Source organism: Chiloscyllium plagiosum, unplaced genomic scaffold (genome assembly GCF_037043375.1).
Source record: "Chiloscyllium plagiosum isolate Xiang-an unplaced genomic scaffold, Cpla_swu_hap1 HiC_scaffold_10, whole genome shotgun sequence".
Lineage (NCBI taxonomy): Eukaryota > Metazoa > Chordata > Chondrichthyes > Orectolobiformes > Hemiscylliidae > Chiloscyllium > Chiloscyllium plagiosum.
This window is the reverse complement of record NW_028270148.1, coordinates 103,491,824-103,636,002: the sequence shown is the minus strand read 5'-3', so window position 1 is coordinate 103,636,002 and position 144,179 is coordinate 103,491,824. Positions and strand designations below refer to the sequence as shown.

The 144,179-nt window shown below is 39.5% G+C and overlaps 2 protein-coding genes across 2 annotated transcripts; one reads left to right on the top strand and one right to left on the bottom strand.

Moving 5' to 3' along the window:
• Positions 1–30,177: 30,177 nt before the first annotated feature.
• LOC122553062 (homeobox protein Nkx-2.4-like) lies at positions 30,178–31,759 on the top strand. The gene is made up of 2 exons (XM_043696540.2): positions 30,178–30,550; positions 31,095–31,759. Exons 1-2 carry the CDS (start codon positions 30,178–30,180, stop codon positions 31,757–31,759), a joined length of 1,038 nt encoding a protein of 345 aa, XP_043552475.1.
• A 26,794-nt stretch (positions 31,760–58,553) lies between these two features.
• On the bottom strand, positions 58,554–143,668 carry xrn2 (5'-3' exoribonuclease 2). The gene is made up of 30 exons (XM_043696538.2): positions 143,455–143,668; positions 133,507–133,634; positions 133,311–133,422; positions 131,022–131,133; positions 130,749–130,807; positions 130,553–130,642; positions 123,496–123,568; positions 123,351–123,401; positions 123,049–123,206; positions 121,063–121,140; positions 120,851–120,984; positions 119,161–119,218; positions 118,969–119,076; positions 118,328–118,372; positions 113,830–113,976; positions 107,863–107,972; positions 104,537–104,672; positions 101,884–101,991; positions 99,655–99,744; positions 97,483–97,555; positions 90,474–90,557; positions 88,038–88,132; positions 87,880–87,959; positions 87,241–87,297; positions 87,046–87,114; positions 85,185–85,316; positions 83,362–83,498; positions 71,650–71,713; positions 65,477–65,612; positions 58,554–58,989 (listed from the first exon to the last, which is right to left on the bottom strand). Exons 1-30 carry the CDS (start codon positions 143,527–143,529, stop codon positions 58,930–58,932), a joined length of 2,859 nt encoding a protein of 952 aa, XP_043552473.1. The 5' UTR covers positions 143,530–143,668; the 3' UTR covers positions 58,554–58,929.
• Positions 143,669–144,179: the final 511 nt, after the last annotated feature.

Genomic DNA, 144,179 nt, shown 5'->3' with positions numbered 1-144,179 from the left:
ACCCCCTGTGTTCTCTGTCTGTGCCATGATGTTTAGATTGATTCTAATCTAAAAAATTAGATAACAGAGCTTTACATGAATTCACGCAGTTTTTAAGCTCAGAGCTTTACATGAATTCACGCAGTTTTTGAGCAAAGTACAATGTAACTCTACAAGTACAAATTCACCCCACAAAATATATGTGTGCATGTGGGTCTTTGTGTCTGTCTGTGTGTGTGTCTGTCTGGGTTGGGGGCTGTGAGTGTGAGAGAAAGTGTACATGTGTGTGTAGTTAGTGTAGAGTGTCGTAAGCCTGTGACATATAACAAGACTAACTTATCACTGAAGACCTTTCATGCCACTACAGAGCTAAATATAACAGGCATCTGTGCCTTCTTTTCAAAATCCAACACTAATGTGTTAATGCCATTGATGAAAAGTACTGACAGAAGTACCTGTACAGTTGGATGTAATATCTCCATGTAACGCTACAAAATTTGGCTGAGAGATTCACCAAAGGAAGACTATTCAATTGTTCCCCATCCATTAGCTTGGGCAACTTTAACCTAAAACATTTTAAAACTAGTTTCACACTGCCATCTACTTCTGGCCCCAGTAAATTGTGTGCAGTAAGAGCTGATGCAATATTCACATAGGTCCTGGGCCAGCCTTTGAAACATTTAAAGAATTTGAATTTAATTACTATTCAATAATGACATTTATTATTCTTGTAATGTAGCTGCCACCGAATAACATACCAATAGCCGGCTCATGACTAATGCCAGCTCCACTTTTAAACTGGCTGTTGTGAGGTGACACAGGAACAATCCTAGCTGAGATACATTGTTTTCTGCCAGTTTGCTGGCATTGGTAAACGAGCAAGTTGCGAGTCAAAGTCTTAGCAGATTATGAAGTAATACACAGTACATTGATATGTGCTGCACTGCACTTTGTAAAATCTTCCATCATCAAATCAGTCTCTAAGTCAAAAGCAAAAAAGAAGGTGCAAATATCCTCATTTTGAGGAGGTCAGATTCACTAGCAAATCAATTTTTAAGAAATAGATCCACTGTAAGCACAGAATTCACAAAGTATTTGCCTTTAGGGGTTAACTTAGAAACATGAATTCACCATTAAACCATCAGTTCAAGCAACAGTCTATGAATGTTGTTCCTATCTCAATAAATTCTGCCTGGCCTTCTTTCCAGCATTTTCTGTTTTTCTTTCAGGTTTTCAGCATTCATAATATTTCACCTTTGATTCGGTAATTATTATCAAATAAATTTATCCCTCTAATTGAACGACTGAAAGAAAAGCAGCAAAAATGATGTGTATATATAGTGCAAAATATTCCATCCCAATCGGGGAAAAAAGAATGGTGATGCAGTTATACTTACTTCATGCATAGTTAATTTTCAATTTGCACAATTACTGTAACAGATTACCAGATATAAAGATCACTTTCAGGACATTCGTTAATTTAATTCAAAAGCCTGGTAAGATTTTAAAGTACTTTGCAGTGCTGGAACAATTAATGTTCTTTGCTTTGCCAAATGTAGCCTTGAAACTAATATAATTGGAGTCCAAATTCATATCTTAAAATACAACCATAGCACAATGTAGCACATTTAGCTGACCATAATGCTTTTAATAAGCCCTCCAGATAGTCATCTTTCTCTGCTTATTCCCTTTTACTCTGTGAAACTTCCCCTTCATAGTTTTGTGGCAGCATGGTGGCTCAGTGGTTAGCACTGTTGCCTCACAGTGCCATGGGCCCAGTTTGATCCCCACCTTGGGCAACTGTCTGTGTGGAGTTTGCATGTTCTCCCTGTGTCTGCATGGGTTTCATCCGGGTGCTCTGGATTCCTCCCATAATCTAAAATTGTGCAGATTAGGTGAATTGGTCATACTAAATTGCCCATAGTTTTCAGGGGTGTGTAGGTTAGATGTATTAGGCAGAGGTAAATGTAGAGTAGTAGGGGAATTGGTCTGGGTAGGTTAATCTTCAGCTGAAGGGCCTGTTTCCACATTGTAAGGATTCTATGATGCTTATCATTTTGAAAATGACAATTGAATCCATTTCAGCCAGTCTTTCAAGTGATGTGTCCTTGGTCTTTACAAGCTGCTTCATAAAAATTATTTTCCTTATGAGATCTTTGGTTCTCTCCCAGTTTTATTCAAATGTCTGTTTACTGAGCATAATTTCCTTTAACAACACTGTAACAAATCCTGGCACCAATTTTCAACGTCAGGACTCCGAAGTTGATTATCAATGTTTGTTTTGTTCTCATAGATAATGACATCCTCCAAACATCTTGATTAAATTATAAAGGCCTTGAAATTATATTATGCAATTATCACTGAAGTTTTAATGCACTTATTTGAAGTTCCTTTGCCCATTATTTTAATGAAGGACTCATTTGTTTATTTCTCATAGGTTAACAAATATCTATATCTGAGATAAAGGGGCAAAAGAGTTTCATTTGAACATGTTAAATGGACATTTATTCATTACTTTTCAGGAACTTTTTAAAATCTTTATAATAATCACACAATTCAGACCTTTATAAGCAAGATTTTATTGTGACAATTCCAAATTCTGAAAACAAATCACCAGTATTTGTAAACACTGTGATATTTTTCTGATGGTTTGCAACACAATTTTTTAAAATATGTTTTGTTTCTAATCAGCTTGTGTTTAATTTCCCGTAATGTTTGCTGTATGCAAAAATGGCTGCTGTGTTTCCAAGAAAATCACAATGATTATACTTCAACAAATACTTCAATGGCTAAAAAGCAAATGAGGATGTCCAGTGATTGTGGAAGGTGCAGTAAAAATATAAGTTGTTCTTTCTTTGCTGTTTTTGGAAATGTTTACAAAATTCACACTGTTTTGATGAAAATTCGAATTATTTGTTAAATAATACTGCTTTTGGATACCATGAAGGTATTCTACCTTATAAATATAATTCTTAGAAATGTAAATACAGAACCAGGTTGAATCTAACCTCTTTCAGTTCCGAAGAATTCATAATTAATTCCAAGTTCTAATGTTATGTTTCTGCAAAGATGCTTCCAGACCTACTGAGATCTTACAGCTCTTTTTGCTTTTTTGTATCAATTTCAGGCACGCCCATGATGTTTCTGAAGAAAGGTGAATGGAACTTATAGAAAATATTTGCCACATCTTGTCCAGTCAAACTGTCGTATTGGGTAATATTATTAAATATATAAGGGCCTTTTTAAGGGCCCTTGTAGCGTATTTGTAGTGACCCTACATCAGAGCCAGGAGGCTCATGGCCAAGTTCCACCTGTTCTAGAGATGTGTAATAGTACCTTTGAAAAATATTTCTAAGTAGAACTTGTCAAATCTCAATGCAAGTGGATTATCAAATGATGTTGTCCGGTCTTTTTCAGTCCCTTGCTTGCATCAGGTGTGGCAACATTGGTAACATACTTATTTCTGAATCATGCAGTCTGGGTTCAAGTTCCACTCTAGGGCGTGACCACACAAATCAAAGCTAACATTCAAATGCAGCATCCTGAGACTGCTGTTCGGTCAGAGGTGCTATCTGTTGGATGAAGCATTAAACTGTAGTTCCATCTGCCTGCTTGGGTTGATGCAATAGGTGCCATGTCACTGTGGTAAATACTTAACTATTATTCATGCCTTACCATATGCCTCTCTCTCTCTCTCTGTCCTTCAAAGGGGGGGGCAGTTAGTTTTATATAGCTTGAGAGAAGAGCAGGAGAGTTACTCGTATTTCTATGCGGCCGTTTTATAGAGCCTGGTTAGCCCACACTTAGAGTATTGTGGTCAGTTCTGGTTGCTTCATTTTGGAAAGATGAGGAAGCTTTAGAGAGGATGCTGCCTGGACTCGAGTGCATTTGTTATGAAGAAAGGTTGAAGGAGCTAGGGCTTTTTTCATTGGAGCGAAGAAGGATGAGACATGACTTGATAGAGGTGTACGAGATGATGAGAGACATAGATAGAGTGGATAGCCAAAGACTTTTCCCCAGGGCAGGAATGTCTATTCCAAGGGGCATAATTTTAAGGTAATTGGAAGAGATTTTAGGTGAGAAGTCAGAGGTAGGTTCTTTACACAGAATGGTGGGTGTGTGTAATGCACTGCCAGCAGTGGTAGTAGAGTCAGATACATAGGCACATGGAAGATTGTACAATGAAGGATATGTGGGTTAGTCTGATCTTAGAGTAGGAGAAGAAGCCAGCACAACATCGAGGGCTGAAGAGTCTGTACTGTGCTGTACTGTTCTATGTTCTATGTTTTAATATTTATTCTTCAATCGCCGTCACAAAACTGGTTATTTGATTATTTGGTCATAATTGCATTGCTGTTTGTGGAGGCTTGCTGAATGTAAATTAGCTACCTGTACTGTGTATCCTACATTCCAGCTATGATTGCACTTTGATGGCTGAGAAAAGCTTTGAGATGTCCCGTAGTCAAAGAGGTAAAATCACCACAGAACTGGTCTCTCATTAAAGAGAGACAACGGATGGTGGTGTAACTTGAGGGTCACCATGCCTCTACTGGGGGAAGAAGTTGAGAAGAATTCTTCATGGTAACATCAGCTGGTGCAGGAATTGAGCCACACTTTTAGCACTACTCCACAATAGTCAAGAAAAAAAAACTGATTATAAATGCTTTACCAAATCTCTGCTTGTTTTCTTTAGTTGCTATTTAAGTAATATTTCAGTGTTTCCACTTCAAACAATAGCAAACCAGAGGCATTGTATATTAGGGCTAACCGAATATTACAATGCCAGTAATAATAAGAACACTGACACGTGTGGAATAAATTCTGCCTTGCACAGACAACATTGAGTACCAACAGTATGTACAGCATTGCTTTCACCCCTATTCCTGTCAATAATAAAACTACATGGCAGATGTAAAATTAACAGGGCAAGGGGTAAAAATTTCCATTGTTATTATTGTCATTTTTAAAATTTCAAATATGGGGATCCAAGATGGCGGCGACCCAGTAAGACTGAGTCTATAGTGCTCCTCCCAAGACTTGGGCACAGTGGGTCACCTACCCCCTACCAAGCTCACCAAATCATTTATAAATCATTTATAATAGTTTAGTAACTGAATTAGTGGTGTAATATTATATTTAAGCAACTTTATCCTAAGTTAAAATGACTAAAGGGAAGGGAGCCCGCAGCTCTCAGCAAGCAGGAACCCCTCCCCCACACTCTCCAGCTGCAGCAGAGGCGTCCACAGCCGCCCCGGGGGACTTACCTACAGTAGCAAGCCTTACAGAAATGCTTTCCAAGCTTGACTCGAAGATTGATGCCTTCATCGTCGAATCCAGGAATCGTTGGGAGTCGCTCTCGGCCGCGCTGCAGAAGCACGACCGTGAAATTGAAGAAATTCAACGCCGAGTCGGAGGGGCGGAGCTAAAGGCCGCGACCTCGGAGACAACCGCTCAATCGGCCGTGGATCAGGTCCGGACTCTCGAGCAGCGAGTCCGGACCTTGGAAAATCATATTGACGACCTCGATAATCGAGGTCGTCGAAAAAATATTCGTTTGCTGGGCCTTCCCGAGCAGGAAGAGGAAGGCCAGCTTACAGCATTCCTGGAGCAGTGGCTGCCACAACTTTTAAATCTGCAAGCTGGATCAGGCCAGGTAAGGGTGGAATGGGCCTACCGGGTAGCAATACGCGGGCCCGGCTCGAACCAGCGCCCACGCCCGGTCCTGTTCCGGCTGCAGAGCTACAGGGAGAGGCAGATACTCCTAGAAGCCTCTAGAAATCTCGGAAAAGACCCCCAAGCTATGATCTACAAAGGATCCAAGATCATGCTATTTCAGGACTTTTCCCCGGCTCTGGTTCGAAAGAGGAAGGCATTCGACGAGGCGAAGAAGCGTTTAAGGGACTTAAATGTACAGTACTCCTTACGCTACCCAGCGATGTTACGCTTTAACCATGAAGGATCTATATATAACTTTGGATCACCAGAAAAGGCTAAGGAATTCTTGGACTCTCTTAGATAAACTGTAGGACATAATGGATGTTGGTCTGCCTTCCCCCCCCGTTTTGGTTTATATCCCCTCCCTTTTTTTTCTTTTCTTACCTTATTGCTTAATATTATTATGGGGGGTGGGGAGAGGGATTTGATTTTCTCCCCCCCCCCCCCCTTGGAGTTGTTTTCTGTTATTATTTTATGTATATATGAGGGGTGTATGTATATGTGTGTGTGTGTATGTATATATATATATATATATGTATGTGTATGTATATATATGTATATATAAGCTGGGGGACTTGGTTAATGTGGGTGGGGGGAGGTGGTTACCTTATTCGATTTTACCTCTGTCTTTAGGAGCGGGGTTGTTTTTCCCTTCGTTATTTTGTATTATCATATTTAATTATTATTTGTTGAACTGGTAATTTTATAGTTATATGTTTATATGTGGTATTAACATTACCAAATATACCCAGGTGTTGGTAGGGGTGGGGGTGGGGTGCTCACTGTTAACTCTAGCTTTGTATTATATTTGAATTTTCCTCACTTTATTGAGGAGTGCCTGGGTCAAGGGTGGGGCATTGGTTGGGAGAGGATATGAGGGATTTTTGGAGAGGAAGTGATGCCCCCTGGGAACAAGGGGGAAAGTCTCCACTTAGATACGTTTTATATTTTTTTTATTTAGAAATAGTTTTTTACTGTATTGTTGTGGGTGTATTAAAGAGGGTTTATTTTTGTAAATCTTACATGTTCCATGCCCGGGATGTTCTGGATGGGGTTCCCCCTCCCGAGGGGTCTCGGATTGGCCCAGAGGATTATGGTTGATCAATCGGTTAAGTGGTGCACCTGGAATGTCAAAGGGAGTAATTCGCCACTTAAAAGGAAGAAAATATTATCAAATCTTAAGAAGGAAAGAGTTGATATAGCTCTCCTACAGGAGACGCATCTGTCAGATAAAGAACACTTGAAATTACGACAGGGCGGATTTGATCAGGCCTTTTTTTCTTCTTTTAGCTCAAAAAGCAGGGGAGTTGTTATTCTTGTTCGGAAGAATTTCCCTTTCAAAATCCTAAAGCAGATAAAAGACGAATCTGGACGATATATCTTGATTAAAGCTCTCATAAATGGAGAGGAATATGGGATTTTAAATTTGTACTGCCCCCCGGCACACCCCTTTAAATTTATAACGGAAGCCTTCTCAAAATTGATGGCTTTTGATGCCCGTCATATAATTATAGGGGGAGACTTTAATTGTATTATGGATCCGGAAATAGACAGGATTCCCAAGAGTACTGCAGGAGTATCTCCCAGATCTAGACAATTGATGGATCTGAACAAAGAATTAGGATTAGTAGATGTATGGAGATGTCTTCATCCACAGGGTAGAGATTTTTCTTTCTACTCTAATCCACATAAATGTCAAACCAGAATTGATATGTTTTTTGCCCCCTCAATTTTTTTAAACTCCATATCATCCTGTAAAATAGGTAATATAGCAATTTCTGACCACGCTGCTGTATATATGGAAACTAAGGCGAAGAACAGTGGGACATCCCCTCGGCATTGGCGTATGGACCCCTTCTTAATGAAAGATAGTAAATTTGTAAAGTACTTCTCTCAAGAATTTAAAACTTTTTTAGAAATTAATTCAGGTACAGCTAGCAACCCGTCAATGATGTGGGAGACCATCAAAGCTTACACGCGAGGCTTGATCATCTCCTACTCAGCGACCCAGAAGAAATTAAAAGGAGAACAACAGCGTTTGCTTGAAACCCGCTTAAAAGCGGCTGAAACAGCATACATTGATAGACCCTCTATTATTAAATTGCAAAGGATTACAGCTCTTAGGACAGCTCTAAATACTACACTTACTCAAACGGCTAAGAGGGAAATATTATTTGCAAAGCAAAGATTATATGAATATGGCGACAAACCGGGTAGATACTTAGCATTTCTTGCAAAGAAAAAAAAGGCCCCTCAGACTATTATGTCTATCAAGGAAAGTACGGGTATTTTGACTCATGATCATAAAAAGATTAATGCGACCTTTAGAAAATTCTATTCTGAGTTATATAAATCACAGGATTGTGAAGATAGGGCGAAGAGGATGCAGTCATTTTTTAAAAATTTGACTTTTCCAGACCTAACTCCGGAACAAGTATCGGTCCTAAATGCTCCTCTTACACCCCAAGAAATAGTTGATGCAATTAGGCACCTTCAAAATGGTAAGACGCCGGGCCCAGATGGCTTTCAAGCTGAATTCTATAAAGAATTTACAGAAATACTGGTTGGTCCACTTATGGACATGTATAACTATGCATATAGTCAGGGCTGTCTCCCGCCTTCGCTGAAAGAGGCAAATATCTCTCTTATCCTCAAAAAAGGAAAGGACCCAGAAGATTGTACATCATACAGACCAATATCCTTGCTAAATGTAGATTTTAAAATCCTCTCTAAAACATTAGCACTGAGATTAGAAAGGATACTGCCACATATTATAAAGGAGGATCAGACGGGGTTTATTAAGGGCCGTAGATCATCCAATAATGTTAGAAGGGCTCTGAATATGATTCAAGCTTGTCATCAGGGAAAGATACCAGGAGTAGTGGTTTCATTAGACGCGGAAAAGGCATTTGATAGGGTCGAATGGTCATATTTGTTTTACACGTTGGAGAGGTTTGGTGTTGGACAGGTGTTTACCAAATGGATCTCAACATTGTATAGTGATCCCAAAGCAGTTGTGGTTACCAATGGATTAGGCTCGGATAGCTTCAGTGTGGGTAGGGGCTGCCGTCAGGGATGTCCCCTCTCACCATTGTTATTCACACTAATAATTGAACCACTAGCAGAAGCTATACGAGCTGATCCTAATATAGTGGCCCCAAGGATTGGTACAGGTAAACATAAAATTACCCTTTATGCAGATGATGTTCTTCTATTCCTCAGTAACCCTTTGATGTCCATACCCCGCTTAATTCAAGTTATTAATACATTTAGTGCATTCTCAGGCTATAAAATTAATTTTTCAAAATCGGAGGCTATGCCAATGGGTGGCCTTGCTGTGATACCCCGCTTAGCGGACGGTTCCCTTTTTCCCTTTCGCTGGTCCCTGGAGGGTTTCTTATATTTAGGCATTTTTATTACTCCAGTATTTGGTCAGTTGTATAAGACTAATTTTGTGAATTTATTGGAAAGGATAAGGCAGGACCTCCAGCGATGGGGAGACCTGCCAATTTCCTGGCTGGGTAGAATAGCATTAATCAAAATGAATATCCTGCCCCGTCTCCTATATCCTATGAGAATGCTTCCGGTGATGCTGCCGAGGACAGCTTTATGTAAATTATACGGCTGGCTGAGTTCCTTTATCTGGAACCATAGGCGGCCCCTCATTAAGCTGAAGAAGCTACAGCTTCCACAGGCAAGGGGTGGATTGGACTTCCCAGATTTTAGGAAATATCAATTAAGTTCCCTATTAAGTTATATAGCTGATTGGGTCTTGTCTGATCCACAATCAATCTGGTTGGACATCGAGGCTTCTCAAGTAAAATACCCACTTATTAACCTTTTATTCTCAGACAAGAGGAAAATCATTACAGATCACTGTAAAAACCCTATAATACTGAATACAATCAAGGCTTGGAATATAATGCGGCAAAATGAGGGTAATTCACATAAAACATCCCCCTATGCACCGATAGTGGGAGCATGGGGATTCCAACCGGGGTTAACAGATGCCACTTTTAAACTCTGGAGAGCCAGGGGTATCTCATGTCTCGGGGATTTATTTAAAGATGGGGTCCTGATGTCTTTCGGACAGCTGCGTCAGAAATTCGGATTACCCAATGGAGACCTCTTTCGATACTTCCAAATTCGAGATTTTATACAGAAGAAGACTACGTTATTAGATAGTCTTTATAAATCCGATAGAGAATGTAGTGTCCTACGACCAGTGGGGGTATCTTCCGTCAGTAATATTTATCATTTGCTACATGATGAAGTATCGGGAGATATGGATAATCTGCTTAAAACATGGGATCAGGATCTGGGACTAGAAATCTCCACAGAAACGTGGAATGATATCTGGGAAAATGCTAGAAGAATTACTATTTGTAACAGAACCCAGGCTATCCAGCTGAAGATACTTCATAGGGCCCATATAGCACCGGTTCGATTGGCAAAATTTAAGGCAGGAGCATCTCCAATGTGTCCTAAATGCAAAATAGAGGTGGGCACTCTTGTACATTGCTTATGGACCTGTCATAAGATCCGTGGATATTGGACTAAAGTAGCAAGTACCCTGACAGAAATTTTAGGAACGGAAATAAAAGTGGACCCCGTATCTCTCCTATTGGGTTTTTCGAACTTTCCCTCCCTGGACACGTACGGGAAGAGACTATTTTCTATTCTTTCTTTCTGTGCAAGGAAAAATATTTTGATGAACTGGGTGGCGGAGGGCCCCCCTGGACTTTCGAATTGGCACAGACTAATTATGGAATGTATTCCCCTTGACTTCCTTACAAACATGGTGCACCGAAAGACCGAATTATTTTATAAAATATGGCAGCCCTTTTTGAATTACATAAATACAGATATTTCGGCTATCCTAACAAGGGCTTTTATTTAATTGAGACTACAGACCTGGTTGGTCCGCGGCCCCTCGGGGGAGGAATCCCGCACGAATACGGGTTTTATCATATCTGATGTTAACACATCCCGAGCATGTAAGAGACTTAAATATACACCCTGGTTAGTTGTAGTTTAGATTAGTAGATAGTTGAGTTTTGTCTGTTTGTTCTTTTTTGTTGTTTTTTTTTTCGGGTTTTTTTTTGTTGTTTTGTTTTTTTTTGTCAAATTTTGGCTATTGTATATTTGAGCTAATTGTATATCAATGTTTATATCTGAGAGTTTTGTTTATTTTTGTAAACTTGTAAAAATGTTAAATTTCTAATAAAAATATCTATATAAAAAAATTTCAAATATATCTTTTATGGAAAGAATTTAGGATTGAGTTACATGGAAGGATTGTGTATTCAAGCGAAGTGAATCTTTATAGATATAAAGAGAAAGGCTTTGAGCTGCAGCTTGGTGAATGTGTATTACAGGACATCACTCACTCAATTCATTTCAAACTAAAGCGATGATGTTAAAAATCACACAACACCAGGTTATAGTCCAACAGGTTTAATTGGAAGCACACCAGCTTTCAGAGCGACGCTCCTTCCTATCACCTGATGAAGGAGCAGTGCTCCAAAAGCAAGTGTACTTCCAATTAAACCTGTTGGACTATAACCTGGTGTTGTGTGATTTTTAACTTTGTACACCCCAGTCCAACACCGGCATCTCCAAATCATAAAACAATGATGATCTACAGACTCACCCCAAACACTGTAGCGAGGATAACCAGGGATGTCATCTCATTACACTTAGGTGCCATTCACACCCATTGTAGTGAAGACAATTCTATTCATGGGAGCACAGCATGAGATGTGTGTGGAGAATACAACCCTTAGAGAGGTAGTAGTCAATTTATTTGATAGCCTACTGGTGAATTTCTGCACAGCAAGGTGTCAAGCTGCTATCCACTTGGGGTCAGAATTAAGAGAAAGGAAGGGAAAGCCCATGGTTATAAGGCAGTTGTAATAAAGGATAGTACCCCAGTCCAACACCCCGGTCCAACACCGGCATCTCCAAATCAAGAATAAAGGATGGTTCTTATGTTGAAGCCAAAAGGTGCAGGAAACCAAGTCTTGCGATTAATACAAGTTGTCTAAGGTCAAAGACATATCAACAACAGGAAAGACAGCCCAAGTCAAAAGCAAGCAAATCCAGGGTTCTTCTTTGTCCCATTATGTTGAGGAGAAAAGTAAGATTAATTTAACCAAGTGCTTAGGAATTGAAATTGACTATTTCTCTAAATCTCAACTTGCTGCCTGTGAAATATCTACCCCACCCTCAACGTTCACCCTCTTTACCACCAACACACAGTAGTGGTCGTGTGTATCTTCTACAAGTTGCACTGCCGTAACTCACCAAGGCTCCTTCGACAGCAACCACCAAAACACAACCACTACTATACAGAAGGGCAAAGGCAGCAGGTTCATGGGAACCACCCACAAAATCCCCTCTAATCCACACACACCATCCTGACTTGAAACTATAACACTATTCCTTCAGTGTCGCCATGTAAAATTCTTGTAACACTCTTCCTAACATCTCAGTGAGTGTCCATAAACCCCAAGGGTTTCAGCATTTCTAGAAGGCAGTTCATCAGTGCCTTCTCCAGGGCAATTAGAGATGTGTAATAAATACTGGCCTAACCAGCGATGCGAATAAAAAGCAGTCCATACCTTATTTCATTTCACCAAACATTTCTCACTCCATCTCCTAAATGATTGGTGAAATGAACACGAGAATATGTGCAAAATGTAGCATCCGAAACAGCTGGCAAGGAGCTCTGCAGTTACACACTTAGATTGTACTATCATGATGTCATACACTCAACAGCAAAGTCAATTACCTCAACAGTCTGACCAATTATGGAGCGACCAAAATGTCTGTACCCAAGTGAATATTTAATGCTGTTTATAACAAAAACAACTTGTATTTATTAGCATCTTTAACCTAATGAAACACCCAAAGACACTTCACAAGAACCTTATAAATCAAACACTGACTAACGTAGGATATTTCCAAGTCAATTGAGCAAAAACTTTGGGGTAAGGAATTCCAGAACTTAAGACCTAAGCAACTAAAGATTTAAGAATCAATGGTGAAATAATCACAGAGCATAGAATTACAGAATCATAGCTTTTTTGGTGGGTTTTGGGGTCAGAGGAGAATATAATGATAGAAAGAGGTAAGCCTGGAGGAAATCTGGAAGCAAGGATGAGAATTTTAAAATCAAGGTTTTGCTTGACTTGGAGTCAATGTAGGTCAGCTAGCATAGGGGGCATAGAGCTGCTGGACAGAAGAGTTTTGGTTGACCTCAAGTTTGTGGAGTATAGATTTTGGGTTACCAGTCACGAGGGCAATGCAATAATCAAGTCTAAGGAAAATAAAGGCACAGATGAAGATTTCAGCGGTAGATGAGCTGAGAAAGGAACGAACTCAAATTATATTACTGAGATGGAAATCAGCAGTCTGAATGATGGGGTAAATAATAGATTGGAAACTCATTTTAGGATTAAATGTTAAATCATGGTTGTAAGCAAACTGACTCAATGGCAGCTTGTTTCCAGGGATAGGGATGGAATCAATAGTTATAAATAAATTGTCAATGCATATATGAAGAGCATATATTTTGTTATCACTAACAGCAATGTTCCTTCAAGATAGATTAATACTGTTGTTTAAGCTTGCTTTAATTTATGTTCTTATTTTCCCTGCTCATTTAATAACACTATTCTCAAATGGCTTCATTGCCAGTGGAGTTAATATGATTGCAGCTGACAAAATGCAAGCACAAAAAGGAAGTATCATCACCAGTGCCCTTTTAAAGATAAAATACTTTGAAAAATGATGATTAATTCTCACCTTTCGCTTTTACTGTGTGCTTATACAGTGACAGCTGATGACACCATTAAGGAAATTGGCTAAGCAACACTAAAGGCCTAATTTAACATGAACAATTCAAATGGCAAAGTATCAATGATGCACGTTGACTAAGTGAATCTCGAAGATAATTTAGTTCTTCACATTGTTTGACTCAGTAACTTATCCAAACCACCATCCATGCTGATCTCACTGTTACCAAAAATATTTTTTTAAATTCTGTTGAAATTGACAGATGGGGAACTCAATCAGGATAGCTTACACCAACTCAAATGTGAGCTAGTTATATTTCCATCTGAAGTGCCACAGCAGAAATTAATCATCAACAATTAACTTTCCATTGAAGCAACTATCCATTTGGAGCTGATGTAAATTTACAATAATGTTGCAAAAAGGGAAAGTACTTGAGATGCTCGGTCTCTTATATGGGGAATAATGGATTTTTAATTGAATATTAAGCATCATGGATGGGATGGAAATATGAGCAGAAATTGATCATTGTGCTTCTAACTAAAGGATCTGATTGACATTTGATTACAGTGACCATGAGGGCATAAGTTATACTTATTCTTGGCGAAGAAATTTATTGAAGCATTGTATGTTAGTGGATAACCAATCCTTGTTTCAAGGAATTAAAAGGAGGAAATCCAGTAAGGTCATTCTTGTTTCACAAATTACACCCTCTACCAGAACAGTTGTATCTATGTCCATGTCGCCATCCTCTGACCAAAGTATTTCACCCTCCCGGCTAAGGAAACTGTGTTATAGCGGCAGACCTGAAAAGTACATGTAATTTAATGTACATAAAATAAATGCAAAGAAATGTTCTGAATTACCTTTTAGAGTGTATGATTTCAGTAAGGCATTCGACAAAGTTCCCCATGGGAAATTGGTTAGCAAGGTTAGATCGCAGGAATACAGGGAGAACTAGCCATTTGGATACAGAATTGGCTCAAAGGTAGAAGACAAAGGGTAATGGTGAAGAGTTGTTTTTCAGACTGGAGGCCACTGACCAGTGGAGTGCCACAAGGATCAGTGCTGGGTCCACGACTTTTCATTATTTATACAACTGATTTGGATGTGAGCATAAGAGGACTTAGTAAGTTTGCAAATGACACCAAAAAATTGTGGACAGCAAAGAAGGTTACAACTGGGATCTTGATCAGATGGGCCCAATGGGCTGAGGAGTGGCAGATGGCGTTTAATTTAGATAAATGTGAGGTGTTGCATTTTGGGAAAGCAAATCTTAGCAGGACTTATACACTTAATGGTAAGGTCCTAGGGCATGTTGCTGAACAAAGAGACCTTGGAGTGCAGGTTCATAGCTCCTTGAAAGTAGAGTCGCAGGTAGATAGGATAGTGAAGAAGTCATTTGGTATGCTTTTCTTTATTGGTCAAAAAGCTTAGTATCTCCTATCTGATCGTCTGTAAGGAAGGTGTAGTGCTGCAATTTGATTGGAATGAAAATGATTCCTCACCATTGGACATTCAAAGACCGCCACGCAAGGCTCACCACACAATATATCCTATTATTGAATGTAAATATACTTAAAACTACAAATTCACTTCAAGCAATGCATCACATTTTTAGAAGTTAATACAAAAGTAGAATAAAGTGAAGGTCGGAAATCTGAAATAAAGATACAAAATTCCAGAAATACTCAACAGGTCTGAAAGCATCTGTGGAAAGGGAAATAGTTAATATTTCAGCTCAACCATTTGTTGGAACTGCCACATTCCAACTCTGAATTCTGATCATTGGTAAGCTGTCAAGTAAAAGACTCTATAGAAAGGTAAAGACTGCACATGCAGTAGAGTAAAATATCCACCAATTAAAATACTATTCTGCTCTCTAGAGCATTGAAAATCTAGCCCAGAATGAGAATCAGAGCTAATTGTTTAAATTTTCCCTATCATCATATCCCATATCACTGGGGGCACAACTGAAGGCAAGTGGGGAATATCCTGTTGATTTGTCAGGAAATAAATGTAAGTACTTAAAAAGCCAGTTGAGTAATATTTCAGATTACATAGGATACCTATTACATGTCTTGTCAGCAAACTGCAAAGGTCACCAAGGCAAGTGTACAGCAGGACAGGCTTAGGGCAGTTGTGGTACTGAACCTACCTCGAGGCAAGGAGGCCTAGCTATAAGTCCCATTTGGTCCAGAAGTGCATCAAAACATCTCTGAACAATTTGATCAAAACTACCTATAATCATGAGGATTGCTAGTATTGTTGAACAGAGGCACCCAGGAGTGCAGGTATGTAGTTCTTTGAAAATGGCATCACAGGGAGACAGGGTGGTGAAGACGTTATTTGGCACACTTACCTTCATCAGTCAGAGCATGAGTACAGGAGTTGGGACATCATGTTATAGCTATAGAAGACATTAGTAAGGCCACATTTGGAGTACTGCATACAATTCTGGTCAACTGGCTATAGGAAGGACGTTATTAAACTGGAAAGGGTGCAATGAAGATTTACAAGGGTATAACCAAGACTTGAAGACTTCAGTTATAAGGAGAGGCTGGTTAGGTTGGGACTATTTTCTCTGACATGTAGGAGGCTGAGGGGTAACCTTATAAAGGTTTTTAAAATCATGAGGGGCATAGATAAGGTGAATAGCCAAGGTATTTTCCTCAGGGTAAGGGAGTCCAAAACTAGACTGCAAAGGTTTAACTGAAAGGGAAAAGATTTAAAAGGGACCTGAGGAGCAATTTTTTCACATAGTGGGTGGTGTGTGTATGGATCGAGTTGGCAGAAGAAGTGGTACAATTACAACATTTAAAAAAACATTTGGACATACATTTTGTCTAACCATGGGAAGGGTTTAGAGGCACATGGGCCAAACAGAGGCAAATGGAACTAGTTCAATTTAGGAGACCTGGTTGGCATGGACAAGCTGGGCCAAAGAGCCTGTTTCCGTGCTGCATGCTTCCATGACTCTGTAAGATTTTGCATTGCCCTACACAGTGTGATAACACCAGAGGATGCCTCTTCTTGGAATGTGTTATAATATCACGTAAGTAACATGTGAGGGGGAAGGGAGGATAGATGATAGGTGCTGCTTTACTTGAGAAAATGGACTCTTGTGGCACTGTGGTAATATCTGGGCCAGTAGGTCTGGGTTCAAGTCTCTTGTCTAATTACATATCCAAATAGGTTGATTCAGAATAAAGTGAAAGTGACAAACTGGATAGAGTCATAGAGATTTTACAGCATAGAATGAGACGGTTTAGTACATTATGTCCACACCAGTTGTCAAACAATCACTTATTCTAATCCCGTTTTCCAGCACTTGGTCCATAGTCTTGTATGCCATGGCATTTTCAGTACTTATCTAACTAGTTACTAACAGTCTTGAAGGCTCCCACCTCTTCCACTCTATCAGGCAATGGCCCATAACCTTCTGGGTGAAGAAAGTCTTTCTCAAATCCCGTCTAAATATTTTGCACCTTACCTTAAAACTGTACCCCTTGGCTATTGATCCTCGACAAAGGGGAAATGATGGTTCTCCCTATCTACCTGTTTGTGCCTCTCTTTGTATTCCTTAATCAGATCCACCACCACCCCCTCACCAGCCTTCTCTGCTCTACCCTATCCGATCTCTCTTCACAGCTGAATCGCTCCAGCCCAGGGAAGGTGTGGGTGAATGTCCTTTGCACACTCCCTACTGCAACCAGTGGCAGCATGTGGCTGTGAAATAGGATGGGGGCGAGGATAGATCCTTAGAGGACATCAGGTTAAATGTGCAAAAACAGGATGAGAGACCATCAATGGTAATTCTCAAGCTACAATTCGACAGATTCGAATGGGACCAGCTAAACATAATCTCTGAATAACAGCCAAGAGTCTTTGCTTGAACAAATGTACTGAAGACTATAGACACATCGACAAGGACAAGAAAGGAAAGTTTGCCTTTGTCAGATCTATGGAGCATGTTAACTTGTCTTTGAAACAGAAGCTGTTTCAGGACTGAGTCAAGAACAGCGATCAGACTGGAGGGCCAGAATTTGGGAGGCAATAATACATTCGAGAAATTTGGAGAAAAAAGTGAAAATGGAAATGAGATGATAATTCACCAGGGTCGTGGATTTATGGGTAGGGTTTTTGAGGGGAGTGGCAATGACGGCTGATTTAATAGATGGATAGAACCCCAGTTAACAGGAGAGTTAACAATGCCATTTAACACTTGATCAGGTATCTCCAGGTTGGAGAGACCATACTTCTGCTGAGTTCCTCAGTTACTTTCATCCACGCCGAATAGGTTAGAGAGATCAAGCCTTTCTCGGGTCCTTTGGAGAGCTAACCTCCCTGCGTCCTCTTTGATTCCCCAACACGACTTTCAGATAAGTGAGACCCTCATGAGAGTAGCTTTCCCAGGTATCCTCTCAATTCCTAAGGTTCCTGCAGCCTCAACAATCTAAGAGTGCTTTGCTGTTTCCTTTCATTAAAACTGGGGTGACATCCTACCCACAGCCCATGACCTGGGGGAGAAATGGTGACAGGTACAACTATTGTGGCTCAGGGGAGAGGACACTACAAAGCCCACTTTTTAGTCAGACAGGTTCCTGACCTGCAACTGGTTCCATACTTCAGTCATGGACAAAATCTAGAAATCTCCGTCCAATGTGGCCCATGTAGTAAAAGTAAATGGCAGCTTGCCTCCAAGCCGTGCAAATCAGGCTTTGCACTTTGTTTAGTTGGTTGATCAACAAGAATGAAAAAGTATACCAGAAATATATCAACGAGAAGGAACTTGTTCAATATTCGATGGAATCTCTGAGAGCACAGGACTTTGAGAGAGAGATTAAGTGGATATTTATTGGGGTACTTACAGATGCTTTGCTTTGCTGTTACTAAAGAGAAAGAAAGAAGAAAATGAGTGGGGTTATATCCTGAAGTAGCTGAATGCAAAATCAGAGACATTATAATAAATAAATCTGCTAAGGCAAGTCATATCAAACTAACCACATTTTTGGAGGTGGTCACTAATGTGGTAGGTATGGGGACATCTATGAATGCTACTTACAAGGAGTCATATTGAGCTCTCACTAAGGCCTCCTAGAAGCAATTATTGGCTAAAGCAAATGCACATGGAATTAAAGAACATAGGAATACAGGAATAAGAGTAGATCATTTAGCCTCTCAAGCTTGCTCTGCCATTCAATGAGATTATTGCTGATCTGCAGTCCATCTTCAAATACACACTTTTGCCTCATATTCTTCCATACATTTGATTTTTTAAAAATCTATCAATATCAGAATTAAAATTTACAAATGACAGAGAATTATTTTCCTTTTGTGGAAAAGAGTTTCAAACCTGGCCAGAAGTATTTCCTAATTTCATTCTTGAATGGTCAGTTTCTAATTTTTATTTGATGCTTCCAGTCTTAGACTCCCTGAAAGATGCACCTAATACAATTTGTACCTTCAAAGCCATAGTCCCAAAGCTCATAGGTCTACTCTTTCATTAGAGAGAAAGAGATGACAGAGGGTGGTTTCAACCTCAGTATCACCACACCTCAGGTAAAGGGAGAGGTTGAGAAGGAGAGCCCTTCATGGTAACCTCAACCAGAAAGGGAATTGAACTTTTGTTATTGGCAAACCAGTCATTTCAAGTTGGCTGGATTGGTGCTGTGCATTCCCTCACCAACTGAGGATACCATAAAGGATTGTCCTTTCAACCTCTCCTCTTGCCTGTGGCATGGTGATCCTCAGATTAACCATCAACAACCCCCCCCACCCCCCACCCAAGCCCCCAAGATACCTCTTTGTAATGAGGGAGCAGCCACATGCTCTGGTAAGACTATGGAGGGTTTACCTTCATTTCTTAAAGACACCAACGAATCACACCTTCAAATTTTAAATTGCAGGAAATACATATATAAATTTGTGCGGTCTCTCTTCATAATGTAACCTTTAGGGACCAAATCTACTCCATGCTTACTCCTAGACCAACATGGTCAACTTTTAATCAGCCTCATGAGTGTCTCAGCCAGTGATTGGAGAAATAACAGGGAAACCCATCCTCTCATAAGTTCCATGGGAACAATATTAAATGGCCACCATCTCACTTGCATGGGCAATTCCTCATCACCATCAATATCACAGGCTGCTGTCAGTATGGCACCCACCAGACACCCAGCATCAGTGAGGGACCCAAGCTGTGGGTGAGTGAGAGGGGAACACAGACAGCCTGGTGGGAGTCACGGTGGACAGGTGAGTCAGAGATAAGCATAAGGGGGTTGATTTATGTGCAACTCCCCAAGTTTTCCAGGTCCTTCAATAGAGAACAGAGGTCACTGGATGGACTTTGGGAGATTCAGGAAAGCCATGCAGCCCATTTAATCACTCAATCACCACGAAACTCGGGTGGACTCAGGCATAAGGGGTTTAAGTTAACTCATTCATTTTCCTAGCCACAGCCAGGCATTCCATGTCTGATTTAATTGGGGTGTAGTTTAACCTCACCAGGAGCCAGTCAAAGGTTCTTGCCCATGATTAAGTGGGTTGTACTGCAATGGTTCTTGCTCTGATGGACTACGTTAAATTGCACCTTATATCTTGACTAAGAGGTGGTGCCTAAAACTGCTCATAATGTTCCAGGTGTGATACACACAGGGCTTTTGAATAGCTGCAGCATAATATTGACCCCCTTGTAATCTAGTCCTCTAGATATAACGGTCAGCACTCTACTAGCCTTTTTAATAATGTACCTTAGATTGTTTAAATACCTTTGAACGTCTACTGTTTCTAATATTACACCATTTAAAAAATACCCTGTTCTTTCCATTTTATGTGTAAAGTGGAAGCCTAGGTTAAAATCCATCACTTAATCAATCAATATCCCTTATGCTTTCATCTACACAATTTACAATGGCACCTTATTTTTGCGTTATTGTCACAAGTAGGTAAATGTGCATCATCTAAGTTGTTAATAAATCTGATAAGTATTAATAAAAATCATTAATAAACATAAACCCTTATGTGACACTATTAGCCACATTCTGTCAATTCAAGTACCTGCCATAATGCTTACACTCGGTTTGCTGCCATTCAGGTCAGGTAGCATCCGAGGAGCAGGAAAATCGACGTTTTGGACAAAAGCCCTGATGAAGGGATTTTGCCCAAAACGTTGATTTTCCTGCTCCTCAGATACTACCTGACATACTGTGCTTTTCCAGCACCACACTCTTGACACTAATCATTCAGCCATATTCTAACCACGACTAACTTATCATTAATTTCAGGGCTTCATCTTCAGCCAACAAGTGCTTATGAGAGGTTAAATCAGATGTGTTCTGGAAGACCATATCAATAACATCCATAGACATTCCCCTGTTTTATCTTTAGTCATCGCTTCAGAAAATTCTGTCAGATTCATCAGGCACTACCCATTCCAATTTCATGTTGGTTCTCTCTAATCAGCTGAAAGTTTTCAGTGCATTAATTCCCTGACTACCACTAGTTCTAGAGTCCAATGACTTCCCAACAACAGGCTAACCATTGTAGCATTTCCTGGTTCCCTCTACCTTTTTTGAAAGCAGATCTTCACATACCTTTTTCGTCCTATTTAAGGAATAGTGGGGAAGCAATGGAAGCATTTCTGAGTTGATAATCAGCCTGTTGAACCACATAATTAATGCTCCTTCCACAGCTAACAGACTCTGCCATGAACCTGAACCCAGAGCTTCTAACCTCAGGGGCGACTGCATCACAAGACCACCCCATTCTCCATGCTTCATATAGACAGGGCGACATGCAATTTTCCAATCATTAGGTGTGGTTCCAGAATCAAGAACATTTTGCAAGATTGTGGTCAGGTCATCTTCAGTCACCATGATGCTGTGGTAAAAAGCAAGGAGGAAAGCCTTAGAATGCAGGACAATATAAATGGGCTGGTTAGATGAGCAGAACAGAGTGTGAGGTAATGCATTTTATGAGGATTAACAAGGCAATGGAGTACACATTGATTGGTAGAACCCTGGGAGTATCAAGGATTAGAGGGAACTTTGAAAGCATGCTCAGAGATCCTTAAAGGCAGCAGGACAGGCAGAGAAGTTAATTAAGAATAAGTATGTTATGCTTGCCTTTATTAGTCAAGGTATTGATTACAAAAGCAAGTTGGTTATAACAGAGCTAGATATAATGTTAGGTCATTGCTGGAATGCTGTATACATTCGTGGTCACCATACTATAGGGGGAATGTGTTGCACTTGAGAGGGTGCAAAGAAGATTCACCAGATTGTTGTTTGAAATGGAGTGATTCAGCTATGAAGAGAGACGAGATTGACTGGGGCTGATTTCCTAAGAGCAGAGAAAATTGAAGGGAATCTAATTGAGATATACAAAGTCATGGGGGACATAAAAAGGGATAGACAGGGAGAAATGTTTTCCCAGTCATTAACCAGGGGCACAGTTTTGAGATCGGGAGCAGAAAATTCAGATAAGTTTTGTGGAAAACGTATTTCACCCTTTGGGTAGTTGGTGTCTGGAACTCACTGCCTGAAAGAATGGTTGGGGCACCTAATCCTAACCATAACCCAATCCTAAGAACATTTAAAAATATTTAGGTGAAGACTTGAAATGTTACAACATACAAAGCTGTAAAATGGGATTATAATAGATAGACTCTTGATGACTGGTGAAGACGCAATAGACTGAAGGTTGTATACAGTGCTGTAAAAATGCAATGGCTCTGTATAATGTTTTCTCCTACTTCTTCTAAAGCTCTGGCAACAGTCTGATTCTGGGACTACATCGCTCGTTAGTAGCATTATTTTCTTCATTATTGCTATTATGCATGTTAGTTAATCACCATCTTTGATTAACTTTAGCTTCCAGGGGATTTCTAGTACTCTTACGTCTTTCTCTATTGTAAATGAATGAAACTGGAAGCAACTTTTTTGCTTAGTTGGTGAATGGGTTAGGACAGAAAAGATAGTGAACACGGATAAAGGGTATTATTCCAACTGGCAAAAGGTGGCTAAAGGCCCTCCCTGGGGATCTGCACCAGGACCTCAGTTTCTCACTATATTTGTAAATGGCACAATTGAAGTAAGAAAGAGTCATATGTCTAAGTTTGATGTTATGTTAGAGGCAGCACATTTAGATTAGCGCAATGAACTCAAAATAGTAATTGATAGATTAGATGCATAGTCAAAACTGTGACTGATGGACTTTTATGTGGGAGAGTGTGACACTTCCAGTTAGGACCCACCAAACCATTTTTATTTAATATAGAGTCATAGAGATGTACAGCATGGAAACAGACCTTTCGGTCAAACTTGTCCATGCCGAACAGATATCCCAACCCAATCTAGTCCCAACTGCTAGCACCCGGCCCATATCCCTCCAAACCATTCCTATTCATATAGCCATCCAAATGTCTCTTAAATGTTGCAATTGTACCAGCCTCCACCACTTCCTCTAGCAGCTCATTCCATACATGTACCACCTTCTGCATGAAAACGTTGCCCCGTAGGTCTCTTTTATATCTTTCCCCTCTCACTCTAAACCTATGCCCTCTAGTTCTGGACTCCCCGACCCCAGGGAAAGGCTTTGCATATTTACCTGATCCATGCCCCTCATAATTTTGTAAACCTCTATAAGGTCACCCCTCAGCCTCCGATGGCTCCAGTGAAAACAGCCCCAGCCTGTTTAGCCTCTCCCTATAGCTCAAATCCTCCAACCCTAGCAACATCCTTGTAAATGTTTTCTGAAGCTTTTCATTTTTAAAGCATTGAAATATCCCAAAGCACTTCATGGGTGCACAATGAAACAAAGTATGTCACAGAGACACACAAGAAGATAAAAGGTCAGGTGAAAAAAATTGGGTTACAAAGTGTCAGGTTTTAAGAATGCCTGACATGAGAAAAGTGAGATAAGGCAGCAACAAGATGTATGGAGAGATCCCCAGAGCTAAAGGCTGTGCAGCAATTGTGGGGCAATTATAATTGAGAATGCACAAAAGGCAAGAATTGGAAGAGTGCAGAATTCCCAGGGGGTAAAATATCTCAGTCCATTTTCTAGATTGTGAGAAATTAAGAAATGAAGAGAAGCAGAGAAATTAAGGGATACACTTACAGCTATCAAAAAAAACTAGTGCTCAAAGAGAAATAAAACTGCTAAAAAATGTTAATATAATATTGCAATTTATTTTATGGAAGCTGAAATAGACAGCATGAAAGCCACTTGCAGTATTGATCTGAACGGATGAGGAAGGATATATTTGTATTGGAAGGAGTACAGCAGAGATTCACCACAGTTAACACTGTGCCTAAAAGAGTTAACTTACGAGGACAGGTTTGTTTGGACATGTGTTGCATTGGCTTGAATAGAGAAGACTGGGAGATTAAGTATAAAGAAGATTAAAAACATGTAATGAAGGAGATCGAGAAAAGCTTGTTCCTCCACTCTGGGAGTTCATGACAATAGAGCATAAACTTAAAATTAGAGCTGCAATGTCAGGAAGCATTTAACCACGCAAATGCTGATAGAAACATAGAGCTCTCACTTCCAAAATGCTGTTGACACTGAGTCAATTGAAAGATAGCTCAGAAATTGAGCCAAATCCATTGTGTGTTTACCTGTTACAAATCCATGTTGGCACTCTGTACAGTCCATGTTCACCCAAATGCCTTGTCATACTGACCCCAATAACAGAATCTAGTATCTTTGACATAACTGACATTAAACTGGTGGTTACAAATTCCTAAGTTTATCTTTTTTTATTCTTCTTAAAAAAATGGAACAATACTGGAAAGTTCCCTGTCCAAAGAGTCAGCTTCTGAATGGAGATACCTTTTAGGAAACCATTATGGAGGCATCTGCAATTTCATCTCATTTATTTCAGTAAATGAGGATAGAAATGACCATGATTTTCTGGAGATTTATCTACCATTCAGGATATTGAGGCAATGGAAAGGATTCAGCACAGATTTTGCAGACTCCTGGCTGGAAAGCAGATATACAATCAGAAGAATGAGCTGAATAATCAGTAAAAAAAAAATCACACCACGCCAGGTTATAGTCCAACAGGTTTATATGAGGCACTAGCTTTTGGAGTGGTGCTTCTGATAAAAGAGCGACGCTCCGAAAGCTAGTGCTTCCAAATAAACCTGTTGGACTATACCTGATGTTATATGATTTTTAACTTTGTACACCCCAGTCCAACACCAGCACCTCCAAATCTTGAATAATTAGGGTTGCTTTTATTAATACGATCAGATTTTACTTCGTAAAAATAATAAATGATGAAGAGATTTTACATTGCACTAGTTACAAAGTTGCAATGTGGAACTTAGTCATTTGACCAAATTAGTATGCATTAAGATTCATATTCATTACATTTACACTAAGATAAACAACAACCCTCATCCCATGTCGAATCTGATTTTTTGTAACCCTTTAGTCCTCATTTGTTCAAGCACCCATCTAAGCTATTCTTCCAAGTTGACAAGGATCCACATAAATAGAAAAAGATTGTGCTGTGTGATGACTGGGGTCAACAGCAAGAGAACATGGGTAAAAACAATTACGGGAAAGCAATTTAAGACAGGGAGCAGTCGAAATTTACTTGTACAAAGGGTTCTGAGGCTGCAAAATTTATTATTAGAATTGGCAACTGAATAGGAGACGATGTCACTACTTAAGAGTAAATTGGGTGACTGGTTGGGAAGAATATGAGAACTGAAGCGATAGCTGTGATTAGGGCCACGGTTCATGTGGAGGATAAATGCCATCATAGTGTGAATGGACTCAAAGCCATGTAGCCACTAGTATTCCGCCATATAATTTCCAAGTATTTCAGGAAATGATGATGAGCTGGGAGGGACAAACCATTGGCCGAACAGTCTCAACTAGGAGACAGACCATCAGTCAGAATTCCCATTCTAAATCACTAGCCAGCGATTGAGATCAGGCTCCGAGCTGGAGCTCTTGTTGGTTGAACTAATGAATCTTTTGTGTTGTCGCTTCTTAAGCAGACAAACCACACTTCTCTGAAACCATTGTACAGGGCCTTATGATTTTGTCTTAAGATTCAATTGCAGAATCATTGTTGCCAATGAAGGACTGGCAAAAGTGCCAAAATTAAAACGGTTTGTTGTACTCACAGATTCGCAATCTTCAGGATTGATTTTGTTTTCTTTTAAAAAGACAGAATGGAACGGTCTCTGTCAAGTCAGATTGAGGCGCCAAAACCAACATAACTGCATGGTCACAATCTTCAAACCTTTGCCAAAACACACAATATCGAAATTGTTCCCTATCATCCCTCTCTCGTTACAGATAGAAAGACTGGGACAATTATTCCGCCTTTGTAACCATGGCTAATCTGTGGTCATTATTTGCGGATTTTGAAATACCCCCGTGCTCTAAAACGGAATATGAAAGTGCACAGCATTTGAAGTCGAGGTTTTAACCTTTATAATTGGTATCACCATCTTTACGAATGATATGTCTACCTATCGCTGTTGGGTTTTGTTGCCAGCGGATCCGGGTAGCATTAAATTGCTGTCAAAACGGCCAGATACAATGACGAGCAAAACAAGCTTCAAATGAGGTTCGAAAGCCAAATGTCAGTGTGGCTCTAAGCAATGTTAACTTGGATGGCGTTAAAATTCGCCTACATGTAAAACACGCGCTGTCTCAAATAACACAAAGTAAGGCTTTGTCAATAAAATAACAATAGTCCGGGACAATTGTCCCCAGTTCCAAGTTTACACCATGTCAGCCAAGAGCAGTCTTCTGTCCAGTCAGATCCATGTTTGCGGCGGTTTCTTTTCGCCTGAAGTCAATGAGCGCTGATTAAATATTGGTCATTGCTTGCACTTCTTTTTATAGGTCACTTATTTTAGCACGGAGTTAAAAGCCACACAACACCAGGTTGGACTATAACCTGGTGTAGTGTGATTTTTAACTTTGTCCACCCCAATCGAACACCTCCACATTTCGCACGCAAACGATTCCACTGCAGGGAAATTGTGTAAAGGGGTTTATCGCAGCCTTGCCTCGTGTGACTGTCAGAGAGAGATCTTCATGACTGGGCCGCTCGGTCAGTTTTCAACGCACTGACCCGAGGTTCCTACTTGTTCGTTCAATGCAGCAGAATCCTTTGGAACAGTGTCCAAAGCGCGCAGTTTAATGCACCCACTATGTGCGTTTGCTTAGATTTATACCAACCACCATTTTCTCCCAGAGCCAAACCAATTGAGGCAGCTTTAAAAACATATAAACCACAATATTCCAACTGGGACATGCCTATCCCAAAACGTTAAAACAAATTTCTCGGAGATCTCTTTATCTTGCGGAACGTGAATTAGGTGCGAAAAAAAAGCGAACTGTGAAAGAGAACAGTTTTTCTTTCCGATATTTAAAAATCAGCATTTGTTACGGGCGACCCGGGGCTGTGGTTGCCGTGTTTTTAATTTCCAGTAAGCCTGAACATTCATCTACGCTAGTTGGGCCACTGTAATAGGAATGTTCATTGCTGGTTTTGAGGGAGCGAATGGGACCAAGAGTAGACCGTTCAGCCCCTCCAACTTGTTCTGCCACCGAGGTCTTGGCTCATCGACCGCCACGCCATTTTCCCGCGCTATCCCCACATTCTCTTGATAATTTTGATACCCAGAAACGTGGGCCCTAATTTGACCCTGACTGGCTTTTCTCAAAATACCGATGCGAAATTGCAGGTATTTTTAAGCCCGATGTTCTCCTCTGGAGTAAAGTGAGACTTGAACCCGCGCTTTCTGATCCAGAAGTAGAGACACTATCCCCGCGGTACAATAGTCCGTCACTAAAGTTGTATGTTCACGAAATGCAAAATCTCCCCAAGTCCATGGCTAGGAGTCAGTGGATACCGTTACACCTGGTTGCTTGGGTCTTTCACTTCAAACCGTGCAATCCCAAATTAATATACAAAAAAATTCCAAAATTCTTTTCTGAAAGTTCATGCTGTTGGTTATTTCGGGTATAATAGCATCTCAATTCTCGCGCTTCTTTTACAAATTTCAACTTGCGGGCAGTGGTCAAGATTATTCTGTTTCTGTCGGGCTGTTCTGAACGATTAACAGCCAGCTCCCTGTACAGAGCATTTGGCTTGGGCAGGTTAACGCCATTAAGATGGATTCATGCGCGGCCTTTCCATGTACAAAACCAAACATGCTCTATTTGTCAGAACACACACCTGTTAGAGGCAAACCACAGGGTTTGACAGCAACAGAGTTTCTCTTATCCCAACCTGTACTTACCCTCGGGTACTAATCCTGACAACACACCGCCAAGTCCTGTTTGCAAACTCTTGTTTGAAAGCAGCCAGTTGGGATTATCATTCAGATGTCTGGTTCTCCCCCCACCCCCAACCCCTTCCCATAGAAACATGAGAAGGTGCCTACACTACAAGGTCCACTTACTAATAGCGAGGCCTGTTTCTGTCTCAGGCCGGAATAGCTGGCGCTATTTGGAGCGCAGTCCCGTGTGCTCTCGCCTGGTCGGCACCGCTTGCATTAAACTCGAGGTGCATAGTTCCAGGATTAGTGGTAACATTTATTGACAAAGCCTCCCTCTTCCTAACCTCTCGAGTGGCGGCAAAGTCATTGAGTCTGACTAGCCTCCTCATCTCCAGCCGCGGTCTGCGGGAATCGGCATTAAACAAGTACCAAGGCAAACAGAAACACTTCACCCTCCAACTAGGCTGATAAAGCGACCGCGTCTCTTCAACAGGGGAGGGGGACGTGTGGGATTTTTGAACATGTATCCAGTGAAGGAAAGTGGTTTAGCCGCGGCTATTTTACACACTTTGCTGGTAAATTTCGGTTCTGCACTGCGGCACGTAGACGCCCAGAGACTGCAGAACTTTTAAAACACGTCTCAAAACAAAGCTGATGCTGCCCCAGGTGTAACATCTTCGCCCGGTTATTCTTTCGAAAGGAACTGAAATAAAGCAAAGAACTGCGGATGCTGAACCATGTCTCCAGCATTTTCTTTTGAATGCAGAACCCGCCCAGCAAATGTTAGACTGAGGAGGAAGGCTGAGTTAATCTCCAATGAACTAACACAGTTGGAATTGATCAGAATAATGACTCAACAATCGGAAACATTTCTCAAAACTGCCCGCTTTTGTTCCGCTCCAACCTCTCAAACAAAACAAAAAAAACTTATCGTTGGAAAACGCGCGTTGATAAATCCACCGGCTTCATTTCTGCTGCAGAATGTACTGATTTTAGCTGTGTGGGTGATGCGCTTCAACTAAAATATTTTGCTTTATACAATCGGCTCCTTAAATGAAGGGCGGCTCTGTTGATAACGCCTTCGGGGCAGGTAACAGTGCGGGGCACTCGGCCTAACGTTGTATGCCGTTTCCTTTCTGAATTGCCAACGCTCCCTATCCCTCTTAAGATGTCCTTCAAACATCCACACCGAATTCTCCTGTTGTGCTGATTCCTAAGTGATATTCCTGTGACCGAAACCTTCCTATAGATTTGCTGGGGGTAACTTTAAATGTACAGGGAGAGAAAAAGATAAGTCCATATATATCACCTTAGGAATTCCTGTCTTAGAAAGTTGCATCCCTTAGAAGATATTTTGTGCGGCATTTGCTGCGGGAGTGATCTAGTAAGTAGTGTTAGACACTGTTGGATTACTTCCCTATTTCAGTCAGACCAAGAGCAGGGAGCATCTTCGTAAGACTTGATTTTCGATCTAGTCAGTTGGTGACTCGCAGAAATTTGGAAAAATGTCCCCTTTTCCTGTTCGGCTTCTTTTCCCCCCTTTAAGCATTTTGCAAACGCGCACTTACATAGAGAGAGCGATGTGCTATAAAATGAGCCGAGGGTTAAAATGAACGTGGCACTCGAAATTATATTGTAGAAAGAAAGCATAGCTTAGATGAGAGAAGGTGCAACAGGGTCTAAATATTCACCCCTTTCTTTCGATGCAAGTAACTGATTTGCAAGTGACCCTCAGCAGCAACAACCTGATGGTTTGAGATGCATGGATTAGGTGTTTCTACAGCAGGGAAGGCGGTGCATTCTGTCTATTTAACTGTGCGTCCTGATGCTGTTCCCTGCAGTGAATAGCACTTTTAGCTAATGCGATAGATATTCCAAGTCCCAGAGCAGGGCAAAAGACCAACTAATAGGAGCCAACAAACTCCCAGTTTTCAAGAAAATTGGATCCACGTTAATGAGAAAAGCTCAATTACTGTATGTGAAAGTTCGCCATTTCCCGTTACTCTGTGGAACACCGCGACGCGTGTTAATCAGATTTATATCAAAGGTGTTACATTAGAGTCTAGAAGCGCTCAAAAAGTATTTAATCAAGTTTTATCATGGCATCACGTTTATCTGAATATGGACCTACCTACATTTACCTCAATTATCCTGGTAAAGATGTCAAGCACAATTGTTTGCTCGTTTCGACCAATGCTCCTCCCCTCAGGGCTCTGTCGTAAAGCAGGCGCCTGGCTAAAATAAATCAAAGACAAGAGGATTCGGGGCTCGCCTCCTCCAAAGCCGATCAATCGGATCTCAGGCGGGCTCCAAAACATCCTCTTACGTCGACATTCACAAGAGGAGCGACAGAGGGAGAGCTGAGCGCAGCACACGGGTAGATCCTCTCAAACCGTTTTACCTGCTCTGTCGCTAAACCATGTCGTTGAGCCCAAAACACACAACGCCTTTTTCAGTGACAGACATCCTGAGCCCGATTGAGGAGACCTACAAGAAGTTTGGTGGCATGGACGGCGCAGGCAATCTCGGTCCTCCTCTGGGGGGTTACCGCCAAGCTCAGGTCTCCCAGTCCAGCATGCAGCAACACACCATGGCACACAACGCCACGGTAGCGACCACCTACCATATGCCCCACGGCGTCTCCCAGTTTTCACACGGGGCCATGGGAGGCTACTGCAACGGGAGCATTGGCAACATGGGGGAACTGCCTTCATACCAGGACACCATGAGGAACAGCGCTACAGGGAGCGGCTGGTACGGCGGAACGAACCCGGATCCCAGATATTCAACAAGTAAGACTCCCTCAAAAAGAAGTTCTCTCTCATTTCACTCAGATTTCGGCCTGGGCTTGGTGGCCGAGGTTTTGAAATAGATCCATTTAAAGAGCTGTCTGATTAACCTAATGTAGATGTTCATTGGGAGGTAATATCTCATTCGCTTACTCTGACTAATAAACGACCTATTTAGAAGAAACCTGAGCAGATAGCCGAGCATGTTTTCAAGGCAACTGTACAATGTTTAACTTCGCAAACGCCCTGAGCAGGTCAGGCCCCGTAGAGAATTATCATGCCAGCATAATCGGGTTTGTTTGTAATGTGACATATTTGTGCAGTTAGTACTTAGGAATGGAATGATCAAACCAATTAATGTTTACTTAACATCATTTATGTATAATTTTGTTCAGGGAATTTAAAAGAGATAGGATGTGGATGATTAATATTGTGTGAATGACAGAACACTGCTTTCTAATAACGTAACTGATGAGTCTGAGTAAAATTTCTACCTCCCAGCATTTTTAATCAGAATTTTTTTCCCCCCTTTGAAATGTTTGTTTAGTCTCCCGATTCATGGGGACATCTTCAGGGATGAACATGTCCGGAATGGGGACTTTAGCGGGAATGACAGATTCGGCCAAGCCCATGGCACCTTTACACGCAGCGCCAAGAAGGAAGAGAAGAGTATTGTTCTCTCAGGCCCAGGTCTACGAGCTGGAGCGACGCTTCAAGCAGCAGAAGTACCTGTCCGCTCCCGAGAGAGAACACTTAGCAAGTATGATTCACCTCACCCCGACACAAGTCAAGATCTGGTTCCAAAACCACCGCTACAAGATGAAACGTCAGGCCAAAGACAAGGCTACTCAACAAATGCAGCAAGAGAACAGTTTGTGTCAACAGCAGCAGTCTCCCAGGAGGGTGGCCGTGCCAGTGCTTGTGAAAGACGGCAAGCCCTGTCAAAACGGCTCCAGCACCCCAACCCCCAGCCAACAAGCACAGCAGCAACAGGCCGCTAATGGGATCCTCCCAGTCGCCAGCAGCACCATCTCCCAGCAACAGAATCAACAAGTGAATTCACTCGCTCAGACCCAAGATCTCGCCCAAGTGTCGCCAAATCCATCGTCTCTCCACAATTCGGTAACCAACATGTCTCAAATGGACACGGCTACTGCAGACTACACGGGTAATATGGTGAATCCTGGCCTGCTGTACGGCCGGACCTGGTAGAATTCCCTTACCAAGGCACGACTGGAGATGTGTGAGACATTAGAGAAGGTTTGGACTGGCAAACTTTGCAACACATACCCAGAATTGCACCTCTCGGGTTCTTTTGGACGTGTTCTTTACTGTGAAATTTGAGGACAATGCAACATAGTGTTAACTTGGAGCCCTCTCTGACTTTGGGGACTTACTGGGAAGACGCCGCGATACAAAAGATAAATACAGGTTAAATTTAAAAAAAAGATATCTGTGACCGTTTGGATTTGCTTAGACAGTTGTGTAATTTGTAGTTAACAAGTTGTTGAATTGGATTGTGAATGCTGTTCCATTCCGGGGAGTCAACATGACTACATACCAGGTTAGAACAATGAAGAACGAAATATGAATTCATCCCATGGCCCGACAGTATCCTACCGGAAACACTTTTCACAACTTGTTGCGAATTAGCTGTACATTCTTGTAAATTAATCTCTGGATTGTGCAGTCAGTTCGATGTAGTAGTTTAATGATTCAAGACAGAATTATAGGCCCTTCAGAATTTGGTTAATTTCAAACAAGGAGCAGATTGCTGATGTAAAACTGCTTTCTTTATATATTAAAAAAAAATCAGCATTAACGCTTCAAGCATAAACACTCTAGGTTTAAAGGAATGTGCTTGAGACCGACAAATTGAACGGTGCTTTAAAACCGGTGTGATATAGAAAGCGGCACAATATTAGTGTGTAATCTGGAAGGGGGGAAATTAAGGAATAAATAGCATGAACGGAAAACAGTGTTTCACAATAATTTGCCTCCATTGTTGTTAGAATCAGCTAAAAAAAAAATCAATAATGCGGTCAGCACATTTGGAAATGCCGTGTTGTCTTATCTATGAGTTCCATCGCTGCATCCAGTCGGTCTCTAATCCGTTTCTAACGATCATCGCCTTTAACTCGACGGCCTGCACCTGGCCTGCACCGGCTCTCAACTGTCGATGGGATCTAACGCGATCTTGAAACATTTTTTCTGAACCATGCTCAGGATATCACGGCTCTCTCGTGACATCGTTTGCTACTTAGCACATTTTTTAGAGGGATGGTATTGTTTATTATAAGTTTAACATAGGAAAGAGACAGCCAGAAGTGTGGCTTCGCTTATATTTATAACCGAACACGCTTTTCAAAAAAAGACTGATGTGAAATCTACACGTTATTGATATTGTTCTCACCTCGATGTGGGTTTGTCTGTTGACATTTATTTCAATGGGGAATTTTAGGTCTTGTTATTTATTATAACATTTAAAAAAAAATAATTGAAGTTGTATTTTTGATCGAATGCATCATACTCTCGCACACTGTTAGAATAGAAAAAAAAGTCATTTTATTACACTATCGATCGGTTGTAAAATAAACTCCTGAAATCGCTAAATGCACACAGGGCGGAATTAGCTGGTTGCAAAATTGTTGAAATGTTGTTCCTATTTCACTCCGTTAATTTTTTTTTTGTTCTCTCTTCGCAAATTCCAATGCGAAAACTGCATGGATTCCGAACAGGCGGAATCTTCCAAATTCCTGGGAATTGAAATCTGATTAAAACACCAAAGAGAGAGAGAGAGAGAGAAGCGCCGTTATGATCGCGCATATTGACCTGAACATGATCGGCGGCTAACCGTTGCCGCCCATCCGCGTCTCAGCGTCGGGGACTGTACCTTACATTTTCCGCAAGGCACCAGCTATGACTGCAGTACTGAGTGCTGTCTCTTTCGATTGAACAAGGGAGGGCTCAATAATAACACCCCTGCCTGTTGACCTGCAAACGTTCTGACTGCCTTCATTTAGATGAGAATGAGTCTATAGCTGAGCTGCTCGGTCTGTCTTCACGAGGTTTCAAAAGCCTAGAAATGAACGCGTCTGGAGCAGAAATTCGTTCGAAATATTTATTTTGCTTTAAAATAAGCGCGCGGATTTTTTTGTTCTTCTCATTCTGTCAGGTAAAAGAAAACGATCAAATAATACATTGATTCCAGATCCTGTGTGGCAGCGTTTAAACGCTATTTTAATTGTTCGCTTAAATGATTAATAAACCAATTCCAGGCAAAAAGGTACTTGTGACATTGATTGGGAGGCCCCACGGGCGAGCAGCTCAATCCGTTTGTTCTCTCAATAGTGTTGAACTCCAACTAGCTTCACAATGGGCAAAAGAAACTTCTTAAAACCTAGGGCACTCCACATCGGTCAAACTTTCACCCGGGGTGGACCTCATTGAGTCATTTCGATGTTCTGGGAATAGCCTCTGTGAGATATGTAAAATTTTGGTTTCCTGTCACATTTAACAGAAGTAATTTCCTAAAGGCTGCTGCAGGTGAATGGGTTTTTCTCTCCTCTCTCAATTGATTGCCTTATCCTCAAAAGACGAACGTTCTCCACAAATCTCGAATGCATTTGCTTATTATAATTTGTGAGGGGGGGGGGGGGTTTCTTTATATAAAAATGCCTCATTGTAAATATACCTCGTCGATTTGGAAGGGCAAATCGTAAAGCAAACGCGCGTTCCCAACTCGACCTAATATACATTCAAATTAGACTTCCAAATGCTTTTGTGTCTGAAGACAAAATGGAAAGCATCGCTCCTTAACCTTTATATCGGCGCAGAGGTGTCAAGGGAGCTGTACTCCAACCACGTTCAGCTTCCGATGTATCATTATTTGGTGTTCTGCCTATAATACTTGCTTTGGCGTCTAAATGCACCGTTCCTTGGAACTGTTGGCATTTCTGATACTGCCTGCTCCGTGGGCGTCTTTCTCCGATAACCAAAAGGCGATAGCGTGAGATGGATGACTCTGAGCTGTATTCGCGACACACAACCAACATAAACAGAGCCTGCAAAACGAGGAATGAGTTGCAGGTTTCGCCAGACGTGGGGTCCCACGTCTTAGGTAAAGGACGATCAGGCAAATTATCTTCCACATCCACCACTTCCAACCTCCTTTCAAACAAACTACAGGCGATTGCATTGTGGCGACTCTATTGCTAACATTTATGAACACTAAACCTTGAGATGGCATTCAGGCAGAGGCTTATTGTTTGCTTCTTTTTATATAAAAGAACAATTATCAGTTCAACAATCTTGCATTAAACATTTGGATAAAGAACCTGTCATGTGTGGTTGTATCTATTTGATGTAAAAGAGGGCAGGTGAAGTCTGTTTTATCCTCACGCCTAATTTATCCCTGAAAGGACAAGGGACACAGCCAACAAGGCACAAGAGACTTTAAGAACGATTAAGACCAGAAGTGGATTCCCAAGACGCTGTCAGATAAGGGGGGATTGGTTGGCCATCAGTTTTCAAATGCAGCACTTTAAAAAACCGAACTAACTGCCAACGCCGTAAATCAAAATCAAAAACAGAAATTGCAGGAAAAGCTCAGCAAGATGCTGCCAAACCTGCTGAGATTTTCCAACAACTTTTGTTTCTGCAACAGACTTTTGTTTTGGGAGGGAGCGTGAGGTGTCTTGGAAATATCTCGGGAAGAAGTGAAAAGTGTCAACGAGAGAGCAGAAGGTTACTCTGATTTGAATTGAATCTGAATAAAAGGTCTGAATAGCCCTGCAGAATGATTTGAACCCCAGGAAATGTCCTCAGAGGCTAGATTTGATTTCTGTGCTTGCGAATGGATAGAGTTTTCTAACACAGCAGATGGAGTTAGAGTGGGCGAGATGACATGACTTCTCGGAAGCTGACTAAGTGGAGATATATTTCAGTGAACTTGACCTCCGTTTTCCAGAATTAACCCCCTTCCACCTTCATCGAAAATTTACAACACAGGACGATGCAAGACAGAACAAAGTTGGTTATACGATGATGCATCCCCACTCAGTTGCATGTACCGTGCTTATCAAATACTGCACAAAAATATGCACAATCCAAATGCAAGAGAATTGACATTTTTCTTCACGATTCTGCCTGACCTGTAACTACCGATTCAGCCCACTGTTAGGAAGCACACTTTTTGCGTTTGGTTTCGGTCTAAATAGGGTTTAAAGAAATTCACTTTCATCATTATGTTTCCATCACCGACCAACGTAACGGTTCTACGTTCAATAATAGCAAGATCTCCGCCAATCTGGTGGAAAGTTTAGATGGAGTCAACAATGTAGGAGAGACATTGAAGGGAAGGAACTTTACGGTAATAACCAGGTGAAGGCTTGGGTTATCCCTTGAACGGGAGGGACATTTTTACACCAAATGAAACCAAACTTTGGCAGTTTGGTGATTTCCCCCTTCTGATTTTCTGGTCAATATGTCATATCGGACGAATTAACAATTGCATCGAAGTGGGAATACGTAGAACGAAATAAAACTGCAGAAAGTCCTTGAATTGACATGTTAAAATGACAGTTTGAGGTCAAGTGCTGCAGTTCAGGATTTTGACTTCTTGTCACTGGTAATAACACAGAATGCAAAGAGTACACTTGCTAGAAAGGGAGTATTCCTTATTTAGAAAGTGCGACCGATACATAATACATTCATCAAGTTACGTGCTGGGTTAGTGAATTTTTAAGTAAACAACTTACGTCACACATTGCTTCCTACAAAATAATCTCTGCAAATTTATAGAAATCAGGTCTGAAGTTCTGGATTGCTCTTAAAGGAGGTGCCGTCCAGAAGTTGTTTATAATGCGTTGGGGAAATAGTTGGTTGGTTTGAAACGCAGTGGTACAAATCCTACATGAAGTGACTGGGGCCGCATTCTGCAGTTTACACCAACCAACTTTCACCCCCACCGCCCCCAAACCCCAATATTGGCTCAGACCCACAGCTTTCCCAACCGAATGAAGCAAGTTAACTCCCTTCCCCACCACGCCCCAACTAATAGCTGACAACTGAAACGTTATTTTCATAAATAGAGCCTGTAGATATTATTTTATAAACGAAATCCATGTATAAATACAAATAAAAACCCAAACTCTCATTAAGGTTATTATCAACGCCACCTGGATTTGTAAACCTAACATAATTCCAACGACGGGCATTATCCTTATAAAGGATTTCGAATCCATATGTTTAGAGAGCAGGTAGGAGTTAAACCTTAGGACTCCTGACTCAAGAGGTAGGGATACAACCACTGACGTTTTTAAAACCCTTTCAACTTTGCTTACAGATTATCCTCGGCTGTGAACATAAAACAGCACAGTGCAAGATCAGGCCCTTCGGCCCACCACGACTATTCCGACCACGATGCCATTCTAAACTAATCGCATCTGCCTCCACGTAGTCTTTTCCCTCTTTATTCTCTGCCTGTTCGTGTTTAAAAGCCTCTTAAACGTTGCAGTCCTATCTGGTTCTACCACCTCCCCTGAATCTTCCCAATATTGTTCTGTCCTGCGAGGGTTGGCAAAACCCAGGGTAAGTTGGAAAAGCTAACAGCCTGGAGAGAGAGAAATCTAACCTGTATTTTTTATTTCCTGATTTTCTAAAATATGATCGGTTCTTCCCCCCCAGAGAATCTCATTTCCAGAAATGTAATAACTTGTATAATGTGAACCTTCCTGGAGGATACAGCAACAGCTCTCCACCAACGAGCCGGGCTTGCTACATATATAGCTCACGGAGAAGGCAGGAGGGAAGCAGATTCATTCTCATTCGCAGAAATCGTATCTTTGACGTATTTATATCGTTCGAATCCAGTCCATTTTAACAGCCATCTCCATCGCCCACTTGCAAGAAGGAGCTGTGTATGACCTATTTAGAATGGGCACAGTTTAGGTTGTAGAGGTGTTTTGGATTGTTCCTATTATTCAACACACAAATACGTTGGCTCTCTCGTTTCATTTAGCAAAATTCCAAGAGTTTCTAGAAGTCTGGAAGTATTTTTGCAGAACACAAAAGGTTTAGGGTGAGAGGGGAAATATATAAAAGAAACCTAAGAGGCAACTTTTTTCACGCAGAGTGTGGTACGTGTATGATTAGATTACATTCCCTACAGTTTGGAAACAGGCCCTTCGGCCCAACAAGTCCATACCGACCTTCCGAAGAGCAACCCACCCAGACCATTCCCCTACATTTACCCCTAACACTAGGGGCAACTTAGCTTGGCCAATTCACCTAACCTGCACATCTTTGTGACTGTAGGAGGAACCCAACGCAGACAGGGGGAGAATGTGCAAACTCCACTCTGCGAGTCGGGAATTGAACCAGGGGCCCTGGTGCTGTGAGGCAGTAGTGCTAACCACTGAGCCACCGTGCCGCTCTGGGCTGCCAGAGGAAGTGGTGGAGACTGGTACAATTGCAACATTTAAAAGGCATCTGGATGGGTAAGTGAACAGGAAGGGTTTGGAGGGATATGGGCCGGGTGCTGGCAGGTGGAACTAGATTGGGATATCTGGTCGGCATGGACGGGTTGGACCGAAGGGTCTGTTTCCATGCTGTACATCTCTGACTCTGACAATCCTGGGATACTTTTATTTTTTTTTAAAGGAGTGCATTAGCGTCAATTTTACAGATTTATGCAAAGCGTACAACAAAGACACAATATTACCTTTTGAAAAAAAACGCTTAACTGGCACACAGTAAGACTTGATTTGGATGTATCGCCATATTTGCTCTTATAAAACATAAAACATCTGCTCTTATAACGTGCAGACAAAAGTCTACCCCGGACCAACTCCTAAAAGATAGTCAGAGAGAAAGCTGTCGGCTAAAAGGGCGCTAGATGAAAACTTGATATTGGGTCGTGGAAAACTCTCACTCGAACTGAAAAGGCTTTGATATCCACTACCTTTCCAATCGACCCAATAATATCGCTTCAACCCTTGCACACTTGGAAATGCTGCAAGAGTGTTTCGTTGTAATATTTTAATGAGACGTACCTGAAGACTCGATAATCTAGAAATACCCAACTAATAAGGCGTCGAGCTGCTGTGAATGCGTTCCAGCCCAACACCTTGTTAATGAAGATTAAAGTGCGCGCGGGTTAATTGTAGTCAAATCCGAACAATCAGTAATAATTTTATTCTCTCTCATGATCCACTTTGTTAAAAGGATTGCACTTGTTACTTCAAAGGAATCTCTGCAGCCCAAACGTGACAGGTCTATTTTGCTGTCCAGTAGTGAAGTGCAATTTGACCCCTCCTCACGCCCATTCAGTTTGCAATTAATAGGTCAACGGCAGCTATCTTCGCTTTCATAAAGTTTTATTTGCAGGCTCACATTATTCTGAAAGCCAGCGAAAAAAAAATAGTGCATTTGGAAATAGGTATAACAGCGATTTAACCCAAAACCTTGGTCTGAAAGGATCACCTTTGAATAAGAGTTCTCGAATTATTTTTTAATGTGTACATGCTTCCTGTATATTCTGGGGTCATTTGCACTGTATTCTATGGCGTGAAGTTCACGCTCAATCTCTCCTTTAATGAACTTGGCATCTTTCTGGGGCAGTGAATGTAATTAAACTGTCAACGCCGTACCTTCCCTAAGCAGGGTTTGTCTGCCCATTCAGCCGTCAAGGTAACAAAAAAGGAGATTCTCGAGGAGAGCTACAGTCTTTAGCCATTAAGAGGCGAGGGAGGGGGAGGACTCCATATTTCCTTCGCTTGTGATAAGTTTTCTAGTCGGCAGACAGACGTTTGAGGAGATATTCGTTTAGTCCATGATGATTTATGGAGTATGTTGAGGAAGAAGGAATCCATGATCAGGGTGAACATTCCTGGGCTAATGAAGGAAGTTAAAGGTGGCGTCACATTGACAGAAAAGGGAGACATACAACTCTGGGAGGATAAGTGGTTGATCCGAAGATTTCTGCTACCTAAAACTTTCCCAAATGGTCCCTAAGAAAATTGGAGCATGAGATGGAAACAGTCAAAAAAGGTAAAAATGGACTGTAAAATCTCTACAAGTACATAAAAGGAACTAAGGTAAGTGCTGGTTTCTTAGCGGTTGAGGCTGGGGGAACTAATGATGAGAAAGAAAGTAATGGCAGGGGCTTTGAACAAGTACTTTGTATCTGCCTTTGCAGTAGTAAACATTACAAAAATATAAGAAAACCAAAAGTTTAAAAGGGAGCAAGGTATTTAAAACAATCATTAGCACTCAAGAAACAGACATAGGAAAAGTAGTGGGCAATAAGACAAACAAGTCACCTGGACTTGATGGACTGTGTCCATTAAACATTAAAAGAAATGGCTGCAGAGTTAGAGTCAAAGAGATATACAGCATGGAAATAGACCCTTCAGTCCAACTTGTCCATGTCGACCAGATATCCCAACCCAATCTAGTCCCACCTGCCAGCACCCGGCCAGATTCCTCGAAACCTTTCCTATTCATATACCTATCCAGATGCCTTTCAAATGTTGCAATTGTACCAGCCTCCACCACTTCTTCTGGTAGCTTCTTCCACACACGCACCACCCTCTGCTTGAAAAGTTTGTCCCTTAGATCTATTTTATATCTTTCCCCTCTCACCGTAAACCTATGCCTTCTAGTTCTGGACTCCCCCATCCCAGGGGAAAAAAACTTTGTCTATTTATCCTATCCATGCCCTTCATGATTTTATAAACCTCTATTAGGTCACCCCTCAGTCTCCAGGGAAAACAGCCCCAGCCTATTCAACTTCTCCTTATAGCTCAAATCCTCAAACCCTGGCAACATCCTTGTAAATTGTTTCTGAACCCTTTCAAGTTTCACAACATCCTTCCAAGAGTGCATTATTCTAAAAGTCCTTAGATTTTGTAAACCTCATATCAAATTGGAAAACCGAGAATGCATGGCCATTATCCAAGAAATCAGGGAGACAGAAAGCAGAAACTAAAAGGTCAATAAACCCAACATCAGTAATTGAGAAAATTCTAGAATTCATTATTAAATAAGTTTGAGAAATTCAAAATGCAATCAGGCAAAGTCAATATGGTTTAGCTAAAGAAAGTCTTGTTTGTCAAAACATATCAAACAAAACAGATAAAGGAAAATCAGTAGATGTAATATATGTGGATTTCCAAAAGACATTCAATAGGTTACACATAAAAGGTTACTACTTCAGACAAGGGCTTATGGTGTTGGGGGTGATATATTAGCATTGGCAGAGGACTGGCTATCTAACATGAAATAAGATTAGAATAAGCAGGTCGCTTTCAGGATGGCAAAGTAACTTGTCACAGGTGTCAATAGCACAGGTATCAATGCTTGGACCTCAACTATTGATAATCTATAATAATTACATTACTGATGGGACCAACTGCATTTTATGAAGATATGAAGATAGGTAGAAAAACAAATGGTGAAAAAGATGGCTGCAAAAGGACATACATAGCTTAAGTAAATTGACAAAAAGAATTTGGTAGATGGAGTATAATGCAGGAAAATGTGTTGTGTCACTTTGGCAAGACAAAATAGAAAAGCAGAATATTACTTAATTGGAAAGAGTTGCAAAATGCAGCAATACAAAGGCATTTGGAGGACCATGTACATGAATCACAAAAATTTAATAAGAAATAATTTAGGAACACAAATAGAATGCTGTCATCTATTGCAAGTGAGATCGCATATAAAAGGAGGTAATTTTTGCAACAACACTATAACAGTGAGACCACACCAAGGCCACGCACTATGCTTCAAAAGCAAATCTTTTCAGCGGTTCATGTGTTTTCCAAATGATATGAAAGTAAGCATTCTTCATTTTAACAGGAGTTTGGGTGTTCCCAGAATCAAGGTAGACCCACATGTCAAGATAATTACAATTTTCAGTGCTAATATAAATTGCAGATTCCTCAAAGCTTTCTGCACAATTCCTAATATTGTAAATTGGTCAGTCAGTTGACTGTTAATAAAGATGGCTTCTAAAATGGTTTGTATTACTCCTTACCATTCATATACTGACTTTGAATGGACAAAGAAAATGATTGAAAACTTGGAAGTTATATTGATCCTATCTGCTTCTGCTAAAGGTTATAAGCATCTTACATACTATATTGGCAATAATATTTGGCTTTCATAGCCAGCTTTTATGAGAGCTTTGGTTTTATCTGTACATTTTGGAAAATAAGTATTTTATAATAAGCAGTTCAGAGATGAATATTTATTTCTGATTGCTGTTTGAAACCCAAATATTATAAACACAGTTACGATGAAACCTACGGAGGTTGTTTATCCTAAAAAGCAACTCATCCTGTAAAGACACTCTGAAATTAAAGAGTTTCGCCCTTGGACATTGAAAAATGTTGATTGATTAATAATCAACAGTGACTCAGAATACTCATTGAAACAGGAGAAGGCCAATTAGCACCTCAAGCCTGTTCTGATAACCCATGAGATAATGATTGATCTAAATCCTAACTTCATTACCCATCCTTGCCCATCTCCCTTAATACTTTTGGTTAAGGATCATTGTCAAGAAAGAGGGAGAGGTGAATTAAGTTATTTTATGGACCTCCTCTTCAGTCTGGTATAGAGGTGGTTTTTAAATATGTTTTTTTCATTTCCACTTTTAAAATGGACCCTCTGTTCGTGAAGTTCACTTTTAAATGATCCAGTACAGATTCTCATTAGGATTAAAAACAAAGCTTGATATATTCAAGCATTCAAACCCAGGAATAAATTCTCACTACACAAGTGTACAAAAAAGAAAGAAGAGGAAGAAAGCAAAATAAGTTACAATTATGAATAACTTTTTAAAAAGGGAAGGGCATGAATTCACAAGAATTAGAATCAAGTAAGTCAATGTCCAGTGAAGCTTCTTGCAATTGGTAGTTCTGTCAGAAATCCTTTTTCTAGGAGCTCTGGTGCAGTTGGAGATGTAGCAAAATATTTCTGGTGAACTGGGATTAGATCACTGTTCAGATGAAACGCAGGATTTTTTCTGGAAATTGAGATGTCCCTAATGTAAGATGAGAGGCAGACATTAGCTGACCCTGAAGGTGCTTGTTGTCTCTTCCAAGGCTAACAAAATCAGTTTGAGAATAGACTTTAGAGCAGCACAATTAAAACTATTTAAATCAATAAGTTTCAGTCATGTGACAGGGTTCCTGGATAGGGCAATTCAAACTAACAAGGTGGTTTCAAAATCTTTTGACAATCATTGTGTGCTGCAGGAGATAAATGTGGGTCTGTTAGAATCATTTCTGGCAGAATGATTATCTTGGGATTTTCTTTTCAAACCAAACTCGGCCAGGGAGACACCAGGGGCAATGTGGTCTCCTCTATATTGGAGAGACAAAACACAGACTGAGGGACTGTTTTGCAGAATACCTACGCCCTGTCCACAGAAATGATCCCAAGCTTCCATTTGCCTGCCACTTCAACCCACCACTACGTTCCCATACCAATATCCTGTTGCAGTTCTGCTGCAGTGTTCCAGTGACTCTCAGGGCAAGAACAACATCTCATTTTCCACTTGGGGACCCTGCAGCATCTCAGACCAACATCAAGTTCAAAAATTTTAGAGCCTGATTTGATCCTTCCATGTTTTTACCTAACCCACACTAGTCCTGTTATGACATGAGCAATTTTTAGCACAATCACCCATTTCCACATATTCATAAGGCACCATTATCACAGTACGTGGTGGCATTTAGTACAGCTCACCCACTCTCTCCTACTCTTAGCCTATATGATCACTTTATTCAGCTTTTCTTCTATCCTAGCCTGCTATCCATAATCTCTTTGTTTACCGAGCCCTTTCACATCTCTTTCTCTCTGGGCTCCATCTCCACCTATCCGACTACTTCAGCCCCTCTGCTCTCCTACCATCACCACTTTTTCCTATCTCCTAACAGTTTTGATGAAAAATCATCAGACTTGAAAGATTAACTCTGCTTTTGTACCACAGATGCTGCCAGACCGACTGAGGTTTTCCAGCAATATTTATTTTTGTTTCAGGGAAATGCAATGTCAGTTGCTCCTATATGAGAGTTTCAATGCAATGTTAACACAATGTGAGGTGGGAACCTTTTTCTGTCATTATTTGTTGATTCTAAGTGGACTACCCTATTATTTACCATTCTATCAGATTCAGGAGCTCAGGGGGAACCTGACTTGTTGAGTTTACTCAAAAAAAAGAAACATATTCTCAGAATATCTCTAAAACAGAGATTAAACATTATGAAAAAATACCGAATTCTGCTTATTTGGACTTTGTTCCAAGAAGTACATACAATTTTCTCAAAAGTAAATTGTTAGATTATTTTTTTTTTCTTTTAAAATGACCCCGAATTCAAATATGGCAACAATAGACTTGAAGGTTTCTTTCACGTACAGCCTCAACAATGTTGTTGTGCTGAGGGTTTCATTAGTGATCAATTATTTTATTCCCAAAATAATTTTGCCTTTTTATTTGATACAAATTAAAATTTCTAGGCTGTTTCAAATGGCTCAAGCTTTAAATGTAAAAAGGAAATACTCATCCCTTCAAACATTAACTAAACTTCCAGTTGTTTGTTTGAACTCGTTAATTGTATCAAGGTATTTTATCAATTCCAATTTCAAAAACAGTTATGTCCAGGTTTGATGGTTTTACCCAGCGCTTTTCTATGGAAAACTCGAATGATTGCAGTGACTGCAAGATACTCCTGTTCAAAGACAGGATAATCTCAAAGACATTGACTCAGCAAGATCCCTGGGTCCCTTGCTATGTTATAAAGTCATAGAATCACAGAGATGCATAGCATGGAAACAGACCCTTTGGTCCAACTCATCCATGTTGAACAGATATCCCAAATTAATCTAGTTCTATTTGCCAGCATTTGCCCATACCCCTCTAAACCCCTGTCCTATTCGTGCCCATCCAGATGCCTTTTAACTGTTGCAATTATATCAGCCTCCACCACTTCCTCTGGCAGCTCATTCCATACACACACCACCCTCTGTATGAAAAAGTTGTCCCTTAGGTCCCTTTTAAATCTTTCCCCTCTCACCTTAAACCTATGCCCTCTAGTTTTGGGCTTCCCCATCCCAGGAAAAATGACCTTGGCTATTCGCCCAGTCCATGTCCCTCATGATTTTGTAAATCATGCCCATCTTCTTGAAACCTCTTCAAAAAACCAAAAGCCAAATCTGCTGTTATTCTGCAAGAAGACTGATGGGTTAATAATGTCCAAACATATCTGCAAATTTAGAAGTCCAGCACTTGTTCCTGTCCAGAACCACACATCTTGCCACACAGAAGGTGTGTGATAAGATTAATAAACTGTCAGCACCAAAAGTTAGTTGTCGTCTATTATGAGATTTCTTTGAAAGTACCTTCAAAAAAGGCAATGGAGATACAGGCAAAATATTTCTTATTCTACATTCTGAGTTCAAATTGTCACCCAAAAAATGTTCATCTCTGTTTTGAGAACAAGCTAAATCTTTTACTTTCACAGCATCTTTTCCACAGCAATTTAAGGTAACTTTTAAAATTTGTTGATTAAAAAGATTTGACAGACTTTTCGACGAGTAGGTTAGATGGATTAGCAATGGAAAATGCAGGGTTGCAGGGACATCTGGTTGGGATGCTCTTCACAGGGTCAGTGTGAATGCCCTACTTCCACACTGCAGGGATTCAATGATTTGAACTGATGATGCTTTTGGTCAAATGGAAGGGTTGCCCTCATTGTAACTGTCATGGGAACTCTGAACACAATATAATTTTCACAGGGGACTCTTTTAACTTTACGGGAGAAAAGGGACTTGTTGAACTCGTTCTTAAACACTACCTAAGCGTTCTATTCCTCTATTCACTCCGTATAGCTCCTGGATGATGTTACACATTGGCTTTGTCTCACTACATAGAGATGGAACAGATGAAAACATTCAATTTCATTCCAAGGTTATACACCTTTTCTTGAAAGATAACAGTCCCAGCTGCTGTCTGCGCTTTGACAAGTAGAAATCTTGAGCCATTGAGATACACTGCATGGAAACAGAACCTATGGTCCAACTCGTCCATGCCAACCAGTTATCTTAACTTAATCTTGTCCCTTTTGCCAGCACTTGGCTCATCCCTATTTATATACTCATCTAGATACCTTTGAAATGTTGTAATTGTACCAGCCTCCACCACATCCTCTGGCAGCTCATTCCATGCATGCACCACCCTTTGTGTGAAAAAGTCGCCCCTTAGGTCCCTTTTATGTCTTTCCCTTCTCACCCTAAACCAATGCCCTCTAGGTCTGGACTCCCCTTCCCAGCGAAAAGACCTTGTCTATTTATCCTATCCATGCCCCCTCATGATTTTTTAAACTACTAAAAGGTCACCTGTCGGCCTTCAACACTCTTGGGAAAACAGCCCCAAGCTATTCAACCTCTCCCTATAGCTCAAATCCTCCAATCCTGACAACATCCTTGTAAATCTTTTCTGAACCTTATCAAGTTTCACAACATCCTTCTGATGTAAGGGAGAAAAGAATTGCACAAAATATTCCAAAAGTGGCCAAACCAATGTCTGGTACAACCACTACATGACCTCCCAACCCCTATACTCAATGCTCTGACCAATAAAGGAAAGCATACCAAACTCCTCCTTCACTATCCTATCTACCTGCACTCCACTTTCAAGGAGCTATGAATCTGCACTCTAAGGTTTCTTTGTCTCCCTAGGACCTTCCCATTAAGTGTATAAATCCTGCTCTGATTTGATTCTCATGTTTTAATTTTTGTTCAATCAGGCAAGAAGTCCATTTCATCATTGGTTTCAATTTCAAAATCCAGTTTGTTCAGTTGCAGACCTGGGTCTACCTGCAGCCTTTTTCGTGTATTTTGTATAATGGGTACACTGCATGCTTGTTGGCAATCATTTTTACCCTGCAGCTTTTTTTTTAACCAATTCCTGCAGCTTTCTACTTTCCTTATCCAATTGGAAAGCACACAAATGGGCACCTGAGGCTCATTTATTCTAGGCTGTTTCCAACTTAGTTGTTCCTTTCATAACCTCTTTCAAAAGGCTATCAATGACACACTCATAATTACCATTGCACATTTCTACAATTTTCAGTAGAATCCTGGATGCCAAATGATCCAAACTTTTCCATTTAACTATTTAAGAGTTGCATTTTAGAATATCCCAGTGACACGGTAACTCAAAGTCTGCTGTTTCCTCTTCGCTTATCAAAGCTAAGGTGAATTAGACCCCACCTCCTGTGATCATGCTTTTGACACCAATTTGTTGATTTTTAGGGGTTCACAATCACAGTTACCTGATTTAGGCAGGTGACGATTTGTAAGTCATTTTCTGATAGCTTTTGAGTTTGTCAAGAAGCAGCAGTTTAGATATTTAACATCATTGTCTATGGCAACCACGGGCTAATGGGTATAATTCAAATTGTGTAGCACTGGAAAAGCACAGCAGGTCAGGCAGCATCGGAGGAGCAGGAGAGTTGACCTTTCAGGCATAGGTCTTCATGGAGAATGTGGGTATGATTGTCCATCTCAAAAATTTTTGTGTTACTAGTCATGGGTTCTGTAGGCCCTTGTGTGGTTGATGAACCCAATGCTAGAGCCACACATTTAACTGTACATTTGGCAGGTGTTTCCAGGAGATGGAATTGGTCCTTGGCCTCAAGATTGCTGGCATTCCTTTCTCAAGTTCCTTTTCTGTACTTCTTGCCAACGGATGTTGTCCAAGCATTGTGTCTCTTTGCACAACTTGCCTCCAAGTTGGTTTCTTTTGAATGAATGTTGTATCTCTGTATTGATGTCAGCCTTAGATGAAAGGTAGCTTCCCAAGCAGGGGAAATACTCCATATCTGGGAGAATTTCTGTGTTGATCTTAATGGATGACAGACCAGAAACTTGACCTGGGATAGTTAGTAAGGGATTTAAGTCTTGTTTTTGAGGCTGAGACCAATACTTCAATGTGCTTCCACAAAGGCATGAACTGAAGCTTGAAGATTCACTGGAACTTCAGTTTGAGGGTGACAATCTCTGCTCTCAGATGTGATAGATTCATTCATTAGATAAAGGAAGTATACAACGGTTCACTGATGTCAGAGGTCAAACATGCTGTTGGTGCAGAACGTGTTGGTCTCATTAAAGTTGTAGGGTTAGCATCCTACTCTCCAGTCAAGTTGTGAAGGAACTCTTTCCTGAGTCCTCCTGTTATTACACTGGTCCATCTTTCACCTGTCCAATGAGGACTGCCTGATGAAGATTGCTTTCTGGGCAGCCCCCCCTCCCCACCCACCAGAAACTGCTGCCAAGGTCTGATTGATGAGGACTCTCCACAAAGAAATAACTCTCTGTCCCTGAGCACTTATTGTTATATTATACTTCTAAGGGCAGGCAATTTATACCATGTCAATCAATTGTTTGAATCCTTTTGACCAATAGAGATGGGACAGTCACTCATGATGTTGAGTGACCATTGTCCCTTGTCCACCTTCATCTGTGGGTTAGTTTTCATTCCTTCTAAGAAAAAGACCTTATTTTGAAAATGATACACTGATCATAGGTACATCAAATAAACTGTTGATGCTAATGCTAATTTCAGACACATTATGACACCTATGTTTCTGATAACTGTTCTCTTTTGTTTTCCAGGCTGTTGTAATAACTGTAAAATGAAATCTCATGTGACACAGTAACTAGGAACATTCAGTTTTTAATGGACTCCGATATTAAGCAGCTTGGAACTGCTTATTGTCTGTTCAAATGCTAAAAGAAAAAGTCTGAGAAAAGAGTTCAGAGCTATACAATAAAAACTGTTCAAAATTTACGAGTTACGGTCATGTATGGGGCTCCTGTTAAACTAGCAAGGCGGCTTCAAAGTCTTTTCACAAATCATTGTGCGTTGCAGGAAGTAAATGTAGGGCTGTAGGAACCATTTCTGGCACAATGATTATCATTGCTTTTCTTTCAACCCAAACCCAACTGGGATGAGGCAATATCTATTGCTCCGTCAGGTGAGTTTCATTGTAATGTTCAGACAGTGGGAGGTGGGAAATGTCAAAGTAATGAAGAGCTAGTTTGTGCACTGGTGATTACTGGAAATTTCTACAAGCAACTGACTTGTCAATTGCTTGCAGCCATTTTAAATCCAGAAAATGTTAATTTCAATAATGAAACGATAAATAATATTAGGATATCTTGTTCCTTGGGAATATGACATTAATTTAAAAAATCAATCTAAAATCAATAACAGTTATAAAATCAATCATTGTTCACATATCATCAAGTGCAGTTTATCAAAGGAAGTTCTAAACTTCTAACATCTTTTCACGATGTTTCCTGAATGTTCAGCCACTTTTTAAAAAACTATTTCCTCTGGACCAAGACTCCGCATATAGTGGAAATAGTTTCCCCCAAAGAACTGTATGATTCTCACTCTATCTTCTAAAGATCAATCAAATCATGCCTTGACCTTCTAAATTCCAGGTGAGTACTTTCCAACATTTTATCAACTGTGATTTCGTTTAAACATTTGAAAATTGGTGCGTTGCCAGAGTAGGATTGCGAGAGGGAGAGAGTTGTTCAGATCGTGTAGGGGGGGGGGGGGGGGGGTAAATTTATTTTTTTTAGCAGGTGAGAATTGTTGAGGGGATATGGAGGCTTGTTGCTGAGTGGAGCCCAATGTGTCCCCACTCTTTTGAACACTCAGAATAAGTTTTGGAGGTAAGAGTCACGCTTATGTACATTACAGAAATCTTGGCACCGATCCCATAGTTAACCCCCACCGAAGTCTCCACTCAACAGCTGTGACCCTTACATCATTATTCCACAATCCAGGTTTTGACAACCCCATTCAATGGAATATAACCTTGACTTGCTTAATCTTTATCGATAGTTCAACCTTTGTAGTTCAGGTATGATTATAGAAAACATTGTCTTGCCCAGGTCTGAATCACCAAGTCTGCCTCAAAGGGTCAACCCAATTCCAAATTTCCATCAACAAATATATCATCACTGTTTAATGAAAGCATACCCAGGCAGATTCATTGTAATTGTAAAGTTACCCTGTGTGACAGTTAATACTTTTAAATGATAATTTAGTACACCATTACTGATTTATTCAACAAGGAAAGAAAGCAAAAAATGATTCTGTACTAGGTTGCAGAATTCTGCATGTTAGTTTATTCTCATGTTCCATGCATAAGAGCAGTATATAAACAGGGAAAGAAGTCTCCAGGGAACCTACTCCTCTTCTGAGCTCGAATTGTGTGACCTCTTTCCACTTGTCTGTGCCCTAGACATGGTTCCATCAAGTAGTAATTTCTTGTAAGCAAGATAAGGCAAGATGACAAGAATAAGTGGCAAAACCAGTAATCAATAGCGATAATGTAAAATGAATCAGTAATATTGAGCAATGATCTTTAAGCAATGTTGAGCAACAAGGCTAAATTTATTACTTATTTTATAGTTATGTTTCAAGGACAAATTAGACAAAGGTACAGCATAATTATGTGTATAGCTATGGCAAAATGCAAGCTCAAGAAAAGAGCTTGATAATTCAAAAGCAAATCTTGGAGAAAAAGAAGCAAAGTAATTTGTATATAATCAGCAATTGATTCTGACACAAAGATAAATGATCCAACCTACTTAATTAATTATGCAACATACATTATGCAAAACTCTCACAGAACCTTTGAAGAATGTTGTTTCCATAGATAGTATTTTTAAATTGCTATCTGCTTCAAGCAACGTGGGGCCAATAGTTTCAAATTATACTCAGGCTTTGTTCAAAGTGAAACTTTGCTGGTATCGAAATGCTGATTAAAATTTAACATTATAGGCCAGAAATTAGTCTCAAACGATTGTAGAAATACAATCAGCTGCAGCTGCAGCTGCAGCTTCTATGCAGCCCAACATGTTCAGTTTAATTGACAGCAACGGGACTGAACATTCTTCCTTTTCAGATAACAATCCAATTCCTCTTGAATGCCTCAATTGAACCCACCTTGACCGTTACGTCTAGGCAGAGCAGTCCAATCCTATCATTGTCTGAAATAGATGTTCCTCATGCCGTCTTTTAACAATTATCGTAAATCTGCGTTGTCTTGTTCTAGATTCTTCAACCAATGGGAACAGTTTCTCCCTCTACTCTAGTTTTTAGATCAGAGTGGTGCTGGAAAAGTACAGCAGGTCAGGCAGCATTCAAGGAGCAGGAAAATTGACGTTTCGGGCAAAAGCCCTTCATCAGTATCTGCAGTTCTCACTTTTGTCTAGTTGATTTCTCCCTCTACTCTGTCAGAGCCATCATGATGTGAATACCTCCATCAAACCTCCTCTCAGCTTCCTCTTCTCTAATAAGAATAGTTCAATCTATTTATGTAACTGAAGTTCCTCACCCTTGCAAATATTTGTATGAATCTTTTCTCTACTGCCTCACATCTCTCTTAAAGCATTGCATACAAAACTGAAACAATACATCAGTGGATGACAAATCAGTGCTCCACAAACATTTAACATAGCTTGCTTCCTTTTCAACTTTCTCTGAAAAAAAAGAGTAGAATGCTTTAGCCAGTCTCTCCAATTGAGCTTAGAATGCCATTAGAGTCATAGAGTCAGAGGGATGTTCAGCATGGAAACAGACCCTTCGGTCCAACTCATCCATGCCGACCGGATATCCCAACCCAATCTAGTCCCACCTGCCAGCACCCGGCCCATATCCCTCCAAATCCTTCCTATTCATGTACCCATCCAAATGCCTTTTAAATGTTGCAATTTTACCAGCCTCCACCACATTCTCTGGCAGGTCATTCCATACACATACCACCCTCTGTGTGAAAACGTTGCCCCATAGGTCTCTTTTATATCTTTCCCCTCTCACCCTAAACCTATGCCCTCTAGTTCTGGACTCTCGACCACAGGGAAAATACTTTGTCTATTTATCCTGTCCGTGCCCCTCATAATTTTGTAAACCTCTATAAGGTCACCCTCAACCTCCGACGCTCTATGGAAAACAGCCCGAGCCTGTTCAGCCTCTCCTTATAGCTCAAATCCTCCAACCCTGGCAACATTCTTGTAAATCCTTTTTGAACCCTTTCAAGTTTCACAACATCTTTCCAATAGGAAGGAGACCAGAATTGCACGCAATATTCCACCAGTAGCATAACCAATGTCCTGTACAGCCGCAACATGACCTCCCAATTCCTGTACTCAATTCTCTGACCAATAAAAGAAAGCATACTAGCCATTGATTGCACTCTCAACATGTGCCTAGGATGTTGCTTGTTATTATAGCCACTCCCTCACCCTGACATTGAAAATTAGCTATTGAAGATATGGAGTCTCATTCATTCAGGTATTGTCTGAGATTTTAAAAATGTAGCTTTTTAAGAAAAATCCTGAATTTTTTCCCCACTCTTAATTCAAATCTTTCCCTCTCTTTATGCATCAGATTTAATATCAAATTCTTCCATTCTTAAACTTGCTTCTCATTCATCCATAACTGCATAACCATCCAGTTCAGCGCATTATGGAAATAGTTAACTGTCCTGCTTCCTTAAGACCCAGACACCCGACTTGTCTTGCTAACAGTGTGTACTTTCAATAATTTGTCACACCAGAAAACAAAAGAGACCTTCCTAATCTTGCAAGGACAAATCCAATGAGTGGACACCCTTCAGCCAAATCTGGGCTAATATTTCTTGATTATTCATCCCCAATCAAATTCACAATAAGTCCAGTTAAAGAGATAATTTATGTGGTTGCTCTGCACAGATCATTTAAGCTAACCTGATTTTTTGAACTTAACTGCTTATTAATAAAAGGGAATCTATCTCCAATAGCTGGTAATCACGTAAAACGAAACAATCAGCTGTTGCTTAGTGACACTGTTACACATCTGCTATTTAACAGATTTTTCTGACAGCCTTTGTTTTATTTTAATAGAACTGCAGTCTAAGCATAGATAGGCTTGACAATTCAAATTCTACTTGAAGCAATACATTTATAAAAGTTTTCAAACTTTATAAATTAGAATATCAAGGAGAATGGGGAGCATCCCTAGTCAAGCATATGGATATTAAATGAAACACTTTACCTACTCACAGTCGCAATTGTTAAGAAAATGGTAATGTTATTAAATCGTGATTACATGTTACAAAGGGGGCATCTTGTTATTTTATTGTTGATCATGGTCTAAGTTTGAAAATGGACTGTTTTGAAACCAAGGAATGTGGAACAAATTGCTCAATTTTTACAAAAATTACTGAAACTTATCCTAAGTCACCTTTACAACAAGTAATGGGGGAAGTGGATTATAAATGGCCGAGTGCCGGGCATCTTATTCAAAGTGAGATTTGGCCAGCAAGATGTTTCTGACTGGTATGTAGAGTTGTGACCAGTTGTCAATGCCAAGCACTGTCATTCTGACAACCCGCTGATTGAGCAGCTGAACAGCCTGTGGAGGTGGATGATACTGGCTGAAGATTTCAGACTGCTGAAAGGGTGGCTGGCATCTCTCTTTCCTTCTTTCCAGTAAAATAGCTCAAGCCTGAAGGAGGCCAGGTCATTTTCAATCACCAGCTTTATGATTTTAATCATAAATCAAGAGACTACCACTTGTTCTCTGCCTCCTGTGATGAAGTGAGATCACTGAAGGTTAAGGTTAGAGAACTGAAGCACTCAGGAAACAAAAGGAACAATACATTAGATCCTAAGGGCTGGTGCCATTGAACTGTCTCCCAGAAACTTACTTTCCCTGCACCCTTAGCACATTGGTTTTTGAGAGTGTCTGTATATTGGGAAACTTTAGAAGTTAGAACATTAACTAATAGAATTGTGTCAACAGCTCATAGTTGTTTACCTGTGACTAGAATCCTGATATTTGTAATAAATACTGTAGTAACTTCTGTAAGTATGTAAACTTGTGTTTTCTGTTAACCTGAGTCTATCTGACAAGTAAATTGGTGTCTTTGCATTACTTTCATGTCATGGAGATCAGTGGCCAACTTATCCCCAAAAATGGAAACAGAGGGGCTGAAGGTGAGAGCAGGGTGGAAATTGGAAGTGAGATTGATTATTGTTTCCAATTCTGGACAAGAGAGGGAAGCAGCACTGATAATATCATTATGTACTGGAGAGTTTTGGGAGGGACCACAGCAGAATTGGAATAAAGGAATGTTCCACATACCCCACAAAGAGACAGGCACCCATGGCCACACCTTTGATCTAAGGAAGTGAGAGGAGTTAAAGGAGCAGGTATTCAAAGCAAGCTCAGCCAGTTGGAGGGGGCTGGTGGTGGATGCATTCATAGAATATCATAGAATCCCTGCATTGTGGAAACAGGCCCTTTGGCCCAAGAAGTCCACACCAATCCTCCAAACAGTAACCCATCCAGACCGATTCCCCATCCCTATTATCCTATACACATCCCTGAACACTATGAGCAACTTAGCATGGCCAATTCACCTAACCTGCACATCTTTGGATTGTGGAAGGACACCGGAGCACCCGGGATAAACCCATGCAAACATGGGTAGAATGTGCAAACTCCACACAGACAGCCCGAGGTTGGAATCAAACCCAGGTCCCTGGCATTGTGAGGCAGCAGTGCTAACCACTGAGCCACCGTGCTGCCTTCAGTTTAGACCTTTAGAAAGTGGAGAGCCCAGAGGCCATCCCGATGGCAGATGGATGTGTAAAGGGAATGCATATCCATGGTGAAGGATGGCTGGAACTCTCAAATTGGAATTTACAACATGACCATGCAATTCTATTACACATCCACTGTGCACCCCCCACCCCACCCCACCAAAACACACACACAGAAGATGTAAGGCGATAAGATTCTCACTCTCTTTATTTCACTTTGAGAGAAAAAGGGAGTTTCAGTTCTTCCATGAATATCAGAAGCTTGAACAAATTAGGAAGAAAGTTTAGTTGTAATAATCTGGGAAAGACGTGTCTAGCAGAAGACATACATATTCACTAATGCCTTGTAATTCTGGTTAGGACATTACCATTTAATCTTTCTTCAGTTCCTATGCATATTCCAGTCTAAACGTTGGCATTGCCCACTACAGGACTGACTCATTATACTACTGCAAGATTCTGAGAAGTAGTCTCAATTCCTAAGTTCTCACATGCTAGAACAACTTTATGTAAGTCACATTTATGGTCAATCTCATTCCTGTTTATGTATTTGAAAACAGCAGAATGTCAAGGGCTGCTTAGAAGATGCATCCCTCAGGTAAGGGGATAGAGAGAAAGTAATTTTTGTGCAGGTGCACTAGTCTGCATTTTGAGATAGGCCTTTGACGTATGTGCTCATGGCAGACAAAATTGCATTTACCAGCCGACAACGCAAATGGTAGAGCTGAAATAGGGGCATTAATTGTGCATCTAATTACCCTTGGGAAGGTAAGCCTTCTAGAACTGCTGCAGTCGGCATAATGAAGGTACTCTATCATGCTGCAGTGTAAGGATCCAACCCAGTAATGAAGACGATAACAAACTTTCAAGTCAGGATGGTGAAATATGATTGTGTTCCCATACCTTTGTTCTTCTAGTTGGTTAGTCATAGGTTTAAGTGTTGCATAACTGATTCCTACAATTTGAAACAAATTTGATTGGTAAAACTAACAAAGGCCCATTGAGGAACTGCATTGTGCCTCTTTTTTTTCTATGTGCATTTATTCTATGTAAACTTACTTGTAGGGCAGAAAGGCATTTAGAGAAGAAAAGCCAAAGAAAATCAATCATGAAAGTGATCTATAGGTTTTTGGAAAGGAAATTAAGAATTGCAATACACCTGCCACAAAAAGACACGATTGGCAACTACTGTAGAGAGACATTTTCGTTTTGAGAGCGAGAAGATGGCTGGGCAGGATGGAACAGGGAATTGTACCAAGTAGAACATTCTAGGGATCAATGCTCTAATCAACAGTAACAACTTGAATTCTGAAATCCAATGCGACAAGTTAGATTGGCAGAGAATTCCAATTGGGATTAGAATGCAACCGAGCCAAAATGCAAGATTTACAAGAATAGTCCAAATAGTCTATCACTATTTGTCAAAAGTCATTTTGAAAGCAAAATTAAATATTATAGTATAGCATGAAAGGGATGAAAGTAACAAATGGAGCTAAAAGTGATAATAGATGTAATTAACATGTCAGTCACATCAGTAGCGCATTAAACAAAATACAGAGGATGCAAATATGCAGAATAAATCAGAAAATATCCTACTAATATCATGCAGTACATAGGTCAAACTCACCTCAAATATTGTGTTCACTTTTGGACATCAAGTCAACACTGATGCTGCTATCAATAATTTACAAAATGCTTTTGATGTTTCAAACTGATCAAAGCATTTACATACAGAAATCAGGACCAAACATAATTAGGAGAGTGAGGGCAAGGGGCCAAAAATAGATTTTAAGTGGGCTTTTGCAGAAGGGATGAGATATAGCAAAAGAGAGATTGAGTGTAAACATTCTAGAGTATGGGGGAAATGCTGAAAGCTATCAGAATGTGGAACTACAAACTGATTAGCATGACATCAGGATTAGACAAAAATTGAATTCTTAGTAAAGGATGTGATAATTGGGCACTTAAAAATAACGATCTATTTGAGTAGAGTCAATGTGGATATATGAAAAAAAATCAAAGTTGGGAGGTTGTTTTGAAGATTTTACCAGTAGAATAAAAACCAGGATATCAGTGGCTGTGGTCTATCTGGGTTTTCAAATAGACGTAAATAAAGTACCACAAAAATAGTGAACAAATAATAATGTGGCAGCTCGGAACTAGAGTATGGCTGAAAAAGGCATTTGTCTTGTACTCATCAAGATATTCCTAAGAATACCAATATAAAAGGGGAACATTTTAGATTATATGAGAAGAGTGCTAATTCACTGGCAAATGAACTCTGACTTATACATGCACTGCCACGGAGAATGCAAATGTTTGATTATGACTGAGTTAACATCCAAGCTTTGATTAAATTTAAATAAACCAGATTGACTGATTGGTTAAGGCACTGCTCTACAGAATAAACCAGAGAATGGCTGTTGTATATTTTGTAAAATTGAAATTGGCACAGTGCATTTACAGGTTCTGTCCGCAAAGCACAGAAGCCCTGTGTATTCATATATATAGCTTCAAAGATGTACATGCACCCGAGTTTGAATGACAATCTTAAATTTGTTGTCAGTGCAATTCTTGCACTCTAGATGACTTATCAAATGTCGTTCACTTGTGGAATCAAATAAAATGTTAGATATTGTTTTGAGTCTAGGAGAAAGTTAGGACTGCAGATGCTGGAGACCAGAGTTGAAAAATGTGGTGCTGGAAAAACACAGCAGGCCAGGCAGCATCCGAGGAGCAGGAGAATTGACGTTTCGGTTTTGAGTCTTGCAAGTATAGCCTGGTTGGGTACAATTAATACTTTGCCTGGTGCTAACAGCTGAGGGATTTGCTGTTTGAAATGATCCAAGTCTTTGGGACATATGGCCGACATGACAAAAATTGTGCAAGCACCGAAATTCCCATATCATTTTACCAATTCGTGAGATAGACAGAACGTCCTTCTGGCAGCCTGAGACTTGTTCATGAGTATATTTAACACACAGCGAGAAGTAATTTGATCAGGATAGTCATCATCTTAGGATCAAGCTTGCGGAGTAAGCAATTGGCTCAGGCTCTCTTTACAATGTTGCCATTAAGGCCAATTGTGAGGTACCTTGAACTGTAGGAACCATAAGATTCCTATTTGTCTCAAAGTTTGCTTGTTCAGCAACCTTGTAAACTCAGAGTTTATTGACCAGTGAAGATAGGCTTGTGCTGGACAGTAATGCAGAACCCCTGGCAGAGTTCTCAACTATGACATCAAGGAAAGGTTTACTGCATCTCAAAGAGATGAATTCGAGAGCAGGATGGAATCCACTAGGACAGGCAAGGAAATTCTGACATGTAGTTGCTGATTCATATATACCAAACATATCAGAAATATGCAAAGGAAGTAAGGTGCTATTTCAAAGAAACATTTCCCACAAAACCCAAAGATGCTTGCAAGAGTTGGGTCTAGGTGAGATCATCTGTTTCGGCATACATGGTATTGTTAAAATTTAACTCAACTGCCTGACTTAGGAAGTTCATACATTCAATGAATAGAGTTTAGCAAAATGGTAGCAGGTACATAGTACCATGATGCACCGCAAATTTCCATATTCCTTGAATAGCACATTGGTGAATGGGCTATCAATATCAAAAAGCACATGGACATGGCACTGTCATTGATATGCAAGTTCTGCACAGCCTTCACAAATGTGCAAGAATCTTGCACTGTGAATATGGAAAGATATGCACAAATTTGAACATGATAACCGTATGGTTCCTACGGTTTATGGGCAGCACGGTGGCACAGTGGTTAGCACTGCTGCCTCACAGCGCCAGAGACCCGGGTTCAATTCCCACCTCAGGCGACTGACTGTGTGGAGTTTGCACGTTCTCCCCGTGTCTGCGTGGGTTTCCTCCGGGTGCTCTGGTTTCCTCCCACAGTCCAAAGATGTGCAGGTCAGGTGAATTGGCCTTGCTAAATTGCCCGTAGTGTTAGGTAAGGGGTACATGTAGGGGTATGGGTGGGTTGCGCTTCGGCGGGACGGTGTGGACTTGTTGGGCCGAAGGGCCTGTTTCCACACTAAGTAATCTAATTGAATCTAATCTAATAAACCCCCAACCATTTGGCCAAAAAATGTGCACAACTGGTCATAAATAACATTGGGACAAAGGGGCATCATGTGTGTGTCTTGGACAGTACATATATATGTGGATGCACTGAATTATAAGGACGAATGCAATCATCAATATCATTGGCAGCTTTGTTCACAGAAAACACCGTAGTTAGGTAAGATGAACTGAACCCTCTTAAGATGAGACTAGCTTCAAGAAAATTATACAACAAACAATGGAATTGGAGAGGAATTGTAAATCAAATATTTTAAAGCATTTACTAAAGATCACTTCTGATGTACAGTATACAGGCATAAAAACTCAATTTCTCTAAACAATTTTGAGATATACTAACTCATTATGATGTTAACTAAACCTGGCTGTATACATTCTGCAATGTATTTATCACGCCCCATCTTGACAATTTAAAAAAACGGAAACTGCAGAATCCATTTTACAGCAAGTGAAACATTAAGCACAAAAATACGTACAAACACGTTAAAAACTAGGTCAGCATTCTTTACAGGTATAATGGTTAAAATTCAGCTTGAGTGTACGCTGATCGGTTAACTGGACCCTGTAAGGCACAGCTTGTGTTGCAGAGCCAGACAAGATTATTAATTCCAGCTATATCTTCCAGAATCTGGTGGCAATGGGTAACGTCTGTCAGGATACCCCTGAAAGATAAAATGTTGCCAGAGATTTAAAAATGAATGAACAACCAAAAGACTACAACTGAAATAAATACAATGCACAACACTTATTAATTTTGATCAATGCATATCTAAACACACATTAGTATTTTTCTGGCCATTTTTCCACAGAAAAGGATTTGGAAAGTAGTAACATTTAAGCAGGTTGTTTTAAATTAAAGCTGTTCAGAATGTCACACCACTGCAGCGTATATCTAACAGGGAATTGGTGTGTTAATAAGTTAATTACCCAAAATGACTGGAGACAAGTAATTTGTTATCACAATTCAGACGGCCAAGAGACTTTTAGCTTTAGATTATTCTTAGTAGCTTGAGCAGGGTGTGCTGAGAACAGGAGCTTCAAGGGTAGCTACTTTGGTTGACCAGCTTACTGGTGAATCGCCAAATTAAGAAAGATCACAGGAAAGGTAGATAAAACAACATTCCCCAATTCAAATGAACGTCAAGAAAAAGGCCAAGGAATCCAGCAGTTTCAATTTGTCAGGGTCAGTCACATCTGCAAAACTGCTAAGGAAAGCACAGTCAACTCAACTTGAACAACTGCAATGCTTTTTACAGAAAGAAAATACAAAGAGGTATTTACATTTACATGGTGCTGTGATTATAATTGTCACAAGTTAATACAGAATCACAAGTGTTTATCCAAAATGCTCAGGACCAGCTGGTTTTCGGAATTCAGAATTTTGGAAGAAGTGACAGTTCAGTGATAAAATTTTAAAAAATCTTCGCACACAGCAGACTCACAGTGAGTCAAGGGCCTTGAGACAGAATTGAGGCCCGCCAGTGCTGGGCCATGCCCACCCACGTCGTATCTGAGTGACACAGAGTGGGTGTGGAGTTGGGTTAACAGTTTGCACGTCAAACAACCTTGTTTATGAGAAAAAAAACTTCAAGAAAATCCTTTGGATTTTTTTTTGGATAAAAGGTTGTCTACCTTTACACTATAAAATACGATAGCTTGATGATTCACATGTGATGCCATCTTGGATGTAATTAATTTCAAACTACCGACTGTAAGATTAGAGAAGGGAATCAGCCTGGTCAGGTAATGAAAGTTTCAAATGGGAGTGCATTTTGGGAACAGTGATCATAATTCCGTAGGTTTAAAGATAGTTATGGATAAGACTGGTCCTTGAGAGAAAATGCTAAACTGAGGAAAGATTAACTACAATAGTATTAGGCAGGAACTGGAGAAATTAGATTGGTGGTGACTGTTTGAGGACAAATCATGTAGCTTACATGTAGAAGTCTTTTAAAGGCCGGTTATCAGAGTGCAGGACCAGCAAAGTCCTGTTAGGATGAAAGACAAGGATGACAAGGTTTGGAAACCTTCGATGAAAGTTTAGTTAAAAAGAAAAAGGAAGCTTATGTAAGGTTTAGGAAACTGAAATCAACCAAGGCCCTTGAGGAATATTTGTCTGCAGCATGCTAACAAAGTTCAGCATTTTGAGATCAAGAATGGTGTTGGATCTCCTGAAGGGCATTAAGGTGGATAGGCCCCCAGAGCCCAATGGTTTCTACCCCAGATTATTGAGGGGAAGATAGGATATTGCTGTGGCTTTGACCAAGAAATTTGTATCCTCACTAGATACTGGAGAGGTCCATAAGGATGGGCAAGTAGTTAATGTTGTTCCTCTTATCAAGAGGAGAAATAGAGATAATCCAAGAAACTATAGTCCCGTGAGTCTCACATCAGTGGTTGGGAAGTGATTGGAGAGAATTCTTAGGGATAGGATTTATGCACATTTGGAAATGCATGGCCTAATTAGGAAGAGTTAGCATGACTTTGTTTAGGATAGGTCATGTCTTACTAACTTGAGTGAATTTTTCAAGGTGGTGACGAGGGTGATCGATGAGGGTTGAGCAGTGGATGTTGTTTACTTGGATCTTGGTAAGGGTTTCGTCAAGATCCCTCATGGTAAGCCCATCCAGAAGATTAAGGTGCATGGGATCCACAGTAACTTGGCTGCACGGTTTCAGAATTAGCATGCCCGCAGAAGACAGAGGAGTGTGTGTGTCGGAAGGCTGGAGGTCCATGACTGGTGGTGTTTTGCAGGGATCTGTATTGGGACGTCTAAGTTTTGTGATATATATAAATTACTTTGATAAAAATGTAGATCGGTGAGTTAATAAGTTGCCTACGATACAAAGATCGGTGGAGTTGTGGATCGTGCAGAAGGTTGTCAAAGAGTACAGGGTGATATAGATCAGTTGTAGACATTGTCAGAGAAATGGCTGATCAGAGTTTAATCTGGCTAAGTCTGAGATACTGCACTTTGAAAGATCAAATGTTAAGGAAAATTGTACAGTTAATGACACGACTCTGAACAGCATTAATGTAGAGGGATCTTGGGGTTCAATTCCATAGCTCCCTGAAAGTGGCCACACAAGTAGATAGGGTGGTAAAGGTGGTGTATGACATACTTGTCTTTATTGGTCGGGGAACCGAGTACAAGAGTCAGGATGTCATTACAGCTTTTTAACACTTTGGCTCGGCCACACTTGCATTCAGTTATAGTCTTCACAGTACAGGATGGATGTGGAGAATTCGTAGAGGGTGCAGAAGAGGTTTACCAGGATGCTGCCTAGATTAGAGTTTATGAGCTATAAGAGGACAGGCTAGAAAAACTCAAGTTGTTTTCTCTTGAGTAACGGAGGCTGAGGGAAGACTTGATAAAAGTTTATAAAATTATGAGATGCATAGATAGGGTTGGCAGTAAGTATTCTTTTCCCCAGAGTTGAAATATTAGGGGCATATATTTAAGGTGACAAGGAGAAAGTTCAAAGGAAATATGAGGGACAAGTTTTTTAAAAAAAATGTGGTAGGAGGTGGTGGAGGCAGATACGATAAGCACACGAATGGAAGGACAGGGACCAAGGGTGAGCAGTTTTATTGGCATCATGTTTCGCACAACATCATGTGCCAAAGGGCCCATTCCTATGTTGTACTGTTCTATGTTCTAATATAAAGGAAGCAGGAAAGAACTTAAACAAGGTAGAGGAAGGCTAAAAGGGACCATGAAATGTCATTGGCAAGGATAAGGAGAATCACAAGACATTCTATATTCAGAGCAAAAGGGTAGTGGAGAAAGGGCAAGTCCACTCAAGGACAAAGGAGGGAATTTATGCATAGTCAGAGCAAGTGGGTGAGTAGTTTGTATCAGTATTCACCAAGAACATGGACGAAAGCATGATTACAGAGGGATATTTTAGGGTATGTCAATATTTAGGTGGTGTTGGGTGTCTTGAAAAACACTAAGGTAGATAGGTCCCTAGGGCCTGATGGGAACTATTCCAGGAAATTGAGGGACGTAAGTGAGGAATTGTTGGGGCCTTGACAGAGATGCCAGAAAACCAGAGAATAGCTGATGTTGTTCCTTTGTTTCAGAAGGGCAATAGGGATAATCCAGGAAATTATAGGTGAGTGCTTTTCATCAGTGGTAAGAAATTATTGGAGACGATTCTTAGGGACAGGATTTACTCACACTTGCAAAAGAAAGGAGTTTTAGGGATGGTCAGCATGGCTTTCTGCAGGGAAGGCCTTGTCTTACAAACTTGATTGAGTTTTCTGACGAAGTGACAAAGATAAGTGATTAGGGTAGGGCAGTGGATGTTGTTTACACGGACCTTACAACAGCATTTGATAAGGCCCCTCATGTTCGAGGAAATTATACAGTAAACAGCAGGACCTTGAAAGGCATTGATATACAAAGGGCTCTTGCAAGTCCAAAGCTCCCTAAAAGTGGCAAAACAAGTGAATAAAATGGTAAAGGCACCATATAGCATGCTTGCCTTCAACGTCTAGGCATGGAGTATGAAAGGTGGCAAGTCATGTTGCAGCTGAATAAAACTTTGGGTAAGCCAAAGTTTACAGTATTGTGTACAGTATGTCGCCGCACTACAGGAAGGATGTGGAGGCATTTGAGAAAGTATAAAACAGGTTTACAAGGATGCTGCCGAGATTGGAGTGTTTCAGCTATAAAGGAGAGGTTGAACAAACACTGATTGCTTGTGCTACAATGTTGGAGGCTGAAGGACAACCTGATAGAAGTAAATAAAATTTTGAGAGGCATGAATAGGGTGAATAGTCAGAGACATGTTTGCAGGGGTGGAAATATCAAATAATTGGGAGGATTAGTTTAAGGGTAGGGGAGTTTAAACGAGATGTGTGAGGCAAATTGTTTTTTGCACAGAGAGTGGTAGGTGCCTGGATTACGGGGATATGGTAAAAGTAGATATGAAAGTAATGTTTAAGAGGAGTTTAGATAGAAATGAATAGTCAGTGAAGAGAGGAATAAGGATCACGTGCAGGCAGATAGGATTAGTTTAGAATAGCATCATGACTGGTGCAGATATGGTGGACCAAAGGTGGTTCTGTGCTGAATTATGCAATGTTCGAAAAGAGAATTGGGAAAATGGTATATGGGATGAGAGTGGGGTCTAGAGGGAGTGTGTGAGCATAGGAGAAAGGGCTCACAAGGGTGAAACAGCAAAAGAACAACATCGTGTATAACGGCTGTATGAATGACACTATTCAGAAATCTGTTCTTTTTAACTATTAATAAGACAATTTACACTTTTAATATAGAAGTGTTTTAAATCTCAATACCAAGATTTATTAATGAAAATTGTGAACATTGGTAAAATTAAGAGTGTAAAATACTATTTTGAAACAATGGATAAATGGAATGGGGGTGCATCTCAGAACCAATGCAACTTTATTGCTTTCTCATTTATTCATTTTCCACGGGCAGTTGAAAAAAAACAACATTGCTATTGGCTTTTCTGCTGCTTCATAAAAAAAGACAATCATTGAATGGTTTCCTATATCATAAATTTTTGATGTTCTTATGCTGCACCAACTGACAGGAACAGCTCAGAATTGATATTCCATTCAACTGAAGTATTTCATTAAGCCAGATTCTTTACTAGCATAATCTGCTTTGCTTGGTATCAAATATGTTCAATAAATAGCATTGGATGTGCAAGGGAGAACTTCAAAATCTATGGATGACAATAAACTTGGAAGCATTGTGAAACATGGAAAGAGTGAGTCAAGAGGATATGGACAAGTGCATGAATGCACAGGTAGTTTAATGCAGAGGAGTATGAAATTTTGCAAGAACAAGAAAAGGCAACATTTTAAAAAGATGGTTAGCAGCAGAGACCTCCAGTTTGGAGCTGGAATGCACTGCCTGCACTTGTGCTGGATGCAGGTTCAATCAAGACATTCAAAAGAAAAATGGTTAAGTATTTGAAAGTAGCAGAGCAGTAGATGGGCTGTTCTGATGCTGCATTGAGCTGACAAGGACACAGCAGACAGAACAACTATTCACATGATGCTACAACTATGTATGTCAGCTAGAAGCACTGCTTCAAGCAGGTCTTCTACAATGCTCAGATTATGACAAATATTTCTTTGCCCATCCTATCGTCCTGAGAGCATGTTATCACTTCAAAGAGCAGAGGATATTAGATAAGGAAACACTTAATCCATTTCTAATCAGCACTGCAGCGGTTCAAAAGGTAACTCATCATCACTTTCTTAATGGTCTCTAAGAATAGGTAATAAATGTTGGTGTAGCCAGCAATGCCCATGGCCCCTGAATGAATTTAAAAAATTGATTTGTATGTTATCTATATTTAGTACATTTATCAAGATCCTCAGATCAGCTATGGCATGAATCAGATTTAATGCAAAGTTTAATTACTCTTGTCAATTTTGTCACTTCTAAAGCTGTGCTGGACAAGGTGTTGCAAGTTTAGTTTATCACTAAAAATGTAGTATTAGAAGCAAAACTGCCTTAATGTTTTAAGTTCTACAGTGCTCTTTCATGAACGAAATAGTGACAAAATGGACAACAGCTTTAAAAACTAAATTAAATTAAACAAATTGGACATGCTTTGTGATTAATGTGAGCACGATATTGGAAGATAAGTTAACAGAAATGTAGCTCCTAAGACATAGGAGTATTATTTGGATAACACGCACAACAAATGAAGTCTGGAAGAAAACAGGCAAATAAGCAGCTCTTCAGAACATCACCAAGAGAACATCACAATTCTTTGGTTATGCATATATGGGAGCGAAACTCAAGTGTCTGGCACCATTTGTTACAATCGAGTGTAATATGGCAAGGGAGGATGTATGCCAACAGCTTCAGAAGAACAAATCTAAGATTAGAGACCAACAGTTGCTGTCACGTAAGGACATGTAAGTTTGGATGGCCACGATAGTTCAATCACAAAGCACAACACTGAAAAAGAAATTGCACACAAGAGAAGTAGAATAGCCACTCTTTCAGTACACAGAATATGATAGCTGGATTTTGTTCACTTTAATGTTTAGACACTTCAAGTTATTTGGTTATGCAGGAAGGATATTAATCCAACATCAAATAAAACAATTAAAAGAAGGCAATTTATTAATACTATTGTCTGCTTTTGTTACCTGTCGTCCTCTACGATCCTGACTCTGGTAAGGGTTTGGCATTATTGATCCAAGCCTGTGATGATTCTGCTGGAACATGCCAGTTTGAGACTGTAAGATACGATTCCATGCCAACTGCTGCTCAATCCCCTGGTTTCTATGAAGTAAATAAAAATAGTCTTCCTGTTAATACCTTTTTAAAAAAAACAATGGATGACATTTAATTCTCAAATCCAAACTTTTTGCCTACTAAAAATACGCAGTTTATGGATGACATAGGAGTTAAATGATAAATCAGAGTGCAGACTTTCAAAGTCAATCTCTTGCAATTAGTTAGATTTATAGACAACAGACAAGCTATTAAACTGTCTTCTAAAGTTATGAGAAGTCAACTGGGAAGAAAATGAAATGACCAGATATTCACATGAAAATATTTCAGACTTCCAGAAACTGTAATAAAAAAAATGGATATTCTAAAAATGCTCAGCAGGTCAGACTGCATTTGTGGGGGGAGAGAGAGAGAGAGAGAGAGAGAGAGAGAGAGAGAGAGAGAGAGAGAGAGAGAGAGAGAAACCAAGTTAATGCTTCAAGGTTAGAACTTTTCATCACAATGCTGTGTATTCATACCATTTTCTGCTTTTGTTTTATGTATATCCTTATGAAACAGTATTCTGAGAAAGATCTCACTGCAGTGGTCTGTTTCAGGATCTCCATCAATAAAATTCTCAATTGTTTATAATATCTTCAAACAGCTATCAAAATAAATTTAAAAAACCTCCATTCTCTCGCTCCAAAAATAAATTTAGAAGCTCTGCAATGCAGCAAGAGACATTCATAACATAACTAAAGGAAAATTGTGCACTGTACAAGGAAAGCTGAACCTAAAACACTCTGCAAGTTCAAATTCTTGTGCCAACTGCTCAACTCCTCAAGAATGTAACAATAGCATTTCACCCAATCCATACTCTAATTTGCTAATGGAATGCTTTTCTTAATTCTGGCAATATACCCTGCATTATAGCACACCGAAAAATCCTAGAGCACTAATTAGTACAAATCAAGCAGACGATATATTTCACTTTCCACATCCCCAATTCCAGATTTTGTGTTTGAGAACATCCTGGTTGAGCTGTGTTGTAGTGCTGTGGGGTAAAGACCAATAATCAGTGTTTCATGAATATTCAATTGCTAGTTTTCCAAGCACACATATGCCACATTTGAAAGCTTAAAGCCCTCCCAAAATATTTTAAATACCAATGACGCAATAAATCAAAACATCTCAGATACAAAATCTAAATTGTTGGTCAAGCTTCTAGTTTCAAAAGGTAGCCTCCATCATAGACGGATGAAAGCAATGGTTTATTATTAAATTAGTAAGGCATATGGTAAAACTTCTCCTTTGTCCAACAATTTTGCATAAAATCCCTCAGATTAACATGTTAACATACATTATTTATAACTGATGAACTCAAGCCCTTTTCTGATAGCTCCAAGAAAGGGAAAACCTGTTTTGGCCAAAACCAAAAAGGATGACAATCCACACAAGTAGTAAACAAATCCACCCGTAGAAGGGGGCTTTATTTTCTAAATAGCCAGACACTTTCATGAAGCCTATTCTTTCCAGTTAATTGCAGGTTGTAAATGAATCCTTACTGCTGTGTATTTTGAATCTAGGGTAGGGCCGTGGCTGTATTTTCCCATCCATTATGCTACTCAATATGTCAGAAGGTCTGATCGGGAAGAAACCTTTTCAAGTCCTATTGATGCGGTTTCAATTGACCGTGGTGACCTAGCAACACAAGCACTAATTGGCACAGACTGACTGACATTTGGTGTACAGTTTATATGGGAACAAGAATCCACTTCAATTATAACCTAGTTTGTCAGCCTAGATTCCCAACAAGAAATATTTAGTTGTCACCACCATCCTTAAGATGGATAAGGAACAGGTATGCAAGCACAAGAAAAGTACCAAGTGCAAAATAATTTAATTGCATCTAACTACAACATTAAATCTAGCATTCCATTTTGTCTACAAAGATTGCACTGCAAATTCAAGACACTCAAAGTGACTGATTTTAAATACAACTAAGCTGTTGAAACAAAATTCTCATACCCTAGTATCTCCTGGTTGTCTGCGCTTCCTCAGCTTAATTATAAACATAAAAATATATAGTGGTTTTGCTTCTGTATAAGTTTAACATTTCTTAAGGGGTCAGAGTTGCACCCTCTTTGACAAAGATTCCCTCATTCAGAATAAACAGTTTCCCAGATTTCAAAAAGGTGCTGAATGTAGTGTACCCTCCCCCATCCACTTTATGGAGCTCATGCCAAGGAACCTCCCTTGTTCTCACTTCACGTACAACGATTAATAGACAAGTACTTCCTTTGAGACAACTTAAAAGCTCAGATAAAACTACTGTGGATCTGCAAATATCAAAAGTTTTTGAAGTAAGTGCAATTTGTTCCTTTATAACTATACTGCAACAGTAAAAGTGCCCACTTTGGAAGGTGAGATTTCAAAAGGTATATCATTCATATAGGTTCAGTAAATTCAAATTGGCCACATACAAATTGCATGCATCTCTGCTGTGGTGGTAGTGGCCACTTTAGTAATTCCATTGAACATCAGAAAGTGTTATCAATGCATGATTTGTGCATCACCTAACATAAACATGATACATGCAAAACGAATTATCTTCAGATTACCATGGGTAGAGTTAGAGATCACATTTCTTAGTTTAAGATCAGCAGTCTTCTTTTATTTTGCAGACACAAATTAACAAGATAACATACAAGAGTTCTGGATTTATCCTTTCTTTTAAGGACTCACAACAGAGTTCAAGTTGGACCTATTTTTAAAATTACAATATGAACAACAGCATGCAATCCTCAATTTAAGATATCTATTCTGTTTAGTATTATAATACTGCATTAGCATCCTAAAGCTGTTAACCTTAGTATTATTTATATGGGTTCTTCAATGTAGAATATTAATATTCTGAAACTGAAGCTATTAAAAAGTGCACACAAACATTTTCACTTAAATTTACAAAGTTAAAACAATTTCTTATACAAAAATTTCACATTCATGCAACATCCCAAACAAAATCCCTTATTACAAAACCATGTCACATTCATTCTACTGCACAGTACTATTGAACTTTACAAATTCAGTAATCCTCCTTCAGGTTTCTTCTGTATTTAATTCAGTTCAAACTTAAGTAGTTAAAGAAACTGTTTTCGGTTGCCACTAATAACTACTGACCTACAGTGACACTGCTCCACAATAGGCTTGTCAAGCCTGAAAAGTTGTTCCAAAGAAGCTGATTAGTACTTGAAGAGGTTTGTAGCAAGAATCAATGGTTCGTCTGTACTAATACTGTGGTTTGAGCACAAAATGATAATGGCGGAACACATTAGTTATGCCTCATTAATCTTCACAATTCTCAAAAGAAATTTGCTTAGCCTATCCAAAAATCTAATGTAGATTTAAGCTACTAAAACTGAATTTTATAATTACACACAACATTGAATCGACATATCCAACAGACCTGAAAGTGACTAGCTTTCAAAACAAAGAGCAATGATTTTTGCCAAGTTTAGTATAGAACAGATGCATTATTTATCTTGCTTAATGAAATAAACTAAAAAGGTTAATCTTTTCTTGTCACATTTGGAATGGCTAAAGCAAATTCTATTTTAATTAAGAAGAATTGGCCAAAACAAAAGAAAATACTAGAGAAGGAAGAATGTACAGCAGAAGTGATTATTGAAGAACACGTGTAAAACTGCATAAACATAAAAAAAAATTAATGGTAGCTAGAAAAATTACCAACCCTTAAGATTAAATGTTTTATCTTTTTCCAAAACAAATGATCTCCACTTTCGGTACTAATACCTTTAAAATTAATTTATTCATAACTGCCCTGCCGTAATAAATCCCCACAGTCAAGTTCATTAACCCAAAGCTACATGGAATCCAACAGTGAAAATATTCAGAGAAAGCTGAGGATATTTTGTGAAATTCATTTTGCTGTTTGCAAAATCTAACAAAATTATGATTAAACAAAGAACAAGCAATTGTTAAATGAAGGGCCAAATCTAAACGTTAACGGATCTTGCGTGGGTCTGATCCATCTCATTCTTCAAACCAAACCTTAACTAAATGAACAAAATCTAGAAATGAAGCATACTTAGAAAAAAATAAATTCTCTGACACAGAATTATGCGACTTCAGAATAGAGAAGTTCAGGGCTATTTAGACCCAAATAGAAAGGAGCACTGGAAATTTCCTAATCGGGAAAGAATTATTTTTCACAGAGTTAATGGCAAAAATCAGTTGACCTGAGCATTGACTGAACCCAAAGAGCTCCTGAAGAATAGAAAGAACAGTTGTCTTGATCCAGCTATCTTGAATTCATCGCACCACATCCACTATTTAATGAAGGCAACCTTGGAAACTCACCATTGGAATTAAGGGCACCAATTTCATCGCAAGCTACTCTCCTTTTTAAACTTTGACCTCCCCTCTTGCATGATCTTGAATTTTGGACATCAAGCCTCAGGTGGCACGAGTAAAGTGAGATGAGATATATTTGAGCTTAGCTGGAGTTCATTTTTAAATAAACTATTATTGAAAATCTTGCCGTCACTAAAAAGAATGTCTCCTTTTAGGTCACTGAATAACCTGAGTTAGGATCAACTTTTCACAGATGAAATCAAACTTAATCATCAAAATATAAGACTGCAGATAAAGGTGAGCAATTTGATTGCTGCTTTTAATTTAAAACACATCTTTAAAAGAAAGATGTCTGATTTTAAGTCTGAGTAAAATGACTATGACAACCCAATGGATCCAAAATGAATGCCAACATCATGCAGAGGCCTTGCGTGAATAAAACTGCCATCTAATCTCAGTTTCTCTCTTATTTGCAGGGACTCAAAAGTAGTGTTACAGCACCTATTTACAATTTTGGTAACCACACATCAAACAAAGGAAGGTACCCAAGGAGTTGAGTTCTATCAAAGCTTTTAGAATATGTAGAGTTGCAAATTATTCCTGAATTAACACTTAAAACGGAAACAGTGAACTACCCAATCCAGTCCTCAACCTAAAAAAAAACAGATTACGATGGTCAAATAGTGATGTCGCTGGCCTCGTGATCTGGAGATCCAGATTAATGCTCTGGAGTCCTGGTTTGAATCCGACATCAGCAGTTGATTTTTAAACATGTATTCACAGCCACCTGACAAAATAATTTTGAATAACCAAGAAAGAAACAGGATTTAAGCATAATTTAAGATATAGATTGAAACTTTTTTTAAGTGGGGGGGGCAGAAGAGATTTTATCAAAGAAACCCCTTCAAACCACTAGTAAAATCAACATTGATTCCACCTTGGGTCCCTCCAAACACTTGGAATCAATGTCAATTTCACCAGTTTCCTCATCTCCCCTGCCCCCACCTTATCCCAGATCCAACCTCCAACTCGGCATCGCCCTCCTGAAGATGGCCTACCTGTCCATCGTTATTCCCAACCATCTGCTCATCCTCTGCTCTGACCCATAACCATCAATCCCCCCCCCAACCTTCTTCCATCTATCGCATTCCTAGCTACCTTGCCCTCCCAGCCCCATCCCTCTTCCCATTTATTTCTCAGACCCCTTGCTCCACTCCCCCCATCCACATTCCAGATGAAGAGCTTTTGCTCAAAATGTCGACTCTCCTGCTCCTCAGATGCTGCCTGACTGGCTGTGCTTTTCCAGCACCACACTTTATAACTTCAACTGTGGCAGGTATCACAAGACTATCCGGAAAAATGGCAAATCAATGACCATAATGTACTCATCATATGTATCCACATACCCCATCTGAACATCAGATCAAAATTAATAAGATTGACACAAAGAACCTGAAAAACACACTGCCATTTTATAAGGTGCCTTTCAGATCTTAAGCATACCATGAAGTATGTTTTAAGTGATGCAACATAACAGCCAAATGTGCACAGTAGGGTTTCATAAACAGGAATAAGAAAAATGCCTAGTTAATCTCTTTTCAGAGATGTTTGTCGAGGGACACTGGCCAAGGTAAAAAGCAAAAAAGGCAAAGGCAAATACTACACTCATTACATTAACTTCTAGAGAGATTGAATAAATAATAGCCTTGAAATTACATGTGATTATTCTTACCTCTGAGGTATAAGCTGCTGAAAAAGTGGTTGTGGACCTCGCCATGAATCTTGTGGTCTCAAACCTGTAAATGATACAGCTATGTTAATAGAATTAATATTTTTAAAAATGTTACATTTTGCACGAGAGCACTTGAATATTGGGATTTTATGAAAACAGACCACATAAAATCTATCCAGTTCTTCACATGGTTCATTACAATTACATGTCAGTTTATACAATATCAATCAGGCAGTCAATTAAGTTTTAATGAAATCCCACAAAGTATGTAGATAATCAATGTCTTTTTACTGACCAAGATTACCTTTCCATTGACTACAAAAAAAATCATAAACTTTATTTTTTAAATAGTTTTAAATTAATATGCAAAATTTTGAAAGACATTAAACACTAGCATTTCATCTTTGATGCCTTGGTGAATTTCAAGGTTCTTTAAAATTTAAGATAATCACTCTACTTTCCCAGTGCCTAATTAAGTCAAAAATTGACACATAGTAAGACAATTCATGGCAGGCATTGCAATAGCAAAACCATGTGGGGGAAGGAAAATTACAGAATGATAGAATTTTTAAAAATTCATTTGCCCATCATGGCATATCGGCATTGCTGACAAGATCAGAATTTGCAGGCCATCCTTAATTAGCCCCCAAGGATGTGGTGATGAACTGCCTTTTTGAACCACTGAAATCTATCTGATGAGATGTACCAACAGTGTTGCTGGAAAGGAAATTTTAAGATTTTAACCTGGGCAGTGAAGAAACAAAGATATAGTTCCAAGTCAGGCTAGTTTCCCGCTTTGGGGGGAAATCGCAAGTGATGGTATTCTTCTACGTTCCTGCTATCCTGTCCACAAGTTGGGCAGGTGCTGTCAAAGGAACTTTGCTAAGTCGCTACAGTGCATCTTATGTATAATACACATATTATTGTATATTGGTGCTGGAGGGAGTAAATGTTGGTGGATCGGGCACCAATCAAACAAAGTATTTCATCAAAATCATTTCTTGTGCCTGGCCGATGATGGACAGGTTTTGAAGTCAGTAAGTGAGTTACTTGCCTCAGAATTCCCAGTCTCTGACCTGCTTTCGAAACTGCAATATTTATACAGGTAATCCAGCTCAGTTTCGGGTCAATAGTAACAACCAAAACGTTGGTAGTTCAGTGGTGGCAGTACAACAGAATGCCATGGGGATATAGTCTGATTGCCTTTCACTGAAGATTGTGATTGCCCAATACTCACGTGGTGTAAATGTTGTGTGTTCCTTCTCAGCTCAAACCTGATTCTGCTCCTTACTGGCTTCCACATTTAAGAAGTTGCCAATCGTACTTGTAATCATCAGCAAACTTTGTCAGTTCTGACTGTATTTTGGAAGGAAGGTCTTTGATGAAAGCAGCTGAAGATGATTAGTCAATGGGGCTCTTGTGGTGCAGTGGCAGTGTCCCTACCTCTGAACTGGGAGGCCTGGATTTAAGTCCTACCTGCTCCAGAGATGGGCAATGACACTTCTGAACAGGTTGATGAGAAAGCACATAGAATGAGGAATTCCTGCACAGATGATGACTTAGGACTGAGGTTATTACTCTCCAAAAAAGAAAACCCATCTTGCTTCATGGGAAGAGAGATTCTAACCAGTATAAAGAGGTACCCCCTCCCAGCACGTTATGTCATTTGGTCAAATGCAGGCTTGAGGTCAAGGCTGATTCACTCTTACTTCACTCTCTTGGGTTCAGCGCATGTCTGCAGTTTTAGACCAAAGTTGTGATGAGGATATTCTTGAAATTGGGATTGTAATAAATTTTTGAAGCACTCCCTGTTCTTCATGTAGCTATTCTTTACGAACTTGGACATGCCTGGTGCTGACTTTAGACCCTCAAAATGGTCTATGTTAATTTTCCATCTCAAATCATCCCTCACCTTTAGGACAATATTTTGACAGAAGTTTCAAATTCACTTTAGCTGATTTTGCATTAGTTTATGTTACCCTGGTCAGGCATATTTCGCATACCATTCAATTTTATTTGACCTCACCAACAGTGAAAGCAGCAAAAACAGCTTTAACTGAATGGGATCACACTCTAGATTACCTAAAATTTGTTCAGTCATTAAAGCAGTCTTGCCACTTACAAAATGACAATTCAGGTTATAGTTCAGGTTCTATTCTCGAATATATTATAAATCATAAATATTAATACTTTAAATCGTCCAATGATCAAATTCTGGTCTACACCTAATAACACTGGAATACAGAAATACTCTCAGATATATGTAAGCTGCAATGCTTTCTTCTCCATCACCCATTTCTTTCCTGCCTTGTGTTATAACACCTAACCTTGACTTCATATCATCTACTAAGAGGTTTACCATGTGCTAACAACTCTTTCTACCATGGAAAGATACATGCCTTTAACTTAGCATTCATCACATCAATATTGCAGAAAGAACTCAGCAAAAGGGTGTTGGGAGTTCCCACCATTCACTCTTGTGTCACTGCACATTGGTACTCCAATGTATCATCGCACAACAAGGCACCTTTTATATAAAAGAAAATCAATGCAGTTAGAGGCAATCTGTACTCTGCCCTCAACTATTTACTATTTATTCATGACTTAGATGATGAAATAGTAATTAACCTATCCAAATTTGACAATGTTGCAAAGATAGGAAGAGTGTAAGTAGTGCAGAGGGAAGCATAAAATTACAAAAATAAAAGTGAATGGATTAAATTGCAGCTAATGTCAGCAAATATGAAACTCTACACCTTGGATATAAAAAAGGATGGAAGAATATTTTCCAAAAAATTAAAAGCTAGAAATGTTTGGAGACATATGGGTTTCAGGTACACAAATTAAAGAATGGGTACACCAAGTAACAAAAAAGAGACTACAGAAATGCTCCCTTTATATCAAGAGGAATAGGATATATGCGGGCAACAGAATGAATGGAATGCTGTGGTAAATGTCATTGGACCAACAACACATAGATCTATGCCAATGCTCTGGAGACAGGTTCAAATCTGATCACCACAGCTGCTGGAATTTAAAGTGTGGAATATAAAGCCAATTTCATTACTGAGAACAATCAGTGACGATCATAAAAACCCAACTGGTTCATTAATGTTCTTTAGGGAACGGAATGTTCCATCCTTACCTGGTCTGGCCTGTATGAGACGTCAGACCCACAGCTATATCACTGACTCTTAGCTACCTTCTAAGTATGTATGGATGGGGAACAAATGTAGACCTTACCTAAAGAAAATAGGTTATGCTTCAGCTCTATAAAGCTCTGATTAGACCACACTGCGTTATTGCAAGCAATTTTGGATACCAAACCTTTGATACGATAAATTGGTCATGCATGGAGTAGATATATCATATCTAATCGTGACGGATTAAATTTATAACAGATTACACAAGCTAAGGTGGCGGTGCCCAAATTTAGCATGTTAACGTACAATGTGATCAAAGTTTTCAAAATATTCTGGGAAGCATATTGAGGAAATGGAGATAAATTATTTCTGTTTAGGGAATCTAAAATTAGATAGCGTAATCTAAAAACAGAGATCCAGATCTTTCATAAGTGAAATCAGGAAACACAAAGGGTGACAGAAGTTTGGAATTCTCACAAATAAATGACAATTGATTCTGGATCAATTGTTAATGTTAAATCTGTAATGCTGTCATTTAAAGGCGTCAAAGGAAATGAAACAAGAGCAGGTCCACAGGCAGTTAGGGTACAGATCAGTCACGAGTTGATGAGGTGTTTGTGAGCTTTTAACGGTGGAATGGTTTAATCCCCTTCCTTTGTAGTAACATTAACAACCTAGGGAGTACAACATTAATTACCTTCAATGACAGCAAACGGACAATTTTGTGTAAACAAATTTGAATGGTTTCATGCTGCTAAAGGTATTGTTTTCAAAACATTTTAAATCATCAAAAGTTCAGGAATTAAAGTCACAAAAGATAACCATTAAACTTCAAGGTCTTTGACAGTATTTATGCTAGGAATTCAAAAGTTGTTGGGTTCATTCCCCCATCAAGCTAGACAATCGCAAATGAAGGCGAGAGCTTTAGAATAATAGAATCCCTACAGTATGAAAACAGGACCCCAAAGAGCAAGTCACCCAGACCCACTGCCTCACCTTATCCCTGTAACCATGCATTGCCCACAGCTAATCCACCTAGCCTGCACATCTTTGGACTGGGGGAGGAAACCGGACCACAGGGAGAATATTCAAATTCCACAGAGACAGTCGCCCAAGGTTGGAATTGAACCCAGATTCTGTCACTGTGAAGCAACTGTGTTAACCACTGAGCCTCTTTGGTTTTGCATTGAAGATCACTGTGCAAAAGATACAACCCTCATGTAAGGGTTGAGGGGGCCCATAAATTCAAGTAATATTCTTCTCCAGAGGGATTCTAACCAACTACCCATAACATCAATGGCGTTATCCTTATTGAAACCCATCAGTTATTTGGACTGTTACTTACAAAAGGTCAATTGTTTACAGCACCACAGCTGACTGAAAATAAAACAGGTGGACACAAAAATAGGCTGAAAGGCAAGTTGCAAAAGGGATACAAACAGTTTACAGAGATATATTGCTGGTTAATTGTATGGGCAAAAAATTGAGAAACAGGGTGTAATGTAATAAAATGGAAGGGAAAACAAAAAAAAACAGTATTATTGAAATTACCAAAAACTGCATTTTGCTGAAACTCAAAGGGATTTGCAGCTGGACAGGACGTTGGTTAGGCCACTTCTGGAACAATGTGTGCAATTCTGGTCTCCATCCTATTGTAAGGATGCTGTGAAACTTGAGAAGGTTCAGAAAAGATTTACAAGGATGTCAAGGATTTGAGAGTCTGAGCTACAGGGAGAGGCTGAATAGACTAGGACTATCGGAATATTGGAGGCTGAGGGGTGACCTCATAAAAGTTTATAAAATCATGAGGGGCATGAATAGGTTAAATAGACAAGGTCTCTTCCCTGGATTGGGGGTGTTCAGAACCAGAGGGCATAGGTTTAGGATGAGAGGGGAAAGATTGAAAAAGGACCTAAGGGGCAACTTTTTCACATAGGGGGGTGGTGCGTAAATAGAATGAGCTGCTAGAAAGTAGTGGAGGCTAGCACAATTACAACATTTAAAGTTAAAAATCACAACACCAGGTTATAGTCCAACAGGTTTATTTGGAAGCACTAGCTTTCAGAACACAGTTCCTTCATCAGGAAGCAGCGACACTCCAAAAGCTAATGCTTCCAAATAAACCTGTTAGTCTATAATCTGGTGTTGTGTGATTTTTAAACTTTGTCCACTCCAGTTAGACACGGGCTCCTCCACAACATTTAAAAAGGTATCTGGATGGGTACATGAGTAGGAAGGGTTTAAAGGGATATAGGCCAAATGCTGGCAAATGGGACCAGATTAATTTCGGATATCGGGTCTGCATGGACGAGTTGGACCGAAGGGTCTATTTCAGATACTTGTGCCAAAAACATTGAAAACTAGCAAGAAGGTACAGCAGGAAATCAGGAAGGCTAATTGAATGTTGCCATTTATTTCAAGGGGGTTGGAGTATCAGAGGAAATAAATCTTATGGCAACTGTACAAATGATGGTGAGACCTCATCTAGAGTACTGAGAACAGTGTTGGCCCCTGTATTAAAGATCTTTCATCGGAGACATTTCAGGAAAATTCATTAGGATGATCCACAGTATACAGACTGCTTTATAAGCAAAGGTTAAATAAGTTGGGAGTCACTTTAATTTAGAAGAAAAAAAAGGTGATCTCTTTGAAATGTACACAATTCTTAAGCGCCTTGACTGACGAAAAGCTGAGAGGATGCTCCCCCTAATGGAGGGAGTCTAAGACTGGAGGGCATTGTCAGCCAATTTAAGACCGAAAGGTGCCAGCCAATTTAAGAATGACACGAGGAGGAATTTCTTCTCTCAGAGGGCTGTCTCTTTTTGGAACTTCTTCCCACAAGAGGGGTGTGGGGGCAGAGCCCTTGTGTAAACTTAATGCTGAAATAGATATCAGTAGGGGAATCAAGGATTACAGGGCAAGGGCAGCAAAACGGATGCATTGAATGGCAAAAGGGCCTACTCTTATTCCTATTTCTTATGATCTGAAGCAGCTTGAAGACTTCACTCTTGCTTCAAAGCCAGAGTATTTATATCAATAAACACTAGGCTGCACAAAATAGCTGGTGCAAAGGGTAGATTTTATTAATAACGGAAATGACAAATAGTTGTCATAGGTGATTGCCGACTATGAGTATCCTAAAATGATACAACACCAGCTTTTACTTATGCTGAGAACTCAAAACAATTGCTTGTTAAAATAATACCCTCTCCTGGTAGCACCCTATCATTTGTGAAGTTTTGGAGGCAATTCTGACATCCTAACCCCACCACCAGACCTTGTGTAAGTGTAACCTATGATTCACTGTGGGCAAAGTTACTCACAATTGGAGTATGTTTCCATCCAGATGGACTTTAATCAATATTCAGTTTGAATATACACTGCCCAGGAATGGGTTCACCTCATGCTCACGAGAACATACATTGAAATCTTGATAATAAAGGTATTATAATCCCCAACATACAGAAAGGACTTCCGAGTAACTTTACTGACATTGTGCTATATGGCACAATGGCAAATAAAGAGATACAAATATAGCTGATCTTGGTTCAAATGTATGAATATCGTATTTTCTGGAAAAGTAATATTGCAGCAGCTCCATGTTTAAGCATTAAATTCAGTTTTTAAAACAGCCAATTAAGAATTACTTTTGGAATGTTTGTGGAATTTTAACACATTATAGAAATCACAACTCCAAACTGAATATTTCCATAAATTTGCAACATGATGCTAATCATTCAGCTCCTGTACATGCTTTTCGCACATTTAAATGAGGATTCAAACTCAAGGTTTTTCTATTACTTAAGACAGACTGATTAGGTTTTGGGCTTGTGGAAAATCACTTCAGAAAATTCTTGGAATAATTACCCACATTTTTACATGACCGGGAATACAAATCAAGACACCAATCCGTAAAATGAAAATGCTGATTTAACTCTCGTAACATCGGGTACATTACAGGAAAACACACTGATTCACCTAGTAGCAGTGTCAAGATAAAAAAACGTTTTATTTTATACACAGAACATTAAATTGCAGAAAGAAAAGCTCATCACTTTTCAATGCTATTAGGTCACATGCTTAGATGTTTGTTAACATTTCCACTGTGCACTGAAGTGAGAACTCTTCCAATCAGTGTGACAATCAGGAAAAACCTTGGTGTTTACTGATTGCACTAATCAAAACCAATTTTCAAATGTAGTTAATTGGGAAGCTTACATTGAAATGAAAGCATGTCATAAATCAGATTCAATTTTGGATGGCAAAAACCAAATATGCTATTCACATCGAGTGCTTGCAGACAGCACTTGACTCCCACAAGTTATCAGCCCTCAGACAATTCATCAGCAGTATGTAGACTGAAATATCCCAGCAAAATCAAAGATTACTGATGGAAACACCCACATTATATATTTTAGGGTTGAAGGGGAAAGAAAATAACACTGATTGACCGTTCTGTCCTTCCAATAAAATTCTCAGCACCACAAGCTTATTATGCAATTTTCCAAAGGCAGTCAATAGATTGTGTGTTTTTTTTTTGGGGGAGGGGGGGGCTGCAGGTAATAGAAGAACTATGATGATTTTATGGTGTTAACAATTTTAAATTGAGTGTAGGAAAAAACAGGAATTAACTGGTTATATTGTATACACATTGTAATGTCCACTAGTGACATGAAAAACAAATTATTGTAACTGAACAGAAATTTAACAAAGGATGCATTAATGATGATAACTGGGAAAGACAATGGCAAGACCACGTGACCAGATATTTATAATCTTTACAATGCAGCAAACATTTAAAAAAAAAGTCCTCCTCAATGACCACCACAGAAACTGCAGCACATGGGTTTGTATTTGTGTTATTTAACATTCCTCAAATTCTGAAATAAATAAAGCTATACGGGGCTGCGGCTAACAAATGTCGAAGTGTTTTAATTCCATTTTACCTAAATCACAACGTGCTATGCACAAATACAACATATGTTAAGTTTACCGTGCAGCTTTTAATGTTCTTGAAAATAGATAGGTCTGAAACTCTCGTCTTTTTGTAGCTATCAAGTTCAGACTTCCAACATTTCTTTCTATTCAAAATCAATCCACCTATTTCATACTGCCAAACAGGACTGTCATTACAAAGACCACTGCAAAGTCACATAATTCTCGTCTCAAAGTGGTATGTGTCTTTCAGGTTCACTCTTCAATATAGCACCAAAGCCATCAAGAAATAACATGCTAAAAATCTTTACACAAAGTATACTATAGCTGAATGTTTAAATGCAGCAGTTTCAGCCAATTGTGCTAAGAAATATATACGGAAAAGCTGCTTGACACAAACACAGAATGAGGTCTATTCCTGAATTACATTTTCTAAATACATAAATAAATTTAAGGCACCAATTTGTCATAACTTGCTGCTGCCTGACTACGCAAATAATTCACTGAGCAGCATACTTACATGTTTTGACTTCCTAGCACATGACAACAGTGATCCATTGTTTTAAACTTTCAAACTTCGAATGATTGAAAACTAGGCCAGTTTTTCAGTGTTCAATGTTAAGTTGTGCTGAAAATATGAAACTCACTACCACATGCAATGGCAAAACTAGTGCATTCAAGTGGGAAGACGTGAAGGAGGAGGAAAACGAGGAAATGGTGATAATGCAAGATGATGTACAGAGACAGGAAACTAGTGGAACATAAACAATAGCAGAATGGTTTGTTTCAGCGTTGTAAAATTCTATGTAGTAATTTAATGTGGGTTCCAGCTCCAGCCAGGAGGCAGAAAAGTAAAGAGCTGTCTAACAAAAAGAAAATAAAATGCCTGAAGTATGCAGGTCAATCAGCATCTGAAACCATAAAGGCAAGTGAACATTCAGGGTCAACAACCTTCAAGATTTCTAGCATTTGCAACTGGAGCTAGAATTTAAAAAAACATTCCATTACAAAAGAGAAAATGTGGCTACAAATTAGTAAACAAAAGGTAAAAGATCAAATTTAAAGTGCATAAAGCCTTTATGTTTTGTAGCTAAGGCTTTACATTATAGCTGTGTGCACATACTATGTCTCTCATGAACACACAATGCAGTATAAGAGAACAAAAATGGCCAAGATAGCATCTGTACAGCAACAGTGATGGCCTAATGGTGAGGACAGGGGTTTGCTGAATAATTCAAGAGAGTCTCTATGTCTCAACCTTACTTGAGTATAAATAAGTCCTTTTAAAGACACACTTCTCCTTTCTTCTTTTATCAGTGCTTATGTCCTTTAGACTGTCTGCACTTAATTCTTTGTTTGTGTGTGTAGCAATTCCAAACAGAGAAAGATACTGGGAGGTACAAAAGTCAAAAAACATTATGGAGAGTGAATCCCAGTCAATTTAGAAAATTGGTCAGGAAAGCAAGGCAGAAAACTAATTTTCCACATACCTTTTTCCATCACATGACTTTTATCACATCGTGTCAAAAAAACTCAAAGTAAAGTGCCAGGAGAACAGAACATTGCTTTGGTTGCTCAGGATATTGCAGCATCTTTTTAACTATAAGGTAGCCAGGTGAAGGTCTCCATATTGCCAGGATGGCTAACAATTACACATCTTCCTTGGGGGCCAAATAGCAGCAGTGAGAAACACCAACCTTTACATGCAGGTACAGAGGCATAGAAATCTACACAACTCAAGGACCTGCTTGAGTATTATAGTTCAAGGATTGGATCAGCAGTCAAGCTGAAGCTCTTCAAGAAAGACCAGACAAAGTATAGGAAGGTGAGATTAGTTGCATTGAAAAGTCTCAAAGTTTAAAGTCCCCAGCCTTTTCATTTTGTAAGCACTCCTCCAAGTTGACTGAAAGATGCTCCGACATTTAACTTCACATGAAGGTTGCCACATAAATGCCGTTAATATTTTTAAAACAAGGTTGATAGATGAACAAACAGCTCTATTTTGCAACAATTCCCATCACACTTCCGATGTACAATTAGGTTGAGAAGAGGTCAAGAGTCTCACAGATAAAACAACTGGACTGTGTGCAACAACTGGAATCAGATTAGACTAAAATTAACTTCCCTATCAATAAGCAGGAACTTGGTAAACCAAAGTGTCATCCATGCTCAACAATTTGCCCTGATACAGCACAATTAGCCCACCAAATTGTCTCAAAAATGCTTTAAATAAACCTCAACAGTTACTTAAGCAGAAGTTAGGATACATGATCAAAAGCTTGTTTCAAGGAATGTCTTAAAAAGGAGAGAAAGGTGGAGTGACTTACAGCAAAGTTCTCCAGAACTTAGAGCCAGGGAGCTGAAGACACCAGCATCAGTGGCAAATCAAAACTGGGGATGTGCAAGAGACCACAATTGATGGAACATAAAGATCTCGGAAGGTTGTAGGGCTGGAGGAGGTAGCAGAGATAGGGCAAACAGAAAATGCAAATCTCACTATTACAATTTATACTTGGATCATGCCATTAACATAGAACTTCTCCTAAAGTTGCTTAAGTGATCTGATAGGACGAAAGTGGGCACCAAACTGAAAAACTGACTTTGGTTAAAGAGCTGGGTTTTGAGAAAAATCATGAATGTAGAGAAGGGATAGGAAAGGATTTCCAGAACTGCAATGTTGTCCCGTGATGTGAAAGTAGCGAACAGTAATTTGAACTAAGACAGTATCCACTGAGGATGAAATTCAAGGAAAAGGTACAGAATTTGAGGTAGGATGCAACAGTTTGTTCTTCTGAAAGCTTGGCTAAATTTTATCAGAGTTCAAAGACTGTATGCTGGACAAAATCTGACAATATAGTAAGAGTGGAATGGCTGAGATTTTATGCAAAAGAACAGCTTGACATCACAAACATACAAGTGAAAGCTAATGTCATGTGTTCAGATGCAGCTGTCTGTCACAGTAAAAAAAAACAGAACTGCAAAAGATTCTAGAATTTGTACATCTATTTAACAACAGGAGCCTCTGCTCTCATATTGTATCTAAGATTTGACAGCTGAGAGTCAAAGTAAGAGCAGTCCCACGAAGATTGATGAGAGAAATTATACTTGACTCTGTCAAAACCTGTAGCATAGCTAAGCCACTGAGGAGGAATATGTACAACACAATCACCATTTGAGAGATTATTATTTGTGCCTTTGGTTAGGACAACTTCGAAGCTATTGCAGAAGTGGACTCTCTCTAGAGATCCAAACATTCGAGTTGCTGGAAAAATGCATGTTCTTGTAAACCATCAACATGCACAAGTACTTGAAGGAGAGAAAAAAAAAGATTGGGTATGGACTTGCAAGGACAGCGTGGATTTGTTGAGGAGAAACATTTACGAAGACAGCTGTATGAAGGTCCGAAAGGGAAGTTTAATAGGTTTACCAGTTTTTGCAAGTTATGTTCCAAAGGGCCATTGACTAAAATGTCAACAGGCCACAAGTTTACTGTCACTGCTAAGAGTGCTTAATTTTTCACACAAGTTTTATTTTTCCTATGAAAAACAGAATCCTAAGTCTGTCAAGTTTAGTCCTTACTTTATGTATTGCTTACTACTTAATCTGTAAATCACAGGTTTGTCAAATAACTTACTTGGCAATGGGACAGTAAGAGATGGTGGTGCTCTCATCAATGGGGGCCGAGAATTTTTCGCTTGTTGATAAAGAGGCGGAGGGGTGTAACTGTAAACACCACTTCCTCCTTGAGAGCGATCTTTTGACATAACATGGCTAAAACAAAATTAAAGAAACAATATGTACAACTTGTGCATATAATACAAACTAGGTTATTCTTTTTATGCTAAAACAATTTAACAAATATAAAAATGCAGTTTGCTATGGGTGTTGGAATTGAAGTCAATAGCTTTTTCAATGATTCATATTCTGCAGCTTTGAAAGATGTGAAACATCACTCCCAAAACAAAATATTAACATCTGCGTATCAAAGTTCAATATCCAAAACAGTAGTTAATTTTTCCACAGAAAAACTTCATAATGACAGCCATGTCTTTATTGATTTACCACTGAGAACTGAACTGAGTGTTTGAGCCCATCAGGAAGGATTGAAAATTCCAAGCTATTTTGCCCAGATCCAGTGCGGGGGAACCTGGAGGTCTATAAAATTATGAGGACACACCAGTGAAGATATTTCCAAGTGCAGGGCAGTGTAGAATTAGGGTCATAAATGTAAGGTAGCCACTAATACATCCAAGGGAACTAGATTGTATATTTATGAGCCAAACACAAATAAACCCAAAACAGAAATCAGAAGACACTGCGCTAGCCAGAGAGTAGGATAAAGAGTAGTTGAGATGAATAGCCTCTATGCATTTCAACAGAAGCTAGATAAACACAAGGGACAAAAATCCAAAAGAATCTGTCAACATGCCAGAAGGGTAGGAAGAGGTTAATGTAGAACACAAACACTGGCACTAATCCACTGGGCTATGTGGTCTGTTTCTGTTCTACAAATACTATGTAATGTGACACTATGTGACATTTCAGTCTTGCTGTCCCCACATAGGGAGTGGCACATAGTTTTTGCATCACAAAATGTTAAAATTGCACAGGAGTCTTCAATTTGCATGTACAAAAAGACTTACAAACCAAACAGGTCCAGGTGCTTGTGAACTGCTTCAAATCAACTAAAATCTGTATCATTACCATTACATACCTGGTTGACAATAAAGGATTTATATTTCTGCTCCCCTGGCCAATCTCGCAATGAATCAAAGGAAAGGCTGATTTCTACTAATGATGGAGAAAATTTATGCCACTTGAGTTTTTACAAGTTCCATTTTGCAAACGCTCCAACTCACTTTCCAATTTCTGTTTGACCTGTTGTTGAAAAATCAAATACCAAGGTCCCTGTGCCCAAAATTATTACAACAGCAAACATACTGAACACATTATTTTCAACCAACAATTCAGTTAATCAGATCAAACTCTGCAACAAGTTTGACTGTGGAAAACTTTATTTTATATGGCACAAAGGACAATGGCTGCAATGATGGCACCTGACTCACTGACAGTTATTGGAATAGATCACCATGTGAATAATCTTGACTGCCACTTCTCTCCAGAGAATAAATGTTCTTAAAAAAGAGACAGTTTAATTGTGGAGTTAGATCAAATACTAAGCTGGGGTGCATGCATGCATGAATGTGACCAGGGTTTTTTTGGGGAGGGGGGGGGGGGGGGAGAAGGGGGTTGCAGGCAGGATCCGGCGGTCACAGTACTCGTTACTGTATGCTAAACCAGCATTGTCTGACATGATTCCTGCTTTAAGTCTGTACCCTAACAAAATAAGGAAGAAACATCAAAGCTGCAGGGATAACACGACAGATGCTAAAATGATCCTGCTGGTCAAATTATTCCACTGAACTCTTACATTTGCTGGCTTGGAACATCACTCACCCCAGTGTTCTAAATGCTGCTTGGTCCAAGTGTACTTGAGGCCGATTTGGGTTAAAGCCAAGTCGAGGCTTCCAAGGTTGCTTTTGGTTAGATTGTTCCCAATCAGCTGGTTTCAACACTTTAGGAGGTTTTCTGAAACAGAAAAGCGAAACCAAATAACTTAACATACATCAAATAACTGCAGATGCAGGAGATCTGAAATAAAGACAAAGTCTGGCAGCATCTGCAAGATCAGAGACAAAAGGTAATGTTTCAAGTCTACTCCGTTCTGACAAAGCATCACTAGGCTTGAAACGGTTAACAGTTTCTCTTTAGAGACCATGCTAGATCTGCTGAGTTTCTTCAGCACTTCCTATTTTTATTCCAAACATTCAATAATTATTGTACAGACTCAGTATAGCTCAGATTGGGCCCATTCAGCCTATCCTGCTTTTGCTTTCCAAATTTAGTTTCACACTCCAGATTTCTCCCCATAAACTTACAAACCAATTCTCTACAAGTACATGCCAATTATCTCTTAAAAAGTTCTTATGAAATCTAACTCCACCAGCCGTTCAAGTAGTACATTCCAGAACCTAATTTGTATAGAGAATTTTCTCATTTCCCGACAGTACCGTTGCCAATTATATTGAATGTGACCTGTGGTTATCAACCCACTTTGCAAGGGAATACATTACTTCCTACTTGTTATAATGAAATCTCTCATAACTTTGAGATTCTGTATCGAAACTCTCAACTTCCAGTGTTTTCCTCTTTACATCACAAATGCACCTCATCCCTGGCACCTCCGCTGTACTCATGCCACCTAATGTCAGGTTACCAAAATAGTATAGAAAACACCAACCAAAGATCTGTAAAGTTTAAAATCAGTTGCAGAGTACATGTATGTGAGTAATGCCCTCCGCCTATAGAAGAATTCCTGTATCAGTCCCACCATTAACTTAACTAAAGGTCATTCTGCTACATGAGTTTCGTTCATGGGAATTCGCTATGATGGGATTGACAAATTGGGGCATGGTTTCTAAAGCGCAAACTTTTAAAGCATGTATTCATTATAACACGATTCCAGTTTAAATGGTGCTACTATTATGCGATTTTCTTAGAACATGAGATTGCACGAGAATGGAACTACTGCGTTACTGCAAAACCAGCTGCATTCTCCTTTGAGATAAGATTCTCAGAGTGTCTATTTAATCCAATCGTCTTTCCTCATATTCCCTTTTCTGTTCCAACTGTTTCTCAATTGCTCTTTGCACATTCTGTGAATTTTGTTAATAGATCACTAACAACAACCAGAAATATGGTTGCTAAATGAAAGAAAGCAACATTTCAAGCATCCAACCTGTAGATGAATCCCACATATTAACTTCCACTGACCTACTTTACGTTCCCTTTATTACATTCTTTCCATAAATTAGTAGCTATTACTGGAATATTGTTATGCAAGCAGCAGAACCCTTTCTCAACTCAGCCTAGACAGTACTGCATGGTATGCAGTTGTGAGAACTGAGGCATTTACAGGTGCCCCACGTATGATGCTCTTCAAAGAACTTTGCTTTCGGCAAGTATAGGTGGACACTGAACAAAAAACCTTATTTCTCTTATCTAATCAAGTCACCATGAGAAACCAAATTGTCTGACTCAATTTAGACAAGATAAATAACACAAATTTTCATTGTCTGAATGATTCTTTGGTTTCTCACAAGCATGCATGCACTGCTGATCTGTTAACAGGTTTCTCAATGCATAAAAACAACTGGTGACCAGATTGTTTTCATGACTCAAAGCTTCTACCTTAATTGATAAACTTTTAAACAAAGTTTAAATGCCAAGAAACTTTGTTTTGAGAAATATTACTTACACTGCTCCAGGTAATAAAGAAGCTTTGAATATGTAGCAATCTTCAAATTGAGGATCCTTGAATAATATACTGTAGGGAGGGAAGGGAAGGTGTACATAAAGCAGATTTATTTTATCATGTACAACATCAAAATGGAACAGAATAATCGCAGCAATAAAAACAGGTATAAGCAAAGTGAACAGAAGTTCCACTCACCTGCATACATTATTCTCGGTAATGTCTTGCAATGCTGGTACAGGGGATTCCACTGTTCTAAAAGTAAACATATATGCATATATAAATTCAGGCAAGCATTTACCAAAGATGTGATTTTCCATGTTGGTTTATCTTCATAAACTCAATTTCTTCTCTTCACAGTCATATTTAGTAAAAACTGGAGCAATGAGCCAGTGACCTTCCCAATTCACTAGAATTTATGTGCACAAGTAAATACATCCTTTCACCTAACCATGCCACCCCTACCTTCAAAAATGCTTTTTTCCCCCTAAGTACAGCATTATGCACACACACATCCAAGAATACAAACTAGCTTGTTCAAGCAACTATTAATTCTGAATGAAAATTTTCTAGTTCAAATTCAAGCACTAAACTAATCAGGGTGGTCTTTAAAACTGAAAAGCATTTCCTTTTTTAAAAAATCTTCAAGTCTACTCTTTGTTTTATAATAAATTAGCCTTAAATGTATTAATTGAACCTTAAACATTTTGAAGACATAATTCTCCTCCACAATTGTCTCAACAGGCAACTATAATGGATTACACAGTTAGCAATGTGTTGATATATCTTTATATTCCTAAGCAATCCCTACAGTTTAAACAAAAAATGAATACTTACCTTCCTGGTTTTATTACATCATCCTTTAACGTTAGGAGGCCTTTAATACCATGGCAAAGCTCAGGAGACATCTCTATATCCTATAATCACAGGTTTAATTTAATAAGGACACTTATTTAAAAAAAGGAGTGAGAAACAAAATTATACAAATTACCCACCTGAGCACCACTATTTTGCAATTCGACAATGAAGTCAAACAACTTGTGGTGTTTTCCAACAAACAGCACATCACTTCCAAGACTATTTCGTCGAACTAAAATCAAAGATTATCAAAAGTTCAGTTTTATTCAACTATTTCTAGCACCTCTTGTTCAGTATTCAATCATACGGTGTTATGTTTATTTATGAATATTGTAACTGGAGCAGAGATCCATAAGTAAAAAGGCTTAAAATCATCACTATTATTTCCATAAACCCTACAGATGTTTTTTTGAAATATTATCTTACACAATACCTTACACAAAGCAGTATTCAACTGAAGTAATGCTGAAAATAATATTTTGTCCAAACTTTTCATCTTGCACTCATCAGGACATTATGCAAGAAACATAAATCTAAATGGAAAACAACATTTATGTAGTATGAATAATATTTATTAACAAGTGGACTCTGATTAGCATTGCCATGGAAAATGCATCAGTCACACAATGACAGAGTTAGCTGTCAAGCTTTGCTTAAATTTTAAAACAGGCAAGCTGAGTGTGGGATGCTGGAAAAGCACAGCCAGTCAGGCAGCATCAGAGGAGCAGGAGAATCGACATTTTGAGCATAAGCTCTTCATCAGGAATTCCTGAAGAGCATATGCTCGAAACGTCAATTCTCCAGCTCCTCAGATGCTGCCTGACCGACTGTGCTTTTCCAGCACCACACTCTTACACTGACCTCCAGCATCGGCTGTCCTCACTTTCTCTCAGCTGACCGTTTGGTCAATGCATTGCTCGGAAAAATCAATCATAAAGTGGTCGTCACCTATTTTAAGCTGAAACAGACAGAGCGTGTACATATTTTTTCCCCCTTGAAAAGAACACGACCCTGAATCTGCATGTCACACCTTGGGCTCAACTGACAATCCCAAATTGATTGTCAATGCAATTCTTCATGTATTCAGGGTTATTTAGCAAATTTTGTCCATTCACTCAACCACATCGACTGTTTGACAATCTGTTGAGGCTTACAACCACTATCTGACTGGTGTGACCTTCACTGGTTCGTGCACATTTGCAGTTGCTATAAGATTGACCAGATGAGCAAACAGGATCTGAGCAAGCTGGATGCTGAAACAGACCACATCACAACCAAACTGTGGGATAATGGTGAGCCATAATTTCTCACTGATTATCACACAAATTCAAACAGGTCCATGGCCATCACATTAGGTCCTGAGAAGTGCCCACTCTATCTTAGGTTAACCTGGAAGGGTAAAATCTCAATGGTTTGAGAAATGGGTAAAGGTAGGTGTTATGCACTGCTAAATGCACCATGAACAGAATGCTCCTATCACGTCAAAAGGACATCTACCCATCACACAGAAGATTACTGAGGTATATGAATTTTAGTGCTGGTGTGATGCCAGATTATGTTGGTCATATGTACCAATATCTAGGGGATTGTATCAAACCATGTATCCCTTTAGCTGTTCTGCTTGCCACACCCAACCAGTTCATTCTATCAATAGTGCCATCAGTTGATGTGATTCAACGACTAGACAACATTTACTAAATAATCCTATGCGCATGGAGAATTGGCTGACAACCAATTTAGGATTGTTAGTCAGTCTCTCAGAGTGGCACATGTGTGTACTAGAAGTTACAGTTATTAATACTCTGGACTCTTCTTTGCAACACTTTACTAACATAGTGAACATCAGTCATTCTCTGATTCAGTTCTTAGGGCAATACCTTGACCAATCAGAATCAATCTGCCTGGTTTAAAATTTAACCAAATTTGGCAGTTAACGGTCAGTCATCATCTAACTGGCATATGCTCCATGGCAATGCACCTACCAATCAGCGGTCACTCAGTAACCATTCAGCACCCTCCTCTTAAACACTAAAAATTATACAAAAATCCAAAGAACTGCAAATGCTGGAAATCAGAAACAAAAACACGTACTGCTGCAAAAACTCAGCGTGTCTGACAGCATACGTGGAAAACAGAATTAACATTTCGGGTCTTGTGACCCTTCTTTAGAAGCCTTCAGGGTCATTGGATGCAAAATGATAATTCTGCTTTCTCTCCATAACTACCAGACCTATTGAGTTTTTCCAGTAATTGCATGTATGTGCATGCACAAGTTTGTGTCTGCGCATGCATGCGTAAGGTTTACTTACCCTTTACATTAGTTTTTGCTGCAAATTGTCCTGATTAGCTCAAGATGAAAAACTTTGACAAAATGGGTCTTTTTACAGCAAAGTGCAAGTACTATGCTGTCAAACAACAAAGTTAGCATATACTTAATAAATCAAGGGCAGAGCAGTTATACTGAATCAATAACATCAATCCATTATTGACTTTTTGAAGCATATTAATACAAACAAAACACGTAAACCTCAAAAACAACCCAGCAAACCCAATGCAGTTATCATAAATCTTACTTTCATCAGGAGTGAGATCAGGGTAAACTGCTTCCAGAGCTGCTCTAAGCCGTCGTTCATCAACAAATGGTAGAAGTGCAACACCTATTGGCAGATGAACAATAAATCAGTGCTAGAAAAAACTAAGCCAGATACGAACTCACACAATCATTGCATTTCCAGTTAACATCTTAATTCTATAAATAATGGTCATCCAAGCTGGATATAAGTACTATCAAATTCTCTTAGCACAGGGCTTTTAGTGTATATTACTTGCACACCCAGAGGGACATCTACCTGAAGTATGCAGAATAAGTTGATGGTGACACTAGTATAGAGTACTGATTTAATATCAACATTGTAATGTTGGAGTTCAATTCTCCAGATACTGCTCAGCAACATGATTAACAACCGAAAATAGCTTTTAAGGGGATAATCTAGTGATGGAATCATAGAGAGATACTGCACAGTAACAGACCTTCAGTCCAACCCGTCCATGTAGAGTTGATTTAGTTACCGATTATTTTCTACAGAGTGTGTGCATGCGCGTGTGCAGACGTGTGAGTGTGTGTGGGGTGGGGTTTGGATGATTTACTGGTTTCCAAGAGTAAAGATAAAATTTACATGTTACTCCAACATGCGCTGAAGGATGTTTTGACATCAAGGATTATGCATATGATACCTGTTTCCAGACATGGCTCTGTATTTTGCACTTTAACCGACAGTATTGATGAGGAGAATGAGCAAAGTGGAGGCCGATCTGCTGCAACAGAGGGAGCAAGTTTTCACAGTTGTAGTCGTATCAATCCTGGATATTCTGGGAGTGACTCCTTGAACAGTGTGCCACAGTGAAAAACAATCCATCTCCATTTCACTAAGGAGGTTCTCATTTAAACCTTCCAGTTAGAACTTCTGGGCAGTGAAATAAAAAAATAATTCGCACTGCCAGTGTCTCTGTAGGTGACTTTATCTATGAACTATTATGTATCTGGTGCCCATTTTTAGTTATAGGTCATGAGAGATGCAACGCATATCTTTAAGCTATTCATTCTTGCATAAACTTAGTCATTTACACTCTATTCAGGGGCAGCACAGTGGTTCAATGGTTAGCACCGCTGCCTCACAGCACCAGGGTCCCAGGTTCAATTCCAGCCTTGGGCGACTGTGTGGAATTTGCACATTCTTCCAGTGTCTGCGTGGGTTTCCTCCGGGTGCTCTGGTTTCCTCCCACAGTCCAAAATGTGCAGACCAGGTGAATTGACTATGATAAATTGTCAATAGTGTTAGGTGCATTAGTCAGAGGGAAATGGGTCTGAGTGGGTTACTCTTCGGAGGGCCAGTGTGGACTGGTTGGACCAAAGGGCCTGTTTCCACACTGTAAGGAACCTAATCTAATAATCCAGGGAAACTGAAGACATTCCATTCTCTCTTATCAATGAGAGGCCAGGTGTGAGGATGCAATTTGATCAGACTGAAGGGTTCCCAATGGTCCAGGATGCCTTTTATTACATGCATATAGCTTTGCTATGTCAGCCCTGAGCGCTGTTGGAATATTCAGCTCAAAAGTTATTAAAAGAGTCCCTCACTCAGGCATTCCTGCAGCAGTCATGACGTCTGCACAACTGCATTTAAAATACCTCAAAAACAAAAGGATCTCTGCCTCGAGTAAAGATACATTCCATGATGACAGGTCATAACACTATTGCACAGCATAAGTGGGATGATTAAGAATGCCGAAATAGACCCACGCATGCACAGGCACGAGTGATGTCTGCTGTCTGTCTGAAGAAGGGTCACTGGACTCGAAGTGTCAAAGCTGCTCTCTCTCCACAGATACTGCCAGGTCTGCTGTAGTTTTTCCAGCCATTCCTGTGTTTGCTTCAGATCTTCAACATTTGCAGTTCTTTCTTTCATTTCAGAATCAATGAAAACAGGGTGGCGAGGGGAGACACTGTTGTTAGAGTCATAACTTGCACAGAAGATGATGGTTGTTGATGGTCAACCACCTCAGGTCCAAGACATTTATTCCTTAGGATAGCGGCTGAGGGACAACAATCTTCACCTGCTTCACACCAAGGGTCTTCCCATAAAGGTCAGAAATGAGAATGCTTGCTAATAATTGTACACAGTTCAGCATCGTTTGTGACTTCTCAGAAACTGAAGCAACCCATATCCAAAGACAAGGACAATGCACAAGGTTTGGCTGACAAGTAGCAAATAACATTTGTACCACACAAGAGCCAAACAACAATCATCAATGAGTCTCTCAACATTTCTCGCTGACATCATATTCCTTCTTCCCCCTTTTCCCCCAACCAAGGTTGTCTACCACCTACAAGGTACAAGTTGGGAGTGCGATAGAATACTCTCCACCTGGCTTGATGAGTGCAGCTCATCACTCAAGAAGCTTTACACCATCCATGATAAAGCTACCCATTTGATTAGCACTCCATCCACAAACATTCAGTCTGAAGATGACTAATGCTCAGTAGCACCAGTACGTATTATCGAAACAATATACTGTAGAAATTTATCAAGGCTCCTTTAGACAGTACCTTTGATACCCATGACTGCGATCATCTAGAAGGGTTGCACATACATGGGAACACTATGAATTGCAACACCTTTCCATGTCACTCTCAACCCTGACTGGAAATATACTGTCATTCCTTCAGAGTCATAGGTCAAAATCCTCTAACTTACTCTCCAACAACATTGTGGATCTACCTACACCAAACAGACTGCAGCAGTTAAAGAAGAAAGCTCCTCATCACCTTCAAGGGCAATAAATTGTGACCCAGACAGTAATGCCCATACCCCATAAATTAAAGTTAAAAATCATTTAATCCTTGCTTGTGGATGGCTTTTCCTAGTATACCTCTTCATACAGTGCTATCCCAGTGGGTGCAACATCACTGATCGGAGGCTGCTGGCTTTCAATTGGAGATACTACAGAAAACCTTACATTAAGAACCCAGACTAGTCAGGACCTTCAAGATCCAGCATCAGACAGCTCCAGTTCAACATAAATAGCAGCAGTCTGGGCTGACAGGTTAAAAATAAGCACGTTGGTAGAGTGGCAGCAGTAGTGAATAAACTCTGTAGTTGAGAGACAGCAGTGCAAGTTTAAGCTCTGTGACTTCATTGCCAACCATTATCAGCAGGACATCAACTAATATTGCAATAAATTACAGACACTCTGTTGGACTGCAATATCGCTGAAACTTTATTGCTGGAACAGCACAGCAGGTCAGGCAGCATCTAGGGAACAGAAGATTCGACGTTTCGGGCACATGCCTGAAGAAGGGCATGTGCCCGAAACGTCGAATCTTCTGTTCCCTAGATGCTGCCTGACCTGCTGTGCTGTTCCAGCAATAAAGTTTCAGCTTTGATCTCCAGCGTCTGCAGACCTCACTTTCTCCTCCTGGACTGCAATATCCTCTTGGATGCAGCTCAGGTATTAGTAGTCAAACCTTGTTTGACAGCCAGCTGGGCTTGCATAATCTAAGTCTTCACAACAGCATCTAGACATCAGGTGACTGCTGCTTGCACTCCAATTGAAGTTGAAATAGCTATCAAAGGCTGCATCAGAGATATTCACAAGTCTGATCAAGAAGTTGACCACCATCCTATGCTAGGGAGAATGGGCTCCAAGTTCTGCATAAAGCTCGATGCACAAATGTAAAATGGTATCTACTCATCTGCACAGGTCACAGGACATATGATCAGGACATTATTCTGCCCAACAAGCATGTCTCGCCATTTAATATGATGATCAAACATTTCAACGCCTTGTACTCACACCGCCTCCATAATCATGTAGGTCACTGGTAGTCAGAAATCTATCAATCTCTATGTTACACATACTCAAAGACTGAGCGAGCTTCCAGAGAACTTTGTGGTAGCGAATTGCAAATGTTTAAAACCCTCTGAGTAAAGAGAATTCCCCATCATGCTCAACTGAAGGGCATCCCACTGGTTTTTAAATAGATCCCTTTGGGGTTGGACTCCACCAACCTGAGAAACATCTTACTCATATGTACCCTGTCTATCCATTTAAGTATTGTAAGTTTTGATCAGGTAACCTCTCATGCTGTGAAATTCAGAGAGCAGGCCCATTTTGCCCCATGTCTCTTCACAGCACAGTCCAATCACTCTGCAAACAAGTTTGGTGAACTCTCTGACAATGGCTTTCCTGAGATAAGACGACCAAATCTGCACTCAGCATTCCAGGTGTGGTCTAACCAAATTCCTATACAGTTGAAGCAAGACCTCTCAATTCCTGCACTGAAATCTTCTTACAATAAAGGCTAACATTTCATTAACCTTCCTAACAGCTTGCTGCACCTGCATGTTAGCCTTCACTGACTTATCAAGAGGGAAATTCAGATCCCATATTAAATATGCACATTCATCTCTTGCCATTTAAGAAATACTTTGCATATCTGTTTCTCCAACCAAAATGATTAACCTCATTTTTCCACATTATATTCCATGTTCTAGCCCATTCACTAAGTCTGTCCCAAACCCACTGAAGGCACTTTACATTTTCCTCAAATCACACATTGCCACTTAGCTTTGTCTTATCTGCAAATTTGGAAGTATTACATTTCACTGATATAAACAAGCTGGGGCCTTAAGTACTGATCCCTGCAACATCTTATTAGCCTTCCAATGCAAGAATAACCCAGTTCTTCCTCCTGTATTTTCTGTCTGTTAGCAAGTATTAATCCATGCCAATTTGTACTCCCTATTTCATATGGTTGTTTTTCTAACCAACTTCCTGTTGGGGACTTCACCAAAAGCCATCAGCTAATCTAAGAATAGAATGTTTATTGACTTTGCCAAGTTCACTAAACACGAATTTCCCATTTGCAAATCCATGATGCTGCTGTTCTATCAAATCCATGATGCTGCTGTTCTATCAGATTATAAACTAAGTGTTTATTTATCCCATCCTTGATAACAGATTCGAGCACTGTGTAAGGCTAACAGGTCTGTAGTTCTCGATTTCCTCTTTTATTCCCTTCTTAAATGGTAAGATTACATTTTGAATCTTCAAATTACAGAAATGTTCCAGAATCTATTGAATTTTAGATGATGGTCACTAATGCATGGACTCTCTATGGCCACCTCCTTCAATGATCTGGAATGTACATCATAACGTCTTAGGGATTTATTAACTATCAGCCTCCATTCATTTCTCCAGTACGATCTTCTTACTGATGTAAATTTCCTTCCTCATTCTCCCTAGCCACTTATTGTTTTCTATTAACTGTCCAATCGTCAGAATTACTGCTATTTTTGGAAACTTTATAGGTAGTTTATTTTATTGTGATATAACCGTGAACTTCCTTTGTTAGCCACAGCTGACTGACCATTAAGTGTTTGCATCTTGAAGAAATGTATAGTTGCTCTAATGCATGGAACAATTCTTTACAGGTTATCCATTACCTGTGTAAGAATCTGACTTCATGTGTACCAGATCAATAAACTGACTAAGAATCAATGTACATTGGTGAAGTAGTAAGCCGGCATGGAATAAAGAAAGTCACTTCACTTTTAGAAGTGTATTTTGACAACCAGGTGTTTAGATAATGCCTGATCAGGAAGTTGCAGACAAAGTCGTACCTGCTTTTAGAGTTTTTCACATTTTTCTTCTTGGAAACAGTGACACTGAAGTGCAATGATAGCCAAATTAAATTTGCTTAGTCTGTCCTAGTTTCCGTAATGAGGTCTGCATGACCAAGTCAGGCAAAATTATCAAGTATGCTATGAAAATAAAATTAGAGCAGTGCAAAAAGATACAGAAACGTGAGAAAGCTCCATAAACACATGCTCAGTACAGACTGTCATTACTGCACACAAAGACACAAATCTGTCCATTAACTATCATAACAGCAGCTCATTCCAATCAACCATGGAAAAGAAATAATACCGTCATCCATACCGGTTGTGACTTGCAATAGGAAATAAGTTACAACAGAAGCCGAGAATTTGAAAAACCACTTGAACATTTTCAAGCATGTCCACTGTGCACATTTCTTTTGATTGTATAAAATGAATGCTTGTGCAGCACAGAAACAGGTCGTTGAGCCAAACAGGTTTGTGTGATTGTTTACGCTCTACACAAACCCCTTTCATCCAGCCCCACCAACATATCCTTGTCATTCTTGCTTCCTCTTATTTGTGTAGATCCCCATGAATATACCAATACTATTCAATTTAACCATTCCTTGTCATTTCGAGTACTACACATACACCTGCTGCTGGGTAAAAAAGTTCTCTTTAGCTCCCTACAGGATTTATCAGCGACTAAATTTATGACCTAAAAGTTCTGGTCTTGCCCACAATTACAAGCATCTTCTCTACACTTACTCTTCAATCAATCATGGAGACCTTGAACAGGTCACATTTCAGTCTTGACTTCTTACAAGGTTAGAACTCCAGCCTGGTCAAACTTTCTCAATAGATGCAAATTGTTAGTTATATTACTTTCCCAGCAATTTTTTTCTGCACTCTCTGTTGACTCTACATTTTCTTTTATAAGTTGGAAATCAGAACTATTCAGTGTTCTGAAATTCCGTCATGTCTGAAACTTAGAGATTCAATAATCTAGTTTTGAATTGTGCACCAATGAGCTTAATATTTATTTCTGAGCTTTTAGCTAAATATCTAGATATAGAGAGAAAAAAAAAATTAAAATTCCAATTATAATAGCCCTGTCAAATAAAGAACAGCAGAAAAAGAATTAGTCCATTACATTCGCATTCATCTGTCAATAATACCAGCCATAATCATACTCTCATTGTTGATCCTTGTTCTGCTCCTGAATCATAACAGTCAAATTACTTTCACAAGTAGACACCTTTCCTCAAAGCTAGTTCCGCTTTTAATCTGAAAACTGGGTCATGCATATCTTAAAGCTTTCTGTGCAGATGCCTGCAAAACACAGCTGTCTTCAATTTACATTTAATATCGCAATATTCAGAAGTATTTTATGATAATAGACTATATGCTGAAATCCTACCTTGCCAAGCATATTTCTTTCCATTTAAATCAATAGCAAAATCATCTGGATAGAAGTCAATGATTGAAGAGTCCTATTTTAAAAAAAAACTTAAATTATACAAATACACTCATGCAATTCAACCTGCCTTCTCCCCTCATCCCACAAAAGAAACTTTATATTGATACATGAAGCAGATTAGAAAAAAACTCATGGTCTATACAGGTTATATTTTGTGAGGAATCATACAATATATTCCTGTCTACTTTCAGCCCATTTGTCAAGCAATTATCAGAAATATGCATTTAAAATTACTATTTATACCAACCTTTGTTCTCGTTAAGATGCATTAGCATTTTGTCCACAAGGTCTATTATTTTCCTAAGAAAATCAAATGACTAAAGAATTGCAAATTACGATTAAAATTAAAAGTGCTTCACATGCAAAAAACAAAAACCATCATTCAACAATTTTCCCATCTCAGAATTTCGGGTTTTGGTTCAAGCAGTTTGAAAATAGAGTACAGTAGTTTATTAGGTCAGCCACACTGAAATCATCTGAATGTGAACATAAGAGGTATGATTAGTAACTTTGCAGATGACATCAACATTAGAAGTGTAGTGGACAACAAAAAAGATTGCCTCAGATTACAACTGGACCTTAACCAGGTGGGCCAATGGGTCGAGGAATGGCAGATGGAGTTTAATTTAGACAAATCTGAGGTGCTGCATTTTGGAAAAGCAAATCAGGGCAGGACTTATACACTTAATGGTTATGTCTTGGAGAGTGTTGCTGAAAAAGACTCTGGAGTGCAGGTTCATAGTTCCTTCAAAGTGGAGTTGCAGGTAAATTTTGAAGGTGGCGTTTGGTATGCTTTCCTTTGTCGGTCAGTGCATAAAGGAGTTGGGAGGTCATGTCATGGCTGTACAGGACATTGGTTCGGCCACTTTTGGAATATTGTGTGCAATTCTGGTTTCCCGGTTGTTGGAAAGCGGTTGTGAAACTTGAAAGGGTTCAGAAAAGATTTACAAGAACGTTGTTAGGGTTGGAGGGTTTGAACTGTGGGGAGAGGCTGAATAGGTGGGGGTTATTTTCCCTAGAGCGTTGGAGGCTGAAGGGTGACCTTATAGAGATTTATAACATCACGAAGGGCATGGATAGGGTAAATAGACAGGGTATTTTCTCTGGGATGGGGGGTGAGCCTGAAACTAGAGGGCACAGATTTAAGGTAGAGGGGAAAAATTTAAGAGGGACCAAAAGGGCAACCTTTTCATGCAGAGGGTGGTGCATATATGGAATGATCTGCCAGAGGAAGTGGTGAAGGTTGGTACAATTACAACATTTATAAGTCATCTGGACGGGTATGTGAACAGGAAGGGTTGAAGAGTGACATGGGGCCAAATGCTGGCAAATGGGATTAGATTTATCCACAATATCTGGTCGGTATAGATGAGTTGGACTGAAGGGTCTGTTTCCATGCTGTCGATCTCTACGACTACTATAATGGTAACTAGGATGAGAAAAATCATAGTTCTAGGGATATTACATGTTGTACTTGCAATAGTCCTTGAGCCTTTTTGAACAAAACTCAGCATTAATTCTCTTACATTGTTAGCTTTGAAATGAGTGATTGTTAGCTGCAACCCATATGAGCTGAGAATTGTTTAAAGAAAATGTACAATTCTTATTTGTGCATGGTTTGGGTTTTCTGTATTTACATGTTAAATTTTATTGCAATTAAGTCAAGCCAACAGCATTTATTTTTGATGAGCTGCATGCTAGCAAAAGCCAGATTACATAACCCCTCTTAGAGAAGTACAGTAAGTACATCACTATTTGTATCATCTAAACCTCTCACCTTACAATACACTGCAAGCTGTTATTTGGTTCGACTATTCTCACAATTGATTGATTACATTGTACACTTAACTTTAATGTGGAATGGAGAATGAAAATTGTCATTTGGACATAAAGGTCAAGTAACGAAATAAGTTTGTTTTAAAGTGGTCACTGTCAGAGCACCAAATTCCATTCTTTCCATCACAAATTAATCAATTTTTAAATCTAATGGTAAATTTGAAATACAAATTTTCATCGCTTTTCATACATGTATATATTTACATAGGCAGATCATACAAAATATCCATTCTGAATTACACTCATGCCACAATTTCATTATTTGAAAAAACCCACCGGATTCTCCATCAGGGCTCGCCATGTTTTAGGGAGGAAGTTGCCACTTGCTGCAGGAAACACTCCCATCAACTGTTCCAGTGGATTGAACTGCAAACAAAAGATTCAATTATGTTTAAGTGTAAAGATTGAGAACAACACAGTACATACTCACCTGACAAAATGTTCTGCTAACAAAAAGTGTAATCTTCTGTATAAGAGGAGGAGCTGGGGGCATGTGAAAGGAAAATAAGAAACGATAGTAGAAGACAGCAATAGAGAGTAAACGCTTAACAAGTGCTGAAATCCAGCTCACTGATGGTTGGGAATAGGGGTGGTGCTTGGAAGTAGTTATGAAAATGTAAAGCTTAAATTGGAACTAAATATTGTGTATGAAGATTATTCACCGCAAATGTCTACCTATCCAATTCAAGCATCAAACTTGCAACCTTACGTAAGCTCTGAATAGTGCTGCACTGCTTATTCAGTTAATAAGCCAGGTAGATACAGTGCTAGGTGGGGAGAGGGTAGAATGTCAGGTGGGTAGGTGGCAAGGTGTCTTGTGGTTACAGTACCAAGTAGGCAGGATGCCATAGTGTAAGGTGGCAAGGGTGAGTGATGAGGTTATCTTTTTTTTCAGTATTTTGGACTGTAGACTTAAATGGGAAAATAACTTCTAAACATTAAAAGACTGCTGAAAGATTACTGAGTGTTTGGAAAGCAAGTAACTTGACACACAATGCAAGCACCATTTACACAGCTACTTGTTCAAACAGTAGTTGAAGTTTAGCTTGAAGGCAACCTGGAGCCGAAGGGTGCTTACAAATAGGGATTGCAAGCCAGCACAAGTAGCTGATTGGTAACTGGACACTCGTCCACAGACTTATGAAGGCCTTCTGCTTACCAACAACTATATGATTGGGTGCCAGATAGCTTATGAACAAGAGATTGAGAAGACAACCAGTCTCCATCAGCTCAGTAAAGGCTGTTATCTGCAGTAAAAAGCCATTTAAGCCTAAGCCAGTTTATTTTTCCTGTTACTTTAAGCTGTGACTTTTAATTAACATGTCAGAGAACCTGGATACATTTTTGAACCAATCACCAATGAAAACATCCAGGACCGACAGCAGCATTCTGACCGGCGCAAGAATCATCTCAGCAGATTCTGTCAACAAAGACCACTAAACTGTTTTCCCTCTGCCCATAACACCCATGCATTTTTCTGTGTCCGATTATAGGCATGTTTAAGGGAGGCTAGTAAGAGGATAAGCACTTTAACCAGTAGAGCTATTTGCCAACAGCTCATAATTGTTTACCTGCAGCTGAAGTCTATTTGCTTGTAATAAATAGTAAAGCTTGTTATGTTCAGAAACATGGGGTCTGTGCTTTCTGTCAACCTTCCTCAAAAAAAAAACCAGGTAAATTACCTTTGTCACAATTCTGGGAACATCAGGCCTTGATTATCAGTGTGCTAACCTAGTAATTGTATCACAGGGTTCAAGGTAGATCAACATGGATAGGAAGAACCTGGTCTGTTGAGTAGGAGAAATCTTTTCTGTTGATGGAGCAGAGAAATGTATCAAGCTGAGTGTGTAGGGTGTCTGAGGAGGTTTGGCTGGTGATGTGAGACATAAAAACAGGGATAGTTGAATAGTTACTCTAGAGTTAGACTAAGTCTTTAACTGTCTAATGTCTCCTGACTAACAACTTAGTAAATTTCATCAAAACCCTCTGAATTGTCTGATTCGAGTAGATACTTTGGCAGGGTTCCAGGAGTAGCGGAATCTTTCATTTCACATGTAATTCCTCTGGAGCCTGCGATGATGGGAATTCTGTAGGGTCCACATTTCCAACTCCAATATATGTTGAAATGACTTCTGGACAGCAGAATGTCCAGGCCCATTTTCTCAAATACAATGCGAATTACTGTAACAATTCTGCAATGTCTGGCTATCTGCATATCAACATTATGACCTAGAAACATTCAACATACAATAACAGAAACACAATCATTTTCATTCCAGTATACAGAGGGGATGAAATAAACAGAAAAAAAATCTTAATTTTTATGTAGCAATACTAAGAATTCCTTCAATCACACTTAAAGACCAAATTGTTACACTTGGGAATTGCAGAGTTTGTTGACTTGCATAGCTCAAGGCTATAAGCTTTTGAGAAAGTAGTTAACATGGTAGACCATATGTTACCATAAAGTGCAGCACTCACTTATTCCTGAGTGTTGAATCTTACCGGTTTGGTTCCCTTTTCAAATGTGGAAGGCATGTCTTTAATGTCTGTGAAGTCTGAAGCAAATGGTGCATAATGGAATGGATAGAACCATTTCCAGGAAGCACAGCCCTGTCAATAGAATTTAGTTCATAATTTAAAAAAAAATTCATAGGAAATCTAGTTCAACAGAAGCAGCTTATTTATGATACACGGTCCCATTTCTTAAAACCTACTGCATAGATCATGAAATTGAACCATTCACCATTTTTGGCTTCTCCTGGGGCACATATTCCAAAACATGCACGGACTTGTGACATTGTAAACAGCAGTTACCACAAGCTCAGAATATTCCAAAGGCCAAAAAAGTACATAAGAAATTGCTTTAACAATTGAGAATACAGACTTTTAAGCCTGGAGTACAGTTTTCATGGAAAGGGTTACTCCTGATTGCTCTCAAGTCTTTTCTTACCCTTTTCCTGATGCTTGCAATGGAATGTTTGGGACACTCCCTCTAACTTGGATCACAGAGCATAGAATAGTACAGCACAGTACAAGCCCTTCGGCCCTCGATGTTGTGCCAAACTTTTTCCTACTTTAAGGTCAAACTAACCACATACCCTTTATTTTACTATCATCCATGTGCCTATCCAAGAGTCACTTAAATGTTCTTAATGTATTTGACTCCACTACCACCGCTGGCAATACGTTCCACACACCCATCACTCTGTGTAAAGAACCTACCTGTCAGCTCCTGTAAACCTTCCTCCTATCACCTTAAAATTATGCTCCCTCATGATAACCATTTCTGCCCTGGGAAAATATCTCTGGCTATCCACGCCTATCATCTTGTACACTCTATTAATTCACTTCTCATTATTCTTCACTCTAATAAGAAAAGCCCAAACTCTCTCAACCTTCCTTCATAAGACATGCCCTCCAGTCCAGGCATCACCTGGCAAAACTCCTCTGCACCCTCCCTAAAGCTTCTACTTCATTCTTATAATGAGGTGACCAGTCTAACCAGGAATTTATGGAGCTACAACATAATTTCACAGTTCTTAAACTCAATCCCCCTGCTAATGAAAGCCAACACACCATATGCCTTCTGAACAACATTATCTACTTGGTGACAACTCTGAGGGATTTATGGACAGAGACCCCAAGATCCCCATGTTCTTCCACACTGCCAAGAATCCTGCCTTTAACCCTATAATCTGCATTCAAATTCGACCTTCCAAAATGAATCACTTCACACTTTACCTGGTTGAACACTGTATGACACTTTTTAGCCCAGCTCTGCCTCCTGTGAATATCCCGTTGCAATCGACAACAACCTTCCACACTATCCACAACTCCCCCAACCTTCGTGTCATCGGCAAACTTACTAACCCACCCCTCCAATTCCCCACCGAAGTCATTTATAAACATCACATAGCAGAGGTCTCAGAATAGATCCCTGCGGAACACCACTGGTCACTGAGCTTCAGGCTGAATACTTTCCATCTATCACCACCCTCTGTCTTCTATGGGCTAGCCAATTCTATATCCATGCCTCCTTACTTTCTGAATGAGTCTACCATGGGTAATCTTACCAAATGCCTTGCTAAAATCCATATAAACCAGATCCACTGCTCTACCTTGAACAATGTGTTTTATCACATCCTCAAAAGAATTCAATAAGGCTTGTGAGGCAGGACCTGCCCCTCACAAAGCCATGCTGACTCTCTAATCACAAATCCTGTCTCTCAGAATCCTGTCCAATAATTTGCCCACTATCAATTTAAGACTGACTGGACTATAGACCAGTCTATAGACTGGTCTATAGTCCCTATTCCCCTTCTTGAACAAAGGAATAACATTTGCCACTCTTCAATCATTTGCTGCTACTTCAGTGGACAGTGAGGCTGCAAAGATCATCGCCGAAGGCACAGCAATCTCTTCCCTTGCTTCCCGTAATAACCTTAAGTATATCCCATCTGGGCTGAAAATGTGTTGCTGGAAAAGCGCAGCACGTCAGGCAGCATCCAGGGAACAGGAGAATCGACGTTTCGGGCATAAGCCCTTCTTCAGGAATCATGCCCGAAACGTCGATTCTCCTGTTCCCTGGATGCTGCCTGATCTGCTGCACTTTTCCAGCAACACATTTTCAGCTCTGATCTCCAGCATCTGCAGACCTCACTTTCTCCTCTATATCCCATCTGGCTCAGGGGACTTATGTCTTTCAATATTTCCAGCACATCCTCCTTCTTAACATCAACCTGTCCTCACAAACAAGTTCCCTCTTACGAGTGAATACTGAAGCAAAGTATTCATTAAAGATGTCCCCTACCTCCTCCGATTCCAGGCACAAGTTCCCTCCACTATCATAGATTGGCCCTACCCTCACTCAGGCCATCCTGTTGTGCCTCACACAAATGTAGAACACTTTGGGGTTTTTCTTAATCCTGCCTGCCTATGTGGACCATCAGCGGAATGTAATAGAAATACACTGCCCAACCTGATATTGTAAAAATGCCATTTCTAATGAGTTATTTTAGGGGAGAAAAGGGAAATGCTCAATTCCCCAAATGTATTCCCTCCCCTTTGATGTCCACAAGAACACTCAAGTTGGAATTTATCATGTGCTGCAATTGAATTCTGATAAAAATAGATCATGAACAAAAAGGTCACATACCTGGTAATAATATTGAAGAACCCAGCACAGACCTTCAACATATGATTCCACAACCTTTCTGCGGAATTTATCATCAGAAGCATCAACATCAAACTTGTTCTTATAGTAACGCTGTTTCCAGCCTTCTTCCCAAAGCCTGTAATATAAAAACAAGGTTTTTAAAAAATGCAATAAAGCACATCCTACTTGCTGGGAAACAACCAGAGTTAAAATGCCGAAAGAAATGCAATTGCGTTTCAGTTTCCCTTACTCTTCATATGCAGTTTATCCCCAGCATATATTAAAAGCAGGTCCAAGCTGCACTCCCTCATAATCTAGTCATTGAAACCAAGACACTTTGATCTTGCTTTCACTCATCTTATTTGCAAGTGCATCCTGAGACAATTAGAGTCATAGATGTACAGCAAAGAAACAGACCCTTTGGTCCACCTTGTCCAGGTCAACCAGATATCCTAACCTATTCTAGTCCCATTTGCCAGCACTTGGCCCATATCCCTCTAAAACATTCCTATTCATATCCCATCCAGATGCCTTTTAAATGTTGCAATTGTACCAGTCTCTACCACTTCCTCTGGCAGCCCACACCACCCTGTGTGGAACCAAACAAGAGTCGGATTCTCTGCTCATGATTCATGATCACCAGTGCATTCAGTTATCATGCTGAGGGTTTTCAGAAGGGGCAGAATTACTTGCCCTGCTTTCCCTTTCACTGCCCAGAAAGTTCCACCAGTTGTTGCCATTGACCTACACCAGTCAGGCCTTCTTGGACTGCATGCGCAATACATGAGGGAAGTTCACAAATGCAATTCAAGTCAGATTGCTATGGTATAAGCAGGAACCACATATGGAAGGGGAACTCACAAATGAAGATCATGCATCCAGTCATACTGGCCTGTTGTGCATTTAACAAGACCCAACTCAGAAACCTGTCAAGTAGGAGACCTTGCACTGCTGCTAACAAAGTTGTGTCCACTTTTGTAATGAAAATGTACTTAACCCCAAGATTTGTGTCAGTTGCGACACAAGCAATCTAGTCATAAGTCCCAGCCTGTTGCACCTCTAGCAGTTTAATGCCTCTCCAAGGAAAATGATGTAACAGTTCTTAGAAAAAGCCCCAAGAAACCAATCATCTACCCAAACACTGGTTTGAAAGAAACCCAGTCAGTACAAACAGCACTCTATACACATTCCAGACACTGACTACAAGCTAAACTGGTGACCTTTGTGCTGACAATATTCTCAGTTTAATGATTTGTTTTGTGCGTTTTTGAACCCCATTAGAAACAAATGCTGCTACTGTGACAGAGCATACTGACTGAAACAATCTTTTAAGAAAGTGACACAAATGAGAGAGAGAAAACAGACAAAAATAAAATTGAGAAGGCAAGCTGGTCAATATGAGAGGAGAAGGCAACAACAAGAATAAGTCAAGAGAGGAAGAGAATATGAACTTGCCCACGTATTTGCACCTTCCACATCTCCCACACGAATTAAGCTGTCCTAATCAATGAAATACTTGAAGGTCACTCATGTTGAAATTGCAATAGTGAATGCAGAAAAGTCATCAAACAGTTGAGCATGACAACCATACCAGGAAGGCCCTGCTTAAAAGTGCCATCTGACTGCAGACACACTGCAAGAGATGCAGGGGAAATCAAGAAAAACTTTCAAGGGATAATGACCTGCAGCATGCCACCATGAGGTTGGTGGAAATAGAATCAATGATTTCAAAAGAAAAATTGGATAGGAACTTGAAATGCTCTCGGGATCAAGTACGGGAGCAAGGCTGACTGGATTGTTCTGGAATTACGGACTCGACAGACAAATTGGTTTCCTTCTGTTGCATAAATTACTGACTTTATTAATTTTCTCCTTGATAATACAAATGAATATAGTTCAAGACAGATCATTTCTCAAATATGCAGGAAGTACTAAGCAGAACCTCATTACCTGGACTGAGCATGACTTAAGTGTTAAATTCCTTCATAAACATTTGTTTGATTAATTTTTTTGGATTACAAAGTGATGTTCAAAGATGTAAGGTTTTAACATGGTCTCAATTCAATAAATAAAAATTATTTCTAGAATTATCTTCAACCTGAATTCATTCAATATTTTATAAAAATGTTTGCGGTGGAAAATTTTTGCCAAAAGTTGGTAGGGCCTCTGTACCTATGCTGCTCTAAATCCATTTGTGGTGGTCATGCAAGATTTGGTCGGGTGTTTAATTATACAACGTCACTCTATCAGAATTTCAGGTCCAGGCTAATTACAGGAGATTAAGAAATAAAATATGAGCCACGTAGACACGCATAAATTGATTGGATCTCGAACTTGAGGTGAACAACCTATTTATGGTCAGTAATTAAATGAACATTCGTTCTAGCCCATATGATATTTGAAAGTAATCAGATTTAAAAGTATATTAAGTGTGTGAATATTTAAAGTAAATGTAGAAAAGAATTAAGACAATGTTTCATGGACATACCCCCAACTCCAAACAACGTCCATCTTAATTTTCAGACTAGATTTGTAGAAATATCAAATTTCAACACTCAAACCAATAGATAGAGGGTATAATAGCAAGTTTCAGAGAGCAAAGTTTGAAAAATGTCTCAACACGTTCCTTCAATAACAAAGTACTGTTCATTTTAAGAGATTATCACAATCAGTTGGAGTAATGCCTAGTTTGGAATAGTCAGCTCCTAACAATCTGCGCTTATCACTGGAGTACACCCACGGTAAAATAGTAAGTACAAATTGAGCCATCGGTATACAATAACACTACTTTTTTTATTTTAGCCATTAATGCTGTCAATTATTTTAAACTAAAGCTAGTATTGCTGCTTAAAGGTCAACCACATTTTATAATACTTCACGTTAAAGTATTCTTCCCCAAACTTCAGCCAAGCCCCCCTCCACCCCCAGCAAAAAAAGTGCACTGTATGCTTTTTGTAGTTCCCAATTACTACCACAAAAATGAAGTGGAAGGAACTGGTTAATGTTCTGTACTGGCACTCAAATTGAATACTCAAAAATACATTAAAAAAAGAGATGTCTAATTTACAGTTTGATCTCAGAGGCAGAAGGGACTTTTAATAGGACAACCTACTTGATAACTAATTTCCCTCCTCAATCAACAGCTCCAATGTCTCAAAACACTTTGTTAAGCGTTCCTATGCCTCCACATTAATTACTACTCGATAAACAGAAAAGCTGTTATGGAAAAGATGATTTCTTTCCTTCAAATTAAGTGGTATTAATTAGTGCATCTATTTTAGGAATTTGCTGAACAGCTAAATAAGGCAATGAGCCAATAACAGTACCTGATATTATCTGGTGGTTCATCGTCATCATCATTATCCCCATTCTTCCTCTTCGTTCCTAGAGGCACTGGGCTTCCATCTGAATTAGAACTGTTACTGTGGGCTGATGTCTACAAAATTAAAGAGAAAAGGATTGAAGCATTCCTTTGTAAAAACTGTAGAGGTAGCCTTGTACCAGTCATGTCACTAAAATCACAGCTTAATGTGAAATGCTGCCAGCCGTACATACTTATTATAAATCAGCAAGTCACAGAAATGCATCTCCATATGAAATGTCACTGATCTGACAAATCAAAAAAGGCTTACGAGTCCACAATCAAAACAGTACCTATAAACGACAGGTAACACTTCAGTTAGTGAGATCTAATGCTGCCTTCTTGAACTGATGAAGAGGAGTTTGATTTTAGACAAAGACTCGCACATCATTTTTTCATTCTGGAACGTTTCCTTTCACAATATTTTGAAATCGGAATCCAATCATTGAGAACATAATCTTTTATCAATTTTATATGTCCTTGCATTTCATTTTTTAAAACTAAATTGTTTAAGATTTCTTCCTTCCACTGATAGCCACCAGATCAAAGTCAGTACCAGGTGTTTGCAGTTTACAAAAAGCAAAAGTTGAACAAAAGATACACCAATAATTGTTTCAAGTATATCCCCTAATAATGAAGTGCCAAGATTGATTTTTTTTTGGAGTGAAATGCAGTCTGATTCAATAAATATTAATATTTGTGGTATGACAATTTGAATTGCTTGAATTAGATGTGTAAAACAATTGTCATTTCCAAGATGGTAGAGCTGAAACTAACTCTCTATTAAACAGCTGGTTAGTTGGCACTGAAAAGCCAATTCGAGCCAATTAGGGTTGGGGGGAGATGATGTAGGTTCAATCCATACACTGTTCAGTTTAGCTGATCTCAAATGCCTCAGCAAGCAATTTTAATGCTGATTGTGGAGAAAGAGAGTTAAAAAATCTCTCAAGCTTTGGATCCTATTATATGTTACAACCACGCCCAATGAATTAATTTAAAATTTAAGCATTTTGTTTCTGGAGTAAAAAAAGAAATGAATGAAACAACAGGCCATGGACACCATTAATTTTCCCTCTTACGTGTGCATGGCTACACAACAATCAGAAATAACCATATTGAAATAAACAGGCAACTTGCTGGAAGGAGCTCAAGTGGTAGGGAAGGCAGAACATCAAACCCCAATGGGAAAAGTCTGAGCAGCCAGATAGGGGTTAAAAAAAAAGCTGCACTGTTTAAGGAAGTGGGCTCAGTGTGGGTTAAGAGGAGGGTGTCCATTGTTTAACACACCAGGATCCATATCCAGGATTAGGCCACTAAAGACTGGGAGATTTACAAGGTTTTTAATGTAAACCTATAGCTTAGTATCAAATATCAGTTTTCACTTTTCCCTTTTGGAACCTTAGAATAGAATATTGCTGACTGTCACATGTGCTTAAGTACACAAGGACAAAAATACAGGAGTACAGTGAAAGATTTTACAATGTTGCCTCTTGTGGCGCCAACTTAGGTACACATACCTAGGTACAGATCTTAGATACAAAGAAGAAGAAGAAAAGTAATTGCATTATTTTACAGTACTTAAAGAATAGGTCAGAAATAAGACTTTAAAGGGTTGGTATGTCAGATGAAAATAAAATCAAGTAAACATTACATTGCAGTAGCTCAGCGCAGGGGCTTCCACATGTGGTCTGACCACCTGTGCCAAAGGGGCGGAGGTGGGTGCTGCAGATGCTGGAGATTAGAGTCAAAAAGTCAAGAGTCAAAGTAAAATGTACTGTTAATTGAACTAAACAGGTGTCTCTCAACTGAATGCCAGAAGATTGAATTTTATAATACAAGCAGCCTATGGGCAAGATATGGTGCTCAGATGAGATGCTAACTACGAGTATGAATAAAATTTTAAGCAAAGATTCTTTACCACTAACACCTACAAGTAAAAACTATGAAATTTGGAAAGAAAATTCATTTGTTGCATAACTACCTGACTGCCCATCTTAAATCAGATGGCTGTAAGAAATTTACTCTTCAGTTTATTACAGATAATCAATCATTAAATCTTCAAAGTGACAGGTACCCTTGCTGGAAGGTGGGGAATTTTCTAATTTCAGACACACCATCTTCAATATTGAGTACTGTAAGGTCAGGTGGTGGACAGTGAAGCATAACACCTCTACCCAGAAATGAGATTGCCAGATTAATATGGAATGAAGTACAATTTGGTGAAACAAGCCTGCTTAAGTGGACTGGATTGAGTCTTCCTAAATCAAACTCCTGTTGCAGCCTCAGAGAAAAAAATTCCATTGGTCTGGAGTTGAATCAAAGTCTTCGGAGTGAACCACCAACTCTCAAAGTATCAACTGAAGACTTCAAGTTGTACAAAATTATTTCACCAATCTCGGTTCTCACTCAAATGGAAAGAGTGCAGCAACAATTGAGCCCCATCATTCTACAAGCTGTTATAAGTGCATAAATCACCAATTAAACCACTATGTTCAAATTGTCTGACTTCAATTGCTTTCTATGACAAAAATAACTCATATCAGGTTTCAATATTCAGAAAACACCACAATTTGTAGAAAACAAAACATTCTTTCAGAAGGGCAAAAAAAAACTAAAACCTCAAATGCACATTCATACACAAATACAACCAGAAAAGGAAACTTTACACAAATTCTAAGAACAATAAAACAGACAGAAAAACAAACTCTACAGTTCATGAGTCCAAGTATGGGACAAGATGTCTTTCACAAAATTTTCACTGTTTTTAAAACAGTGACGGGACAATGTCACCTGCAGTGCAATGATAAATCTTTTGATTCAATAGCCAACTAGATTGACCTGGGTCTCGCCTTGTGCTCAAACTCTCTTCTTACAGCTTGTTCAAATATTGCCTTTTTCAGTCGGCGAGAAGGAGAGAGAAACAATTCTTCACTGCAGGCTTCTGTTGTCTAAATACCCTGCCTTACAGGATCTGTGAAAACTGCAGCTTACAAAGCAAATCCATTGTCCATTACAAGGCAGTTTTTCTCTTTAACTCAACAGATTCCTGATAGAAACACATCCTGCAAAGTATCAGATTCGCTGTGCTGAAAGTAACAAGCACTCAACATGTACATCACACAATCCCACTTAATTGAAGTTGCAAAAAGAATTTTACGTTTTAAGTTATATAACTGTGCTCAACTTCCATTTTCCACTGTATACTCCAAAACTAAAAACGTGGTTCCTAGACTTTTCTAACTTGAGAGATTGAAAACAAAGTTTATTCGAACTCTGTGATGGGCCCGAACAGTGTCCCCAGCCGACCACTCTGATCCTGTGCGGACCAACTGGCGGAGGTATTCATTGACAGCTTTAACCTCTTCCTCTTACAAGCCAAAGTCCCCACCTGCTTCAAGAAGACCATCCTCCCCTTACCTAAGAAAGCACATGCAATGTGCCTTAATGACTATCGCCCAGTTGCTCTGACCTCCACAATCACAAGTGCTTTGACAGGCTGGTCATGACTGACATTAGCTCCAATCTTGCCAGCCTGCCTCAATCCCCTATAATGTAGCAGGTACACAGCGGATGCTATATCCCAAGACCTGCACTTACCCGGAAACATCTGGACAAAAAAGACAACTGTGACAGACTCCTGCTCATTCACTACACCCCCGCCTTCAACATCATTATCCCTTCCAGACTGATCTCAAAACTGTGACCTTGGCCTCATGTCCACGCTCTAGAACTGGATCTTCAGTTTTTGGACCCATAGCTCGCAGTCAGTGAAGATAGGTATTCAAGGTTTGTAGCTCGGGTGCTCGTTGTTGTGGTTCTGTTCGCCGAGCTGGGAATTTGTGTTGCAGATGTTTCGTCCCCTGTCTAGGTGACATCCTCAGTGCTTGGGAGCCTCCTGTGAAGCGCTTCTGTGATGTTTCCTCCAGCATTTATAGTGATTTGTATCTGCCGCTTCCGGTTGTCAGTTCCAGCTGTCCGCTGCAGTGGCCGGTATATTGGGTCCAGGTCGATGTGCTTATTGATTGAATCTGTGGATGAATGCCATGCCTCTAGGAATTCCCTGGCTGTTCTCTGTTTGGCTTGTCCTATAATAGTAGTGTTGTCCCAGTCGAACTCATGTTGCTTGTCATCTGAGAGTGTGGTTACTAAGGATAGCTGGTTGTGTCGTTTCGTGGCTAGTTGGTGTTCATGGATACGGATCATTAGCTGTCTTCCTATTTGTCCTATGTAGTGTTTTGTGCAGTCCTTGCATGGGATTTTGTACACTACATTGCTTTTGCTCATGCTGGGTATCGGGTCCTTCCTTCTGATGAGTTGTCTGAGAGTGGCTGTTGGTTTGTGTGCTGTTATGAGTCCTAGTGGTCGCAGTAGTCGGGCCGTCAGTTTGGAAATGCTCTTGATGTATGGTAGTGTGACTAGTCCTTTGGGTTGCGGCATGTCCTCATTCCGTTGTCTTTCCCTTAAGTTTCTGTTGATAAAATTGCGCGGTACATACTGCAGTACACCAGAACTGCAACAGATGTAAAATTCAACTTTGATGAATTACCTTGTTTAATGCCATCATCAAGAAAGCAGACAATCAACCTTCAAAAGCAAATAATGCAGCCAAAAGACTTGATAAATACGTGCAGTTCCAGCATACAGAACAAACTCTTTACAAAGTCACAGCCCTCATCATCATGCTATATATTGCAGAGTCATTGGTTCTGTGGCATCATCTACGCCATCTAGAGTGCTTCCATCACCGATGCCTCTGCTACATCCTCAGGATCTACTGGTAGGACTGATTCACAAACATTGAAGTCTTAGAAATAGCTAACACCAGTATCAAAGACATCCTTCTGCACTGGGTGGGTCAAATATACTGCCCACGTTTGGGTTGTACAAAGTGCTGAACATTGGCAAATGGAACAGTGGGACTCCGTGCAAACGTTTTAAGGACCCCCTGAAGAAGTGTGCTAAATCAACCATTACTAATGGGAATAGCATGCTACAGAACATGATTCCCTATATCAGGAGTGTCATTGACATTTTTGAGACGGAGCAAAAAGACAGTATCAATGAGAAAAGGATAAGAATAGATCTAATTGCCCCCAGGAGTGGCAACACCTTCAACAGTAACCAGTATAGCAGAACCGACCAATCAGATAGGTCTTAATCGCCACTGTTGGCTCGCAACCAATGAAAACAGTCTTCCTCAAATTTTGTATGCAGAAAAACCTCAAGAAAATTTCTAAGATGTGGTCTAATTAAAAGGGAAATAATCAGAACTTCTCATACTTAGACATGAAAAGAAGTCTGCTACTGTATAGCTAGCACTTTAAACTAACAAAATTATTAAATGAAAATATGAGGAGTCAAGGATTCCTACTCTGCTCAGATCACTCTCCCCAAGATTAGAATAACCTTGCCATCCAGATTTCCTTCAAACAACCCTGTAAAGCTTTTCGTTACATAAGATGTGGAATGAAATGAATGTACAGCGATAAAGTGCAGTTGGAGGAAGTGGCCTTCAATGAGAATGCTGGATTAAAGGCAATGTTCAACATTTCTTTTTTTAAATTGCAGACACACTTAAAATTTGAGATCAGCAAACAATTATAGCCTATTCAATGGTTGTTCAAAAGGATGCTTCCAGAAATTTGTAAAGGAACTTAATGTCTAAAATCTAAATGCTGTTGATGAGGTACATTCTCGTATAAAATATAGCACACATTTGATTTTTGGAAACAAAAACAAAAACATTTCCACCATATTATATTTAAACTTGAAGCAGCATTGTAAATTATACAAGAACTGCAACATCTTAGAACATGATTATAAAAGTCATCTTTTAATTTAACAGTTTTAACATCATTTGTTAATAAAGAAACATATATTTATATCTGGTCATAAACATGTCTTTGGCACCTAAAGTCTACCACTGTCTCACCTTATTTTGTTGATCTCTACCTTGTACTCTCATTTCATAAGCAGTTTGCCTTGCATTCTGGAGGGGTTGTGGTTTACTTCCACCACTCCGTTGGCCCAAAGGTTGTGGGGCAAGTTGCCCACCAGGAACAAAAGATGCTGCTTCTGTCTAATGAAAGAATAAAAAAAAAGGCATATTTAAAATAGTTAAAAAGTGAAAAGACGCTAATCAATGCAATGAACTACCAGTCAAGAAGAGTCTCAAGATAAATCAATAGAAAATAACAGAAGGGAAAAAGAAACACTATTTGCATAACAAACCAAATAAAAATGGAAAATGTAAGTTTCATTTGAAAAAAAAATCCAATCAGGCACAGTTGTTATGGGACGTGATTTTCATAGAGACTGGACAAATCAAATGGACAAGTAAAACTCCACAGTAGTTTCCTAGATCACATTGAGAAACCAACTAGGAATTAGGTGATTTTAGATTTAGTGTTCCGCAATGAGGCAAGTCTAATTATAAATCCCATAGCAAAAGAATCTCTGGAAAAAGATGATCATAGTATAATTCAATTTCATCTTAAGTTTGAAAGCAACATGTTCCAACTCCAAAAGCAGACCCCTCAACTTAAACAAAACCAATTATGTTGATATAAACAGGAGAACTGGCCAACATTAATTGGGCAAGTAAACTAGAAGATATGGCAGTAAACAAACAGTTGGTATCCTTAAAGAAACAATTTGAAATACTTAACAAAAATACATGCCATTAAAAAACAAATCCAGTGTGATATATCCAAATTATGGCTTACAAGGGAAATTAAACATCGAATTACATGTTTAAAATAGGCTTAAAATGTCACAAAGAATTGTAGCACTGGGATACTTTAACAAACAGCAAATGTTCAAGGTTGTGTAAAGATTTGTAGCTTGGGTGCCAGTTGTGGGTATGTTCACTGAGCTGAGAAGTTGATTTGGAGATGTTTCGTCCCTGCCTAGGTGACATCTTCAGTGCTTTGGAGCCTTCTGTGAAGCGCTGCTGTACAATACAGACACAGTCCACCTCGACAGGGGACGAAACGTCTGTAAATCAACTTTCCAGCTCGGCAAGCATAACGACAACCACGACAAACGGTAAAGATGGCCAAAATTATTTTTTTAAAAATCAAAAGGAACATTGCATTTCCTTTTGCATGATAAAGATATATATTTTAAGACAGTTTGAAAGGTGCTACAAAGTTTCAACGCGTTCTCCAAAATCATCATTTTACAGATATTTCCTTTCAGAGAAATTTCACTCCCGTTCAACATTTACAGCGAGTAAAAACTAACCACTCCCAGTTTCTTTTCCTTGAACTGTCGAGACAATTTTATGATTCTTTCCTGAATCCAATGTCATGAACCTCTCATAGTTCTGATGGCCTAAACTTTCTCAATTCTAACAACTTAAAAAGACTGCTATACAAGATCTCCCAACTTGGAAGGAGAAAGTGAGGACTGCAGATGTTGGAGATCAGAGCTGAAAATGTGTTGCTGGAAAAGCACAGCAGGTCAGGCAGCATCCAAGGAGCAGGAGAATCGACGTTTTGGGCATGAGCCTTTCTTCAGGAATTCCTGAAGAAGGGCTCATGCCCGAAACATCGATTCTCCTGCTCCTTGGACGCTGCCTGACCAGCTGCGCTTTTCCAGCAACACATTTCCAGCTCCCAACTTGGAAGTTGCACAAACTCACAACAGTTTAGCTCAGGCAAATCGTTCTTCTAAACTAACATTTGATTCTCTTGCTCAAAGAAATCTTTCTCCTTTTTGAAATGAACAGAGATCCTGAAAGTTCTGTTCTGAAGACAAAGCTAAACTAATAGCATTCTGGTCTGTTGTAGATGCTGTAATAAAAACATTCCATCTGTAAACAGCAAAAAGCTTTGCCCAGCCAGTTGAATGCAGTGACATACTTTCTATTGATACATGTAGATTACTGATCCAAAATACTTTCTTACCAGTTTAAAAAAAACCTTCACACAAATGAACCGCATCCATCTACCCCTATTTTAAAAGGCAACTTCCAAAATGTATTTTTTAGCACAATGTATGTGAGAAAGGAAAGAAACATTGGTCTTTTAGGGGCAGAGGTGGGAGAGATTATCACAGGAATCATGAAAATGGGTGAGGAGTTGAACAAATCTGCTGATTGTTTTCACAGCTGAGTATACAAACTGCATATCAGGCAGATATGAGAATTGAGAGAGTAATAAGCATGAGAAAAGTTTTGAAAGATTTCAGCAGTTAAAAACAAACAACTCTACATGATTTAATGCCACACATACTATGAGTCTAAAGTAGATAGTAGATGCATGAAAAAGATTTTCCATGACTGCCTGGATTTTATAGTGGCCTCAACAGACTGTAAATTAGCTTATATAATATCATCATTTAGTGGTGGTGGTGGGATGGGGTGAGGGGAAGGGTGCAGTCAGAGAACTGGGAAAACAGGAACTCCTGGACATTTAGCATGACTTGAACCATCAGGAGGATATTATTAAGGAATCCTTAATAATACACTAAAAGAAATAGTATAATCAAAAAGAAAAATAGTCTTTAACCAATAAAAAGAGGAATAAAGGGGAGTCAGTAAACTTAGTAAACAAAGACTTCCAAAAGGTAGGTATTTCAAAAGGTGTCACACAAAACATGAGTAACCAGGATAATAGCTCCTGAGTGGAGATAATAATTAGCATGAAAGGGAGAAGAGTTAACAGAAAGGGAGTTAAGAGCAAGGACGAATAGTGCATTTTCAACCTGGTGACAAACAGTAGATTCTAAAAGGATTAATGCTGGGGCAACAGCAATTTGAAAAGACAACGAGTATAATCTATGTGGATTTTCTGACAACACAAACCTAGATTGGAATGCAAACAATGAGAATGATAGAGCCGACAAAGGCAATATAAACAGGTTAAATGCATGAGCCACAAGGTAATAAATGTTAGTATAATGGGGGTTAACTCAGTGAACCATTTATGGTTCCAAAGAGGATTGATATGCACTGAGACATTATTTCTGTTGGCTTGGAAAGGTAAACCATGGCAGCAAAATCTTGGATTAACGAGACAATCATTTTAGGATTTAGACTGAAATAAACTATTCCACACAGAAGTCAAGAATCTTTAGTTGGGCACCCACATGATTGAATTCTCTACTGTTCAGCAAACTGAAACTTAAAATTTAATTGGTCTTTAAAGGGAATTAAAGGATATGGGAAGTGTATCGAAAAGTGACAATGAAGACAATCAGTTACAATCGAGTTGAGTGGGGCACAAGGCTCGAGAGGGATGGCATGGTCTACACCCACTTATTGTTTGTAGTAGACAGACCAAACCAACACAGAATAATAAATCTTTAGGAGGCAAATTTTGTCCCAGAGCCTCCATTTCAACTGTAACCCAAATAAAATGAAATGAACATTTATGGGAAGTTTCTACACATTATAGATTAACACAGCAAATCTATATACATTACTTCAGTAAAACTTAATACAAATTTTAAAAGTCTATTTATGCAAACTCAATTTAGCTTTTTACAAAGCAAATGTTCTGATATTTTCTAATACGTTAACTTTGCTTTTCATATTATCATGATACAAAAGAATTTCAGTTTGAAACAAGCACATTATAAAGTTTGGTTAGCGATCCTCAGCCTACCTGGAAGGGCCAGCTCACCTGTTGACTGGCTCCTACCTTTTATTTCCCTTCCTCTTCTGAAAAAAATAGCCAGTGAATGAGCCAATTGTTGTTTTCCCATGATTTTGAGATTAAAATGAATAATAATACTGGGGGAGGAGGCCATTTCTGAGGTTAATTGATGCTTAGCTTATTTTTTTTAAATGGGAAAGTATTTATGAAATACTTTCAATTTATGAACCAATAGAAACTTGGGGCCTCTAAGCCAGTCAACTGCAGCTTCACTTCCAAATTCCACCTCAGAAATCATTACACTTCCATTTTTATACAAGTCCCAACATTTCTCTTGAACTGTACATTATCTTTAAGAAAACTGAAACAAATCAAGCATCAAAAGTAAAAGCAGAAACAGAGCAAATAACAAATCCATATTACATATGTGGATCTATACCTTCTAATCTGTGCATTTTCTTTTCCAGACCAATTGAAACACAGACATTCAATAAAAAATTAGATTCGTCTGGATCAAACTTACAAAAAGGCAGAAATGGACAATGGCTTGACATTAGCAAGTGCAGGTAGGGCAACATTAAGTGTCACTCTCAGTTTCCCTCATCTGAAATGAAACATCTGCTGAAAGAAATTCTATCAATTCAATTGAATGGCACAGAAGTCAAACAAGTTGATGGATGTTTGCTCAGATAAGCAAAAAAAAAGTAATTCACCCGCAGTTATATAGATTTGAATGAAAGTTTGTTCTCACATTAAAATGAATAAAATATTGGAAATTCCTACAACTGTTAAGATTAATCTCTATAACAGAATTAGGGAATGACTTACTTTCATCCTTTTGTTTTTTTCCTTTTGCCTTTTTCTAAATGACACCTGCGAAAGAAGTAGATGCCAATTGTCTTACTTGCATGTTTAAAAGATCAATTAAAAGCAGCTATTTACTGTAGTTTCATGAAGTACTATCCCATAGGGGCTCATTCACACTGTCTATAGCAATACTGTGGAACATTTCCTCTAGTTTGACACCACAATGTAACTGAAACACAAATACAGGCCAGAATCCAGGTGGAGAGCAAAGAGGATCAAGACTCCCTTGAGATAGCAGTCTCAACTAAACTTGGGAGTTAGTTCAGTCTTGACAACCTTTTACACTCCACAACTTCAGCAACGTGAAACTAGGCTGATTGCAAACTTGTACTGTAAAAACAATGTTAACCACCCCCCTCCCCCATTATACAACTTAGCTGTTTCATACAGCCTTCAACAAGTTTTAAGTGTGCTTTTAGTTTTGAATGGTAACTAATGGAAAATGGATATTTACTTGTCAAATTTTATGACAAAATGACAAAACCTGAATAACTTACCTCGAGTGATTAATAATAAGTAACTTCATCTTTAACTACAAACACAGTGTTAAGTATCATTTCTTGAACATATGCCTGCAGGCTGCAAAACCAGAGAGAGCTTACATCATCATCTCTTCTCTTCTTAAAGATGTTATCTTCAGCTTCTCCAACTGCAGCCATAATCATCTGCACTCGTTCTAAGTTGACAAAACCATTCTCCGTAAGATAACCCTAAAGAAAACAAAAGCATTGTCGTTTATTAGATTTTTTTTGGAGTTAAATACACAGGTTGGCAAGGCGATTCACATCACTTACCCCTGTCTTGTGTACTACGTTCTTGTAAATGCCAACCAGTCGATCAATTGCACCCTCCCTGAGAAAAACACAGCACACAAGTCAGCTTCAAGAATGAAATGACACGGTCAAACTTTTTGTCATCAGTTCTGTTCATATGGAACTACTGTATATTATGAGTGGTTGCAATACACAAGTCACACATTTTATAAAACAATGCAGCCCACAAAACACTGAACTGCACACAGTGCGTGGAAATACAGTATAACAAATGTTCATCCCACTCAAGTTTAATTGCATAACTATTTTTTAACAAAAAAAACTTACCATGATTTATCCAATATTCACAAGCAACGACTTTCACAAAGGTAAATTTGAAACACCTTAAATTTACTCTCATTACTTCATGCTTATTGAAAAAAACTCTCTTTTGTGCTAAGTTCTGCACTGCCCTGTACAATTCCCAGTCTTTAATAACTGACTGGGGCAGAGTTAAAAATATTCAGTGAACATATTCCAAACCCAGTAGGTATGCTGCTGCAATCCTTTTACATCGCTACATCATGAGGGGGGAGGATTACATGTCATGAACAGAAAGAATTCTGTTATTTAGTTCATGACATTACTAAGAGCCTTACAAGTTTACCAACAAGCTCTCGAAAACCAAAAACAAAATGCAAGGGAGAGCTGACAGACTTAAAAAAATTACTGTGTTTTAGAGCAATTCTTTTGGGCCAGGAGAAGCAAAAGCACCTTCAGCCTCCTACCTATTAATACTGCTTCTTATTTTTAATGGGATCAGCCGCCCAATGAACCAATAATGAAACCCACTCAAATCCCTGGGCTTCAGAGCTTCTACCATTCACATAGTTCACAAATATCAGGGACTGAAATTTTTTCTCCATGTCTCAAGTCTGAACAAAACTTATAAATGGTAAAAACCAAAAGAACTGCAGATGCTGTAAATCACAAACAAAAACAGAAATTGCTTGCAAAGCTCAGCAGGTCTGGCAGCATCTGAGAGGAGAAATCAAAGTTAACGTTTCAAGTCTGGTGAACCTTCCTCAGAACTGACATAATCTATATGTCGTATTCAGATAAATGCACTTTAAGTCCAGTAATATGCTATTTTGCAAGTGTGCAAGCATTATTTATTAACATTTCTGAACAAGGTTTGCAGCTTAGAATCTTGAAAATGCAGAACAATTAACTTAAAGCATAATTGTGAGAATGCACTGAAGTCAATTAAAACCCAGTTATCAGAAGGTAGCATCATTGCACTGCAAGCCTGAGTCTCTGTTGTTTGAAACTGTCTAGTTTCCAGCACAAAGAATCCCCCTCTATAGCTGGCAGGAAATAAGCCAACATTGACCTTGTTTTCACCTTAGAATAACAAGAACTCTTGTAAATTTCAACTGCTTTTCATGAAAGTATCAAATAAATTCAGCTTCACCAATCTGCTCTGCAACTCTTTTAGGTTAACTTTCTAGAAGTTGTTAGAATTTACTGAACAAAAGCATTTTAAACTGGAAAAATCAAGGTAGCCATATTTATTTTCTTAAAAAAATAAACAATGAAACTCAACACTGAAGAAGTGAAAAGCTGAGATTTTCAGAAAGGTATTGATGATCTAAACAATATATCTTCAAGTATTCCAAAGTGTACAGAAAAATGTCAAACAACATTGAAATAATAAAGTTAATTAGCATACCTAATTTCCAGCGATGGTAGATGAGGGAGGAAATCATTTCCCACAAAAAAACACATAAAAACCCAGTCATCAACGCTCCTCTCAAAATCGAACTTGAAGGGGAGGCTTGCCATAGTTAATTCTCTTTCCAAGTACTGGTTAAAATATAAAAAAAAATGTTTTGTTCATGCCAAACAAACATTTTAACAGTCAATTTTTTGAGATCAACCCACCTCACGCAATACAGTTAGTCGAATAAATATGAATTCCACTTCTGAGCCAATTGGAGGATTACTTCCTAATTGATCAAACTAAAGGAAGAAAGGAAGAAAAACATCATAATTTTGACTGTGAAAAACTCGCCAATCTTAATACCAACAACTTTTTAAAAAAAAAACAAAGAATACACTTACCGTTATTACATTTATACCCAACAGAATATCTCCATTGTGTAGCAGCAAAGTACAGGGCTCCCCAATATATGAACATTTGGCTATAAGCACCCATGCTTATGAATGTGATCCTTTACTGGGATTTAATTTTAAAGATCTGACAAACATTTCATGTACTTACAAGCAGTTACTTTATATTGTCCTGCATTGCATCAGACTTACATATGGAGTCAAAACACAGAACCCATTCGTAACCTGGTGAACTGCCTGTACATTTTACCACACCACGATTTTTCTCATCTCCATTACTTGATATTGTTTTCAGCTGCTCAGCACCCAAGCTCTGGAACACCTTTCTTAACATCTTGAACTCATTTAAAACTTTTCTTAAAGCCTACCACTTTGAACAAGCCTTTGGACGGCTATCCTAATCTTTCCTTATGAACACAGTAAGCATATCTAGTTTATTTGAGGGCACTTCAATGTCATTATTTATTGCTGACACATTTTGTCAAAGGTTTTCATAACGGATTCATCAGGACAATTTGCACGATGACCAACTCAAGGGGAAAACAAAGTTTATACAACATGAAATTACAGTAATAAATGGATGGAATGTTTAACGTAATTAGTAGTGTTGCCATGGCAGAGTTCACTTGCCCATGAATTAGCTCATATCTCTCTGACTAGCATAAACAGTGGTTTTGTTTGATTTGGTATTCTTGCAAATTGTAGATGCGTGCAAGTCAAAAAGCTTTGACAAAATGCACTTTTTTTCAGTAATCCTCCAGTTCGGAATTACCAAATAGCTATTTGGTTGCTTTGCATGTTTGCACTGAATGACACACAAAGTAAACAAGGTAAGCAATCTGCCAAAGAATCGCTATTTTTGGAGTAATGGTAATAGGGCAATGTTACTGTAACAGTATGAACCTATTTGGAAAGCTGCATTATGTGGCACAAAAAGCTTAGCCTTGCAGGCTATAACAGAGCTGTCGCATTCCCATTAGCACAGTAGAAGCAAATGTAAAATCTGAATCTAGCATTACTTTTCCTTAAATGCCACTCTTAAAAGACAGTAATGAACCATTCTTAAGGGAATAAATAATAGTGATGTGCAGTGTGCTCAAAGCAAATTTTACTAGCATTCAATTTACAAAAAAATCAGTGTTGAGTCAGCATTTGCTGCAGGAGAAGAATAAACAAAAATGTGAGGAGTGTAAAATGATGGTGAGAAAGCATTAGCAATTTGAGTGTTTAAACCTGGCAATGTTGCAATGAAGAAGGTTGAAGTGATGTGCTTCAAAATATGGGTTGCTGCTGACCAATAGGCTGCAGGGATTCAGGTTTAATAACTCGAAGCTGAAAAACCTTTGCTCGTCAAGTGTTTCTCTGTTGTAAAGTGGGCTTTTTGGGAAGAGGTGTAGGAAAGTTAAGGAGTTAAACCATGCAGAGTAAACAAAACACATATTTTTGCTCTTGCAAGTTAAAGATAAACTTTTATTTGATGTCCACATCCGTGAGCTGAGCATGAAGTGCCATAAAAATGAGCGTCAAGTTAAATGTTGGAAATCTATGGCTGACACTCCTGCTAATCGATTTGCACTATGAATTAAAGCACTGTTTAAATGGTTTGGTTTCTCAAGCAATGCTTCAATATCTACGGGATAAAGAGTCAGGTGTTTTCACCCTCATATTGCCAAGTAATACAAGTCAAATGCCTCCCCATTTGACCAGAAAAGAAGAAATCTCATTTTATTTTCAGAAGTGATATTAATATTGCTGAAAGTAGTTAACAGCAACATTTTACAGCTTTTATTACCGTACCTCTCCTTGCTTTTCCTTTGGCAAACCCTGGCATTCTTTGATTTCATGGCCAACTTGATTACAAAGAGCACATGGCCTAGGCTGGTTGGGCTTGAACTCTTCCCTGATTATAGTGAAGTTTGGTTCATGAGTTGCCAATCCCAACATAATAAGATCAGCTGTTGAAAAGAAAGTAGGCATTTATATGCCACATAATTGCAGTCAAGATTCTGAAACAAAAGCAATCTTTAACAAGTTAAAAGATACTGAAAGCTAACTTCCCCAAGAGCTACACGGCTCATAGTATAAAGATAAATTCTCACCGTCAGCTCCACATAAACAATGATGGGTGTTTGGATCGTGGTTTGGCTGAGCTGCAAAGTAAAAATGAACATTTAAAAAAAAGATTACTGTCAACTGACCCCTCAGCACCCCAATCCATCTTCCAATCAAATATAGCACACATACCTCGTTGCCTTCTTATGTAATCCATGATCTTGTGTTCACCCTCACCAGGAACGCTTGCATCTGACAAAATAACCTAGTGAATTTTTAAAAAGCAAATTTATTATGTTATTGTGATCGAAACTAATTTCCATATTGACAGCATTATAAATATCACCACTTCAAAGAGTGTTCTCCACTTAATAAATGCAAATTCTTTACCTATAATTCCCTATCTAGCCTGAATTGGCCCAAGTCAAAGATCTAACAGCACCAAAGACAAAAGAGAATTTTTTTCACCAGAGTGTCATGAGTCTTTGGAACTCTGTTCCTGGAAAGGTACTAGAGGCAGAAGCTGAAAAATGTTTTAAAAAGCAGGGGTAAATAGCTTCTTATTAACAAAACAGGATTTTTTTTCAAGGGTAAGCAGGAATATGGTGTATCATGATCTTATTAAATGGCAAGCAGTTTTGAGGTGCTCCTGTTTCTAATTTGGACATATTTAATATGGTGATAATATGCAAACTGACAAGAAGAAAAATGCAGACTGTAGCTAAATAAAAGCGGACTGGACGGGGGTGCATATAAGTGGAAAATGAAAACTATCCAGAGAATTAACTGAGGGAAAGTGACGTAGTTGGGGAGGACAACACAGAATGGAATAAATGAAAGGATGGGCATCTTGAGAAGTGTAAAATGAAGGTTGTTGAGACCACTGAAGATAACCATTCATGTAGACGAAGGTATTAAGGAGTCATATACAATACCTTAGTTTATTTACAGACACAAAGTATAAGAGCATGAAGTTATGCTAGAATGTATAGACCTCTAGCTTTATGCTCACTGCATAACAGGAAAGATGCAATTTCATTTGACAGAGTCCAAAGGAGATTGACAAAGACATTCCCAGGGATAGAGAATTTTAAATAAAAAAAGATTGAAAATACTGCAGTTTTTTTTCCTTGGAAAAGAGAAGGCTGAACGAAGATTTAATTAAGACTGAGGCAGCTATGTAGGTGATTCGGAGGGGACTATTCCTAATACCAGAAAGGTCAATAATTGGGATCATAGAAGTCAAGTAATTGGTCAAGTAAAGAAATTAGGGAGTACCTTTTCTGCTGCTGCATCCTTTTGTAACCACTTGTTGCTTGGTTGGGATCAGAAATTTGATCTGTGATCAATGTTCCTGTCACCCAGGGAATTAAGTTAAATTACGACACCAAAAATATTTCTCCAATTAATGCATCAATTATCTGCAATTTTATGATTTTTAAAAATAACCCTTTATAGTCCCTTGACTTGGTCATTTATCAAACCAAGTTTTGAAAGTAAAATGGCCTTCATTAATCTTACAATGCTTCTAGAATTTTATAGTCTACTAAATAAACTTTCAGGAGCCAAATAGTTTGCTTTAAGCGGTTAGTTTTCCAAAGTTCTTAGGAACTTGAAAGATTGCTAACTTGCTGAACGCAGGAAGAGTCTGCTCCAGTGTTGACAGAAGTTCCCTGCACTCCACAGCTTTTCATAATGTAGGTTCTTACTCTACAATTGCAGCTTCCTAAAATGTAATTAGGTGCTGGGTCAAAAACATGGCTGCTATTGAGCCGAAACAAAATCTTGGGTTAAGCAATTCCGTGCTCATGGGAGTTAATTTTGGGATAAATAGTCAGTTCCTAACCTTGCTCTCCAACTCACATTTGTACTCTGCATAAGCACAGTACGTGAAAATGCATTCGGTGGGGAGTAATGGAATTCAAATCCAACTCTCATTGCTACATTAGTTGAATTACATATTCCTCTTTTCTATAAGAAAATCACCTTTGCTTTAAGTTCCCTTCTTGGCTTCCTGCCCTACCTGCAACCTCCCAGTCTAGCAGCCTCCCGATTTCTGTACTCTTCCAACTCTTTGCTCATCCCCTCACCATTCCATTGTGGCTGGTTGTGCGTTTAGGTACCTAGGACTAAAGTTTAGACCACCCCCCATTCTCCTCTGGATCTTAACATCACCACCCACCAGAAGAAGTGGTAGAGATGGGTACAATTACAATGTTTAAAAGACACTTGGACAGTTACATGAAATGGAAAAGGTCGACAGAGACACTGACCAAATGCAGGCAAATGGGACTAGTGAAATTTGGGATAGCTGGTCAGCATGGTCGAGTTAGACTGAAGAGTCTGTTGCTGTACTGTATGACTCTGACTTCCCAATCAGTTTGGGACACAAGGTGCACCGCCACCACCCCTACCCAGTGAAAGCAATACAACCTCATGCTACACGTTCCAGAATAACACACTCAAGTTCTCTCCAAATCAGATACCTGAAACGTACAGCACAGTTTATTTTTAAACATGATCCCAGTTCTAGAATCTCTCAAGAGGAAACATCCACTCCACATTCATCGTGTCATGGCCCCCCAGGATCTTACACCTTTCAATTAACTTGTTTCTTACTCTTCTAAACTTCAGTGGACACAAGCCTTGTCTGTCTATCCTTTCCTAACTCAGCCTGCCCATTCCAGTTACTGGACTAGTAAGAATTCTGGACTGCTTCCAATGCATTAACATCCTTCCTTAAATAAAGAGACCACATCTGTGCAAGTACTCTAGATGTGATCTCATCAATGCTCTTTAGAGCTGAAGTACAGGGAATTTGAGCAAGGAAATCAACATGTATTGCTACAATTGTATAGAGTTTTAGTCGGATCTCATCTGGATTACTGTGCGGAGTGCTAGTCTTCTTACTCAAGGAGGGTCAGACTTGCCACAGAGGGAGTGCAATGGAGGTTCACCAGATTAATCCCTTGGATGGTGGAATTATTTTAAGAGGAGAGTTTGAGGAAACTGAGCCTCTACTCTCTAATGCTTTGAAAAATGAGAGTAATCTCAAGGATTTCTTTTTAAAACAGGCCACAACAGGTTTTTTTGATCTAGTTAGGATGCTTCCTCCAGCTGATAACTGTCAAACCTGGAAACATAATCTCAGGACTAGAATCGACCTATTTAAAACTGAGATGAGGAGGAATTTTTCACTGAGTGGAGTATCTTTGGAATGTTCTACCCTAGGAGGCTGTGAAAGCTCAGAATGCAGATTCAAGGTAGGAATTGACGACAGGTGACTATAATATTAAGGGGTCTGGAGATAATGTGAGAATATGACATTGAGATGATCAGCCATGATCTAGATTGGGCAAGCTAATCAGGCTTGATTAGTTGAATAGCCTATGCCCCCCCAACTTTTGCATCCAATTCCATTCACATAAATAGCTTTCCTAATTATTTTCTGTACCTGTCTTTGGCAATTCATGCTCTCATCATCCATAACTCACTAATGAGTATGAATTGTCCACCTAAGAAATTCTGTGTTACTGTTCATGAGTTTTGTGGCCCCTTGTCACAAGTTGGCGTGTAAAAAAAATGGTAAAATCGTAAAATGGGGGAAGCATTGTGACGCCTCTTTAAAAGCTGGTGTTCTTTCTGCTTAGAAATTTAAAAATGAAAGTAAGTGGTTAAGGAGCTGCAGGTGCTCTGAATTGACACAATGTATCAAAACGTCATTCATTTTGCAGGCCCAAGCAGCATAAATTCAGCCAATTAATTTAAAAAGGCACTTGGAGACTAAGAACCAATTAAATTCAAATCTGATGGCGCTGACAACCTGAAACCAATCATATTATAAGAATTCAAATTGTCATAGGGGTTATATAACAGAGAGGCAAATGTCAGAGAGCGGAGAGCCAACTGTTATCTGAAGGGACAGCAAACCCATCATCTAAGAAAGAAACACCGAGCTCTCACAAGAAATCTCCACGCTCTCTAAAAAGCACCATCTATAATGGTACATGGCACATTTAGTGAATATTCTTGACACCAGAAAACGATTGAGAAGGTATTTCGGATAGAAGAATTCGATAGAGGGAGGCATTCAGATCAGAAGAATTACAGAGAAAACATCCCCAACAGCAGAATCACACAGCATTCTGGAAAACGCAGTCTGTGAACTTTGAGAGACTAATTTTTATTGTTCTTATTATCTAGATTTATATAAGTGGGAACTGTGTTACTGAAACAGCATACCAATAGAATCTTGTTTTATATGGAAAGGTAGTTAGAGAGGGATTTTCCAGTTTGTTAGTTGTTTTGTTATTTTGTTCACTGTTGGAGTTACATAAATAAATTGTTACTTGTTAATTATAGAGTGGGTGAAAGGATTCCATTTCATTTCATTTTTAACTGATTGGGGAGTGAGCAATAGGTTATACCCTTTGTCACACTATAAGTTTGCAAGGTGAGGTGCTCCTCTCTGGGTGTTTTGGTTTTGATTATCATAGGGGGTGTCGACCTCCACTTTTTAAACAGTCCTTGTGAGGTTGACAAGTTCAATCCTAGAGCCTAATCTCTCATCAGAGTTGGCAGGTGTTTCCAGGAGGTGTAACTACTCCTTGACCTTGAGATCTCTGGCATTCCTTTCCCTGGTTCCTTTTCCATACTTCCTCTTGCCAACAAGTGTTCTCAAAGAATTGTCTCTCTTCATACAGCAGGAGAAAGTGAGGTATGCAGACGCTGGAGATCAGAGCTGAAAATGCGCAGCAGGTCAGGCAGCATCCAGGGAACAGGAGAATCGACGTTTCGGGCATAAAAAGGGCTTATGCCCGAAACGTCGATTCTCCTGTTCCCTGGATGCTGCCCGACCTGCTGCGCTTTTCCAGCAACACATTTTCAGCTCTCTTCATACAGCAGTCCTTCCAAATCGGTTTCTTCTAAGGAACGTCTCCCATATTGACCTTGATGTTGCATTTCTGGAGAGAAGCCTTTAAGTATTCTTTGAAAAGTTTCCTTTATCCTCCTCTCATTCAAAAGCCGCCCTTTAGCTAGGCGAAGATAATTTGCTTTGGCAGTCAGAACTCAGGCATCCCAAGCATGTAGCCGCCCCAGTAGAGTTAGTTGCAGGTGATCACAGCCTCAATGTCTGTCCTCCCAGATGACAGAGAATCTATCTCAAATAGTATTGATCATACTTCTCAAGGGTCTGGAGGTGACGCCTATACATGGTCCATGTTTCAGAGCCATATGGAAGAGTTAGCAGGACGACTGCCTTATACACAAGGATCTTAATGTCACATCATTAAGCACCTGAAGGCGCCACTCGCAGATTAGCTGTGGGGTTTGGATCTCCACATCGAGGTCAGTTTTAGATGAGAGGTGGCACCCCAGGGAAGGGAAATGTCCCAAGTTTAGGAGAATTCCTTGATTGATCTTAATGGAGGGATGGTCTGGAACTTAGGCGATAATGGGTTCAAATTTTCTTGAGGTTGTGGTGGAGACCAATTCTTTGGTATGCTTCTGCAAAGGTGTTTGTGAGTCTTGATGATCCTCTTCCACAAGTGCAAGAAATGACATGGCCAGCCACGAGTGCTCAAGTTCCACAGTGAGGTTGGTGTCATTTTCTTCGTGGATTTCAACCAGTTGAAAAAAGGTCCACACCATTAGGAAGCTTGTTCTCAACAAAAACAATGGTGGCAATGACAGTGGAGAAAAGGGCAGGTGCTATAACATATTCCATGCTGATTCCTGTCTTGACCTCAAAGGATTGTAATTTTAGACCCCATCAGCGATGCTTGTCACCAACATCTTGTGTGGAAAATAGAGAATGTCGATGAATTTCTCTGGACATCCAGCCTTTGCCAGGGTCTTCCACAGCACATACCAACTGACTGAATCAAAGGCCTTGGTCAGAACAATGAAGGCCATGCAGGGTGCTTGGTGTTATTGGCATTTCTCTTGGGAGTTGCCAAACAGTGAAAATCATACCCATAATTCCACAATTTGGACTGAAGCCACACTGGTTTCAGGAGCAATTTCCTCAGAGACTGGCTAAAGGTGCTTAGCTATGATTTAGATAATCTTGTAGCAGTGGCGAGTAGGAGATTCTTCCGTAGTTCCCAAAATTCATACTCCAGGTTGCAAACTCCACAATTTTAACATGTCAAATTTTCACTCTTCCTGTCAAAAGAACAATTTTGTATGTTCCTCCGTATACTCCATTTGCCAGATCTTTGCTCATTCACTTAACATATCAATATTTGTGGCCTCCTCTAACCTCTTCCCAACCGATTTTCCCACCTGTCTCCATGTCATCAGCGAATTCAATATCACGCCTTTGGTCCCTTCATCCATGTCATTTATATAAACTGCAAAAAGTTGAGTCCTCAGCACAAAGCCCTTGAGTACACCACTCATTTTGTCTTACCAACCAGAAAATTACCCATCTTGTCTAATGTTTCCTGTTAACGAGCCAATCTTCCAACCACGACACTACATAGCTCTTATATCATGAACTCCTATTTTCTGCAATAAACTCAGACGTGATTCTTCATTAATTGTGTTCTGGAAATCTATATGCAGTCCATCCATTGGTTCTCCTTTAACCACACCAAATGCACTTCTGCAAGGAACTCCAATAAGTTGGTTAAACATGACTTGCCTTGAATAAAAGCTTGTCAACTCTGTTCAATCACCTTGAACATCTCCAAATGCCCCCCTACGACATCTTTAATAATCAACTCCACATTTTTCCTGTAAGAGGTGTCTACCGCACGTTTTGAATAAGAGTTGTATTCACTATTCTCTAATCAAGGGAACCTTCTCCAGGTTCAAGAGAATTTTGGAAAATTAAAACCAATGCACAAACTATACCACTAACCACTTCTTTTAATACATGATATTTCTGTTTTAAATATTTGTTACCAATAAAAACACCAAAATTGCCAAATATTTTTTCACTACAGTAAAAAATGCTGACAGGAATACAGAATATCACTTTTTTTTTCAAGAAAAGAGCAATTTGTGCAAACTAGCATGCAAGGACATAATTTACAAAACAGTCCAGTATCTAATGCAGTCAACTGGTGAGGAATTTCAAAGAGTTGAAGAGAAAAAGTTTCATTCCTGACTCAGCAAGGAGTATAACAGCGTAACCAGAATACCACTGAGCATCCAGATTTACAGTATGACAAAATAGGCTGAATGTTTCTCCCTCACTCATACTCTAGATGCTAAGAGTGAGAAATAAATTGACACTTACAGTTAAGGATTTCCATCCGGGGTCATTGTTTAAGCGATCAGCAACATAGTACCGAAGACACTTTGCTAAGTTATCCATGAATTCAGTTCCCTTGAATAAATCAAAAGGAGTAATTCAATAATAATATTTTGCAACCACAAGTGACACAAAACAGATTGGAATTTCACATATCCATTTTCAAATGATTAATACTTACAGGAGTAATGCAGTTGCTATCAAACCGCTCTTTGACCTCTTCTTGGGGTAGAAATCCACCTGCAAAATAGGAAGGCCAGTTTCACAGTGGAGAATAAGTACAGAAGCAAAAAGGTAATCTATATATAATTTCTTAGAAATGCTACATAATTCATATTAAATTTAGTCAAACATTTTGATTCATGATTTACCAAGAGAGGATGTCCATCAAATGTTGCTTCCAACATTATGAATTGGGAAGAGAAATAAATGCCATAATACAAATATATCATACCTTTAGAAAGCACTTCTTCCCTCATTTGTCTCTTTTCTTCAACCAGTTCCAGTCCTTCTTTGGATGCACGAAACCGTCGAGATCGCTGCTGGTTCATTTTGGCACGAGGAGCCTAGAATATCCAATACATTTGTTGCTTATATACTTGACTTCTCTTTCTCATTATGTGGCCATATGTTGGATAATATTTACATACTCATGTTTTATCTTTACTTCTAACTACTGGCATGTATTTTTGGCTATTATGAAAATTATTTCATAATAAAATCTTTGACATATTATAAATTGAATTTTGACAGCCAACAGCTTACAAAGTAATACAGTTCCTAAATGGATCCAAACAGTTAAATTGCTGTTTCTATGCCAAAATCATTGAAGAACCGGTCAGAAAAACATCAGTGTGCAATGTATACAAATCTCTACCACCAATACATGTGCAAAGTTAGGTGAAAATGACAATTACAGATTATGTGGCAGGTTAGTATCTGTGCTTTGGTATCATATTTGTAACATTGGCAGATTTATTTTTAAATGACTGAACATGAATGAGACATTAAAATATGAACTAACTAGTAAATGAAATTTCAAAAAGCCACAATATTTCTTAAAACTTGAGAGAATATTATGATCACTTTATATTTGCCAATTTTTTTTTGCAATTTGCACATTTCCATGGCAATATACAGACCACTACAAGTTATGTTTTCATGCTTTGCACTCTTACTTGGTGCTGCTAAGCTATTCTGAGCAAAACTCTGCGGTCATCTTTGTACAAAGGAGCACTGATTTGTATCTTGGCAGACGTTACAAATCTACAATACAGGTAGACAATCCTTTATCCGAAAAGCTCCGAAATCCGAATGTTTCTTCATTAAATTTATTTCTCATTAACACGGTTGTTTGGCGTGCAAACAGTTAACCCAACTCTACACCCACTTGATGTGTGTCACTCAGAAGCGACATGGGGCCCAGCCCTAGCAGGCCTCAATTCTGTTTCAGGACCTGTTTTATTCACAGTGAGTCTGCTGGTTGGTAAGATTTCTTTAAAATTTCACCATCAAACTGTCACTTATTCTGAAATTTGAAAAATTTTGAATTCCGAAAACCAGTTGGTCCCAAGCATTTTGGATAAAGAATTGTGCACCTATACTTTAGTTAGGTAATTAAATACATATAATTAAGCTATTGACATTCTATATAATAAACATTTCATTGATGCAGGAAATGAATACTTGCAAAATTTAAAATCCCACCAAAATGTTCACCTCCTAACGCTCACTACAATTTACAAGTAAGTATACTTGTGGACTGCCTATCTACACAAAAATACATTGAACAAAATTGTCATTCTGCAGTTCAAACAGCTCCTTAACACAAAATGATAGATTGGATAAATTGGATACAGAACTGGCTCACAGATAGAAGGTGGTGGTAGGAGAGTTGTTTTTCAGACTGGAGGCCTGTGACCAGTGGAGTGCCTCAAGGATCGGTGCTGGGTCCTCTACTTTTTGTCATTTATATAAATGATTTGGATGCGAGCATAAGAGGTACAGTTAGTACGTTTGCAGATGACATCAAAATTGGAGGTGTAGTGGACAGCGAAGAGGGTTACCTCAGATTACAACAGGATCTTGACCAGATGGGCCAATGGGCTGAGAGGTGGCAGATGGAGTTTAATTCAGATAAATGCGAGGTGCTGCATTTTGGGAAAGCAAATCTTAGCAGGACTAATACACTTAATGGTAAGGTCCTAGGGAGTGTTGCTGAACAAAGAGACCTTGGAGTGCAGGTTCATAGTTCCTTGAAAATAGAACCACAGATAAATAGGATAGTGAAGGCGGCATTTGGTATGCTTTCCTTTATTGGTCAGAGTATTGAGTACAGTTGGGAGGTCATATAAAAGCGATCTAAGGGGCAAGGTTTTCATACAGAGGGTGGTACAGGTATAAAATGAGCTGCCAGAGGAAGTGGTGGAGGCTGGTACAATTGCAGCATTTAAGAGGCATTTGGATGGGTATATGAATAGGAAGGGTTTGGAGGGATATGGGCCAGGTGCTGGCAGGTGGGACTTGATTGGGTTAGGATATCGGGTCGGCATGGACGGGCTGGACCGAAGGGTCTGTTTCCATGCTGTACTTCCCTATGACTGTATTCTTGGGCAACAAAACAAATGCACCAAATTAACTCAATGGTACACGTATTATATATAGGTTACTATATCCAATTATCCTGTTTAAAAACGCTCAAGATTCATCTGACTAACTTTAATGTCTATAAATAGGTACTTACCACTCCATCTATTGCCATATAAAGTAGACGCCTGGGTCTAACTATATTAAACAATCGATCAATATATTCGAATATGGCCACCATCATTTCATCCTCATTCTTGGGAGCTGGCCTGCAAAATTCATTCAAAATTGAATCAGAACTTTTCCTGAATTGACAAAAGAACAAAGAGTTATTCTAAAAAGAGAAATATTACTTGTTTTCTGGATGCGTGCATGGATGAATAATGCCATTCATGTCCAAGTACAGATTATCAAACTCCACTTCATTTGGATTAGGCTTGCTGCTGTCCACAGGGGCTTTAACTCCATCGACTTCTTTAGCCTGCATAGGGTTGAAAATCAAAAATACAGTCATAACATATAAATAAAGCTCTTGCAATTAAACCTCTGAACCTTTTTAGATTAGATTACTTACAGTGTGTAAACAGGCCCTTCGGCCCAACAAGTCCACACCTGCCCGCCGAAGCGCAACCCACCCAGACCCATTCATCTACATTTACCCCTTCACCTAACACTACAGGCAATTTAGCATGGCCAATTCACCTAACCTGCACATCTTTGGACTGTGGGAGGAAACCCACGCAGACACGGAGAGAATGTGAAAACTCCACACAGACAGTCGTCTGAGCCGGTAATTGAACCCGGGTCTCTGGCACTGTGAGGCAGCAGTGCCAACCACTGAGCCACCGAGTTATTCCTAAAAAAAAATATAGGAAATAAACTGCTCAAACTACGGTTTTAAACACACAGGTAAAGTATCACAGCCTTGGTGCAATAGCAACCAATGTGCAAGAGAAGACAGACCATATCCAATAAGTACTTGCAAATCACTTGAGCTTGTCACATGGCTATCAGGAAAAATATCCCATCCTTTGCAGCAGAGATTGGGAGGAGGGGAAATAGCACAGATTTACCAGAATAAGACTGTGGCCAACAAGAATGAACTAGAAGTTGTATAGGCTGGACTTACATTTATATTCTCTAGAATACAAGATGATTCCTAATAGATTTGTTTTTGAAGGATTAAATGGGGGGATCGAAATAAACTATTTCTTCGGGTAAACAAGAAAGTAAAACTTCAAAATTAGAACTGCTGTACCTCAATTACAACTTTCCAGGCACTCCAATTCTGTTGCTAACCAAAAGCCTCATGAGGTCTGACGTGAATATGCTCAACAGCTGAGCATCCAGTTTCCTGCACTACTGAATCCAAAAAATTCACAATCTTCTCAGTAAGGAATATTTTTGGCCTTAGTTCTAAATGGCCAATCTCAGCCAGATATGATCATCCCTTATTCTAATAGTGTGAGCTTGAATTCTCAACTCCCCAGTGGAAACATTATCTCAGCATCTACTTTGTCGGGACCATAAGTAATTTTCTACGTTGAGACTCAAAGGAGGGTTAATACTTTTCCCATATTGGTGTTCACAAGTCACAAAACCTTGGCTTTTAAACCCAAACTGTGCAATTGCTCCGCATTTGTAAAAGAAGTGGTGGACTCAAAAAACTTGCATTTTGTAACACTTCTCATGATCTCAAGGAATCCCAAAATGGCTTCTGCATAGTTGCATTATAGGAAATGAGGCAACCAATGACTGCACAAAGAGTCTGAAAACCAACTGTGCAGCAAGCAATCGGATCATCTGCTTTCAATATACTGACCTGAGAAATAGGTATTGGTCAAGATATCAGGAACAGCTTCTCCAATTTTTTCTTTATATTTTAATGAAATACAATATTTTTTGACATAACAGAAAAAGGCAAACTGTCCCACTGATTCTCTAATGTTAAGATTAAATATCTGGACTGATATATTAATGTAGGAAGAGGCATAATCAAGGAGTCACTGGGTCAGTCATACAGCATGGAAACAAATCCTTTGGTCCAACTCATCCATGCCAACCAGGTTTCTTAAACTGAATAAGTCCCATTTGCCTGCACTGGGCTCTTATCCCTCTAAACCTTTGCTGTTCATGTATCTGTCCAAATGTAATTTAAATGCAATTGTACTTGTCTCTAACATTTCATTTGGCAGCTCATTCCACATAAGCACCACCCTATGTGAAAACGTTGCCCTTCAGGTCCCTTGCAAATCTTTCCCTTCTCACCTTAAACATATGCTCTCTAGTTTTGGACTCATCTACCTTGGGGAAAAGACCTTGGCTAATCACCTTTTCTGTGCCCCTCAATTTTAATAACCTCTCTAAGCTCACCCCTTGGCAGCTAATGTTTCAGGGGATAAAGTCCTAGCCTATCTAAGCTGCCCTTGTAACTCAAATCCTGCAGTCCCGATGACATCCTTGTAACGAATTTTAGCACCCTTTCCAGTTTAATATCATCATTCCTATAACAGGTCAAAGACAATTATACGCAGTACTCCAAATGCAGCGTATTGTACAGCCATAACATGATGTCCCCTCCTACACTCAAAGCTCTTACTGATTTAAGTAAGCATGCCAAGTGCCTTCTTCATCACCCTACCTGTGATGCGACTTTTAAGGAACAATGCACCTGCACCTCTAAATCTCTCTGTTTGAGACCACTCCCCAGGGCCCTACCATTAACTGTGTACGTCCTGCCCGGTTTGTCTCACCAAAATGCAACACCTTGCATTTATTTAAACTCCAACTGCAATTCTTCAGACCAGTGGCCCAGTTGATCAAGATCCCATTTTAATCTTTGATAACTTTCCTCACTGCCCACAATATCTCCAATTTTGGTGTCATTTGCAAACTTACTAACCATACCTCCTGTATTCTCATCTCCCTACCCCTGCCAGTCTTGCCCCTCACACCAGCAGGAACATGCTGTCCCTGACCTTCATTATCTCAATTTTCGAAGTATTCCATTGCCAGACATTCCTTTACGTGCAAATAGCCTCCCCCAGTCAACTTCTGAAAGTTCCTGTCTATTACCATCAAAATTGGCCTTGCCCTCGTATAGAACTCTATCTTGTGGACCAGGCCTTTCCTATAACTATTTAAAAGCTAACAGAACCATGGGAACTGGTCCCAAAGTGCTCCCCCACTGACAGTCATCTAGCTTCCCTTTTTCCGAAGAGGAGATGGAGTTTTGCTCCTTCTCGAGCAGGGCCATCTACACATTAATAGAGAAAATTTTCTTGAACACACAAATTCCTCCCCATTCAAACCCTTAACATTATGGCAGTTGGAGTCCAAGTTAAAATTCCCAATTATTACAACCCTATTATTCATAAAGTTATCTGCGATGTCCCTACCCATTTGTTCCTCAATTTTCTGCTGACTATCCCATCAAACTGATCACCCCCTTCTTATTCATCTTCATTGACAAGATCATTTTCCCTAACCTTACCAGTATTGGTTCATAAAGAACATAATAAGTTCAAGGCTATTTTCTTAACGAAGCTGATTTCAAGTCATGACTGCACGGTAATACAGAAACAATGGCATAACACTTTACACAATGCTTGATGCACAAAATAATTTTGAAGAGCTTCAATTCTTATGAAATCAAAATTACGTTCAATTATATTAACACCAAAGTTACAACAAACACATCATCTAAAATACATTAGCAACACACAGACAATTGGTTCGAGTACGCGGGTTCTACAATTATTGTTACTTGGCTCCACACATAGTAGTGTGATGGAAGTGATTCGGACACAATTCATGCCAGTCTTTTCAGTGGCTAAATAACCTAGAGGAACACTGGTCACAGTTATTCAAAAAGTAACACTTTCACTTAGTAGACAATGCTGATAACATTTCTACATATGCGATTTGGTTATGATAGAACAATCATTTACAAACTTAAGTTCAAACTGCACTCAGATCACATTTCGACTTCATGTTCTAAATCAATTAGGTAGTTAAACCAAACAGACTCCCAGCATTTGTTGCAGGTACAATTATCTGATTCTCCCATGAAGAAGATGCTACGTCAAATATTGAAACTAAAATATTCAAACGTTCCTACAAAATATTCTGTCTTGATCATTTCCTACATGCCTTGCCCAGTAGCTTGCCATGAAAAGAAATTTCTCAACCTATTTATAACATTGATAGTTACAGGTGAGCTGCCAGAAGACAAAGTTGGCTAACGTGGTCCCACTATTTAAGATAAGCGGTAAGGAATTACGCATCTGTATAGTCTGACATCGCCTGACATCGGTGGTGGTCAAGTTGTTGGAGGGAATCCTGAGAGACAGGATTTACATATATTTGGAAAGACAAGAACTGAATAGGGAGAGTCAACATAGCTTTGTGCACGGGAAATTATGCCTCACTAACTTCATTCAGATTTTGAAGTAGTAATGAAGAGGATTAATGAGGGCAGAGTGATGAACGTGATCTATATGAACTTCAGTAAGGCATTCATCAAGTCCTCATGGTTGACTGGTTAGCAAGGTTAGATCTCATGGAATACAGGAAGAACTAGCCATTTGAATACAGAACTGGCTCAAAGGTAGAAGACAGAGGGTGGTGGTGGTTTTCAGTTGCCTTTTAGACTGGAGGCTTGAGACCAGTGATGTGCCACAAAGATCGGTGCTGGGTCCACTTTTGTCATCATTTATATAAATGATTTGGATTGGAACATAAGAGGTATAGTTAGTAAGTTTGCAAATGACACCAAAATTGGAGGTGTAGTGGACAGTTACCTCAGAGTACAATGGCATCTTGATCGGATAGGCCAATGAACCAAGGAGTGGCAGATGGAGTTTAATTTAGATAAATGCGAGATGTTGTATGTTGGAAAGGCAAATCATAGCAGGATTTATACACTTAATGGTAAGATCCTGGGGAGTGTCGCTGAACAAAGAGACTTTGGAGTGCAGGTTCATAACTCCTTTAAAGTGAAGTCGTAGGCAGTTAGGATAGTGAAGGCAGCATTCGGTATGCTTTCTTTCATTGGGCAGAGCATTGAATATAGGAGTTGGGAGGTCATGTTGTGGTTATACAAGACGTTGGTTAGGCCACTTTTGGAATATTGTGTGTAAATCTGGTGTCCCTCCTATTGGAAGGATTTTGTGAAACTTGAACGGATTCAGAAGAGATTTACAAGGATGTTGCATCTGGACTGCGACCCAATGCCTGAACACAACCATTGTTTCCAAGTTTGACACTTACTGTGTATCATCTGGTGGTCTTCAATCCGCAGCCTTCAAAGTTAGATTGTGCTAATTGCATCTTTCTGTCCCCTCTTTGAGTTCCAACTTACTGTTACTTCTGTGGTACCCTGGTATGTTCTTCAGTCACCCCTAACAATCATATCTCCTCTTACACAAATACAGGAAAGACATTTCCTTTGAACTGGGGAGACCAATTGCAAATTGGGCTTTATAGTAAGACATTCTTCAGTCCTTGTCTGTCCTTAAATTTTCAGTAGCTTGACGTTTTAATTGTCTGCCTAAGTCATCTGTGACTTTTTAACTTTGTCCACCCCAGTCCAACACCAGCACCTCTGCATCATAAGTCGCAACTCTGTTCTCTACTTCCCACCTTGTTTGGTGGAGCTCAGTGAAAACTTGAATTTTTTGGTGACATTATATTGGTATAATAAATATGCAGGGATCTGCTAGGTTCACCAAAAAAGATTTGAAATGACAATGGTAAGGTTGAATTCTAGAAAACACAGTACAAGACAACCTCCGTTATCTGCAGAATTGTTTTCCGCGGCCAGAACATATTATAGGGAACATTCTGGAACCCAGGGACTAGGAAGGTACGTTTCCCATTTAATTGAATGGGTTCACTCCTATCCGCGATTTTGGGCTTCTGCAGTAGGTCCTAAAACATATACCCTGCGAGTATGGAGGGGACTACTGTACTTGAAGTTTATTGCTTCCCAGAATCACAATGAAGTTCCTTTGTTGTCATCATTTTCAAGCCTCCCTGCATATTTATTGTGCCAATATAATGTCACCAATCATATCTATCCCAACCTCACCATTCCTTCAGACTTCTTAGCATGTTGCAAAACCACTCCTCCAATACTGCTTACCATCCTAGTGCAGGAAATGAAAAGGCTGTTTTTTTTTAAGCCTCCTGCACTCTTACAATCCAAGAACATCCAGGAGATGGGAGAGATACTAAATGAATATTCCACACCAGTTTTTACTGTGGAAAAAGGAAGAGGTTGGAGAATTCAGGGAAATAAATACTTACTTTCACATTACAGAAGTTCAGGGGGTCTTGGAGAATATAAAATTGGATAAATTGTCAGTATCTGATCTAATGTAACCTAGAACTTTGTGAGAAGTAAAAGGGAGGAAATTGCGAGGCTCCTTGCAGAAATATTTGCATCACCAATAACTCCTAATGAGGTGCCTGATGACTGGAGGATAACTAATGTTGTATCTTTGTTTAAGAAGGGTTGTAAGACGAAACCAGGGAACTACAGACCCGAGTCTGATTTTGGTTGTAGGTAAATAGTTGGGAATCGATTCTAAAAAGGTAGAAAGTATAGACATTTGAAGAGGCAAAAATTGACCAGGGATAATCAGCTTGGTTTCGGCAAGGAAAATAGCATCTCACAAACTTGACTGAGTTTTCGGGAGCAAGTTATCAAAACGATTGACAAAGGCAGAGCAGTCGACATTGTTTACATGAACTTTGGCAGAGTCTTTGACAAGGTTCTGCATAGTAGACTAATTAGTAAAGCTAGATCACATAGGATTGAGGGTAACCTTGCTAATTAGATACATAATTGGCTTAAACGAATAGACAGAGTTGTTGCTTTACAGATTGGAAGCCTGTCACCTTGGGGTGTTCCACAGGGATCAGAGCTAGGTCCACTTTTGTTTGTTATTCTATACAAGATTTGGATGAGAATATAGAGGGAATGGTTGAATAGTTTGAGGACGACTCAACTTGGTGGCATAGTAGATTAGAGTGGTGCTGGAAAAGCACAGGAGGTCAGGCAGCATCCGAGGCGCAGGAAAATTGACGTTTTGGGCAAAAGCCCTTCATCAGGGTTTCCAGCATCTGCAGTCCTTGTTTTTACCTTGGTGGCATAGTAGACAGTGAAAAAGATTTTCTAAAATTACAAAGGGATCTTGATCAAATGGGTCAATGGGATGAAAAATGGCAGATGGAGTTCAATCTGGATAAATGAAAGATATTGTATTTTAGTACAACACACAAGGTAGAACTTGTACAATTGATGGTAGAGCTTTGGGTGGTGTTGTAGAAGAGAGGAATCTAGGATTTCAGGTCAATAGTTCTTTGAAGTTTGCATCACATATAGACAGGTTAAGAAGGTGTTTAGCATGGTTGCCTTCCTTGCTCAGTTCTTTTGAATATAGGTGGGAAGTCACATTGAGGTTGCCCCGGACATTGGTGAGGCCTCTTCTGGAATACTGTGATAAGTTATAGGAAAGGTATTAGTAAGCTGGACAGGGTTCAGAAGAGATTTACCAGGATGATGCCAGGGATGGAAGGTTTGAGTTAAAGAGAAAGTCTGGATAGGCTGAGACTTCTTTCACTGAAATGCAGGAGGTTGTGAGAGGTGACCATACATGAGGGGTACAGATAGGATTAATGGCAAGTATATTTCTCCTAGGATGGGAGATTTAAAGACCAGGGAGCACATCTATAAGGTGAGAAGAGAGAGAGAGAGAGAGAGAGAGAGAGAGAGAGAGAGAGAGAGAGAGAGAGAGAGAGAGAGAGAGAGATTTAAGAGAGACATGTAAGAGAGACATGTAAGAGAGACATGAGGGCAATTTGTTTTTTAAACACAGCAGGATGGTTTGCACATGGAATGAACTTCCTGAGGAAGTAGTGGATGCGGGCACAATACAATGACAATTGGATAAGTACATAAATAGGAAAGGTTTGGAGGGATATGGGCCAAGAGCAGACACATGGGACTAGTTTAGTTTGGGATTGTGTTCTGCATGGACTGGTGAGACCGAAGGGTCTGTTTCTCTGCTAGAAGACTGTATAACACAAACACTCCTTTCCAAGAAAGAAAAGCAGTTTACTTGAATTGCTTTCAATCTTACATATTGTATTCATTCTCATGACAACATCACCTTTAGTGTGGACACTAAATGCAGATTAAATCAATTAGACAGCAAGTCAGCATGGATCATGTAAAGGTGAACCATGTTTAATTTTATCAAGTTTTTAATGATATAATCGCTGATGAGGGTAATGTAGCTCACATCATGTCCATTTGATAGCAGTGCCAAACAATAAGTTTGCAGCAAAGTTGAAGTCTTTGAATAGAAGAGATAGAGACATAATGGATAAAAATTCAGAGCATCGATCGGAAACACAGCACAGGTACAGAGTGATACCACAGGAGTCAACACACAGGCCACTGTTTATCCTGATCTATACTTATACTCTGATATGTAATGGATTTCAAAATTTGCAGATGACAAAACATGGAATTGTGAACTGAGACTTCAGAAGAACATTGGCTGCTGGAACTGATGTACACATGACAGATGAAATTTAATACAAAGAGGTGTGAAATGACACATTTGACCGAGGAAGACACCAACAATTAACAAAATGGTATGATCCTAAGGGGAATGCAAGAACAGAGACTCTCTGGGGTAAAGGGGGATAGATTGCTGAAAAAGACAGGGCAGGTTGAGAAAATGGTCAAAAAGACATCCAGGATCCTGGGTTTTATAGGCAATTCAACTGTAGCTTTCAAAAGGGAAAAGGGTTTCAGGGTTATGGCGTATAAATAAGGGATTAGGACTTACTAGGTTGCTCTTCCAAAGAGCTGACACGAATGACAGCTGAATGCACCTATGTGCTGTTTTTGTGACCACCGTGACTTTTTTTTTCTTCATTCTTTTTCATGGAATGCAGACAGCACTGACAAGGCTAATTTTTTTTGATCATTTCTATTTACCTTTGAACTTAGAGGAGCAGGGCCATTTCAGAGGACAGTTAAGAGTCAACTCATTGCTGTGGATCTGAAATTACACGCAGACCCAACTCTCTATGAACAGCAGATTCCTTCCTGAATGAAATCAGTTTTTACAACAATTAATGAAAGCTTAACTTCTAAATTTTAACTGAATTCGAATTCCATCAATAGTTGGATATGATGTGAACCTGTCTCAACACATCATTAATTAGCCTGAGCCTCTGGAATAAAAGTCCAAATCTTGCAGTCAGTGGAACAGATCACAAGTTCCAATTAGGTACTGCGCAGCTTTGTAAACTGAACGAAGTTCCAAATTTCAGACCATAACCTCAATCTGTATTTTTTCGGTAAAAGCTGGTGATTCTTCTATTCCCACTTACACATCTGCTAGATAAATGTTTTGATTCTGTGTTCCCATTACCATGTCCTTCTACCTTGATGATTCATCATTCTTGTTATCATTAAATCTGATTTCAACTCAGTCACAGACATCACATTCTGTTCATTTCCTCATCCCATATCCTTGCTTCTATTTTTGTTCAAAACCTGTTAACTTTCCCCATTGATTGACCCAACCTGTCAACTGCTTTTCTACTCCTCCTTGCCCAGAGACTGCACTTCAAATTCACAACAGGCGTTTTGCTTCTACCGCAAACAAAATATTATAAGAGCAGAATTAGACCATTCAGCCCAACGAGTCTGCTCTACTATGCGATCATAGGTTTCTCAGCTCCATCCTCCTGCCTTCTCCTCTTACTAAGCAAGAATCTACCTCAAAGATCTTTAAAGATCCAAAGTAGCTATACAAGAGGGAGTTAGGCCAGCCTACCACAGAGAGGATCACAACGCTTGGAGAATTACGGAGCAAACTCACAAATCCCCACCATCATGAACCTCGGATCGGAAACGCTTTATAATCGCTGATGCTTTTGCGAACATGAAAATGCAAGATTCGAATTTCCAAAAAGTCATCGACACAGAACCAAGTTTGGGGAGGGGGGAGGGGAAGTGTGTGGGGAAAGAAGACATTGACTTTCGTTTTCCCACTTGACTCAATCGCTTTCATGGGGGGGGGGGGAAACAATTCAAATGCAAACCTTCCCCTCGAGGTTTTCAGCTTTCCACTCTCCCTCTGTGGGAATCAGGGGGCAACGGCGGTGGTCAGGAAGGGAGGATTTGCGGGGAGAGAGCGGGTTGGCTTCAGGCCTAGTTTCCCAAATGCATACGGACACACTAGGCCCGGCACGCAGCCTCGACCAACACGCACCTTCTCCTCCACGCAGTTCACCACGATGGACGGATACTTGCGGCTCAGCCAGCGGAAGAAGGCCGGGACACCCATCCTTGTGGCCTGGGTCGGTTAGTTGCCTGGGTGAGCGCCGCAGCTGTTGCTTCCCCACCGAGCGTTTTCCCTCCGTCTCAGTCTCGGCTCCGACAGCGTCAGCGGTGGGGGAGGGTGACCGAGCCGCCTCGCGCTGCTGAGCCAAACCCGGGCAGCGCGCACGCGCCGCGGCCCCCCTGCTCGTCTCGCGCCCCCTCCAACCAATGGGACGGCGAGGACCCAGCCCCTCCCCAACACGACTTCCGCCGCTGGTCACTCGCATACACCACTTTCTGGCCGCGTCACTTGGAGTCAGAGGTCATCTTCAACCGGAAGTCCGCCTTCCGCATGCTTCACCTCCCCGCTCCTACTCTGGAAGGGCCCCTTCGAGGGCGGAAGAACGGTCGCCGGAATTGACTTGTGAACTCTGCTTTCTCTCTCCGCAGAGGCTGCCAGACCTGCTGGGTTTCTCCAGCAATCTCTGTGCTTTTTACATCCGCAGGTCTTTCCCTTGTTTTCAGGTTTGTCAGGTTGCTTGAGGCGTGAAAAATTGTCGGGTAAAGGGAGTTAGTCGCGCAGGCGATTCGTGGAAACAATCGTTTCGCTTCTCGTTTGCAATTTTCTTCGCTAGCTGGGCTGCACCAATACATGATACGCAAAAGTAATTAAGA

What these genes read in the sequence shown, in the direction of transcription:
- LOC122553062 (XM_043696540.2), top strand. Translation starts at nt 30,178, where the DNA reads ATGTCGTTGAGCCCAAAACACACAACGCCTTTTTCAGTGACAGACATC. An exon ending in GGATCCCAGATATTCAACAA is followed by an intron (nt 30,551 to 31,094) that starts GTAAGACTCCCT and finishes ATGTTTGTTTAG; the next exon opens with TCTCCCGATTCATGGGGACA.
- xrn2 (XM_043696538.2), bottom strand. Translation starts at nt 143,529, where the DNA reads ATGGGTGTCCCGGCCTTCTTCCGCTGGCTGAGCCGCAAGTATCCGTCC. An exon ending in GGAAGAAGTGCTTTCTAAAG is followed by an intron (nt 130,808 to 131,021) that starts GTATGATATATT and finishes CCTATTTTGCAG; the next exon opens with GTGGATTTCTACCCCAAGAA. An exon ending in ACGTAGTACACAAGACAGGG is followed by an intron (nt 119,077 to 119,160) that starts GTAAGTGATGTG and finishes TGTTTTCTTTAG; the next exon opens with GGTTATCTTACGGAGAATGG.